Source organism: Phocoena phocoena, chromosome 19 (assembly GCF_963924675.1).
Source record: "Phocoena phocoena chromosome 19, mPhoPho1.1, whole genome shotgun sequence".
Classification (NCBI taxonomy): Eukaryota; Metazoa; Chordata; class Mammalia; order Artiodactyla; family Phocoenidae; genus Phocoena; species Phocoena phocoena.
In genome coordinates, this window is record NC_089237.1 from 48117463 (window position 1) to 48225843 (window position 108381).

The window sequence follows — 108381 nt, forward strand, 5'->3', positions numbered from 1 at the left end:
ATGTTGGGCAGCTTTTCATGTGCTTCTTGGCCATCTGTATGTCTTCTTTGGAGAAATGTCTATTTAGGTCTTCTGCCCATTTTTGGATTCGGTTATTTGTTTTTTTAATATTGAGCTGCATGAGGTGTTTATATATTTTGGAGATTAATCCTTTGTCCAATGATTCGTTTGCAAATATTTTCTCCCATCTGAGGGTTGTCTTTTCGTCTTGTTTGTAGTTTCCTTTGCTTTACAAAAGCTTTTAAGTTTCATTAGGTCCCATTTGTTTATTTTGTTTTTATTTCCATTACTCCAGGAGGTGGGTCAAAAAAGATCTTGCTGTGATTTATGTCAAGGAGTGTTCTTCCTATGTTTTCCTTTAAGAGTTTTATAGTGTCCAGTCTTACATTTAGGTCTCTAATCCATTTTGAGTTTATTTTTTGTGTATGGTGTTAGGGAGTGTTCTAATTTCATTCTTACATGTAGTTGTCCAGTTTTCCCAGCACCACTTATTGAAGAGACTGTCTTTTCTCCATTGTATATCCTTGCCTCCTTTGTCATAGATTAGTTAACCATAGGTGTGTGGGTTTATCTCTGGGCTTTCTATCCTGTTCCATTGATCTATATTTCTGTTTTTGTGCCAGTACCATATTGTCTTGATTACTGTAGCTTTGTAGTATAGTCTGAAGTCAGGGAGTCTGATTCCTCCAGCTGTTTTTTTCCCTCAAGACCGCTCTGGCTATTTGGGGAATTTTGTGTCTCCATCCAAATTTTAAGATTTTTTTGTTCTAGTTCTGCAAAAAATGCCATTGGGATTTTTTGCACTGAATCTGGGATTGCACTGAATCTGTAGATTGCTTTGGGTAGTATAGTCATTTTCACAATATTGATTCTTCCAATCCAAGAACATGGTATATCTCTCCATCTGTTGGTATCATCTTTTTTTTATTTTTTATTTTTATTTATTTATTTTTTTAGCGGTACACAGACCTCGCTGCTGTGGCCTCTCTCATTGTGGAGCACAGGCTCTGGACACGCAGGCTCAGTGGCCATGGCTCACGGGCCCAGCCACTCCGCGGCATGTGGGATCTTCCCGGACCGGGGCATGAAACCGTGTCCCCTGCATCGGCAGGCGGACTCTCAACCACTGCGCCACCAGGGAAGCCCTGCAGTGGCTTCTCTTGTTGCAGAGCACGGGCTCTAGGCACGCAGGCTTCAGTAGTTATGGCTCGCGGGCTCTAGAGCACAGGCTCAGTAGTTGTCATGCATGGGCTTAGTTGCTCCGCATGTGGGATCTTCCCGGAGCAGGGATTGAACCCGTGTCCCCTGCATTGGCAGGCGGATTTTTTGTTTGTTTTTTGTTTTATTTACATCTTTATTGGAGTATAATTGCTTTACAATGGTGTGTTAGTTTCTGCTTTATAACAAAGTGAATCAGTTATACATATACATATGTTCCCATATCTCTTCCCTCTTGCATCTCCCTCCCTCCCACCCTCCCTATCCCACCCCTCTAGGTGGTCACAGAGCACCAAGCTGATCTCCCTGTGCTATGCGGCTGCTTCCCACTAGCTATCTATAGCTAGTGTATATATGTCCATGCCACTCTCTTGCTTTGTCACAGCTTACCCTTCCCCCTCCCCATATCCTCAAGTCCATTCTCCAGTAGGTCTGTGTCTTTATTCCTGTCTTACCCCTGGCTTCTTCATGACATCTTTTTTTCCCTTAAATTCCATATATATGTGTTAGCATATGGTATTTGTCTTTTTCTTTCTGACTTAATTCACTCTGTATGACAGACTCTAGGTCCATCCACCTCATTACAAATAGCTCAGTTTCATTTCTTTTTATGGCTGAGTAATATTCCATTGTATATATGTGCCACATCTTCTTTATCCATTCATCCGATAATGGACACTTAGGTTGTTTCTATCTTTGGGCTATTGTAAATAGAACTGCAATGAACATTTTGGTACATGACTCTTTGAATTATGGTTTTCTCAGGGTATATGCCCAGTAGTGGGATTACTGGGTCATATGGTAGTTCTATTTGTAGTTTTTTAAGGAACCTCCATACTGTTCTCCATAGTGGCTGTACCAATTCACATTCCCACCAGCAGTGCAAGAGTGTTCCCCTTTTCTCCACACCCTCTCCAGCATTTATTGTTTCTGGATTTTTTGATGATGGCCATTCTGACCGGTGTGAGATGATATCTCATTGTAGTTTTGATTTGCATTTCTCTAATGATTAATGATGTTGAGCATTCTTTCATGTGTTTGTTGGCAATCTGTATATCTTATTTGGAGAAATGTCTGTTTAGGTCTTCTGCCCATTTTTGGATTGGGTTGTTTGTTTTTTTTGTTATTGAGCTGCATGAGCTGCTTATAAATTTTGGAGATTAATCCTTTGTCAGTTGCTTCATTTGCAAATATTTTCTCCCATTCTGAGGGTTGTCTTTTGGTCTTGTTTATGGTTTCCTTTGCTGTGCAAAAGCTTTGAAGTTTCATTAGGCCCCATTTGTTTATTTTTGTTTTTATTTCCATTTCTCTAGGAGGTGGGTCAAAAAGGATCTTGCTGTGATTTATGTCACAGAGTGTTCTGCCTATGTTTTCCTCTAAGAGTTTGATAGTTTCTGGCCTTACATTTAGGTCTTTAATCCATTTTGAGCTTATTTTTGTGTATGGTGTTAGGGAGTGATCTAATCTCATACTTTTACATATAGCTGTCCAGTTTCCCCAGCGCCACTTATTGAAGAGGCTGTCTTTTGTCCATTGTATATTCTTGCCTCCTTTATCAAAGATAAGGTGACCATATGTGTATGGGTTTATCTCTGGGCTTTCTATCCTGTTCCATTGATCTATATTTCTGTTTTTGTGCCAGTACCATACTGGCTTGATTACTGTAGCTTTGTAGTATAGTCTGAAGTCAGGGAGCCTGGCAGGCGGATTCTTAACCACTGCACCACCAGGGAAGCCCTATAGTTTTCTGCATACAGGTCTTTTGTCTCCCTAGGTAGGTTTATTCCTAGGTATTTTATTCTTTTTGTTGCAGGGGTAAATGGGAACGTTTCCTTAATTTCTCTTTCAGATTTTTCATCATTAGTGTATAGGAGTGCAAGAGATTTCTGTGTATTAATTTTGTATCCTGCAACTTTGCCAAATTCATTGATTAGCTCTAATAGTTTTCTGGTGGCATCTTTAGGATTCTCTATGTATAGTATCATGTCATCTGGAAACAGTGACAGTTTTACTTCTTCTTTACCAATTTGTATTCCTTTTATTTCTTTTTCTTCTCTGATTGCAGTGGCTAGGACTTCCAAAACTATGTTGAATAATAGTGCTGAGAGTGGACATCCTTGTCTCGTTCCTGATCTTAGAGGAAATGCTTTCAGTTTTTCACCATTGAGAATGATGTTTGCTGTGGGTTTGTCATATATGGCCTTTATTATGTTGAGGTAGGTTCCTTCTATGCCCACTTTCTGGAGAATTTTTATCATAAATGGGTGTTGAATTTTGTCAAAAGCTTTTTCTGCATCTATTGAGATGATCATATGGTTTTTATTCTTCAATTTGTTAATATGGTGTATCACATTGATTGATTTGTGTATATTGAAGAATCCTTGCATCGGTGGGATAAATCCCACTTGATCATGGTGTATGATCCTTTTAATGTGTTGTTGGATTCTGTTTGCTAGTATTTTGTTGAGGATTTTTGCATCTGTATTCATCAGTGAAATTGGTCTGTAATTTCCTTTCTTTTGTAGTATCTTTGTCTGGTTTTGGTGTCAGGGTGATGGTGGCCTCGTAGAATGAGGTTGGGAGTGTTCCTTCCTCTGCAGTTTTTTGGAAGAGTTTGAGAAGGATGGGTGTTAGCTCGTCTCTCAATGTTTGATGGAATTCACCTGTGAAGCCATCTGGTGCTGGACTTTTGTTTTTGGAAGATTTTTAATTACAGTTTCAATTTCATTACTTGTGATTGGTCTGTTCATATTTCCTATTTCTTCCTGGTTCAGTCTTATAAGGTTCTACCTTTCTAAGAATTTGTCCATTTCTTCCAGGTTGTCCATTTTATCGGCATAGAGTTGCTTGTAGTAGTCTCTTAGGATGCTTTGTATTTCTGCGGTGTCTGTTGTAACTTTTTTTTCATTTCTAAATTTATTGATTTGAGTACTTTCCCTCTTGATGAGTCTGGCTAATGGTTTATCAATTTTGTTTATCTTCTCAAAGAACCAGCTCTTAGTTTTATTGATCTTTGCTATTGTTTTTTTTTGTTTGTTTCTATTTCATTTATTTCTGCTCTGGTCTTTATGACTTCTTTCCTTCTACTAACTTTGGGTTTTGTTTGTTCTTTTTCCTCTAGTTCCTTTAGGTGTAAGGTTAGATTGTTTACTTGAGATGTTTGTTGTTTCTTGAGGTAGGATTGTATTGCTATAAACTTCCCTCTTAGAACTGCTTTTGCTGCATCCCATAGGTTTTGGATCGTCGTGTTTTCATTGTCATTTGTCTCTAGGTATTTTCTGATTTCGTCTTTGATATCTTCAGTGATCTCTTGGTTATTTAATAACATATTGTTTAGCCTCCAGGTGTTTGTGTTTTTTTATGTTTTTTTTTCCCTGTAATTGATTTCTAATCTCATAGTGTTGTGGTCAGAAAAGATGCTTGATATGATTTCAGTTTTCTTAAATTTACTCAGGCTTGATATGTGACCCAAAATGTGATCTATCCTGGAGAATGTTTCGTGTGCACTTGAGAAGAAAGTGTAATCTGCTGTTTTTGGATGGAATGTCCTATAAATATCAATTAAATCTGTCTGGTCTGTTGTGTCATTTGAAGCTTGTGTTTTCTTATTAATTTTCTGTTTGGATGATCTGTCCATTGGTGTAAGTGAGGTGTTAAAGTCCCCCACTATTACTGTGTTACTGTCAATTTCCTCTTTTATAGCTGTTAGCAGTTGCCTTATGTATTGAGGTGCTCCGATGTTGGGGGCATATATATTTATAATTGTTATATCTTCTTCTTGGATTGATCCCTTGATCAGTATGTAGTGTCCTTCCTTGTCGCTTGTAACATTCTTTATTTTAAAGTCTATTTTATCTGATATGAGTATTGCTACTCCAGCTTTCTTTTGATTTCCATTTGCTTGGAATATCTTTTTCCATCCCCTCACTTTCAGTCTGTATGTGTCCCTAGGTCTGAAGTGGGTCTCTTGTAGACAGCAGATATATGGGTCTTGTTTTTGTATCCATTCAGTGAGCCTGTGTCTTTTGGTTGGAGCATTTAATCCATTCACGTTTAAGGCAATTATCGATATGTATGTTCCTATTACCATTTTCTTAAGTGTTTTGGGTTTGTTTTTGTAGGTCCTTTTCTTGTGTTTCCCACTTAGAGAAGTTCCTTTAGCATTTGTTGTAAAGCTGGTTTGGTGGTGCTGAATTCTTTTAGCTTTTGCTTGTCTGTAAAGCTTTTGATTTCTCCATCGTATCTGAATGAGATCCTTGCCAGGTAGAGTAATCTTGGTTGTAGGTTACATATTCATCACTTTGAATATGTCATGCCACTCCTTTCTGGCTTGTAGAGTTTCTGCTGAGAAATCAGCTCTCAACCTTATGGGAGCTCCCTTGTATGTTATTTGTCGTTTTTCCCTTGCTGCTTTCAATAATTTTTCGTTGTCTTTAATTTTTGCCAGTTTGATTACTATGTGTCCGGGCCTGTTTCTCCTTGGGTTTATCCTGTATGGGACTTTCTGCACTTCCTGGACTTGGGTGGCTATTACCTTTCCCATGTTAGGGAAGTTTTTGACTGTAATCTCTTCAAATATTTTCTCTGGTCCTTTCTCTCTCTCTTCTCCTTCTGGGACCCCTATAATGTGAATGTTGTTGCATTTAATGTTGTCCCAGAGGTCTCTTAGGCTGTCTTCATTTCTTTTCATTCTTTTTTCTTTATCCTGTTCCGCAGCAGTGAATTCCACCATTCTGTCTTCCAGATCATTTGTCCGTTCTTCTGCCTCAGTTATTCTGCTATTGATTCCTTCTAGTGTAGTTTTCATTTCAGTTATTGTATTGTTCATCTCTGTTTGTTTGTTCTTTAATTCTTCTAGGTCTTTGTTAAACATTTCTTGCATCTTCTTGATCTTTGCCTCCATTCTTTTTCCAAGGTCCTGGATCATCTACACTATCATTACTCTGAATTCTTTTTCTGAAGGTTGCCTATCTCCATTTAGTTGTTTTTCTGGGGTTTTTTTCTTGTTCCTTCATCTGGTACATAGCCCTCTGCCTTTTCATCTTGTCTATCTTTCTGTGAATGTGGTTTTTGTTCCACAGGCTGCAGGATTGTAGTTCTTGTTTCTGCTGTCTGCCCTCTGGTGGATGAGGCTATCTAAGAGGCTTGTGCAAGTTTCCTGATGGGAGGGACTTGTGGTGGGTACAGCTGGCTGTTGCTCTGGTGGGCAGAGCTCAGTAAAACTTTAATCCTAAACGGCTTGTCTGCTGATGGTTGGGGCTGGGTTCCCTCCCTGTTGGCTGTTTGCCCTGAGGCAACCCAACACTGGAGCCTACCTGCTCTTTGGTGGGGCTAATGGAGGACTCTGGGATGGCTCACGCCAAGGAGTACTTCCCAGAACTTCTGCTGCCAGTGTCCTTGTCCTCACAGTAAGACACAGCCGCCACCCCCCCACCCCACCCCCCCGCCCCTGCCTCTGCAGGAGACCCTCTAACACTAGCAGGTAGGTCTGGTTCAGTCTCCTGTGGGGTCACTGCTCCTTCCCCTGGGTCCCGATGCGCACACTACTTTGTGTGTGCCCTCCAAGCGTGGAGTCTCTGTTTCCCCCAGTCCTGTCGAAGTCCTGCAATCAAATCCTGCTGGCCTTCAAAGTCTGATTCTCTAGGAATGCCTCCTCCCGTTGCTGGACATCACGTTGGGAAGCCTGATGGGCTCAGAACCTTCACTCCAGTGGGTGGACTTCTGTGGTATAAGTGTTCTCCAGTTTGTGAGTCACCCACCCAGCAGTTATGGGATTTGATTTTATTGTGATTGCGCCCCTCCTACCAGTCTCGTTGTGGCTTCTCCTTTGTCTTTGGATGTGGGGCATCTTTTTTGGTGAGTTCCAGCGTCTTCCTGTCGATGACTGTTCAGCAGTTGATTGTGATTCCGATGCTCTCGCAAGAGGGAGTGTGAGCACGTCCTTCTACTCCGCCATCTTGAACCAATCTCTCAATTTACTTATTTATTTATTTTTGGCTGCATTGCATCTTTGTTGCCGCACATGGGCTTTCTCTAGTTGTATTGATGGGCTTCTCATTGCGGTGGCTTTTCTTGTTGCGTAGCATGGGGTCTAGGCGCACAGGCTTCAGTAGTTGTAGCATGTGGGCTCAGTGGCATGTGGGCTCAGTAGCTGTGGCTCACGGGCTGTAGAGCACAGGCTCAGTAGTTGTGGCCCACGGGCTTAGTATGTCCGCGGCATGTGGGATCTTCCCCGACCAGGGCTCAAACCTGTGTCCCCTACATTGGCAAGCAGATTCTTAACCACTGAGTCACCAGGGAAGCCCATGGGGTAGCTTCTTTGAGGAAATAACATTACAACTAGGATGCAAAGGTTGAGTAACAGTCAAGTGTGGAGAAGGGGTTACTTGCAAGAAAGTGCATGTGTGAGGGCCAGTGAGAACAAAGGAGTTTGGCCTGTGTCTGAAAAGTTAGAAGAGGCCCTGAGGTAGAGCACAGTGGGAGGTCTCGCTGCAGAACTAAACTTGGGTCCACTTGTCCATGCACGGTAAAACCAATCTACGTACACTGGGTTGTGGTGAAGGAAAGTGCAGTGCTTATTGCAGGCGCAAAGCAAGGAGACCAGGCAGCTAGTGCTCAAAAGGCCCAAACTCCCTGATGGCTTTCAGGGAAAGATTTTTTAAGACAGGGTGAGGGAGAGGGTTGCAGGGTGCGTGATCAGCCTGTGGACAGTCTTCTGATTGGTTGCTGTTGAGGTGACCAGGAGCCAACATCATCAACCTTCTGGTTCTAACAGGTCTGGGGTCTACTGCTTGTGGGCAGCACACAGTTAACTTCTTCCACCTGGTGAGGGTGTCATTATCTGCAAAACAGCTCAAAGGACGTGGCTCAGAATGTTATCTATAGCCCTTGAGGAGGAACTAAAGGTCTTTGACTTAGTTTAGCTATTATTTTGTCTTGCTTGACTGTTTTCCTTTCTTTCTGTGTTTTCTCCCTTCTCTGATTAAATTTATTCTTTGGAACTGGGGGAAAGCCTAGGAAGCTAAAGTTTTTCTACAGACAGGAGGCATGTGGAGGACATTCTGTCCTGGGAAGGCCACATAGGGTCTTGCTCAATTACAGTTTGCCCTTGATACTAATAGCAATTGGGGGGAGCCTTTGAAAGTTTTAGCTAGAAGCAATGTGATCAGATTGGGACTTTTAGAAAAGAATCAGATTTAGATCTGAGAACTTGAATTCAGGTCCCCTTTTACAGATAGTAGGTGGTGACCTGTGACCAATAGTAGAGGCCCAGGTCTCCTGAATCCCATTTTGGGCTCTGGACCAGATGTTTTCACATGAAGCCAGGAAGCGGCTGAGGTGATAGCTTTGCCTCCTTCTCCCAGTGACCACCTCTGAACCCTTTCTCTGACCACCAATGAAGATGCTCACGTTCATGGTTTACACACCCCACCCCCTCTCCCAACCTCCCTGGTCCTTTCAGGGACTTCTCTAAGTGGGAAGGGAGGGTTCAGTCCTGATGCAGGGTGAGTCCTGCTGGGGGGCATGGCGAAAAGTGAGCTGATTTACTTAACCATTCCTCTATTGTTGGGCAGTAAAATTGTTTGAAATGTTATTATAAAAAAGACTGCAGTGCATGTCTTCACATCTCTATCATTTTGAGGGAATTTAGTAAGCTACTAAAAGATAAAAACTTGTTTCCAAATGCTTTCCAGAGTTTTATCAGATTATACTCATTAAATGAAAAGGACCAGTTTTATCAGTGCCTTCCTAGTCCTTTAATGTTTGCTCATTTAAAGAGTTTCCTTTCATTTGAATTTCTTTGCAAGACAGTAAGGAAAGTAATATATTGCTCACTATTTGTTTCTTGTGTCTGCCTCTTTTGGTCTTGCCTTCTTTACATTTTCCTCTAAAACACCAGGTATCCATGAAAATATGAAGGAGAAAAGATCAGGACACATTTAAAGTTAACACCTTTTATTTTATAACCAAATTAAAATGTCAGAAAATACATATACTGGTCAGGACCCAGAAAATGCTTGATATCTCCCCCCTTTAATTCTGTGTGCTGGCCTAAGGGGAAACAGCTGAAAGAAAGGTATCTTTTGTAGAGAGCATTCTTGGGTCCACTGGAGAATATGCTCTGAGGAGAGTTGTACCACTTGGAGAGGTGGGGGGCAGGTTGGAACCAAGTGGAGCCCTTTTCCAGACGTGCAAGATGCCATTCCAAATGGGGTGATTTAAGGACTTCCCAGGGCACTGCAGACCCTATCTGGGGTACTCAGAGACACCTGGAGGAAGTCACATTCCCCCCCTTTATCCCCAGGGGTCAGCTAGCCACTGAGAAAGGAACTGATGGGCTTGGGGGGCACAAAAAGGCATCCGTGACTGATCAGTCCTGATGACCACTGCATCAGGAGTAAAGGGCACTTTGCGCTTTTTTTATATATATATAAATTTATTTTTGGCTGCACTGGGTCTTCGTTGCTGCCTGTGGGTTTTTCTCTAGTTGCAGTGAGTGGGGGCCACTCTTCGCCGCATTGCGGTGGCCTCTCCTGTTGCGGAGCACGGGTTCTAGGTGTGCGGGCCTCAGTTGCTGTGGCTCACTGGCTCTAGAGCGCAGGCTAAGTAGTTGTGGTGCACGGGCCCAGTTGCTCCGGGGCATGTGGGATCTTCCCGGACCAGGGCCCGAACCCGTGTCCCCTGCACTGGCAGGCGGATTCTCAATTACTGCGCCACCAGGGAAGCCCGCACTTTGCTCTTTCAATGGCTGGTCCCTATGATGTCACGTTAATAGCACCCAATTTGAAACTTTCCCATTGGCCAGCATCATGGTATTCCAAAGGCATGGAATAGGCAGATAGATGGCTTTAGGCCAGGGCTTGAACATAAGCATAGACAATTCTTGTGATACTGAAATGTCAGCATGGAAAGATCTTGAGAGGCTAGCATGACATCTTCCTGATGAGGTACACCGAGGGAAAGGGGCTTTCCCAAGTTTGCAAAGTGCTCAAGTTCCTGCTTCTCTTCTTCCCACTTCAAAGCCAGTTTCTGTAAGATTAATGAGCCTCCCACTCATTCACCAAGTTTCTGCAAAAACGTGGGCAGGGGTGATGCTGTGCAAAAGCATGGGAACTGGCTGTGTGTGACACCATCCAGAAGCTTTGATGGGGGCCACTGGCCAGTCTGGCTTCCTGAACATGGGGCCTCTGACATGTACGGGAGAGGCCACCTGGAAAGCTTTGCTGGACTTGAAGAAACAGTTAGGTTAAGTCCTCCATGGCAGTAAGTTTAAAGGGGCAACCCTTAAAATTAAAGAACGTTAACTTGATGAAAGCCTCACAGAAGCTGCTCCAGTGACACCGTCTGCATTCCAGTTCCTCAGTTGCTCTTTCTCACGTCTTTTCTACATGCGGTTCCCTGACCTGGATGCTTCCCCCATCACCTAGTTACACTGCTACTAACCTCTCTGACTTCAACTTGTGTGTCACTTCCTTGTGGAAACCTGGCCCCTCCTCACTGAGGACTCTCAAAGCACCCCATCCCGTTTGTGATTGATGTGTGACCTCTAGACTCTGAGCACCTGGGCAGGGACCGTTTCTGTGCTGCTCGCACTGTGTCACCAGCATTTAGTGCGACACCTGACACAACAGGCACTCAATAAATATTTACTGACTGTGAAGGAGTAGCTGTAGGGAGACATTTCCATTCCAGTATGAAACAAATAGCACAGCTGTCCCAAAGTGTTACGGCTGCTGCCAAGTGATTCCAAAAGCAGGTTAGAAGAAGCCAGACCCAGCTCCTCAGTGGCCGTGACCCCTGCCCTTTTCACTCCCAGACATATAAGTAACATGCTGTGTTATCATATCCAAGGGTTAGCCTTAGAGAGGAAGTGAAACCACAGCAAATCACCTGGAGTTTTCACTTTTCTCTTCAGACAGCAGGTTGGGCTTGCTGACAGGTCACCTAGCAGCCCAGGGGAGGAGCTGCTTGATCTAGAAGGGGTCCAGTTCTGGGGACCACGCCCCTGTGCCCCAGAGGCCAGCCTCGCCAGAGACCTTTCCACCCCTCCAACCCTCTTGTCCAAAGGCCCCAGTGGAAGGATGTTTTCTCTGTGCGGAGGAGAACCAGAGTCCTCCCAGAGAGGGTGCTCCCTCGAGTCAGGGCAGGTGCTCACACAGCACCCAGGCTTGCTGGGTGACGGGCAGCACTGCAGGCCTGGGCTGCCAGCTGGTTTCAACAACCATGATTGAGTTCTAGACCCCTTCCCTTGCGTTTTCGCTGGGGCTCCTCAGCCAGTGCAGAGGGAGAAGCGAGCCAGCCAGCTCCCTAGCCCAGCATATTCTCTTGCATCTGACAGAGGAGACTTGGTCTGACTGCAGGCGGCAGGAAAAATTCATTTCCTGAGGGAAGGCGTGAGTAACCCAGTGGATTCTCAGCAAGACAGGTGAGCCTCTTGGAATTGGTAACACAGGTTGCCTCTGGGACGGGTGGGAGGGAAGCTTTTCACTTCTGTTCGTTTGTACCTCTTAAATTTTGAGTCATTTAAGTATGACCTAGTCAAAATATTTTAATTTAAATGAATTGAGCATAATGCCACTTTCCCAAGGGAGGGAAGGGGGGAATCTGCTTGGTCTCAAGGTAGCTTGCGCTAAGTCTGACCTGGAAATTGATGCCACTCACCAAAACTGACCTTTTGAGAACCAGGTTTTGTATATCTCCTCAAGCACTGCTTCTCAACCTTTCACGTGCGCATGAATCACCTGGGAGTCTTGCTGAAATGAAGGTTCTGATTTAGGGGGATGAGGGAGGGGCCTGAGACTGCATTTCTAACAAGCTCCCAGACGATGCGGATGCTGCTGGTCCAGACCACACTTCAGTAGCAGTGCTTTACAGCCACTGAGGGAGGGGGTTGAAGGCCAACCTAGTAACAACTGTTTCCACCTGACGACTGAGCGCCATTCATCATCTCATTAGCCCTTCAGATGGAGCCCTAGAGGAGACAGGGAGGGAAGCCGGGCAGGGACACTGCAAGCCCCACAGAACAGTGAGAGCCAAACCACACAGGCAGATGTGCCTCCCATCTGGGTGAGACGCTATCCCCTGAGCTTCCCGAGGCTCTCCTCCTTCATGCCCAGCTGCCTCCTCACAGGTCCAGTCCTTTCCCAGTTGCCTCCTTGGCCACCTTTAAATTTCACCCCTGCGGGCAAGGCCACATGTCCCCTTGGGTGTTGGCCAAGGTCCTTCTCTGAGGAGCCATCATTCGCTCTAGGGATTTGTGCAGGTCTCAGCTAGAGGCTGGAGGAAGGCCAGAGTCCTGGGCCCAGCTGTCATGTCTGTCGGCTCTGAAGGGAATTACATACATGCCCCCCTCCCTGGGGGCCAGGTCAGTGTCTCATTCAAGCATCTTTTGGACAGGGCCCAGCCCGTAGCAGGCATCAGTGTTTGTTGTGTGAATGAATAACTGAATGCCCTACTAAGTTCTCAGGAAAAATGAAGACACTCTAGGCCCCTGGCCTGCCCTCCACCCTTCCCCTCCCCAGGGCCTCTTCGGCATGAGCCACTGTGGCCACTGGGAGGCTCCCCTCCGCACACACACAAAGGCTTGTAGCAGGATCCCAAAGCGCAGGATAGAGGGCTGTGCCTGGAAGCCCCGTCCCATGTGGATGACGATGACTCTTCCCAGTTCAGAGCTGTGGGCAGTTCTGCCCTCAAATCTTCACCAAATCTGCTGTCAGCCAACAGCTCTGGCTATGCCTCCACGGTCTGCAGGTTCTGCAGCTGCTCCACATTCACCTTTCCATTCCCCTGGTGGCCAGACCTTTGTGTGGGCGGGTGGGGGCACACAGGGCACAGAGGATGCTTGGGAGCCCTGCAGGCAGGGACGGCCTCCCTAAAGGCAGGCTCCGCCTGCAGAAGCCTCTGGCTGGCAGCGCGGCAGGCAGTGAGAGTTCACAGCAGCAGTCTGAGGGCTCCCTGGCCACAGCCCAGGCACGGGGAGGCGCTCAGGCCGCGGCCTCGGGAGCTGGCCCAGCAATGAGCAGCCGCTGCGGCCCCACAGCAACAGGCAAGGCTGGCCAAGACCAGCAGGGCAACCGCTCTTTGCTCTTGTAGGCGAAGGAGCTCAGGTGAGCACCCAGGAAGTGACAGGGAGCGTGTGGGGGGCTGCTGGCACAGGCCTACCCCAACAGATCTCCCAGCCTCTCCATTGTTCTTTCCTCACTCCTCTCCATCCTTTGCCTTCCCTCTCCATCCTGGCTTACCGCTCTCCCTCCCCCTGCCCAGGCCCAGCTCCCCACTGGAGGCTGCCAATCGCTGAGTCAGCAGAGAATGGAAGCTCGAAGCAGAGGGCAGCCAGCCCCAGGTCAGTGAACGCCTCTGAGTCAGGGAACCCTACTGAGCTGGAGGTTCCCCTGTGTCCAGCCCCCCCCAGAACAAAAAGGAAAACAGGCCCAGAAAGGGCCAGGCACCTGCTCAGGGGCACATAGCGAGGCAGGGAAGCAGAGCAGGCCTGAGGGCTGCCTCCTGACTCAGCCCAGGGCTCCCTCCCACGCCAGGCTGTGGTCAGGTCTACAGAAAGCGCCAGGCTGCCCAGGGCTTCTGGGCAGTGCTCAGGGAAGGGTCGCCTGCAGGTCACCTGTCAGCACAGCCACCACTGTCCTCAGGCTAGGGCAGCTCCAGAATTTCCACATCAAAGAGGAGCTTAGGGGGAGGCATCTGATGAGGCGTGGAGGGATGATGGGCCGGTAAGGCAAAACAACCTGATGGAGAACTGGATTCTAGGAACCCACTGCCCAGGTTCAAATCCCAGCTCTGCCATTTATTAGCTGTGTGACTTGAGCAAGTTACTTGACCTCTCTGAGCCTCAGTTTCCTCATTAGAACAGGAGATATTAATGTCCACCTCATTAGGTTGCTGAAAAGAGTTCACATGTACAAAGAACTCAGAGCAGTGCCCAGCAGAGTAAGCCTGAGTAAATGATAGTACTGTTACTGTCTTAACGTGGGCACAGCATAGCAAGCAGACAGGTTTGTGGTCGCTCAGGGGTACCGGAGGGTAACAGGCATCGTGGAGGGGCTAAAGCACCACCAGCACCCCTCCCCCCGAGTCCAGCTTGGATGGGCTCTGCTGGGTCCCTGGCATCCTGCCTTGGGGTCAGGTCACCCAGAGCAGGGAGCACAGTAGCCAGCTGGGCTGTCTCTGCGGGCCTCATTCCTGGCCCTCGGCTGGGCAGCCCCTCACCTGGCAGGCTGGAGGAGCTGCCGGCACACACAGCCATTCTCCTGGGCGCCGACTCCATCCTGCACCTCTGGCTGCTCCGCCAACCCCGCCGCGTCCGGGGCCACGCTCTGCTGCGAGGACTCTGCCATTCGGGCGAGGACCTCTAGGTCCCTGGGCAGGACATGACCCATTAACCCTGGCCTGTGGGTCCCACCTCCTCCCTGGGACTGGTGAGCCGCTCGCCCTGCAGGGGGCGCCCCTCTTCCCCCAGCAGCTCAGCAGGGGTGGCAGGTGCAGTCAGGGCTCAGGGCTCAGCCAGAGAACCAGGGCTGGGGTTCAGTCCAGGCAGATGATGCAGGCTGGCCCTCCGCCCCGTCCCAGGTTGGGGTGGGAGTGAGGGAGCAACGCCCGGTGCATTTCCTGTCCCAGCTCCTCTGAACACACACACACACACACACACACACACACACCACACACACACCACACACACACACACACACACACACACACACACACACACACACACACACACACACACACACACACACACACACACACACACACCCTAGGCCCCCAGAGTGAGGGGGGGGGAATCCGTTTTTTTTCCTTCCCTTACCACTCCACTTGCCTCAACCCCAGCTCACCAGGACCACCAAGTCCAAGAATCCTAAAATTGTAGGTGCTGGAAGGCACTGTATGTAAACCAACACTTTCTCTCATCTCACAGAGAGAGAAAGTGAGGCCCAAGGCGGCCTGGGACTGGTCCAAAGTCACCTGGGGAGACAGTGGCAGGGCCAGGCCTGGAAACGAGGTCTCCTGCCCATGGCCTGGGTGGTCTTGTCTTCTGCCAGCTGCTCTGAAGTAGAATCCAGTTTTGTAGAGCCGGTACTCAGAACATTCTGCCTTACCCAGCCCTTCCAAGGGAGCTCCCCGTATTCAGCCCTGCCTCTACCCGCCAAACGCCGACATAAAACCAGGGTAAGAGTTCTGAGCCCGGGAGCGGGAGAGGCTGACCTAGTGGGCTCCCCGAGGGCCGCTGGTTGGAAGCGTAACTGACCTCACTTCCTCATATTTCTTGTCTCGGTAAAAGTGGCTCTTTTTGATGAAGTAGATGAGTACCAAGTCGCAGAAGAAAGACCCCTGCAAAAGAGTTGGGGTCCCTGACTCAGGATCCTAGACTTCCAGAGAGCACCCGGCCACTTGACACCAACTACATCCCATTTGATCCTGCAGCAACCCCTGAGGGGGGGCTGCGCTCAGAAAGAGGCATCTTTGTCCAAGGCCACAAAGCTGCTCCATGGTAGAGCCAGAGTTAGCCAGTGGCCCATCTGACCCCTCAGGTTGAGCACCCCGCACTACCCTGATCCCGTCGGATCACACCTTCAGCCACTGTCCGCTGAGCACTGCCCTGGGGTGCGGGAAAGAGTAAGCCAATGAGACTCTCTGGGGACTCCCCCTCTGGTGCAGGAGGCGGGCATATAAATTAAGACAGTGACAATGTCCCATGATGGGGACAGGAGCAGGGGCAGCAGAGAGAAGTTGGGACCCTACTCAGCCTGGGGAGGAACATCTGGGCTGAGTCTTGGGGCTGAGTAGGATTTTATAAAAGGAAAAAGGAAAAAACGCCCAGGAAGGGCACTGCAGAGGAACAGGCTCGTCATGCCTGGGAGCAGGGCCAGGAACAGAATTCTGGCATTGCGGGAAGATCCCTCTAGTAGGCAGTGGGAGAGGGACTGGAGGGTATCTGAACAACAAGGACACCACAGCAGCGGTCAAGGAAAGATGAGGAGGGCTGAGCCAACCCAGCGGACCGACCCACTGACACCTGAACACAAGCTCTTCAGACCAGAGTGGATGGCGCAAATACCAGTCTCCTCCACCAGAGGGCGACTCCACCCACTGCACAGAGAGGAGGGGGCGGGGGGTGGGGGTGGGAGAGGGTTGATGAAGGACCACAGGTGAAGCAGGTCCTCTGACCCTGGGCATTGCACAACCTTCCCTGCCATACCACCCCCCCCAGATGCCAAAAAGGTTATCAATTCCTTGTTCCACAGAGAACACTCCTCCCACCCCCCACCCAGCCTCTACCACTTTTCCCCCTTACCTTCATTTCACAAGTGTGTCCCCAGATGCCTGTGTTCTGATTTACCCCCATCATAAGAAAGTGATGTCTGAAGGTGGCCCCTGTCTCGGGAAGTTACCTATGTAAACGTGCAGGGCTCCCCAACAATGTTGCTGCAGTTAAGAGGAGGCCCTTGGGGCCCACTTTCATCCACTGACCACCTCTCAGGAGCATGGCCTCTTTGAGTCCTGCTACAGGACATGGTGTTCCTGGTCTCAATAAGAAGTCAGTTCCTGGTCTCAATAAGAAGTCAGTCCTAGGTCCCCCTGGAAGCCCCCATGGGGCTGCTGTGACCTCCTGGGCAGAGGAACCAGGGACAAGGCTGCCAGAAACCTTGGCAAGTGGCTTGCTGGTATGGGTGTGAGCCACTCTGATGACTGCCTTGTCTTTAAAAAACTTCCAGAAAAACAAAGGTGCATGAAAGATCCAGAGGAAGCCTTTCCCTGCCCTCCAGCTGTTACTTCCTCTCCGGTGGCCCCTCTGCCCAACTGAAGGGTGATCTGGCCCTACGTGTCAACAGGGCTGCGGCTGAGAAGCCCTGTGTATAGCCGGATCCTGCCTCTCTTTAGCAGAAGTGGAGACAAGGCTGCGCAGGATCCCAGAGAACCCCCCTCAGCTGCAGAGCCACAGGCAGAAGCCTCTCTGGCTCTGGAAAGAGAAACCCAGGTAGTCACGGCCACCTGGGGGCTGCTGGAGGGGTGTGAAGTCCCAGAGAGCCCTCCGCCCTTCACCCCCATCCGCACTGACCTCCCCAGTTCTGGTTCTTTCTGGAGCACTGGGACAACTCCCGTGGGGCAGTGTCCCTGCTGCCCGCCCCCGCGGGTGCTCAGAGGGTAAAGGGGGTGGGGGAGAGGTACTCACCACACCCATGAGCGCCACTCCTGAGCCCACGTTGATGACTGTGGGGATGATGTTGAACTTCCCTGCCTGGAGCACAGAGAGACAAGGTGGGGTGAGGAAGGCAGCAGGACAGCGGAATACCCAGGGACTCCCCCAGAGCCAACATGGGGTCCCCCCAGCATGCCCCACCCTCGCAGGACCTACCCAGCTTCAGAAGGGGAGCCTCACCCACACACCTTGCCGTTCACCATCACATCAAAGCGGATCCCGTAGGCTTTAAACAGCGTGCGGAGCTCCACCCCAGCTGCGTCTCGGTAATACTTGGCAAACCTGGGGGAGACACGGCTTGGGGAGCCCTCGGCCTACCTGTGTCTTCCCTGTTTGGCAACACAGGCTCCACTACCTTGGAGGTTTATAATCCCCCCACGCCAGGACCCTGGCATTCAGCAGGCCCAGGAAAGGTTGGAGACCCCCTTGCTGACATGACATAAAAGGTTCGTTCAGATCTTTGAAGTTCTTGCCAGACGCTCCCCAAGAGGCAAGGGCTTTCCCACGACTGCTGGGCCAACCCGGACCACCAAGGCACTGATGGGCCTGACCCAGGCCTCAGCTTCAGGGCAAGTCCAGAGCCATGGCCGATGCTTCTCTCCCAGAGGCCCCCTGGCAGCCTCCCTGTACCTCCCACTCTGACACCCACCCCCAGGAAGGGGTGTCATAGCGCTGGCACCCAGGCAAGGACACGAAACGTGGAGAGGGTCATAAGGTGGCAGACTTAGCCCCAGTTACCTGAAGTTGTACCCAGAAGAAAGAGAGTTTTCTGAAAATCTGTTGTCCAGACGGTTAAAATAATAGCGAGGGTAACATTCAGAGGGAGCTCTATCAAGATCACAGTCCCATTCAATCTGAATTCCTATCACACCACCCTTGATGCAAAAGAGACAAGAATCAGTGCACAGAACCTTTCTGGAGATAGAAGTCACAGACCAGCTCTTCGTGGAGAGCTCAGGCAGGGGGTTGGCCCCACTGGAGCATCCTTCTGGGAGGGAAGAAGGCCCAGGGTTCACACCTCTGGGGTGACTGAGAAAAGTGCGTCGCTAACAGCCCATATCCTCCTGCTTCATGCTCCAGGGAGAAGGGAATGAATGACCCGAGCGAGCACCTACTGGCACCTCACACCACAGCCAGGGTGCCAGTGGGGCTCCTGGCTCGGTTTCAGCTGATGCCCCTGGACTCAGAGCCAGACGCAGGGGCAAGTGTGCAGTACAGCTAATTCTAAGACAGTCCATGGGCAGGTGCCTGTAGGGCCGCCCCATCGCGAGGGTCCTCCTCCACACCCCCTCCTCACTGCAGAGCTCAAGCCCAGAGCCGGCCAGCCCCACCACCCACCTGCACAGCTATCTCCTGGAAGCTGCTCCCCGTCCAGCTGACCACAGACCCAAGTCGGAAGATGGGGCAGTAGGGGTCCTTGGGGCCAAATTTACAGGACTTCAGGAAAGCTCTGTCTGTGGTGTCCAGCACATTTGTCCTGGGTGGAGGCCATGAAGAGCCAGTGAAAGGAAGGTGAGACTCGCTGTTCCCAGGCCAGAAACCGGGCGTGACCCACACTGAGCCCTTGACTAAAGCCCCTCAGATCCTGACTGCTTTCCCACCCCCCAACATCCTCCAGTACGAAAGGACACAGCCCTGCCGCCACTGCACGGGAAAGGGTGCCCCCTCATCATCCGGTGGGTCATTCCACACAGTGTCCCATACACACGGGCCCACGTACTTGGAGAAGTTGAATTTGGGGAAACGAATGAAGTTCTTTATGTAAACAGTGAAGTCTTCAGCTTCGCCCAGGAGTGGCTTTCTGAAAACCAAGGCAGGACAGTCTGCTCAGGAGGCCCTACCCCGCCCCCTCCATGCCTGTGCGGAGGCTGAAGCCTGTGTGCTCCCTGGGTGCCCTGGAGCCTTTGCAAAGGACAATTTGATCATGTCGGGGTGGTCCTGGGGCCTTTGTGGGGTGCCCTGGCTTCTCCCCCAGGACACGTCTCCACCATTGGGCTGGGACCCGCTGCCCAGGACTGGGTAACTCCTCAGGGTCCCGAGGTTACAGCCACTCACGCTGGCCTGGACTTTGTCTCCACCGGGCACCAGGCGAAGATCTCACAGGTGCCCTTTTGCTCACTCCCCGCCCACAGGCAGCGGCCAGTCCTCACTCCTGCAGGGGTGGGAGAAGGACAATGCCAGGAACCTCCTGGTTCCAACTCCCCTTCTGCCCCCAGCCGTGTCTACTCCAGGCCTCACCATTTCCAGCCACAACAGGCTCCCCAGGAGGGCAGTCGCTGTCCTCATAGCACAAGGCATCCGGAATGCTTTCACTCTGCCAGGAGAGAAAGGGTGCCTGGCGGGGGGCAGGTGCTTGCAGGGACCCCTTCCCAGAACCAGGTCCCATCCCAGGGTGAGGCCAGGGGTTCCTCCCTTGCCTGTGGCTGCTCACCCCTTGAGAACCTGCTTCTCCCCTGAATAATGCAGGTATGCACGCTGGTGCACACATCCCGCAGGGCCCTTGGAGGGGGTCGACACCCCTGCCTCAGGAGAGGGGTGGACCCCAAGTACTGCTGGCAGCTCTCCCACCCCCTCCCCAGCTCTCTGCACCAAGACGCACCTCAGCACAGGTTTCCTGCCGCTGGTTGGGGGTCACGACCAGGTTGGTGATTACAAAGAAGACATTCTCTCCCTGAGAAACCAGAGGGAGGTTGAGGAACCCCCTCCTGCCATCTGGGGTCCCCCCTTCCCGGGGCTGCCTGGCAGGTGGTGGGATCTCTGCATGGGTGTTGCAGACACTGAGGCCACGAATCAGTGGATCCCACCCACGAGCCTACTGACCTCGGAATCCCAGAGCAGGTATGCTTAGAGGGGTCTCTTCCATGCCCACAACCCCAAACCATTCTGACCTCAGCCCCCAGGGTCCAAGCTGAGATACAGGAGGGGAGAGAGGAGAAGGGGCAGTGATGAGATGGCCCGGCCCCGGCACAGGGAACTGCTCCCAGGGACAGTGGCCAATATAAGGGCAGGGCTCTCGGTGCCAGGCCACCTGACTCACACTGACCTGGAAGTTCTCTGGGTCCCATTTGGTTTCAACAGACTCAGGGTTTCATGGGAACAGAGCAGCCCCGTAAGGCACAGTTGGGGAGGGCTGGGGTTTGGCATGGGGTAAAGGGCCTGGGCAGAGTCTATCTGCAAACCCTGCAGCCATCCCAGGCCAAGGGAGACAGTGAATGGAGGTCCCTGGCTCCCCAAGCACTTTCCCATGTCACCCACCCGGATCCAGACCCTGCCAGCCTGGGCCCTTGTGCTGGGTGGGGCTCAGACCTGGGGTGGGATGACATAGTCGGCAACATCCCAGAGCCGCTCCCCAAGCTCTGAGGTGTTGGTGAAGGTCACACCCTTGACTTTGGTGATGATGCTGCTCTGCAGGGATGTGTCCGTGTCTTGGTAACACTTCTTCACCAGGAACACCCAACTGCAGGGAGGGGCAAGCAGGTGGGCGTCAGCCTCATTGCTGCCCTCAGGAAGTTTCCTCAGGCCCCCAGGGTGTGGAGGGGTCAGGCTTGGGGCTCCACCTTTCCCACCAGCTCCCGGGCAGGAGTCACAACTCCCTCTGCCGCCTGAAAGCCAGTCCTGCAAGCAGCAGAGGTGACAAGCAACCCCAGAAGCGAGAGGCTGCTGCTCTCAGGAGCCAAGGCCCTGCAGCTGGGCAAGCTTGGGATGAAATCGGCTCGACCCACACTTGCCATGTGACCCCGGGTGAGCCAATGAACTCTGGGGGTCAACACAGGGCTAAGTGCACCTCCTTCCAGAGGGGTGAGGATGGTTAAAGGACATGGTGCACAACCTGGAACTTACCATGAGGAGACCTCAGACAGATCCAAATTGCGGGGGATTCTACAAAATTAGAGTGCAAAATCCTGTACTCTTTGACACCCAAAACACAAGCAACAAAAGAAGAAATAGTAAGTTGGACTTGATCCAAATTAAGAACTTTTTTGTGCATCAAAGGACACTATCGGGGCTTCCCTGGTGGCGCAGTTGTTGAGAATCTGCCTGCTAATGCAGGAGACACGGGTTCGAGCCCTGGTCTGGGAGGATCCCACATGCCGTGGAGCAACTAAGCCCGTGAGCCACAACTACTGAGCCTGCGTGTCTGGAGCCTGTGCTCCTTAACGAGAGGCTGCGACGGTGAGAGGTCCGCGCACCGCGATGAAGAGTGGCCCCCGCTTGCCGCAACTAGAGAATGCCCTCACACAGAAATGAAGGCCCAACATAGCAAAAATAAATTAATAAACTCCTACCCCCAACAACAACAACAAAAAGAGTACATGTGAATTCCAGAGTTTACTTATGAGGAGGTTCTATTGGCAAACTTCCGAAAGTCACCAAGAATAAAATTAAAAAAAAAAAAAAAAAAAAAACAACAAAGTGAAAAGACAACCCAGAGAATGGGAGAAGATATTTGTGACTCACATAACTGATAAGGGTCTAGTACCCAGAATATACAAAGAAGTCTTACAACTCAACAATAAAAAAGACAAGTAATCCAATTTAAATATGGGCTAAGGATTTGAATAGATATTTCTCCAAGAAAGACATACAAATGGCCAATAAGCCCGTGAAAAGATGCGCAACATCTTTAGTCAGGAAATGCAAATCAAAAAACACAGTGAGATAGTACTTCACACCCAGTAAGACAGCTGTAATCCAAAAAATGGGAAATAAGTGTTGGTGAGGATGCAGAAAAATTGGTACTTGCTGGTGGGAATGTGAAAAGGTGTAGGTGCTGTGGAAAGCAGTTGGGTAGTTGCTCCAAAGGTTACTATATGACCCAGCAATTCCACTCCTCAGTATATAACCAAGATAATTGAAATCATATATCCACACGAAAACTTACACATGAATGTTCTTAGCAGCATTATTCCTAATAGCCAAAAAGTAGAAACAATCCAAATGTCCAGCAGATGAATGCATAAGCAAAATGTGGTGTATCCATACAATGAGGTATTATTCAGCAATTAAAGGAATAATTTACTGACACAGGCTACAGTATGTATAAATCTTGAAAACATGCTAAGTGAAAGAAGCCAGACAAAAAAAGGCCACATGTTGTAATGATCTGATTTATATGAAATGTCCAGAATGGGCTATAGAGACAAAAAGTAGATTAGTGGTTACCAAGGGAGGGATGGTGGTAGGGGAGAATTGCAAATGACTGTTAATAGACACAGGCTTCTTTTGGGGGTGATGGAAACGTCCTGGAATTAGATAGTGGTGATGGTTGTACAACATTGTGAATGTACTAAAACCCACTGAATTGTGTAATTTAACGTGGTTGAAATGATGAACTACATGCTATGAGAGTTTTACCTCAATTTAAAAATGGTTTTTAAAAGATCCTGCACTCTCCAAAAAACGTCAGTGTCATAAGATACAAAGACAGACTCAGGAGTGATTCCAGATTAAAGGAGACATGACAACTGAACACAAGGCATGATTTCGGATTTTCTTTTCCTATAAAGGTAATTTTGGGGACAATTTACAAAAGGTCTATTGCTTAGATGATAATATTTTTATGTTAATTCCAGAATTTTCATGCTTTTACTTCATTAAATAAGAGATTCCTTGTTTTTAAGAAATACCCATGGAAGAATTTAGGAATCAAGAGACATCATGCCTGCAACCTACTCAACAGAAAAAAGTTGCACATGTATACACACACATAGAAAGAGAAAGGGATAAGGAAAACACAAATGTAGTAAAATGTTAACATTTGAGGAATCTAGGTGAAGGGCATTAAAAAAACTGTACTACTCTTAAAACTTTTCTGTGAGTATAAATTACATCAAAATATAAAAAAAAAAATTTTTTTTAATGAGACGGCACACGTAAATGTAGCACAGCAAGTGCCAGGCACAGAGGAGGAGCTCAATGAATATAACACATCAACTTATTACTGAGGTTACTGTTAATTAGAGATTGTCCAGGTCAACCCCCTTGGTAAAGTTGGGAAAACTGCAGCCAGAAGAGGGCAGGAAGCCGCCTTCCTGAGGTCCTGCAGCAGTGCTGTGGGATGCCCTGCCTCTCCCAGGCAGCAACCAGGATGCTTCCAGCCTCATCTCTGGGGGCAGAGCTGGCATGTCCTGGGGCCCTAGGCTGTCCCATCTCCAAGGACCTCTGAGAGGGTTGTGACCCTTGAGCCAACCAGCCATTTTAGTAGCGACACACTGGGCCTGGCCTGGACAGAAACATTCAGCAAATACTCAAGGAACAACCACCATTCATTCACTTGTTCATTTCACACCTGTCCCCTAAGCAGTTAGGGGATACCAGGCAGGCCCCGCCCTCATGGCATCCCCAGGCTGACAAGGGCAGTCAGCACGAACGTTAAGCAAATGATCCCCTGAATAAGCACGTAATTACATTGTGGGAATTCTGGGGAGGAGCATGCGAGAACCCAGGTGTGAAGGATGAGTGGGCGCTAACGACGTGGGGGAGGAAAGGGAAGCCTGGCTGAGGAGCAGTAAGACAGAAGGCCCTCAGGTGGGGGGCAGCCAGGTGTCTTAGGGATGAAGCTCGGGGATGAAGCCCGGCCTCCGGGTGGGAGTGAGGTGAGGTCAGGGCTGCCCTCCCTGGAGGAGCCTCTACTGCTCCCCAAGTCAGGAAGTAGGAGGGACTCAACAGCATTAAACTGAAGGAATAAAAGAGGCACATCCGCATCCCAGTTGTCTGGTGTCATTTCCTCTCCGCCTGTCCACTCCCTGCTTGGGGGTGAGGCCTCTGAACAGTGCCTGGCTGACCCCAAGGAGCTGCCCCTCAGTTGATGGTGCCAGCTCCTGCAGGGCGGGGGAGGGGGGCAGACAGGAGAGCTGGGTGCCAGGGAGCGTAGAGGGTTTTGGGGCAGGACCCCCAGAGAGGCCAGCCGCAGGTGGGGCGAGCCAGCCAGAAGGGAGTTCTGGGACATGCCAGGCTCCTGAGTTGCCCCTGCCGGGAGACTGGCACTGAGCTCAGTGACTATAAATAAACCACCGGGGGCCAGCCTGGGCCAGCCCGGGCTAGGGCCCAGGGAGGCTGCCATGACAGCTGCAGCCCAAGCCCCTGCAGCCTCGCCCCCTTCCCAAAGCCCTAGCACTGGCGGCCCCAGCCCTGGAGAAAGGAACTGCCCACGGAAAGCCTCACAAATGGGGGGGCCCCAGGAACCCCGGCGCATCTCATCACCTCAAGAGCCGCTGGGGAGTTGAGGGCTCCCTTCTTACCCCCCACCCTTAAGCCCAACGGTACAAGAAGGGCCGCCTTCCCGAGCAGGGTCCCAGAGCCCAATCACAGGGCACCCCCGGCGCCCCGAGGCCAATTCCCAGCCCCCGGAGGCCACAGCTGCGGCCCCGGCCGGCCCTTCCCCCTCCCCGAGCCCCGGAGAACTCACACCACCAGGTAGGTCAGGATGGAGACCTGCAGCAGCCGGTAGAGCAGGCCCACCTTCTTATTCTTGGCGATGACGTACTTCTCGGTCTTGTAGTCGAAGAGCGACTGGTAGAGCCCCTTGCAGCCCGCCTGCCCCATGGCGCCGGTTCACCTGGCCCGCGATCGCGTCGCCACACGTGTACCGCATGGAGCCGCCCCCGCCGCCGCCCGGCCTCCAGTGTGGGCACCGCTGCGCCCGGGTGCGCGGCTCACCGGGCGGGGTCCGGCGCTTGGCGAGGCCGCGGCAGCGCCGCCCGAGGCCAGGCGGGGGCCTCAGACTGCGACCTTGCCTCCTCCCCTGACTGTGACAGTGACACCGCCGGGCCGCCGCCCGGCCACTGGTCTGCGAGGGCCCTCCCGGCGATCGCCGCCCGGGAGGGGTGCGGTGAGAAGAGGGTCTCCTTTGGAAGCAACGCCCCTTCTCCGCCCCCAAAGAAATCCAGGGGTTCCTCCTATTGAATGGCCGGGGAAACTGAGGCCAGGGGAGGTGGCCTACAACACAGGAAGTGGAGGAGAAGACGGGATAAAGAGCATTGACAGAAAGATACAAACAGCTTTCTTGATTTTTCTTGCTCCCTGGGGCAACCCTCGCCCTCCCCTCACAGGATGGGGGCTGGGATGAAGCGCGCGTTCCTACTGCAGCAGCTGCGGCCGGCCCGTTTAAGCCCCACACTCCGGGGAAGTCAGTTGCCAGGCACGCCCCAGTGGCCAGAGCACGGAGAACTCTGTAGGGCAGGGAGGTTGGGTGGGGTGGGGATGGGGAGACAGGCAGCCGAGGCCTGGGACCTTAAAGATGCCTGGAGAGAGGGCGGGGGCCAGCTGTGGAAATGCTCCCAAAGCAAGAGATGGACCTCACCGAAGCTGCTGAATCTGCAACCCCTCACGGACGGTGGAATTAAATTAGAGGCAGTGGGAACACAGATGAGGACACCTCTGAGAAGATCAGGTTCAGAACGTGGGACAGCCATCGAGAGGCGGGGTCCTGGGTGAGCTCGGTGTGCGTGTGCACGTGTGTGCTGGGCTGTGCACGCTCGTTTTCTGCATTTCACTCGCTGCCATCCTGCAGTCTGACCGGACGTGGTCCTGCTCCTCTCCCTAGCCTGGCTCTCACACAGGAATAAGTTCCCTTCCCTGAACCACAGGCTCTGGGAGTTGGGAGTTGGAAGGGACCCTAAAGTTCACCAGGTGTGACCTCCTCTCAAAGTAAAAGCCCCAGGGCAGCACGTCTCCAGTTTTAGTGAGCATGGGTATCATTTGGAAGAAAAATGCAAATTCCTGGGCCCTGCCCCAAATATTTTCATTCCCTTAAGGCTAGGATGGGACCTGCAAATCTGTATTTTGCTCTCAAGCTGCCATTTCGGAAGCACAGATTTTTGCAACTGTTCATCAATTTCAATTCAAATGCCATTTCCTTAAAAAAAAAAAAAAAAAAGTCCTGTTCTTACTACCACCCACCAAAAGCACCTCCACCCCAAACACTTTCTATCCCATTACCCCTTCTAATTCCCATAGAGCCCCTGTCACTCTTGAATATGATCTTATTTACTTATTGTCTGTGTCCCCCACTAAGGCGGTAAGCTCCAGGAGGGCGGGGACCTTGCCTTTGGACATCTCTGCATCCCATGCCCACCGCTATGACTGCTACATAATATGTCAGTACATATTTGTTGAGTGAAACTCAGGCCTGACGTTTTAAACAGGGAGATTTCCGCTGCTGCCCTGTTCCAGTCATGGCTGGGGATTTTGGAAGCTGACATCATCCTGGGGAAAAGGCTTAGGAATTGTCACCAGGCCTCCCTTCCTCACTCTCCTGCCAGCCTCTTCCTCAGCCCTCCCCTCACACAGCTCTCCAGCACTCAGAGGAGATGCAGCCTCAGTGGAGTGACACCACGCCTTATGAGGAGGCCCACCAACCTGCTCTTGTTTGCCCTCCAGTGTGGGCAGCCCCTCCTGAACCCCCCAGGCCCAGCCAAGACCAGGCTGCAGTTTCCGACAGAACTATCCAGGTGCTTTACAGCCAACGAGGGACATCCAAAGGGGAAAGCGCTGCTCTCAGGGCCAGGGCCAGACCCCTCCTTGTGGGCTCCCTCACAGCTTCTCAGGCTAGATCCAGACCCATCAGTGGGTCAGGACATCAGTTTACTGGGTTCCAACCAGCATATTCACAAAAAGAAAATATCAGAGTGTGTTTAAGGAAGTAAGTGTAGACAGTTTGGTGAAATGTTTGTTTGAAGCATGTGTGTGCGTACAATGACGTGTAATATATTCTTGTGGGTCATGGTCAAAACAATGTGAAAAATACTTCCCTGGAGCTGCAAACCTAAGTATCTGCAACCTACCTCCGCATCACCGGGGCCGGCTCACCTCCCCACGTTCAGATCTAACTCCCGTTATACCCAAAGTGGGAGCAGGGGTCTTTGCTTTTTTACTGGCCGCACGTGCAGAAGTTCCCATTACCAGGGATCGAACCTGCACCCACTGCAGTGGAAGTGCCAAGTCTTAACCACTGGGCCGCCAGGGAAGTACCAGAGTCTGCTTTTTACGTTTGCATTATTAGAAGTTCAAGTCAGGGGTGTTTCCAAATCCCAGATGAATTCTCCACTCGAATGAAAACTGCCTGCTGTCTCTGAGTGGTTCTTCCAGTCTCTACCTAACCCATCTCAACAGGCACCCTGTTCAGATGATCTGCCACCACTACCGCGCAAATGCTTATCAGCTTAGCAAGTAGTAAGTCAGGGGTCGGGGCGAATGGCTAGTTCTCAAAGTAGTCAAAGCCCCCTTCCCTCTCCTCCCCCAAAGGCATCCACATCACGCTTCATTATAATGACTGTCGTCCACCTTAAAGAAAGGGGCTGGCAGTGAAGGGACTGACCAATCTCATCTGGTTCGTAAGACTGTCTCGTTGGATGATTTAAGGTAGCTGCAGTGAAGTGATGGGAAATTATTAAATGAACTCAGAAAATATTCTCCAAAAAATTAAAAGGAAGCAAAAGAGAAATAAAATACAAATCTCATCAAATAACGTCCTTGGAGGAGAGGTTCAATTTCCCACCCCAGAGGAGAGGAGGGCTCAAACGAGGCCTGAGATAGGAAATCTGAATCTGTCCTAGGGCACAAAAGGAAGTCATCACAAGGCAAGGAGAGCCCTCCTTCAGAGCCCGAAATATCCTGGACGACCTAGAAGGGACAAGAGTGGGAGAGGCGTGGCACGGAAAGGGTTTCATGAAGCAATTCATCCTTTAATTTTTCTTTTGCTCGGAGGAGTCCTGCTTTGATAAACACATTCCATTAACAGACATTACTGGTCCATTTAAGAAATAGTATTTCTCAGGGTATATGCCCAGTAGTGGGATTGCTGGGTCATATGGTAGTTCTATTTGTAGTTTTTTAAGGAAACTCCATACTGTTCTCCATAGTGGCTGTATCAATTTACATTCCCACCAACAGTGCAAGAGGCTTCCCTTTTCATCACACCCTCTCCAGCATTTACTGTTTCTAGATTTTTTGATAATGGCCATTCTGACTGGCATGACTACCTCATTGTAGTTTTGATCTGCATTTCTCTAATAATTAGCAATGGTGAGCAGAGTGAAGTCAGTCAGAAAGCGAAAAACAAACACCATATGCTAACGCATACATATGGAATCTTAAAAAAAAAAATGGTTCTGACAAACCTAGCTGCAGCGCAGGAATAAAGAGGTAGACATAGAAAATGGACTTGAGGACTTGGGGTGGGAGGGCGCAGCTGGGCTAACGTGGGAGTAGCATTGACATATACACACTAACAAATGTCAAATATTGGCTGGTGGGAAGCAGCCGCAGAGCACAGGGAGATCAGCTTGGCGCTCTGTGATGACCTAGAGGGGTGGGACAGGGAGGGCGGGAGGGAGGCTCAAGAGGGAGGGGATGTGGGGACACACGTGTGCACATGGCTGATTCCCTTTGTTGTGCTACATCAACTAACACAGTATGGTGAAGCAATTAGACTCCAATAAAGATTTAAAATTTTTTAAAAAAAGAAATAGCAGATACTAATGTTGCTTCGAAGAGTCAACAGGAAGAAGGAAGCCTGTCTCCGCAGGAAGCATTTCTGAGTCCTGTCTTAAGTGATGGGTTCTTACTCATTACTCAGTTCTCAGAATGTGACCTGGGGAAAAACTCCACTGAGGTGTCACTTTAAAAGACTAAACGTCAAATGCTGGCTCACTGGGCACTGAAAAGGATAAAGATTCAAACTCAAACCAACCAAACCCACACAGCGGCGCCAGCACGGACACGGTGCACGGTCCAGCAAGACGGCCCTGCTTGTGCTCCCTGCGGGGTTCTCCCCACCTTCGTGAAACAGCCCTCGTCCATCCCACCTCTGTCTCCTCGAGTTCACAGGACCGTAGTGATGAACCGCGAGCACGCGGGACATCCTCGTGTGAAACCCGAGAGTGGGTGCGGCGTCCACAGCTCCTGCACTCAGTCCTCCCATAGATTCTTCCTCTTTGTTGCAGTCTCTATACCCACCTGCCTTTCTGGCCTCATGAGCCCTTTACACACACCAGCTTCAGGGGAACCGACTGACAGCTTTATCACATCCCACGCTTTCCAACCCCTGTGCCTCTGCTCAGGCGGGTCTCTCCTCAGTACTTCATGGCTTCAAGGCTCAGCCTTTACAGCGCTTTGTCTCCTTCACAAAGGCCTCCTGGATCCCCCTCCTCCTCTAAATTCCCAAAGGACAGGATCCGATCTGTATGTTTCAGGGAGTTACAGCTGAGTGCACACCTTATCTGTCCTATAGGGCGATGAAGGCAGAAAAGGCTTTACCACCCTGCTCCACTGGGTCTATAATGAGATAAGTGGTCATCCAGAAGAGAAGGGGGGATGGGGGGAGGGAGGGAAGGAGGAAGGGGGGAAGGGTGATTCCTGATCATCCAGCCTCTACCCATTAGCCTGCATATTTGAAGTGGCAAGAGTAGAGTGGCTAAGCCTTTGAGTGTGTATTTCTAGAAGATTTCAACAGAGATAACTCTACTAGAGCATTATGTTACATTTGTCTCCTGAAGCAACTTGTCAGTCATCAAGACTCCAAGTCTGTGCTGAGGGCTACCCACTGACAAAGTGTAATCAGATGAACAAACCTGAGCTCATTAACTAGTAGCTCACAGGGTGTGGGTCTTGACATCAAAGCTCACCCAGAGTGCTTGCCCCAAAAGCCAATTCCCAAGCCCAAGCCGGACTAGAGCATCAGGACCCTTAGTGGGTAGAGCCCAGGAACCTGACGTGCTGAGCTCCACCTGTGCCTCTTCCCCAGCAACGCCTGTGAACCCCCACTACCCCCTAGCTGCTGCTGCCCTACACCCTGCCCGCCGGTAATGAAGCCTCTGTGGAAAAACATTAGACCTGAAGATTCCTCCTTAAACTAGCTGATGGCCTCGGGCAAGTTGTTTCCTCCTCCACGGAACAGCTAATGGTGCCTGGAGTGACTGATAGATGGCTGCAAAAGGACAAAGCCTGGGGTAGAACAGATGCTTTTTCTTAAGTGACCCAGCCTAAACAGAGTAGGTCTGTGAAGCTGGATGGAAAAATAGGTTATGTATTTATTTTTACTACACTTTAACTGAAATTTACCATTTCCTTCAATTATGAATGTAGGCAACAATCCACAGGAGTATTCGCAGTGCCTGTATCTTAACAACAGTAGAAATTACACATATTTCCCCATTTTCCTTTCTTAATAAAGAAGTATGTATCTCCATAAAATCTTTTTTAATATTCTGATCACTGTTTCAATATAACTGGTTCTTTATAAACTTATTTATTTAAAAACAAGCTGATGGAAAAATACGATAAAGCAAGCATAGTAAAATGTTAATGGAAGGAGCCAGGTGTTCAGTGTGAAATTCAATTTTTCTGTATGTTTGAAGATGTTCACAATAAAATGCTGGGAAATTATCTGAGAAGCCGTCCCTAGGCTTCAGTAGATCGCCAAACGGGTCTATGGCAAACAAACAAGTTAGGAACCCCTGACCTAGAGGTTCTAGTGTCCTTAACTTGCTACTCTACCCGTGAGTTCTTCACCTAGGAGGCAAAGGACCCCAAGCCCCAGTGTAGAATCCAGGAGTTAGGCTGGTAGCCTTTCCCAGACTAGGAAATCTAAAAGGTCTGCAGAACCACAGTGGGCCAGTGGTGTTTTCTCCCACCCCAGCAGTCCAACGTCAATCTCAGACCTCACAGCTCTAAAGAGAGGAAAAAAATTCCTGACCACATTCATCTTTGCTCAAAATTACACCTGCTCCAATACACAAGTGGCAAAATACTACAAACAACTTAAATGTTAATCAATAATGGTGTAGTTAAATAAATTATGGTACCTCCCAAAACAGATACACAGGACAATAAACCATCCATTAAAAAGAATAAAATAGATTTCCAGTTCATATAAAATGATCTCCAAGATAGATTAGTAAATGAAAAAAAGCAAAATACAGAGGAGTGTATACATTATATACTACGATTTGCAATTTTAAAGGATGTTTTTATATGCATAAACTCTCTCTTGAAGAATGCACAGAAAAAAGAAACTGGTAATCCTGGTTTTCTCAGAGGAAAAAAAAAAAAGGACAACTGGGGGCCTGGGGCATGAGGGAGACTGATTTTTGCACTGTTTGAATTCTGTTATCATGAGTATGAACCATTACCACGTGAAGAGAATAAATAAATTCACTGTTCCTGAAAAAAATAAAAAGAAAGAAAAACTTACCCCAGGGTAGGACACTAGTCAAACCCAGGAAACAAGGCCAGGAGCTCGAGAGCATCTGCCAGCGCTCTGGGCAGGGCTAGCCCAGCCCCCTTCCCAGACCCTGCAGAGAAGACGCCTCCAGAGAGCACACCTGCAGTCCCCCGACCACTCAGGACTGCAGCTGTTACAGGTCCTAGGAGTTGACCAACCAGACCCAGAATCCAATCCTGGGGCAGAGGGAGGGGGAGCAGAGCTGCCAGCTGCCTCTCCTGGAGGCTGGCACCCTGGTCCTGTCTTCCCTGTGATACTTAGGAAGAGTTCCTCGTTTAGACAGACCACCAGCAATACTACTTGCTTCCTAATGCCCAGCAGCAAATCTGCAAGACTCAGTTTCCCCACTTCTGGAGAGCACATTGCTCTCTAATTCTAAGTCAAATCACTCTTACTTGCAGGATACAAAATTAATGCACAGAAATCTCTTGCATTCCTATACACTAATGATGAAAAATCTGAAAGAGAAATTAAGGAAACACTCTCATTTACCACTGCAACAAAAAGAATAAATACCTAGGAATAAACCTACCAAGGGAGACAAAAGACCTGAATGCAGAAAACTATAAGACACTGGTGAAAGAAATTAAAGATGATACCAACAGATGGAGAGATATACCATGTTCTTGGATTGGAAGAATCAATATTGTGAAAATGACTATACTACCCAAAGCAATCTACAGATTCAATGCAATCCCTATCAAATTACCAATGGCATTTTTTATGGAACTAGAACAAAAACTCTTAAAATTTGGATGGAGACGCAAAATTCCCCGAATAGCCAAAGCAGTCTTGAGGGAAAGAAATAGAGCTGGAGGAATCAGACTCCCTGACTTCAGACGATACTATAAAGCTACAGTAATCAAGACAATATGGTACTGGCACAAAAACAGAAACATAGATCAATGGAACAAGATAGAAAGCCCAGAGATAAACCCACACACCTATGGTTAACTAATCTATGACAAAGGAGGCAAGGATATACAATGGAGAAAAGACAGTCTCTTCAATAAGTGGTGCTGGGAAAACTGGACAACTACATGTAAAAGAATGAAATTAGAACACTCCCTAACACCATACAAAAAAATCAACTCAAAATGGATTAGACACCTAAATGTAAGACTGGACACTATAAAACTCTTAGAGGAAAACATAGGAAGAACACTCTTAGACATAAATCACAGCAAGACCTTTTTTGACCCACCTCCTAGAGTAATGGAAATAAAAACAAAAATAAACAAATGGGACCTAATGAAACTTAAAAGCTTTTGTAAAGCAAAGGAAACTACAAACAAGACGAAAAGACAACCCTCAGATGGGAGAAAATATTTGCAAACGAATCAATGGACAAAGGATTAATCTCCAAAATACATAAACAGCTCATGCAGCTCAATATTAAAAAAACAAACAACCCAATCCAAAAATGGGCAGAAGACCTAAATAGCCATTTCTCCAAAGAAGACATACAGATGGCCAAGAAGCACATGAAAAGCTGCTCAACATCACTAATTATTAGAGAAATGCAAATCAAAACTACAATGAGGTATCGCCTCACACCAGTTAGAATGGGCATCATCAGAAAATCTACAAACAACAAATGCTGGACAGGGTGTGGAGAAAAGGGAACCCTCTTGCACTGTTGGTGGGAATGTAAATTGATACAGCCACTATGGAGAACAGTATGGAGGGTCCTTAAAAAACTAAAAATAGAATTACCATATGATCCAGCAACCCCACTACTGGGCATATACCCAGAGAAAACCATAATTCAAAAGGACACATGCGGGGCTTCCCTGGTGGCGCAGTGGTTGAGGGTCCGTCTGCCGATGCAGGGGACGCGGGTTCGTGCCCCGGGTCCGGGGGGATCCCACATGCCGTGAAGCGGCCGGGCCCGTGAGCCATGGCCGCTGGGCCTGCGCGTCCGGAGCCTGTGCTCCGCAATGGGGGAGGCCGCAACAGTGAGAGGCCCGCGTACCGCAAAAAAAAAAAGGACACATGCACCCCAATGTTCACTGCAGCACTATTTACAATAGCCAGGTCATGGAAGCAACCTAGATGCCCATCAACAGATGAATGGATAAAGAAGATGTGGTACATATACACAAGGGAATATTACTCAGCCATAAAAAGGAACAAAATTGGGTCATTTGTTGAGACGTGGATGGATCTAGAGACTGTCATACCGAGTGAAGTAAGTCAGAAAGAGAAAAACAAATATCATATATTAACGCATACATGTAGAACCTATAACAATGGTACAGATGAACCGGTTTGCAGGGCAGAAATTGAGACACAGATGTAGAGAACAAATGTATGGACACCAACGGGGGAAAGTGGCGGGGGCTGGGGGTGGTGGTGTGATGAAATGGGCGATTGGGATTGACATGTATACACTGATGTGTATAAAATGGATGACTAACAAGAACCTGCTGTATAAAAAAATAAATAAAATTAAATTTAAAAATTAAAAATTTTGGGACTTCCCTGGTGGTGCAGTGGTTGAGAATCCGCCTGCCAATGCAGGGGACACGGGTTCGAGCCCTGGTCCGGGAAGATCCCACATGCCGCAGAGCACTTAAGCCTGTGTGCCACAACTACTGAGCCTGCTCTCTAGAGCCCGCGAGCAACAACTACTGAAGCCCGTGTGCCTAGAGCCCGTGCTCCGCAACAAAAGAAGCCACAGCAGTGAGAAGACCGCGTATCACAACGAAGAGTAGCCCCTGCTCACTGCAACTAGAGAAAGCCCGTGCACAGCAACGAAGACCCAACGCAGTCAAAAATAAATAAATTAAAATAAAAAAAAAAAAAAAAAAAAAAAAAAAAAAAAAAAATTAAAAATTTTGAAGAAAATGTTTATAGATTCATGTAAGTGAATATATCTATAATAGATTCAAATGAAAAAAGAAAACTGCAATGCATGGAAATATTATTTTAGGAAAAATTTATGTAGCTATGACAGTAAGCCTTCCGATTCAGGAACTTGGTGTGGCCTGCCATATGTGCAGATCTTACTTTGTGTCCTTCAGTAAGACTTCACATTTCTTTTATTTAGGTTCTTTAACATTTTGTTAAATTTAAATGTATTAAGTGTGTATTATAAGCGGTATATTTTCCCCTGTCCATTTCTAACTGGCTACTACTCATATTAAAAATAAAAACAATAAGAAAAACAAAAACAAAACCCAACTTATCAGTTTGTGTCTTATGTAACTTTATAACTTCTTAGAAATTCTTATACCACTTTACAAATTCTCTTTTTAATTCTAGTAATCTTTTACTAGATTCTCATGGGTTTTTGAGACCTCTACAATTACAGACAAATTATGCTTTTCTAGTATTACAAAATTATTTCATACCCTTATCTATTTCATCAGACCAGATCTCTACAAATAATGAATCACATTATTAAGAGTAAGTACCTCCTGTGCCTGATTTTAAGGAAACAGGCTCAGAAATTTGCCATTTAGTATATTTGCTAAAAATTTTTGGTAAGTGTCTTTATCATTATGCAATAACTTCCTTCCCTTCCTAACCTACTTAGAAGTTTTATTAGGAAAAGTTGCTAAGTGTTATCAAATGCCTTTGTAGCATTTTTCATATAACCTAATTGTTTTCCTCCTTTAATTTGCTGTTGTAAAAAATTCAAGTTTTGTTTTAATTCAGACTTCATCTTTAATACCAGACAACGAGACTGCCCTAAGACCAGAAAGTGCCAGATGCCATCCAGGAGCGATTGGAAGGACACTACATAATGCCTCTCTTTGTCCTGATTGTTTTGGACACTGAATTCTGCTTTTTCAAATATGAAAATTGCCACCCCTCCTTCATTTTTGTTTGCATTTTCCCAATATCTTTGTCTATTTTTCAAATTGCTTGTTATCTTGTTTTACAAGTGTTTCTTCAAATAATACACATTTGGGCTTCCTTGGTGGCGCAGTGGTTGAGAGTCCGCCTGCCGATGCAGGGGACACAGGTTCGTGCCCCGGTCCAGGAAGATCCCAAGTGCCGTGGAGCGGCTGGGCCCGTGGGCCATGGCCGCTGAGCCTGCGCTCCGCAACAGGAGAGGTCACAACAGTGAGAGGCCCGCATACCGCAAAAAAAAAAAAAAAAAAAAAAACAAATAATACACATTTGAATCTGACTTTTCAGCCCATCTGACAGTCTCTGTCTCCTGAGTGCATTCACGCTTAGGGAAGTAATTAATGTACTTGGTTTTATTCCTTCCATCTTAAATACAATCTCACTTTCCTTCTTCTTACTTTTGCTGAATTAGCCATTTTCGTCCCTGTCATTTATTCCTGTTCCTTTTTCCTCCCTGTCATTCCTCTGCTTGTCTTTCTTTCCTGTCAGTTTTGAAGTCCTACTGTGCTTTAAAGATCAGCTCATGCCTATATATTCCTGAGTCATCTTCAAATATATATATTCTATCAAAAGAAAATAATAATGTTATACAATATGTGGGGGCTTCCCTGGTGGCGCAGTGGTTAAGAATCCGCCTGCAAATGCAGGGGATATGGGTTCGAGCCCTGGTCCGGGAAGATCCCTCATGCCGGGGAGCAACTAAGCCCATGTGCCACAACTACTGAGCCTGCGCTCTAGAGCCCGCGAGCCACAACTACTGAAGCCCACACTCCTAGAGCCCGTGCTCGACAACAAGAGAAGCCACCGCAATGAGAGGCCCACACACCACAACGAAGAGTAGCCCCCACTCGCCGCAACTAGAGAAAGTCCGTGCATAGCAACGAAGACCCAACGCAGCCAAAAATAAATTAATTTAAACAAATGTTATACAACATGTATTTTTTTTTATACAACATGTATTTTTATACTATATGTATTTTTAACACACATGCACCAAGCATCTATAGCTGCTCACACCTCCCTCAACCCCAAACAGGATAGAAGCTTTAGTTCTAGGTTACCGTTAAGTTTTTCTTTAAAAGATGACTCTTCTATTTCAAAAGTCCCTACTTAGCATTTATATTACAAAGTCCTAGTCACATCATTATTATCTATTTCACTTTAATAATATATATATTGCAAGATTCGCTGCTCCCATTATTCCTCTCCTTTTTGTCTTTCCCTATCTTGGGATTTCTGTTCTGAACCAACTGTCATTTGATAAGAGTATTTCCCCAAGTGCTGTCCTCAGGTAAGTACATGGAAAGAATACTTCTTAAATGCCTGCACTTGTGACAATGTTTATTTTGCCCTGACGAATGAATGATGTCTTTTCCTGGTTAGTGATTTTGGGGCCTTAGTCTTCTTCCCTCAGGATTCTACAAATGTTGCTCCAGGAATTTAACTGTTAGTGTTGCTGATAAAAAAAAAAAGTCTGAAGCTAATTGATTCTCTTTCCATTGCAAATAAATAATCTGTTCTTTGGGTCTCAAAACTTTAAGATTCGTCCTTATCCTTGGACTTCAGGAATTTCATCAACGTGTGTCTACACATATATTCTTACGTTAATCCTGCCTGGGACTCAGAAAGACGATTACTTCTCTACTTATTTCTTTTCTGCCTCCAGACTCCTTTGTTTCATGTTATGACTTCTGGATCTGTCTTGTGAATTTATCTCTAGATAATTCTATTCTACATTGTCGGGTATATCTTGGGCTTCCAGATGTGACTCGAGAAGTATCATAATCATAATCTTTACCTATTCAATTTTTTAATCAAAAAGGAAATTTGTTGTATATGAAAGCTGTTAAGAGTAAATCCTAAGCGTTCTCTCACAAGAAGAAAATTTTTTTCTATTTCTTTAATTTTAAATCTATAGGAGAAGATGCATGCTCACTAAATTTGCTGTGGTAATCACCTCATGACGTACGTAAATCAAGTCATTATGTTGTACACCTTAAACTTACACAGTGCTGTATGCCAGTTGTATCTCAGTAAAACCGGAAGAAAAGAATTAAATTTGTTCTGATTGCAAAAAAAAAAAAAAAAATCTCATTTCATGGGAAAATACATGGTCTTGCCGATATTAAAAAAAAAAAATAAAAAGGAAAGTAAAGCTACAATTATATACCCATTAAGCAAACAAAGTAAAAACAGAGATCCCAGGCTCGTTCACGCTGCTGATAACCACGTAATGTGGTTCAATCTTTCTGGAAAGCTATTTGGCATTGAAGGGCAATTACCAAATGTGTTTAAGTCCACTTCTGGAGAAAGCTTTACAAAGTGTAATGACCTACACAAACTTAAGTTATTGATTTCCCCAAACACACATTAACCCAAGGTGTTGCCTCTCCCTCTCCCCCCAAACCTGCATTCAGCAGCAGCATTTTGTCTCTGACACTGGCTCCTTGAAAATGGTCATAAATTATCACAAATGGTAGAAGTTATGATCCTGTTTATGTAAAACACACACAAAACAAAACCCAAAAACCCATGTACTTGTATATGTACATATGTGAATATTTACAAAAGCACCAAATATGGTCTGGAAGGACACATGCTAAGCCAGCTGACCTCAGCTTCTAAGGAGGGGCACGGGATGCGGCAAGGTTGTGACTAAAGCATATTTTCACTTTTCACTCTGATCTCACTCTGAGAGTGTTATCTATGTATTACTTACATACTTTTCAAAACGTCCTTCCACTAATCAAAATAAAGTCAACTGGAGTTGGGAATTGTCTATTTAGGTGCATCCAGCTACCTCCTGAACTCTTGACATTTGAACAACTGCCCTTCCTGAAGTGATTAAGATTCCCTTGATTCCATTTACTAGAGCTGTTCTTAAAGTAATGGTAAAATTCTGGCACTATTGCAAGGTTATAATTACGGCTAGGAGACCCCAAAATACCTAAAGCCTGGTCTTAACCAAATATCCCTCCTTGTGTGGATATTAGAGAAAATGTGCACGGACTAAATGTACTAGTACAGACAATTTTAGACTGCTGGGCTTGGCTGAACGGAATGCTCCTTTCTCAATGTCTAATTAGGCCTAAACAGTTTGACCAATTTAGATATTCACATCTGCTTATTTCATCCCTCCAACAATCAAATTCAAAGTTCAGATGTTATCCTGAGAGAGGTTATTTGAATCTGCGCTCACTAGCCTGTAGCCGGGGAGATGAAAACAAGAGAAACCACAGGGGCACTTTCCCCCATGCTAGTGTCCAGCTGGCCCCATCTTAGTCCTTTTCTGGCCGGGACACTGGCCCTGTGACATGACCCACTGTCCTTGGACCTCTGCAAGCTTTGGCATGTCCTGTTCCCAGGCAGAGGAGGCTGAACAGGAAATGGGGAAGGTCTGGCACTAGATGGGCATCTTTTAGAAGAAAGACAAGGCTCTGGCCCAAGCCAGCAGCACATGAATTTATACAGTGTAACCATGGCTCCATTTAAGTCTCTTCCTCCTCACAGACTGGTCCCTTACGAAGTCTCCTGACTACAAGGACACTGGTCTAACCCAGTCGGGTCAGCCCAGCTCAGTCAGTCAATAGCTTACAGATGGTCAATGTAAGTCTTGGCTGTTACAACCGAAGTGGGATCTTATTTGCTATAAAAAAAAAAGTATAAAAGCAGGGACTACAAGTCACCTATAATAATGAAAACTTGGACACAACTCCTGAGCCCAACAACAGGGAAACACCTAAGCAAACTTACTTCTTTCTTTTCCTTCAAAGGCACACCTCAGAGATATTGCAAGTTCGGTTCCAGACCACCACAATGAAGCAAATATCATGATAAAGTGAGTCATACAAATTTTTGGTTTCCCAGTCCATATAAAAGTTATGTTTACACTATACTGTAGTCTATTAAGTGTGTCATAGCATTATGTCTAACACAACAATGTACATACCTTAATTTTAAAATTAAAAAAATTACAAGAGTAACATCAAAGATCACAGATCACCATAAAAAATGTAATAAAAGTTTGAAATATTTCAGAAATTACCAAAAACGTGACAGAGACATGAAGTGAGCAAATGCTGTTGGAAAAATGGTGCTGACAGACTTGTTCAACACAGGGCTGCCACAAACCATCAGTCTGTAAAAAATGCAGTACCTGCAAAACCCAATAAAGGAAAGTGCAATACAACATGTGTCTGTAAATAAGATACATTAATAAATGTAGCTGCACTGAAAAACAGAGAATTGTATAATAAAGGGACCAATTTGTTTCAAGGAATTCCTGAAACAAATAAAGGAGACGGATTCTGATCAACAGAAAAGCTGATCGTCCCAGACAGGAAAGATAAAGGGCTCCATGAGAAGCAGACGGGACCCCAACCAAGCCCCAGTGACCACCCAGAGGCAGAGTGGCAGGGAGTGGGACCGAGGGCAGGCTGTGAGGCAGGCAGAGAGCATGCAAAGCTCCCATGAAAGTCAGGCCCAGAGGTAACTGCTCGGAGCCCCACAAGTTCCAGCCAAAGACGTAAGGATGAGAAAAAGCATATCAGAAAGACTCCAAATTACCATTCTGTGCAGACAGGATTTTGAAATCAACAGAAAAGCTATTAAAAGAGAGTCCAGTAAGATGGCAGATAAGATAAATATTCAAAACAACCAATTAAACACAAACTCTATATAATCAGTCAGGGGGAAAAAGGGTATTTTTCAGAGTAGCAATAAAAAATATAAAAATGTAAACACAAAATATAATACAGCTGGAAATTAAAATCTTTGTAAATTAGGACCTCTCTGAAGAAAATTACAAATCTCGTTGCAGGGTGTTTTTAAAAATCTCAGCAAGTGGAGAAATGCCATACTTCTTTCTTTTTTTTCTTTTTCTTTTTTTCATAGGTAAGAAGTGGATTCATTTAGAGAGAAACACACTCCACAGAGTGTGGGCCATCTCAGAAGACGAGAGGCCAGAAATGCCATATTTCTAAGTAAGAAGATAATACTATAAAGATAATAATTCTCCCCAACTTAATCTGTACATTTAAATTAAAACCCCAAAAGGTTTCTTTTGGGATTCTGAAAAACTGATACTATGAACTACCTGAAAAAACACAATCAATAATTTAAAAAAAAAAAAGAATGAAAATGCCCTATCAGATAATCAAAATTTACTGCAAGGTTAAAAAGAAGGCTGATATCAAAAACAGAATACCATTTCCACACTGATCAGATTAGCAAAAGTTAAAATTTGATGATGCCCAGTGGTGGCAAGGGCACAGAGTGGCACTTACATATATTCTAAGTGGGACTGAAAACTGGTAAACTTTTTTGCAGGTCAAGTCACATCATACGTTGAAACATTTTATGTTTTAAAAAATTTTTAATTTAATTTAATTTAATTTTGTTTCTAGAAGCTGCACCACGTGGCATGTGGGATCTTAGTTCCCTGACCAGGGATCGAACCTAAGCTCCCTGCACTGGAAGCGCAGTCTTAACGACTGGACCACCAGGGATGTCCCATATATCGAAACTTTAAATGCACATAACCTTTGAGTCAGTAATTGTGAGAACTTACCCATCACTATACTTGAAAAGCGTGCCAGGATACCTGTTTAAAGATGTTCGTCGCACCTTTTCTTTGTAATAAAAAAAAGAAATGGAAATAACCTAAATACCTGTGGGGACTTCACAAGTAAACTCCGACATATCCGCATGTAACACAGTATACTATGGAGCTGTTAAAAAGAACGGGGTAGATCTGCAGGTGCTGCTAGTGGAAGACTTTTCTAAGGTCTATCAGATGAAACAGCAAGCGGTGGAACACTGCAAAAAATTCAATCTCACTGAAAACGTTTACACTGGTAATATGCGTAGGAATATTTTGAAGGAATATGTGAAAAACCATTAACAGTGGTTGCTTTTGGAAAGAGACATTAGAGGTGGGAGAGGAGAGGGAGACTGCCTTTTCATTTTTTAGATCCCTTTCTGCTGTTTTGAACTTTTTATTTGCATAATGCTAAAAATTGTGGTTCCTTCCACTGTGGTACTGGCATAGGAACAAACAGATCAATGAAACAAAACTAGATTTCCACTTGTGTGTGTGTGTGTGTGTGTGTGTGTCTGTGTGTATATACACACTAGTATATATATTCTAATATATATTTGAATAATGATAAACTGTTATTCATCTGGAAATAATAATATAGTTAGACTTTAGGTCATCAAGAAAACAGAAACTGGGACTTCCCTGGTGGCGCAGTGGTTAAGAATCCGCCTGCCAATGCAGGGAACACGAGTTCGAACCCTGGTCTGGGAAGATCCCACACGCCGCGGAGCAACTAAGTCCGTACACCACAACTACTGAGCCTGCGCTCTAGAGCCCACGAGCCAGAACTACTGAGCCTGCATGCCACAACTGCTGAGGCCCGTGCGCCTAGAGCCCGGGCTCTGGCAATAAGAGAGGCCACTGCAATGAGAGGCCCATGCACCACAACTAGGATTAGCCCCTGCTCGCCACAACTAGACAAAGCCTGCGCACAGCAACAAAGACCCAACGCAGCCAAAAAAAATAAAGAAAAAAAATAAAATAAAAAAGAAAATCAGTTATGCACCGGGAAAAAAAAAACTCAGGTTAAATTCCCTAATTCACACCTTATACCTACATAAATTTTAGAAAAAAATCAAAATTTAGAAGAAATAACAATGAAAGCACCTGAATTAGATAAAGAAGACCAAGGGATCAGAGAGATTACTTTCTACATTATATACTTCTGCACCATTTAATTACTTGCAATGACTTTTATTACCCATGAAAACAAAGACTGTTCCACTGCAGGTTTGGGAGTAGGGAGATATGGCCAAGTTTTAACAGCATGGAGCATACAAATGAAATAAAATCGGATACTAAGAGCAAAGCCAGCCTGTAACTAGGCCCTACTCTTGGTTCCACCTCCTCCTGTGGATGAGCGAGTGCTCTCTCACAGAGGCACGATGGTCCCCTGAGCAATTCACTCAGGAGGAAGCCAGGCGAGGACCAGCACAGGATGTTAAGTAGACACTACAAAACAAAGTCCTGGTCTTCTCCTCTCCCACCTTGTTCCTGTTTTGGTGACCTCCGTTTTTCCACTTTTTACATTTGTTCTGGGGTGCTTTTTTGTGGCCTCATTTGAAATAATAGGCCACATCTTAGGATCTGAAAATGCCAAACTAGGAGCTGCTTTCTACCACTTTCCCCAAGATATACTTTGTGGAACACTATTTTGGAAGATGTTAACAGAAACAGCAGGAAAAAAGCACTCTTAGGCAAATAAGGCTGGGAAATGCTGCATAACTGCATAACCTCCTCTTGGGGGGCGGGGGGGGGGGGGCGGGAATCACAAAGTATATTATATTTGCATGTTAAAGGCACTTCTGTAAAGAAAACAGTTTTATTTAATACCAAATGTCTCCCAAGTTTCATTTTTGCACAATGCACAGACACTTTGGGGACAATGTATGGTTAAAAAACAACATTCCACAAAACAATGTGCTAGATTCTGCTCTCGATCATCCTAAAGGAAAAGTAACCCACATGACACCCAGTCTCTAGAAATCTCCAGGACTGGCTGGTACTCTCTCCCAATGGATGAGGAAGCTGGTCTAATTTTCTTCTTCCAGTAGATTCTCTGATTTCAGCTGGGCCTTCCTTATTCTCTCCAAGTTCCGTTGTTGGTATTTTCTTTTAAAAAAGCCACACTAAAACAAAGGGAGGGAAGCCCGATTACAGGCCTAACCTAACCATCTGCTTTAGAAAACCATCTACCTGGTTGTTGCCAAAAGAGCCCCCATGTTCCTCTGCTTCCTCTGAATCTCTCCTGATAACCCAATCCTTCAAGACCCGTCTTAAATACTGCCTTTCCTGTGCTCAGTCCCCAGTGAGAAGAGATTTTCCACCTTCCTCTGAACCCCCAGAGCACTTTAACCTTTTCAACTTAACTAATTCTGCAAAGTACTTCAGTTTCAGCTGTATTGGGTCATATATCTATGTAAAAGTACTCAGCCTACTGGGCTGAGGGTAGAAAGAGATCAAGTACAGCCTCCTACACATCAAGAAACTCACAACCTAGTGAGAAGGGAACTAACTGGAATAGAGTGTGACGACTGCCCCTTGGAAGGGTTTCTAGAGGGGAGCTCAAAGGAAAAGCATAAAGCTCAGCTCAGAGGACTCAGGAATCTCTGGGCTGAGTTTTAAGGGAAGAGTGAGAGCAAGTCAAAAAGAAGGAAAGGGCTTACGGGTGTAGAGAGCCTAACTGCAAACACAGAGACACGAACCTATTTAGTTCAGTGTGTTGAGAAAAAAGCAAGACTTAAAGGTGGAGAAAGTAGAGGTCAGAGTGGAAGGTCTTGAATAGCAGTGAAAGAGTCTGAACATCAAAACAGGGGAAGGAAAGAAAAGGACTTAAATAGGGGAACGACAATCAGGTTCGTTTTAGGAAAATTATCTCGGTACTCCAATTCTTCAGTTAGACCTTTATCTTTTTCAGACAGAAACTGTCTTACTCATTTGCCTCAACAGGCCCGTGGCTGAAGGAAGAGGGAAAGGTGGTCACGAGGCCAGGGAAGCTGCTCTAGGTCAGAGGCTGGCTGTCCTAAGGAGGACTGTGCCCAACACCAGAACCTTTACGAACATGAGTGGAACCGACCTTGACTAGGATGACTATAATCACGATCAAAACCAGAAGGCCACCAACACTGCTTTTAATAATGAGAGAGAGAGAATACGCCTCCTCATCTTTCAGGAAGATGACAGTGATCTGGAACAAAACAAACAGATCATCCAATAAGTCAGGTAAGGCAAAAGGAGAAAAAAATTTCACGTTATTTTAAGGAGCAAAATGTGAGAACTTGGCAACATACAGTGTATTGATCAAAACTGATGACAGGGAACTTCGCTGGTGGCGCAGTGGTTAAGAATCCACCTGCCAATGCAGGGGACACAGGTTCAAGCCCTGGTCCAGGAAGATCCCACATGCCGCGGAGCAACTAAGCCCGTGCACCACAACTACTGAGCCCACATGCCACAACTACTGAAGCCTGCACGCCTAGAGCCCGTGCTCTGCAACAAGAGAAGCCACTGCAATGAGAAGCCCACGCAATGCAACAAAGAGTAGCCCCCACACGCAGCAACGAAGACCCAACACAGCCAAAAGTAAAATAAATAAATAAATACCAATGGAATTTTTTTTGAAAAGTGTACACACCAATGGTTTTTAGTATATATATAAAAAAAAAACTGATGACAGTAAAGCAAAAAGCTAAACATTTCTGATGCAGCACCTAAAATTATCTGATGAGATTTGTGGTTTCTGCTTCCACATGTAAGGAGCTTGAGAGTCACCACTCCATGCTAACAAGTAAAAAGTTGAACAAACTGAAAAATCAACAATTTTTGGATCCCTGAGAGAGCGGAGGCCACAAGGCACATTGCTGCCCCCAAGAGCGGAGGGAGAGACAGAGACTGACACAGAGAGCAGAGGCTCACCAGCACCAGGGAAGGAAAACCTGAACTGCAACTGATGGGCTGCTAGAAGCACAGTGCTCACAACCCTGGGGCTTACCAACTCCAGGAAACCCAGTCGCGGGGCTGAGGTTTTCTCCAGGAGCTTGACCAGGTTCCCACAGTAAACACTGGAGAAAAAACCCTTCATGCTTCCAGCAGGGGGAGGGGAAGAGGAACCATTTTGAAATAAGCCAGAGAACCCTCATCTTAACAAGGCCTGTCCTCAGGGGAAACTAGTTAACTAGCCTAACCTGCTGGGTAATATCAGAGCCTAACTATCCTGGGGGAAGGGAAGTACCCAACTCAAGCCCACTCTAGCCATCCTGTCCCACCTAATGGGGTTGAAAAAGACTGAGAAACAGGGGCGAAGTTCGCAGTCCAGAGGCACAGGCTCGTTAAAAGACTGAGGCCTAATCACAGAAGGACAGCACACTGCCCCTCCCCAACACCTCACCACATTCATGAAGGTCCGTCTACAGCATTTCCTTTTACCTGGTACAGCGTGTCCAGCTACCAAGAGAAAATTACCAGGCATACCAAAAAGCAAAAAAACACAACTTGAAGAGACAGAGCAAGCATCAGAACCAGACACGGCGAGAATGCTGGAATTATCAGAGCAGGAATTTGAAACAACCATGACGAATACGCTAAGGGCTCTAACGGTTAGCGCAGTCAGCACACATGAACAAAGAAAACGAGCAGGCGGGCAATGTTAGTGGACAGATGGAAATCCTAAGAAAGCAGCAAAAAGAAACGTTAGAGATGAAAACCCGCTGTAACAGGAGATGAATGCCTATGATGCGCTCATTAGTAGACTGGACATGGCTGAGGAAAGAATCTCTGAGCTACAGATAGCAACAGAATCCTCGAAAAGCAAAGAAAACAAAAACTAAAGACAAAACCAAAGAAAAAAAAACCAGAGCACAGTAAAATTATCTGATGACCAAAATATTTTATACAAACTATTTTGGTCTCTTATCTAGAAGAGTTATGTCTGCCAGGAAACTGTGACCTTCTGTTTGTGTGTGTGTGAGAGACAAGAGAACGAGAGAGGAAAAGAGAGAGGGAGAGAGCGAGAGCGAGAGCGAGAGGTTCTATTAAGGAGCCTCTGACAGTTTAATAGAGGGTCCCAACAAATTAAGATCTCTAGGGTTTAAAGAACACTGAAAGACGGAAAATCAAGATTCTACATCCAGGTGTGCCCCAAGCTCACCATCTTCAAAATGATTTCTAAGTCCCTTCCAACTCTGTTCTGACAACTCTTTTTGATCTTGCCTAATGACTGATAGGACATTTTCTGACATGAAATACACGACAAAGATAAGGGTCTGCTCTTCACCAGACTAATGTCAGTGACACAGTAATAAATGCAGAATGGCGTCCACGTGTACTATTGAAAAGCCCTTCCATTAGAAGCCACCCCAGCATTGCTGTCCAGAGGCTCTCTCCGTCCCAGGGCTCAAGTGGAAAACCCAGGGGACGTGCTTCCCAAGTGAGACCCAGACATGGCCCTCCCAAGTTGTGCCCAGCACACAGACCACGGCCAGAAGGCCATCAAGACACCTCTGCCTGCCCAAAACACTGAATTCCCTTCATCCAAGTGTTCAAGCACCAAGGTCAGGGATGCTTCGGACAGAATTTCTGTATGGGGTGGAAGGCTGGACAAATTTACCTTTGAGGCCTCTTCGAATTAAGTCATAAACACTTCCAAGGGTTGACCCTCCAGGCACTGTTTAACTCATATAAGCTGAACTTAAGTTCTGGGCCTTGGGAATAGCGAGGGAGCAACGCAACAGAGAAGAAGAACAGGAAGAGAGCTGTTTTTTTCCTTCATGGAAGAGTAAAGGCAGCGGGGAGTATGGGGAGAAGACTTGAGAACCTGAGGTTTCAGAAAGTAATGATAGGAAGTCCCAAGATGACAGTAATGTAACATGTCAGGTTTGAGTAGAAGTATTCCTATTTCTCAAAGCCTCTTCCTTTTTTCCTCTTCCAAAACCACAGGTTCCTAAAGTGCCCTAAAGGTGTCCTAGTAGAGGTGAAGGGAGAAGCAGGACACAGAATACCCCTGCTTGTAGAAAACACTCTTGGTGGCCCACCCAACAGCCATTCTCTCCTTTCCTAGTTTGTTCAGAAGTCATGACTGGTCTAAGCTGATCATGACAAAGTCATCCCACTTTGCCAGTGACTGACACGAGATCTAGTTCTCACTAATAAGTTACAAGGAGATTATCTGCTAGGAGTTTTTAGGAAAATTGTCCTTGAAAAGAGAAGGCTGAAATTCCCTGGCAGTGCAATGGCTAGGATGCTGCGCTTCCACTGCAGTGGACATGGGTTCAGTCCCTGGTTGGGAAACTCAGATCCCACAGGTCACACGTAGTACAGCCAAAAAAAAAAAAAAAGGCAAGAAAAGGGAAGACAAATGAGGAAAAACTCCTTTTGCTACTGACCTCTTGGCTTCCTATTTTGTATACTGCCATGTGAAACTATATCGCTGGGAGAAGTGGAAGTGGCAACTTTGTGGCAGCCACAAGGGAAGGCGTCCCCAGCACACGGAGGGTAGAGCACAAAATTCAAAGGGGCCAGCCCATTGACACTGGTCTGCCTCCCTCACTGGATAAACAACAGAGGCCTTTATGGTACATTAGTGCTAGTGTCTTGCAGCTGAAATGTAAATACTTTGCTTGGGGTCTTGAATTTTAAAAAAGGAAAATCACTGTGGGGACTCTATGCTATAGAAATAAAAGCATCAGTAAGTAAAAGGGGGAAATTTATACATAAATTATTTAAGAATGTGCATGTAAGAAACTGTTAACAGTAATTCCCTTTGGGAAGAGGGAATCAGGGGTGTGGAAAGGGGGAAGTAAAGGAACCATTATTTTTTGCTTGGGATCTTTGTGTAAGGCTTGGATTTTCTTGCTTTTCTATTTAAAAAGAAAAAAAGTCTGAGCAATGGGATAATGGGGCACTTCTCTTTCTTCCATATCATTTTCTGTATCAGAAATACTTAAAAATAAAAGGAAATGTTTTTCCTGACATGTTTGGAGAACTGCACCTTTCCCCTCCTCCAGGGAGGAAATCAGAGGACCTAATGTTTAGCGATCCAGTCTCACCCTCTTGACATTCCCTCCGATACTGAATCATGCCTAACTACAGAGCTCACAGATGGACAATCTCTGACACCGGCAGCACATCTAGGTGAGTGTCAACAAGAATGACAACTCAGGGTGGCACACACAGTATTCGGCCCACAGATCACAAAGGTCAGTCTGACTTGCAGTCATTCTTCTGCAAAACGAATCCAAGAGTTCTAGTACTTAGTCTAAGACTTATAAAAAAAATATGCATTCCTGAGTATTGTAACTGTGCGACATTGTAACTAAACACTGATACCACACACTAAGAAGAGAGTTGTTATATACCCCCTCCCCCAAAATTTCTCACCTAAGAAATTAAAAAAAAAATACATTTTCAAATCAAAGTATATATAGCTGCTGATTCCAGCCTAGTTATTTCAACTGAGACTTCCTCTGCTTAGGCCTCTTATTCAGTTGCCTCATTTCAGAGACAGAAAAACTGAGGCAGAAGCTGAGTAACTCAAGGCCACGGAGGCAGTTGCTGGCAGAGTCAAGATCAGAGGTGATAAGACTAAAACAGGAAGAGGGCAACAGCCAAGTGTCTGTACAGGGGCGCTGAGGCCAGGCACAGTTTTCCCAGGACATCACCCAGAGAACGAGAAGACAGCCAGGGATTACCTTAGTTCTATGGTTCTCTGCACTGAGCCCCTCATATAGAGATTTGTTGAACGATATTTCACCAAGGATGTACAGCTCAGTCACATCTCTTCGTAACTATAAGATGCGGAAGAAAAAAAAACGAAACACATTTTAGACATGGACTTACTGTTCTTTTTTTTTTTTTAGTTAACTTCTAAAAAAAATTTTATTGGAGTATAGTTGATTCAAAACAGACTTACTGTTCTTGGACAGCACTCATCATCTGTCCCTTTAAACGTGTTCCTTCTCCAGTATTTCCTCAGCAATCACAAAGTTACCCAAGCAAGAAACCTGCAGTTATACCTCAACTTCTTTTCCCTTATCCTTTACTTCATGCCACACCCTTACTGACCTACCCACATGCCCCAAGTCAGTTGTTGATGATTCTTTTTTTAGCCTCTCTTGCACCTGTCCCTTTTTCTCCATCCTCATTGCTACTTCTTCAGCTGAGATCTCATCATTCTCACCTGGATCATCACAAGACGTTAAACTAGACTTCAGTCCCTACTATTTTTTTTTTTTTTTCGCGGTATGTCGGCCTCTCACTGTTGTGGCCTCTCGCGTTGCGGAGCACAGGCTCCGGACGCGCAGTGTCAGCGGCCATGGCTCACGGGCCCAGCCGCTCCGCAGCATGTGAGATCTTCCCGGACCGGGGCACGAACCCTTGTCGCCTGCATCGGCAGGCGAACTCTCAACCACTGCGCCACCAGGGAAGCTCTAGTCCCTACTTTTGAATGAGTCATCAGGTAAGGCCTAAGAGGTAACATGTGAGTTAAATATAAGAAGAAACCACATACATACAAGATCTATGAGAAAAGCAGTGTCATGCAAAAGGAACAGCAAGTACAAAGATCCTGTGGCCGGAACAATATTGGCAAACTGGAGTATAAAAAGCTGGGAAGGGCTTCCCTGGTGGCGCAGTGGTTGAGAGTCCGCCTGCTGATGCAGGGGACACGGGTTCGTGCCCCAGTCCGGGAAGATCCCACATGCCACTCTGGCTCCTGAGCCTGCGCGTCCGGAGCCTGTGCTCCGCAACGGGAGAGGCCACAACAGTGAGAGGCCCGCGTACTGCAAAAAAAAAAAAAAAAAAAAAGCAGGGAAGAGCCGAGTACTAGGAGATTAAGTTGAAGAAGCAAGCAGAGACCAGATCATAAGGTGCCTTGCACACCACTGAAAGAGACAAATTTTAATCTAAGTGTATTCAAACTTTTATTAAAAGCAGATAAGTGGCACAGTGTTTTCTTTTAAAACATAGCTGTTATATGAAGAACGTTTGTAGAGGGTATGGCAAAAGCAGAGGCAAGAAGAGCAGAGAGAAGGTTACTGCAATAAACCCAGTAAGAGTTTATTGGGTTTATTGGGTAAACCCCTGAACTACAACAGTACCAGTGGAGATGGAGAGAAGTGAATGGATTTAGAATATACTGGGCGGGGTGGGGGGGGGTAGAATCACAGAGCTTGCTGCTGGTACAGATACGGGGATGTAAGAAAAGGAGTCGCAAGTAATTCCTAGAATTCCTAGTAACTAACCCGAATAAGTTACCCTAGTTAGTAACCCTGAGTAAGTGGGTAAGCAACAGGTTGGGTTAGGAGGTGGATCAAGAGACCTGTTTTGGACACGTTGTATTTGGAGACGCTATTATCCTTCTTAGGGTAACAGCAGGATAATCAGATCTCAAGTACCTGTTCTGATTGACTCAAGGAGACCTCTGCAGCCACGGTTACATTTTCTTTATCCGAGGTGACGTTACAGCTCACTGAATGCCATTCTTCCACATGCTGGAAGAAGGTGTGTGTTAGTTGGCACAATTCCTCTTCGGGTGGAAAAGCCGAGAATTTTAACACTTGGCACACAGAGCACCTCTAGGTCCCGGAATAGAGGGTGTGAGCAGTTTCTGCGCTCACTTGGCTCGAGCAAAGCCGCAACCCTGGCAAACGTGACCCAGGGTAGAGGTTAAGGGGCGCCTTGGGACCGCCCCGCCTGTGCTTTCAGGGGAAACCTCGGAAAAGTAGAATCCGTGCGTCTCACGTCGCCCGCTTCAGGCCCTCTCCCTCCCTGCCGCCCCGCCCCGGCCTCTCGGACGACCGCGCTCACCTGAACCCGGTCGCTCCCACAAACGCGCTCCGGACTCTGGGTGCACACAGTGTGAGCCTGAAACAAGACCCATTCCCGCGACGCCTTCAGAAACCCAAACCGCCATAGCTATCCGCCCTCTCCCACTTCCCGCGAGACCCATCGTGATTTGCGGGCGCGAGGCCGGGCGCTAGGACCCGGCGGGCAGGCGAGCCGGCGGGCCGGCTCTGCGTCTCTAAGAAGTCTCGCGGTGTTTGCATTTGAACCGCCTGGCGGGTGTCGGCGATGGCGGCGTCACTCCGGCGACCCGGGAGTCGGCTCTTCAGAACGTATGGGGTAGCTGGCGGCGGGGGGCCGCGGCGGCGTCCGGGCCAGGCAGTGGTGCAGTGGTTCCCGCCGCAAGACCAGAAGCATTTATTCAGCAGCAGTAGCAGCGACGCCAGCGGCGGCGGCCCCTCGCCGTCTGTCGTCTCCGACGATCCTGACGACCCCGACTTCCCCGGCAGCCCGGTGGGTCAGCGGCGGAGGCGCGCTGGCGGCCGACTCTCCAAGGACCGGCCGAGTCTGATCGCGACCCCGAGACGCCTGAGGCTGCGACCGCGGTGCCCGCATAAGTGCAGCACCCCCTGCGGGCCGCTCGGACCGCCGCCCTTCCCCAACGGCCACCCGGGCCTCCTGAGCCCGGACCTCAGTGTGTGCGGCCAGCCCAGGGACGGCGGCGAGCTGAGCACCAGTGCCTCCCTGTTGAGTTCTCCGGCCTCTCCCGGCCCCAGGTCCCCTGCGCCAGGAGACAGCATCTGTACCGACCCCTCCGCCTTTCTGGATGCAGCCTCTGAAGCTCCGAGCGGCCTCCACCTCCCAGAAGCCTCCCTGGACCAGGAGCCTCTCCCCTGTTCCCAGGAGGCAGAGACAGCAGGAGGCAGGCTCAGCAGGTTGGCCCACCAAGCCCGTGCCGGCCTCAGGTCAGCTCTCTGTAGCTTTTTGGACTCAGGAAATCCTGAGGATTCTCAGCTTGGGCCAGATGGGAAGAATATGCGGGAGTCCTGCTGTGACAGGGAACTGGTGAGGAGGAGGCTGGAGAGCCCAGGTTCACACAGCACGGGTAAGCAGAGGGCCACGGACCAGGACTCCGGTCGAGAGGCCGGGTCTCAGGAGGCTGTCCAGATAGAATACGGGGAGGCCCGTGGGTGCAAGCGCGGTATGGCACCTGGGAAAAGCAACAGGCCCGAGAGAACCGGGCCAAGCCGGAAAAGGAAGCATCAAGAGACAGCAGAAACCTCCCTCCACCATCACCACCACTTTAAAAAAGGCCAAAAGATGGAAAAAGATTCATTCGTCACCCAGGACCTGACTCGTTTACAGAATGCCTGCTCTTGGAGCAAAGCCAGGGCCTCCTTCAGCTTGCACAGGAAGAAGATGGTGACCTCTGTGTCAGAAGCGTGCAGCATCTACACCATTGCCAGTTCTCTCTCTGAGTCCCTCGTACCAGAATATGCAAACCTTCCTGCCACAAACAGAACAAACAGTGCCCTGTACCCTTGGCACTTCTCCTCCATGTATTTGCTCACCCCCTTAAAGACACTACATGCCACAGACCAAAAGGCATCCGATGCACAAAAGGTTTATGGGGAATGCAGTCAGGAGGGTCCTGTCCCCTTCAGCGACTGCCTTTCCTCAGAAAAACTGGAATGCTGTGAGAAGATTGGGGAAGGGGTGTTTGGCGAAGTGTTTCAAACAGTTGCTAACCACACACCTGTAGCCCTAAAAATCATTGCTATTGAAGGACAGAAGTTAGTCAATGGAGCTCATCAGAAAACTTTTGAGGAAATCCTGCCAGAGATCATCATCTCCAAAGAGTTGAGCCTCTTGTCTGATGAGGTATGCAACCGTACAGAAGGCTTCATTGGGCTGAACTCGGTACACTGTGTTCAAGGATCTTACCCTCCCTTGCTCCTCCAGGCCTGGGATCGCTATAACTCAACCAAAGGGTCTGCAAATGACCGGCCTGACTTTTTTGAGGAAGACCAGCTCTTCATCGTGCTGGAATTTGAGTTTGGAGGGATCGACTTAGAGCAAATGAGAACGAAGCTGTCCTCCATCGCCACTGCAAAGAGCATTCTGCACCAGATCACTGCGTCCCTTGCAGTGGCAGAGGCATCGCTGAACTTTGAGCACCGAGACTTGCACTGGGGGAACGTGCTCTTAAAGAAAACCAGCCTCAAAGAGCTCCACTACACCCTCAATGGGAAGACGAGCTCCATCCCCACCCAAGGGCTACAGGTCAACATCATCGACTACACCCTGTCACGCCTGGAGCGGGACGGGATCGTGGTTTTCTGTGACATTTCCATGGACCAAGACCTGTTTACAGGAGAAGGTGACTACCAGTTTGAGATCTACAGGCTGATGAGGAAGGAAAACAACAACTGCTGGGACGAATATCACCCTTATAACAACGTGCTCTGGCTACACTACCTCACAGATAAGATCCTGAAACAAATGACCTTCAAGAGCAAAAGTAACACCCCTGCCTTGAAGAAAATGAGGAGAAAGATCAAGCATTTCCATCAGACTATGTTGAACTTCAGCTCTGCCACAGACCTGCTCTGCCAGCACAGTCTGTTTAAGTAAGCTGGGGTTGCTGACTGCTCCCAAAGGAGAGGGCACAGGTCTGGAAGCCCCTGATGCCGTTTTTAACCTCTATTCCCACAGCAGGGTGGGATTCCTGTTCTTACAGGTTTCCAATCAGCTTTTCAAACAAGAATTTTGTTTCCAAGTGGAAGCTGAAATGTTTGTTGAAATGTTTAAACTTAACAAATATTCTTTAAAAATAAACTATACATGAGAACAAGTGTTTACAACTGAAAAGCCCTCTTTCGGTCAGCAGACTCCATTTTGTAAATTCCTTTCCACATTTTCCTTTTTGAGCCTTGACACTTTATGTAGCCTGAGCAGGAAAAAAAAGGAAAGCCCATGGCCTCAGCTGTCAAACCGATCAGAGCCTGTTGCTGTAGGTGTCATAAGGCTGGCTTTGACAGACGAGGAGCCAGCTGAGAGCAAAGAGGCCGTAGCAGAGCAGAGTCCTAGGCAGACAGACTGGAAGGCAAGCAGGAAGGAAGATGGTAGGCAGTTTATAGGGAGAAGTGTGAGAAGTGCCACGTTTATCAAGCTCATTTGCCAATCACAAAGAGAAGCAGAATTTATTGATGATTTTCCAATGGAAAATAAATTTCTCCATGGCTACTCAAAATGTTTGAATTTTGCTTATTTTTTCATCAAGGGAAGAAAAACTGGAATGTCGTTTTAAGGGCTGAGTGGTTAATATTCCTTGTGAACATGACTTTGGTAATTTACTCCTAAAATGTGTTCCCAGGTTAACTAATCTTTTTCTACTTCTTTTCTAGAGTTCTAGTTTTTATACCTTTGAGAATCCACAGTCACTCTGGAAAGAGATGTGATGGTGATATAGAACCACCTCTATGTACCTGAGTCTTGGTCAGGTTCTTCACTCTTATGACCTGGAAACCTTGTAATTTAACTGGAACACAAATTTGCAGCTGGAACTCGGCTCCAAAGAGGTTCTCCCCATGTATCTGCAAAATAAATCAGAGCGGGAAGTCACGGCTGGTGTTGCTTTGCCACCTGTGGCTTTGCAATGACAAGCACAGCACTTACATTGAAGAGGAACTCTTTGTGGTGGGAAAGCCCCTGGCTTGTGTTCATGTACGTCACTGATGGTCTGCATTTGAGAGGACATGGGTTAGGTCTCAAGGCCCCTTTCACATTTTAAAAAACCTCAATGCTACCAGTTGGATACACTAAGACAGAGGGCACCTGATCCTTAATAGGGATCAAAGCTGAATATCAAAATGTGGTGGTCAGGCAGTTGGGATCAGGTTAGAATATTCGAATTCTGTATATTTGGGCTGGTTCTGTATCTAATTATAATGCCTAAGAGTGGCCTTACTTTTTTCCTTCCTTTCTTCCCAATCCCATAGCCCCTCTCTTCCCTCCTTAGCATCACATCAGTTCCCTTTTGTATCAAGACCAGTTGGCACTGCTCCTCCTTTGATTATGACCATGGGGTTTCTAGGACCCAACTGTTAGTGCCCTAGATGTCATTGGGCGCCTGGGTTCTAAGCAGCCTCCTCTCAGGGAAGGGCAATGCCCACATCTACCCTGACCACAAGTTCCACCCACAAGAGAAAATGCCTGAAGCTGTCCCGCAGGTGTGGGCCCCTTGGAAGTACTTACTTGGGAAGAACTGCAATGAAGGCATGTTTGAAATGAAGGCTGTGGGTCTTACTGACCAAAGACCTTCTTTCATTGGAACTAGGAAATAAGAATGTCAGTTTACAGCACACCTGCTTTGTACACATGGCTTCTTACCTTGGCTTCCTGGGATCACTGGGGGTCAGATAGAAAAGACTCTGGGAGATAAGCAATTAGAGTGCAGAAGACGCTCTAGAAGACCATACTTAGAGAAACTGATTTTAAAAGGGTTTCTCAACCTTGATAATATTGACATTTGGGGCCAGATAAGTCTTTGTGAGAGGCTGTTCTGTATATTGTAGGATGTTTAGCAATGTTCCAGGCCTCTTCCCACTAGATGCCAGTAGCACCCGCCCGAAGTGGTGCCAGTCAAGTGTCTTCGGGCGTTGCCCCTGGGGGCAGACTCACCCGTTTGAGAATTTTCCCAACACCGTACCCGACTCTACCCCAAACATAGAGGTTTTGCAGAAGACAGAGCTTCTCTGAAGTTAAATGAACCAGAATTAGAGCTCCAGTCCAAAGCTCATTCTTCCAGACCATACCATAGTTTCACTTTGTCAGTAAAAGAACATTTTAAATATCTTCGATAACAAGAAGGGAAAGCCAAGTCACAGCAGGGACACACGTGCCTTCTCAGGGCTCACTGAGGTTCCCCTTCCTGGGCAGTGAGAGAGCCAGAGCTATTATGCACGCACATGGGAGGGAGGCTTCTTGCAGGGCTACAGGCTGGGCCTGCTGTAACACAGGCATTACTTACTTGGTGACTGTCACAGCGATGTCGGCTGTCCTGTTTGGAAAGGCACTCTCCTCCAGCTGCCAAACTAATGAAAAGTTTGCCTGTTTAAACAAACAAAAAAGGTCACTTGATTCCCCTTTATACCACTCACAACTCAAACTGCTTCCTACTAACTAAACAGACCTGGGAAACATAATTCATACTCCTCATGTTTTTGTAGCACAGCATGCTTCAAGGTCCGTTATTCCACGTTAAGCCTCACAATGTCAAGATGGAGTGAGTGGGGCAGACAGGATTATTCCCCTTTACAGTTGAGGAAGCTGCTTCAGAGATTTCCCACAGCACAGAGATCATCAGTGGCAGATCAGGGACTCATAACTTTGGGTCTGATGCTCCTTCCATACTGCACCCAGCTTCACTCTGCTGTACTGGGGTGTGTCAACCATTTATCTGTGGCTGTATCCCTCACCCCCACCACTCCCCACTTTCAGAGCACGCTTGGCCGCTCTGAGCACTCTAAGAGAAGTGTGGAGACTGCAACTGAGATTCTAATGAGACTGGGAAGTAGAAGACACCAATCCCAGGGTAGTGAGAAGAGTCAGCCAATCAAAACAGACTCACAGATGACCTCTTGAGTGTGGGGTGACCGATCTTGCAGTTCATGACCAGGACAGAAGCAGTTGGCTTAGGGTCATCGCACTGAATGTTTGGAGAAGGAGGCTGTTAACATAAAAGACGTTGTTTTGTTTTGTTTTTGACATTGATTTTAAACGGCAAAAAAAGGAGCAGATTCCTCACACCAATTCAACATGCCAGACACCTTGCCAGGAGCAAGGGACACAAATAAATCAGACTCTGTCCTTGTCTCCCTCACAAGCTGGGCAGTAAGGGCTGAATGCTAGATGGTTGAGGAATTTAAATACAAGGCCTAAGGAGCGGTTCTGTGAGAGCAGTACAGAGAAAAGCAGTAGAGAAAGATGAGGTCCAACTAGGAGGATTCGAAGTCTTCATGGGGAAGGAGACATCTGAACTGGGCCTTGGACCAATGCAGATTTCATGTACTGAGCCAGGCTGCAAGGCCAGCATGAGCCCAAGCACTGCCATGCAGCCTTTTTCAGCCATGCTTCCTCATCCAGACCACTGAATACAGAAAATGACTTGAGTAACTACTATTTTCTTAATTCTCCCAAGGATGCGGCATCTAGTTCCATTCTAGATGCTTAGATCATGGCATTCTTCTCATGTAATGGATGCTGTCTTAGCCCAGATAGCCTCAGACCACTAGGGACACAGTCGTAGTATGACAAAGCCAGGTTTGTTGACTCATTACAATGAGGAAAACTGCACTGTGGTGTATCTCACCAAACAAAGGAAAAGACAGTTATTAAAGGATTCTGGGGAAAGGTGGAGTTCAGGGGAAATGTAAACAAAGCAGTGTTTTGATAGGCCCAAAACAAAGCAGGGCTGTGCGTAAAAGGCCACTCAGCATCAGGTCTGGACTGCAAAGTGGACTCAGGGACCCATGTCCTTGGAAACTATTAAGGTGAATGTGGAAAGTTATGTGCAGAAACATTTTATCTTAAGCTCCAAGCCTCAGATGGAAAATGAGAGTGCTTCTCTTTGTCAAAGTGGCTTAGACTCTCCAGGCAAGAGTAAGATGGTTTCATAATTACAGATAAAACTTCAAACAGCAAAGTTTCTGACTGCCTATGATTTTAGGGAACAAAATTTCTCAGTGTTACAATACTTTACAGCTGCAGGGTGTTCTTGGAAGAAATACTGTTTCCTAGTATCTTGCAGCTGGCTTTGAGTCTGTGATCCCAGGCTGATGAAAGGCCAAGCAGACTCTTACTTTCCAGTCCAAGCTATTTTATTAGAGATTATTTCTCTCTCAGAACTCTAGTTAAGAAAGGCTGCAAGGGGACTTCCCTGGTGGTGCAGTGGTTAAGAATCCGCCTGCCAATCAATGCAGGGGACACGGGTTTGAGCCCTGGTCCGGGAAGATCCCACATGCCACGGAGCAACTAATCCCGTGTGCCGTAACTACTGAGCCTGTGCTCTAGAGCACGTGAGCCACAACTACTGAGCCCGCGTGCCACAACAACTGAAGCCTGCGCACCTAGAGCCCACGTTCCACAACAAGAGAGCCACCGCAATGAGAAGACCACATACTGCATGAAGAGTAGCCCCCGCTCACCGCAACTAGAGGAAGCCCGCGTGCAGCGACAAAGACCCAATGCAGCCAAAAATGAATAAATAAAATAAATAAATTTATTTAGGGGCTTCCCTGGTGGCGCAGTGGTTGAGGGTCCGCCTGCCGATGCAGGGGACGCGGGTTCATGCCCCAGTCCGGGAAGATCCCACATGCCACGGAGCGGCTGGGCCCGTGAGCCATGGCAGCTGAGCCTGCGCGTCCGGAGCCTGTGCTCCACAACGGAAGAGGCCACAACAGTGAGAGGCCCGTGTACCGCAAAAAAAAAAAAAAAAAAAAAAAAAAAAAAATTTATTAAAAAAAAAAAGGCTGCAAGCAAAAGGAGTGATTAGGCAGCAAAATAGCACCATTGAAGATTTTTAAAGCAGAGAATGATGTGATTGGATCCATGGCATATGGTTGGATTAGAGGGGGGCGGGAATCCATCTAATTAATAATCATTTAGTGGATGGACCAGGGTGAGGCCAGAGGCAGAGTTAGGAGGTTGCCATAACAAAGCAAGTATGCCAGAAGGGAAAGCCACGAGCAGTGTGGTTCCCAAACGCTGTCATAGTTACCTTTTGTATCTTCTTAAACTGCAAGTTTCTGGGGTAATTCAAAGCCATGCTTGTCATGTAGGAATCTTCCCCAGAGTTGGTTAGGCTAATGTTCACGCTCAGCTCCTTTGTGAGACCCACCACCAATTCCTGCCTGCACAGGGTAGGCAAATAGATAAATGTTACCAGTTTATTTAATCTGTACAAACCTCAGTGCAATACAACAGCACCTTTTAAACTAACTCCTTAGATAAATTGCTTAAAGGATACATTTAGCCTAGATTTTCTTCCCCTCAACATAAGCAAACATCTGGACTGCCATACCTCAGCTGCTGTGAGACATGACCATTCATGTAATGTTTACTATGTGTCAAGGACTGTGTTAAATGCTTCACACGCTCAGCTAATCCTCGTAATAACCCTATGAAATAGTACAGTTGCTATCTGTTCTATAGAGAAGGGATCAGAAGCCAAGGGAGGCTAACTGACTTGCCTGAGGTCCAGCAGCCTCAAAAGGGAGTTGGGAGAATTGGATCTAAACCCTCTTTCAACCACCAACGCGCTGTGACCCCAGGCAACGTACTTCGTGACACAAATTCATCCATCTCACGTACATTTACAGAAGACTTTCTCTGTGCCAGACACGCTGCTCGACGTGGGAGAAATAGCACATGGGGGACAGATGCTGCCCCTGCCCCTGTCTTGGCCTCAGCCTTCCTACCCACAAAATCATCCCGGCCCTTCCAATTTAAAGACTGTGGGTTAAAACAGGAATCTCTTCAGCCTGGAGAAGACTTGGGGACGTGTAAGTGCTTCTTTCCATCCGCTGAGGCACCATGGGGCCCCTCAGTAATTGAGACCTACAGGGAAACATATTAACAACAAAGAAAACTTTCTAACCCTCTGAAAGGTTCAAAGATGGAATGTGCAGCTCTCGAGAGTAATGTGACCTGTGTCTTGTTGTGTTGTTTTTGTCTTTATCACAGCTGAGAAAAGGATAGATTGGAGGGCTAGAGGGGGCAGAGGCAGAGCCTGTGTGGGGATCCATCTGGGAGATGATACAGGCCTGAAATCAGACAGTAGTAGTGGGGATGGGGATGGGGTAGAAACCAGAGGTGATAAGGCCGTGCTTGCAAGCAGCACAAAAACGAGAGAGGAGTCGAGGATGCCTCCTGAATTTCCAGCTTGGATGACCGAGTGGGGCTAGTCATGAGGGAGAGAACACAGGGGGAAGACCAGAGGGCGGAAGTTGATCAGATGGGTTCAGTCCAGGGCATGATGAGAGGTGCCCAGAGGATAGGAAGGCAGAGATGTTGACATGTCAGTAAGGTATCCTTTTCTAGAGCCCAGGAGAGAGATCTGAGAGTCACTGGAATATTTACCAGGGGTTCTCAACCTGAGGGCCGGGGCAGTTTCAGAGGGTCCCAAATGCAAACACCAATGTATGCAAGTGTGATCTTCTAGGGAGAAAGCTCTGTAGTCTCCCTTAGATTCTTTAGGAGATCCATGTCCACAAAAAAGGTCAAAGCCATTGAGACATTTGGTTGCTAAGGATTAGGTTCAATACTTTTGAAAAAAGAAGAGACTGCTGGCTGTGAACACTAGGGGGTGATGTAGGGCCAGCTGTTTCACTGTCTACTTCACAAGGACGTGGCTGGGAGGGCTTTCTCGGCTGTAATTAATTCCCTGTTAGAAACAACTGCGTCTCCTTGTTAGGCTGGCTTCCAAAGCACTCAAAAGCCTTGAATTGGATCCTTAGTGACTGAGAGGGGCAGCGCTAAGCCATCCACATCTGAAACACAAGTCCTGCAAATGTCTATGAGAAGGCTTACCAGGACTCAGAGAACAGTGCTCTTCCCCAGAGATGCCAACTCCGGCCAGCTGGCCATCAGTGCCATGTTACACACATAGCAGTAGGAGTCAGGGAAGGCATTTTAAGACCACCACATGTCCAAAACCAAACTCATGATCTCTTCCTCCCCACCCTGCCTTCCAAACCAATTCTTCCAAAAACTTCCCTAATTCAGTTCTTGACATCACCATCATTCTAGAATGCAGTGTGGTCCGACAGAACTTTGGCAGTAGTGAAAATGACCTATTCTGTGCTGTTTAATACCACTAGCCATATGCGGATCCTGAGCACATGAAATGGGTCCAGTGCAACTAAGGAACTAAAATTTAATTTTAATTAATTTCAATTTAAATAACCAAGTGTGACCAGAGCCTATTGTATTGGACAGCACAGTTCTAGATGCTCAGGCTGAAGCGTTGAGAGACTTCCTAGACCCCTCTCTTCCTCTCACTCCCCACATCCAATCTGTCATCCAATCCTGTGGGCTCTAACTTCAAAATATAACCACCTTCATTGCTACCATCCTGGCCTAAGTCACATCACTTCTCACCCAAGTTACTGCAATAGCTCCTTACTACTGCTCCGCCTCCACCTTTGCTCCTACAGTCTACTCTCAACACAGCAGCAAGAATGGTCCTGTTAAAGTGCATGGTCATGTCATTCCTCTGACTTCTCAGCTCGCGGTAAAAGTCCTCATGGAGATGCAGCCACGTATGACCTTTCCTCCCCTCACGTGACCTCTCCCTCCCTCATCTACTGCAACCATGCTGGCGTCCTGGCTCTTCCTCCCATCTCCAGGGCATTTGCAGGTGCTCTACCTTCAGACACCCGCAGAGTTCATTCCTCCACTTCCTCTTGCACGCACCCAAATGTCACCTTCTCCGTGAACATTCTCCTGACCCCTCTATTTAAAACTGCCACCCCTCCTCCCCCCGGCATTCTGTCCCACCTTCCCTGCCTTCTTTCTCTTCATAGTATTGATACATCTCATCAACACAAAGTTGACTTATTTATTATCTTCTCCCCCTAAAAGCACCAGAAGGGCCGGGATTTTTGTGTGCTGTTTACTGATGTATCTCTAGCACCTAGAGTGCTGGGCACAGAGGAGATGCTCCATAAATATGCAATGAATTAAGTAATCTGGTTAAGAGGTGAGCCAGGGAAGAGGTTACCTCTAACTGAGGTGGTCCTAGGAGTGAGAGACACTGAGTTCACGAAAATAGCGTGGTCCGGGATGTCCAGAGACCTGGGTGTAAGCCCACCCAATGATCATGTGACCCCACACAGGCCCTCAACTACTGAGTCTGCTGCCTCATCTATAAAACAGGAATACAAATTTCTGTCTTGCCTCCCTCACTGGGTGGGTGGGGAAGCAAGAGATAATACGTGCCGAAGCCCTTTGTGGGCCATGAGGGGAAGGGGGAGGAAGTGAGCGGTCCGTCCTGGTGAGGGGTTTGCCCAGGTAAGCCTTCAGGAGGAAGTTAACTGCAGAAAACGTGACGACTGGATTCAACTCACTGAGAGAGGGTGGTGGCCAACTGCAGCTCAGCGACACAGAACAGCTTATCCTTGCAGGCCTTCTCATGGGGCAGCTGTAACCAGACAGAGAGGCAGGGTCAGCCCAGGGACCCCGCCATCCCCGCCTTGCTTCATGACCTCCTTAGCACATTCCTGTCCCTCCTGCTGACTCTGAGAAGTGCAGGTGAAGGCTGACAGGCTAGGGTTGTGTCCACAAGGCCGTGAGAGCTGTGACTGTGACATTCCTTGGCTTGTCAGGGATGGGGATGTGCTTGGTCCTACAACACAGGTACCATGCGTCAGGCCACTGGCCAAGGTCAAAAATGGGGTGACCTTTGTGAAACGGTGGGAATGCCTGTCACTTTCATATTATGCTAATTAAGCAGCAACACTCACAACTCACTATTTTGAACATTTGGGGGAGGAAAACCCAGGTGAAGAAAAGCTTCCTTAGTCCTCTTAAGTAGGGGACAAAAGGGGGTAAATTTGGTAAATAACCAAATATTGTCAAGGTCCAGTCCTGTGAGGTCCTCTACCCCCATGGCTAGTCTTCTCTGTAGGTTAAATATTCCACCTTGCAATCTTGCCTACCCCAAACAAATTCAGAAAGTCGCACTGGGTCCAAAAGGCCCAGTCAAGGTTGAAAAGCTCCAGCTCAGGCTGAAAAATCAAGTTTTGTAAAGGAGCTGGTCTATTTTTTATTCTGAAGGAACCACAGCCAGCTCTCTAACTGGGGAATCTCTGCATTTATCTTCCCAGCAGCCAGTGACCATCACAGCAGCTTTATTAAACAGCAGCAAGGACTGTTTCCATGACCTGGAGCTAGAATGGGAGCCCAGAGCTAGGAAGAAAACCTTCTGCTTCCCAGAGAAGGGAGATGCAGTTCACAGGAGTCAGAGCTTGGAGCTCTATCTGACTGGGTCAACAATTGGGGGCAGGTTTCTTTAGTTTTGTTTTTAATACAGCCAAGCAGCCTGCTCTCTTTCAGCACGATTATAACACCCTAAGCTCCCAGCTAGAACTCATTCTCTGGAAACATCTATGTGCCTAACCTAACACCAAATCATTTCTCCTCATCCATTTTATCAGTGGGATGGTTTTTTTAAAACCTCTTTGCCAAACCATCAAACTAATAATTGATTAAGGTAAGAATCCTGAATGGATGTTAAACAGGATATATGCATAGTCTCAAAGCATCTCCCCATAAGATACTTATTAATTACAAAGGGAAATAGCACCAGAAATGGGACAAATGAACATGATGTGCCTCGGATACGATGCACTTAGAGGGGTGAGACTTCATTTCTGGGATATTCCTGCCCAAAATGCATAACCTGAATCTAACCATGAGGAAACATCAGACAAAGACAGGCTGAGGAACATTCTACAGTATAACTGGCCTGTACCCTTCAAGAATGTAAGGTCATTAAAGACAAAGAAAGATTGAGAAATTATTCGAGATTAAAGGAGACTAAACAAAAGTAATGCATTATCCTGGTCCAGAAAAAATTTTTTTTCTTTTGCTGAAAAGGACATTAATAGGACAACTGGTGGTATCTGAATAAAGCTTGTAGATTATAGTATTTCTTCATTGTAAATTTCGATTTTGATCATTGTACTGTGGTTATGTAAGACAGTGTCCTTGTCTTTTAGGAAATACACATTGAAGTATTGGGAGTAAAGACGCATCATATCTGTAACTAACTCTCAAATGGTTCAGAAATATAAATTTCTGAGACTACATATGTATATATGTAAGATATATATGAGATTTTGTATATATAGAGAGAGAGACAGAGAATAAAGCAAATGTGATAAGAGGTTAAAATGTTAACATTTGGGGAATCTGGATAAAGGATGGGAATTCTTTGGACAATTCTAACTTTTTAGTAAGCAAAATATTTCAAACTAAAGTTTTCTTAAAACAGAATATATATAATTAGTGATAATCCGCTTATTGACAAAACTTTATTATTAGCTCTCCCAGTCTTTTCTGAACTATCTGTCAATGCCAAATTTTTAAAATTTAGAAAATTAATATACTATTAGAATAAATTTGCCTGAAAAATTAAAATGAAAATCTTTGCTCATCGGGAACCTGATCCTCCCTCTTCCTGGGCAGACGAGCGATAGGAACAGTCACCCTGATTATGTTGTTCTCTTATTTCTATTTACCATTCGTGACTGATGCATTGGGTGTTAACCAAAACTGGAGCTGAAGGCTTACATAACTGAATTAATATAGAGCATTCTTGTACAAATATTGGACAGTTGTGAGCGTCCTATGATTACCTAGAAATATACTTCTGCTACCTGAAGCTTTTCTGTGCCAGCATGAACTACTTTTGGCTTATTTTTATTTTTGGAGGTTCAATGCATTCCAGCTAACTGTAATTATTACCTTTCAATGCTCATGTTATCACTTCTTTGATCCTGCTGATTTTTCTGTACCCCATAAGACTGTCTAAATGAATACTGACAGCATACCCCAGGGGGCCAGGGCCTGAGTGGGAACAAAATCTCCTTAGATATCATAGAATCAAGAAATTTTACTGTTTTTTTTCCCTCTCTGATTTCCTGTAGTTATGAGAAAAGTTTTCTGTGACACTATCCATCTGCTAGGGTATAGGTCTGGTGGGCCATTCAGCCTGAAGGCCTGGGCAGGACCTGGGCAGGCAGGTATGCCAAAGGGCATCCTCTCTGCAGCGCGGGGCAGGTGGGCTCCAGTCCAGTCCCCACACAGGACCCTCACCACACCGTTGTCAGAGACTCTTGCCAAGGTGGGCAATGTATTCATATGCTTCATTAAATACGTAGCAGGCACTTTTTGTGAACATAAAAGAACGAGCCTTGGGGGTGGTTTGGAGACGTGTATTACCCACCAGTGAGGTCCTGGGCAAATTAACACCATCTCAGGAACTCTATATCCTCCTTTGTACAGTGAGGGGCCTAAATGCTGTCTGAAGACCCTCCCAACTTTAACATTCTTTGAAGATAGGGGAGCAGGTACTTTTAGGGGGATGGCTCCCAGGAGAGTCTGGAAGTCTCTGAGTCACCTGGAAGATGGCAGAGGGCTCAGCATAGAAGTCCAGGATAGGCTGGGGATGGTCCCTCCGGCCCTCGGGGGTCTGGAGTTGGTAGCTGACCTTGACACTGATGTTGGAGAAGCAGTCCTCCTGACAGAGCTGCAGAGTCACCAAGGAATGCAGGGTTGGAGTTGGATGTGGGGGAGAAGATGACAAGGAGAATACTTTTAACTTTGATGCAGTCACAATAAGAAATAAACAATGAAAGTGGTAAGCCAGGATTCTGAAGCCTCTTCCAAATAGGCCCGGCTGTGAAGAGCACTAGGAAAATCTCCCTTGATCTGCCATGGCCTTGGGCACCGTAACTCCTTATGGTTCCTGCCCCAATCACAATGGGATTCTGGCCGTTAGGAGTTAAAAACTGGCCTGGGTTTTATTCAGAGTACAAAGGGGAGCCACGAAAGGGAAGAGTCACGGTCACATCTGTGTTTACAAAGATCTTTCTCCAAGCAACATGGAGGATATACTAGAGAAATAAAAACTGAAGACCAGGAGATAGGCTGGGATGCTGTTTGCCATTCTCTTTGTTTATTGAGCCTTTTTGCCAGGTGGGAGCTTTGAACACCTGAGAGTAGGTGAGCACGATTCCCAGGTGGAAAAGGTAGTTATGCTTTATTTAAGGAAGCCACAGATTTGCTAGAAACTCGTTCTTAATCCATTTAACAGTCAACACACATGGGAACAGATGTGTATTCAGAAGCATAATTTACGAGTTTATTGGACTAAATGATCCTTTTAGGTCCACAACTCTGGGTCCTGTCAGGCTCTGGGTCCTGACAAATACATCTTTCATGTCTCTAGGCACATTTGTCGGGAGTAAACTTTTGTAAATCACAACTTTTGTCTTTCTATTTCTACTTTCTCTCGTTCAGGTTTTCTGATGTTGACTCACGCAAGGGACCTCTGCCCCACTTTTATTATCAGGTGAGGGAGGGAGCCCTGTTATTTCCAATTTATTACCAAGAAAAATGTCAGCAATTAGAGAATTTCCCTCTTTGTCCAGTTTCTAGGAAGCTCAGAGATCTACTTAGCGTTCAGTTTCGGTAGGTTTCTTTTCTTTCTGGCCACTCTGCACAGCATGCGGGATCTTAGTTCCCAGCCAGGGATCGAACCCACGCCCCCTGCAGTGCAAGTGAGGAGTCTTAACCACTGGACCGCCAGGGAAGTCCCTCGGTAGGTTTCTTTAACTTGGATTTCTGGTACCATGACTCCCACCTCCCATGCCATCATGTGGTTTTTTTTTTGGCCGCATCGTGCTGCTTGTGGGATCTTAGTTCCCTGACCAGGGATTGAATCCGGGCCCTCAGCAGTGAAAGCACAGAGTACTAACCACTGGTCCGCCAGGGAATTCCCCCATCATCCGGTTCTTAATCTATTATGATTATTTCAGTTGCCTCATTTGTGTGTATGGGTACGTTTGCTTCATTGCATGCACCTCAGTTCTTTTCTCAACAATACAGACCCCTCTAGACTTTTTTGGAAACTCCTCCACTTACCTCTCCCTCTGTGGGAACCAGCAGGAAGGGCTCACAGAGACGGGGGCCCGTGCCCCACTCCCTAAGGGAGCTCTGACACAGCCTCTCATCTGAACACTGCAGCCTTTTCCTCTGCTTCACCACATCCACGTCCAAAGTGAAGTTCAGAGAGGTCTCTTTGAGGCCTGGGAATGAAGACCAGGTCTTCCTGATGAGACTGGGATGGGCAAGCCCCAGACAGAGGGCCCTCCCATGAGTCCCTCCTGAGTGGTGCCCCCACGTAGGCACTTCCCCAAGTTTCTTCTTCATTTCAAAGGTACTTTTCTCATGTCTTCTGGCACCCAGCTAGGGTCCCTCAGTGCACCAGCCCCAAACCTGGAGCAGCACATCCCAGGGGCTGAGTCAGTCTTCCCTAGGGGAAGAAGCGCTTAGGGAGGAGGCTGGGATTGAGGGGGGAAATGAGGAGGAGCAAAAAGTCAAGGAATGGAGAGAGAAACCACAGAGTAAAACCTGAGGACAGCAGAGCTGGAAGCACCTTGTAGCCTACCTGGGCCAGCTCCCTCACTGTGGAGAAAAGAAACCAGGGCCCAGAGAGTGAAAGACGCCCTCCCAGTGTCACACAGCCACCCAGCAGCTGCCATGCGGGCTCTGTGGCCTGAACCTTTCAGCCTATACAGCTGGAACGGATAGGCCTGCCCTTTCCTAATTAACAGATTTGATCATGGGCTCTTGCAGGAAAGCCAGCCCACCTGGGAGAGTACATTCTGACCTGCAGGAAGACATCCCCAGGATTGTTACTGAGAGACTGAGCCCTGGGGACGGTTGCTGGGGGGTTGTTCTGGCGGGGATCTCTTGGGTTGGCGGTGAGCACCTGGGCTGTGAAAGCCATGCCTTCTGGAAGTTCTCCCAACCAGTGCCAACTAAGGGGATGGGAAGGGAGGCCAGGCCCCCGGCAGGTTATCCAATCCCCCTGGGCCAGGGAGACACGGTGAGCAGGGAAGGGGAGAAGATGTAAATCAGGGAGAAGGAGGACAGGCACTTCTCAGGAGCCCTACGCACACACACAGGCGTGGGCACAGTAGGTGGAGATGGAAAAGTGCCGGCCTTTTTTGAGTCTTCTTTCAGAAACTCAACCCTTCAACCCAAGCAAGGGATCCAGTGCCCCTTTTCCCAACAGGATCAGAGAGACCCCTTCAGAGTGTGGACTTGACAGCAGATCACCCTTTTCTGGGGCGGTTCCCATTAAATTGAACCTAAGGTCAAAGGAGCTAAAGTCTAACAGAGGGATTTCATAACACCCCGCCCCCACCCAGCCCTCTTTTCCTGCCCCCCACTGAAGCCAACAGGGACTGACCACAGCACTGGACGGGTCAGCTAGGCTGCCTGTTACCTGACTCAGCAGCTGGGGACACATAGCTGATTTCAAAACACAAAGTCACATTCACGTTGCTGTAGAAGCCAATGGGCAGTGCCTTGGGGGTGAAGGTCATGGACAGCTTCAGACGAACCACAGGTCTTGAGCTAAACAAGACAGCAAAGAGGACCATGAGAAGGGACCACAGGACTTCTGGATCGGTGCCTGGGCTCTTCCTTCATTCAGTGAATATACATTGAACACCTCGCTTATGCCAAGTGCTATTCTGAGTCTTCAGGATACTACAGGGAAAGAGATAAGCCCTGCTCTAGTGGGAAAACAGAAAACAAGCAGATAAACAAGAAGAAACAGGAAAATCCTATGTACAGGAAATGCTATGATAAAAATAAAATAGGATTGGGACTTCCCTGTCAGTCCAGTGGTTAAGACTCTGTGCTTCCATTGCAGGGGGCCCGGGTTCGATCCCTGCTCAGGGAACTGAGATCCTACATGCTGCGCAGTGTGGCCAAAAAATAACTAACTAAAGAAATAAACAAAATAGGATAAGGTAATAGAGACTGGGGGCTACTTAGCTGGTGGTCAGGGATGGCCTCACAAATGAGGAGACATTTAAGTTGAGCTCTGTTACCGAGAAAGAGCCCGCTCTGTGAAGATCTAGGGGAACTGCGTTACAGGCAGAAAGCACAGCTGATACAAAGGGCCTGTGGTAGGAATGAGTTTGCTTTGTTTGAGGAACACAAAAGTCAGCATAACTAGGGCACAATTAGTGAGACAGAGAGTAGTAACTAGTGGTGGGGATGGAGGGGTCTGCAGGGCCAGGCCATGGTAAGGAATTTCGATTTTACTCTAAGTGGGAACCACTGAGGGGTTTTGAGCAGCAGAATGAAAGGGTCTCTCTGGCTGCTGTGTGGAAAATGGAGCACAGGCAGTGAAAGCAGGGAAGGATGCCATGGCAGTGGTCCAGGCAAGAGGTGACAATGTTATGAACTACTAGGAAGTACTTTGGAGGTAGAGCCAACCAAAACTTGTTGGTGGGATGGCAGAGAAAGGAAAAGGAGGAATCAAGGATGACTCTTGGGTTTTTATCCTGAACAAATGGCACCCTTGGCTGAGATGGGAAGCCCAGGGAGGGGCAGGTGGGGAGAAGGAAGGGCGGGTGGGAATGAGTGCTTTTTTTTTTTTTTTTTTGGCTGCCCCATGGGGTTTGTGGGATCTTAGTTCCCTGACCAGGGACTGAACCCATGCCCTCTGCAGCAAAAGCACCGAGTCCTAACCACTGGACCGTCAGAGAAGTCCCCTTTTTTGTTTTGTTTTTTTTTTTTTGGTGAGTCCATTTTTAGACATGGTGACTTTGCGATGCCTGTGTTGAATAAACAGCCGAGTCTGGAGCTTCACAGAGAGCACAGGGCAGACTGGTGCCCCGCCAGATTATTTATAGCCATGGGACTAGATCACTCACTTAGGGGTGGGGCACAGAAGCTCTGAAATTAATAATAGTAGTCATAGCAGCCATCACTGAGCACCGTGCTAAATACTGTGCATAGATCCTCTCAGTCCTCATAACTCTGTGAGGGAGGTGCACTGTTATTCCCATTTATAGATAAGAAAATTGGGACTTAGAAATTCTGTCCAAGGGCACACCGTTAAGTGCAAGCTGAGGTTCAAACCCGGCTGGGCAGAGCCGGCGCCCTCAACCACTGCACTTACTCCCTCCCCTCAGCGCCTGGTGTCTTCACGAGGTCACTTAGGGCAGGGCACCTGGGTGAAGCTGCCACAGCAGACCCCTACCGGAGCACAGCCGCCCGGCCCAGAGCGCCCACGGCGATGTCAGCAAGGCCGTCGCCACTGAAATCTAAGCCACCTGCCACCGACGTGCCGAAGTACTGCAGTCCTGGGGCCACCACTGAGGCTCTGATCCTCTGTGGATCGAGAAGCACAAGGTGTCAGGGACGGAGAGGGGTTTCCTTTTGGCTTAATTCAATCAGCAGACTACCCTTTGTCCCCACCCCAGGGAGCCATCAGCCGAGGAACTGGAAAGAAAACGTCAAGGTTCTCCCAGGGAGGCTTGAAGGGGGGTGGGGCTTGACAGGGAGAAAGGACAGCAGGGGGTGGGGAAGAGTAGGGTCGTCCCAGGAAACAGTCAGGGGTCAGTGCAGTGGGCACAGGGAGTACTGGGCACAAGCAGTCCTCATGTGGGGCTGAGGCGAGGGTGGCTCTGAACTACGTTTCAGAAACACCACTGAAGGAAGATGGGGAAGAGGAAGGAGCCAGGGCAGGGGTGGTGGGGATGGAGAGGAGGGGCTGGATTTGGGAGACAGTAGCATCTTTAGGAGGCAGAGGCTGATGCGTTGAGCTGAGGTCCGGGATTAGCCCGGGTTTCTGCTGTGAGCAGTGGAGGGGTAGGGCTCAGAGGAGCAGCAGGTCTAGGGGGAAGAGGATGCTTTCAGCTGGGCATCCTGAGAGTGAGATGCTGGAGGCCATCCAGGTGAGGGGCTCAGGAGCAGCTGGACACACAGGACTGAAGCTTGGAGAGAAACTGCAGCTGGATGTGAGTGAAAGTGCCCATAAAAGATGTAGCGTGGAAGTTGGCAATGGATTCCTGGGGGGTGAGAGCTAGGCTTGGGGTGGGGGGAGGGGTTGGGTGGGAGACGGGAGCCAGAGAAGGGACAGAGAGAGGAAAGAGGATCTGAGGCAGGTCCGTGGTCAGGAATGCCAAAGAAGGAGGGAGTCACAGGTCAGGAAAGTACATGGATGTTGCCACAACCTCTAGCCCCACTGGAAGGGTCTGAGGTGAGAACCTCCAAGTGACTTCTGTCCTTCAACCCTCTGGGACCTGCCTGGCACTTAGGACTGGAGCTGGCTTGGGTCTCAGGCCATCATATCTGGGGAAGGTCAGAGTCCCAGAGTAGAGGCAAGAGAGAGCCCTGCGGATCACCTGTGGCTGGTTGGTAGAGAGGTCAGCCAGCTGGTTGACAGAGTGTCCATTGTAGATGTACACGCTGCCGAAGCCTACACCATCATCTGCCCCAAAGTCTTCCAGGGGGGCCCCGATGGCCACATCTGTGAGCTCATCCTGACTGATATCCCCCACGGTCGCCATGGCAAAGCCAAATCGCGCATAAGTTAACCTGGGGTGGCCACTCAGCGTGCGTACCAAGGAGAAGGAACCATCCTGTAAGGCAGAGAGGCAGCTCAGCCCTCAAGACAGGGATGCGGGGTGCCCACCCCACTGCCACCCCAGGGAGTATGCTCGAGGACTTGTTGATTCTGATTCTCCAGCAGGGAGGGAGCCTGTGGCTCAGAAGAGGCAAGAGACCTTCCCAAGTCTGCACAGTGAGTGAGTGGTGAAGCTGGAGTCCTCCTGCCTTGCAGTCCAGGACCAAGAGCTGCAACCCTCTGCTCCCATGATTGGGGTACTGGGCTGGCGATCAGGAGGCCTGGCTTCTCGCCTTGGCTCCACCACACACTTGCTCTATAAACTGGAGCAAGTTTCAACATCACTGAGCCTCAGTTTTCTCATCTGTAAAATGGGAGTAACAGCTACCTCCCATAGTTACTGTGAGAAACAAGTGAGATCACAGACAGGATGCGCTTTGTCAACCGTGCAGCTATTTGCGATGTCATCATCATCAACATGAGATGATGGGGTGCGGGAAGTAAGAAAGTGGGGGAGGGGACGGAGGGAAGCAGTCGCCCCACCAGGCTGCCATCCACCCTGAGCTCCCCATCACCGCCCTCTGGTACAAGGCAGGGCCGGGGCGCTCCCAGCCTCTGTCACCTCGGCCCCAGGCTGAGCAGCCACAGCCTCAGCCACCTTGCGAAGATGGTGACTCTCCCACCTGCTTGTTCACACGGTACATGTAGACTCTGCCCTCCTCGCCTTGAATGTGGTAAAATGGGGCGGCCACCAGCAACAAGTCTGTGGTCCCATCCATGTCGACGTCCACAGGGCACAGCTCAGAGCCAAAATAGGACCCCATCTACAGGCCAGAGGGAACGCAGCTCACAGGGAGTGCTGGGGAGGCAGCCGCCACCGCCAGAGCCCTCAGAAACGCTGGACTTCTGCTCTTGCTCTTCCTGGGCCACCAACTTCGGGTCAGACCAGATCAATTTGTTCACCAGAATAACACAGGAGACTGGGTGAACAGCCTGATCCCCCACGATGGGGGATACCAGCTGGCGCTCAGACACGCAGAGCCGGGGCAGAGGCTGAGTTCTGAGACCTGAGTTCTGCCCAGGCTGGGTCCCCAACCCACTGTGTGCCCTGGAGCCCACCCCTTTCCCTCTGGGACCTCCAGATCCCTATCTGTAATAACGGGGGCGGGGGTCCTTCTCCAGCAGTACCTGCTCGCCCTCCAGCACTGGTACAAAGTTGGTCTCTCTGCTCTCCTTCCGGAGCTCAAACACAGCCCCTTGCCGCTTGTGCTGTGGAGCCCCTGCCACATAGGAGAGGCCACAGGCCTTGTGCAGCACCGCCACCGAGTAACCTGTTGGTGGAGGGGGGGATGTGGAACTGTCATCAGGATCTCCCATCGGGCCACTCCTTTGCCCCGCCCCCCTTCCCAGCCAGGACTTCGAAGTAGCTTGGGCAGGGAGGCAAAAATGGAGAGACTATCTTCCACATCCTTTTAAAATCATCAGCAGTGGCTCCACTTACCCATGCGGCTGCTCACACACGTGTGTCCCACTATACAGATGGGACAGACACACACGATCATACATACAGCTTCACTCAAAATGCACTCCACACACGTTCATCACAAACGCAGTGCATGAAGACTGAGGAGGGGTGAAGGGTCACCCACTGCCATTACTAACAGAGAGGCCCTACCTCCCTAGGCAGCTGCCGGGACCTGGCGCTTTGGTACCAAGCAGGCCTAATTCGCAGCCTCAGGCTCCCTAAGTGGGGCCCTTCCCTCAGTCCGTGTGACCGACCTGGGCCCTCCCCAGCTAGGAAGTGCACTGCAGCCTGTGTCCCTGTACAGGCCCCGCCCACACCCAGGTAGCCTCCAGGCCCCGCCCTCACCCAGGTAGCCTCCAGGCCCCGCCCTCACCCAGGTAGCTGTACTGCACAGCCTTGGCATCCACCGCCGTCTGGTTCAGGAAGCGGCCCTTGCGGCTGCTCATGTTGTAGAACAGCGTGCCCCCCGACCAGTCGAAGGCCCCTACAGCACCGAGCAGCACCTGCCCCTGCAGGGGACAAGGGTTGGCGGCCATCTGAGCGGGAGGGACCCAGGGCCAGCCAGGGTGGCGTCGGGTCTACCTGCCAGCACAGCAGACCTTGCAGGGGGGATGAGGGGCATTCAGTGCACCCGGCCAGAGGCGCAGGAGGAAGGCGAGAGGCAAACACTGGGTTCCTGCCTTGTACCCATGACCCTGTCAGGGCAGCTGTCCCTCCAGTACCAGCAACCCCTGGGGCAGAAATCCAACCCGGGGCCCAGATATTGAGCATTTTAAAAAGTATGACTGAGGGACTTCCCTGGTGGTACAGTGGTTAAGAATCCGCTTGCCAATGCAGGGGACACAGGTTCAAGCCCTGATCCGGGAAGATCCCACATCCCGCAGAGCAACTAAGCCAGTGCGCCACAACTACTGAGCCTGTGCTCTAGAGTCCACGAGCCACAACTACTGAGCCCTCGTGCCACAATTACTGAAGCCTGCGTGCCTAGAGCCTGTGCTCCGCAAGTGAATCTCCCACTCGCTGCAACTAGAGAAAGCCCACGTGCAGCAACGAAGACCCAACACAGCCAAAAATAAATAAATTAAATTAAAAAAAAAAAAAGTACGACTGAGCAAAATGGGGCTCATGTCCTCCAAGTCTGCACAGCCTGAGTCTGGCACCCAAGGCCCACCTGTGTCGACTGATGTGCTAACCGCGCTTCCACCACATGCAAGGACGGTGTCCTCACTGCCCGTATCCCTCCCCGTCTGTGGGGAACAGGGCCTCTGGTGGGGAGAAGTACCCGGCTTGGTAGGTAAGCCCACCCAGGCCTGGGGATTACCAGTCTGTGTTAAGGAAGCACTTAATCCTTGAGCACAGGACGAAATGACCTCCTGTTATAAACAGGGCCATTCTCTCCTCGACCTCAAAGGTCCGGGTTAGGGCGAGCACACAGAAGTGTTTTCCTTTGTCCTAAAATGGCTCTTTCATGGGACTTCCCTGATGGTCCAGTGGTTAAGACTTTGCCTTCCAATGCAGGGCGCGCAGGTTTGATCCCGGGTTGGGGAGCTAAGATCCCACATGCCTCGGGGCCAAAGAAACAAAATATAAAACAGAAGCAATATTGTAACAAATTCAATAAAGACTTTAAAAATGGTTCACATCAAAAAATCTCTATGAAAAAAAAAAAAAAAAATCTCTATGAAAAAAAAAAATCTTAAATTGGCTCCTTCAGAGGCCTCACCACAGGGCACTGAGAGCCAGGGGACCCTGAGTCCCTGGGAGTCGCCGGGGCCCCTCCTCTGTGGAGAGCCTGCCTGGTGCTGAGTCGGCCACGTACCTCGTCCAGGATCTGGGCGCTGAACCCGACCTGTGCCAGCTGGTAGTGGAGGGCATCTCCGACCGTGCCTGGAAGCCAAGAAGCCCAGTGAGACTGCTGTGGGCCAAGGTGAAGGGAGAAACCAAGTCAGGGAAGGGTCCGGCTTGGCCTCCTCCCAGAGGGAAGGAGGTTCTGGTAGGATGGGAGGAGCATCAGGTTGGAGTAGAGATCTGGGTCCTGCTTTAGTAGCTACTGGCAGCATAGCTGGGAAGAGGGCCGTCCCCTCCCTCTTCCTGGGCCTCAGTTTCCTCACCTGGGAGCTCCTGGGAGCAGGAATCATGCCCCAGTCACCCTTCTTCCTCCAGTACCAGAAAGAGCTTCTCATCAGAGTTTCATGGAATTTGGGGGAAGTGAGGAAGGCTGGGGATATTGTTGCCTTTTTAGAGATGGAACAGCTGAGGCTCAGAGAGGTGACAGGAGTCGCCAGAGTGCCACATGGAGGGAGGACTGGAGTAGGGCTGGAGCGTGGGCCTCGGGCCTCCTGCTGAATGCCGAGGGGGCTGCCGCAGGGTGGCCAGGGACCTGGAGCCTCACCTTCCACGCTAATGATGCTCTGTTGCAGTTTGCTCAGCAGCCCATCCAGCGCTGAGTAGTTGGTCACCTGGAAGGCATGGTCCTCATCGGGGTCCGAGGCGATCAGCTTCAGCTCGTTGTACGCCCTAGTTTTATTAAATGCATCTCCCACCTGCACAGAGGCCCTGGGTCAGTGGGCCAGCACCGCGAGGGCTCTCCAGGCCTCCTTCTTTCCCTGCTCCCTGTTCTTCCACACACTCTACGTGTGTTTTCCTGAACACACCGGCTCCTCACCCCTGCCCACGCTATTCCCTCTGCCTGCAGAGCCCTTCCCGCCTCCCCTGTGCCCTACGTCAGCTACTCCTCTTTGTCCTCCGAGACTCAGCTCAGCACCCGCTCCTCCTGGAACCTTCCCTGACATCCCTCCTGTGGGCTCCCAGGGTGTCCACTGCTCTCCTCATCACTGCTGGGCGAGTGAGCTGTGACCACCACTGGGAAATGAGCCGTCTTCGGGGAAGACCCTGAGTGGGGTGGGGAGTGCGGGGTGCATGGGACACGGGGGCTGAAAGAAGAGAAGTTGGTGTTTGTGAGTGCAGCAGGGTTTGGGTAAGCTGCTTACTGAAGCCCTTCTACGAGCCCTGGCTTCTCCCCACCCCAGGCTGCACAGGGTCACGAGGTACCCCCAGCACCTAGTTCTTACCCCAATGGCAAAGCGCTCAACACCTTGCATCTCTGTGGAGTCGATGACAGTTGTGAGGTTGAGGGGGTCCCCGAATATGTCCCCATCAGTGAGCACCACCATGACCTTGGATGCCTTTTCTCTAGAGCCATGGCTTGGTGTGAAGATGTTGTCTCTAAATCGGGGAGAGTAAAGGGAAAGAGCTTTGCCAAAGGGATGACTGAGCCCTGGGGAGATTTTATTCACTGACCTGTTTTAGAATTGAAGAGGATTAAGGAGCCCTCCTGGGAGAACAAAGGCCCAAAGAGGGGTGGTGATGTCCCTGGGTACACAGCTGCGCGGGTGGAGGTGAGGCTGCAACACAGGCGTTCTTACCCCTCACCTGCCCCCAATAGAAAGGTGCTGGACAACTAGAGAAAGCCAGTGCACAGCAACGAAGACCCAATGCAGCCAAAAATAAGTAAATAAATAAATTTATTTTTAAAAAAAGAAAAAGAAAGGTGCTGGACAGCACTGGAGTCTATTCCTCGTGTGTATGTGTGGGAATAATAATGATATTAAAAACAGCGGCTAAGATTTACATAGAACTTAGACGCCAGGCACTCTGTATGCACCGTACATATTTTAAGGCAAGTACTATTACTATTATTATTAATCATTATTACTGGCCACGCCTTGCGGCTTGCAGGATCTTAGTTCCCCAACCAGGGACTGAACCCTGGCCTCAGCAGTGAAAGCGCCAAGTCCTAACCACTGGACTACCAGGGAATTCCCTATTATTCTCATTTTAAAAGTGAGAAAATTGAGGCTTCCCTGGCGGCGCAGTGGTTGAGAGTCTGCCTGCTGATGTAAGGGGACACGGGTTCGTGCCCCGGTCCGGGAGGATCCCACGTACCGCGGAGCGGCTGGGCCTGTGAGCCACAGCCGCTGAGCCTGCGCGTCCGGAGCCTGTGCTCCGCAACGGGAGAGGCCACGGCAGTGAGAGGCCCGCGTACCGCAAAAAAAAAAAAAAAAAAAAAAAAAAGTGAGAAAATTGAAGCATAGAGCAGTTAGGCAACTCGCCCAAGGTCTCAAGAGTACAAACTGTTGCTGGGACTGAACCCAGGGAGCCTGCTGCCCACTAAGCCCCTCTGATAAGCACCGTGCCCTACTGCTGCTCGCAGGAGTCTTTGGAGGACTGTCTTGGGGTGTCATCTATCAGTCAAGGCTGGGTTGGAATACCTCACAGTGTCCCCTTTCAGCCAAGGAAGAGCCTGAACCCTGACCCTCTCCTCTACACAGTCTGTCCAGCCACCTTCTCCAGGTAGGATGCCTCAGAGCCTCTGGGCAGGGCCGTGGACTGGCACTCAGTAGGTGTACAGGTAATTCTGTTGCCCTCACACTCACAGGACATGCTGCATGGCAGAGGCAGTCTTGGTGACACTCCCCACTTGAGTGATGTTCTGGACTCTGGCGAGGGAGGCTGTAACGTCTTGGCTGTCCTGAAGGTCAAGCTCTGTCTGGATGACTCCCCCATACTGCACCAGGGCAAAGTTGCACTGCAGGGGAGGGGCCGAGAGGGAAGGAGTTTGGCAGAGTTGCCCAAGGCCACCCCTGCCCCTTAGATGGCTCCGCCTGGAAGCAGTGGAAGAATCCACTCATTCCTCCTAGTTTCTGGGCAGGAGGAAATACTCAGGCAGAGGGAAATCTCTAAGCCAGTGGGGGTGGAGGAAGGTATGATAGTAATGGCTCCCAGTGAATCACAGACTTCTCCTTGAATCCGTGTCCCTGTGTAGTCCCCCTCTTCCACACTGACTCCGGGATAGGCCAGGTGACTTGCTTTGGCCAATGCGACATCAGCAAATGTGATATAATCAGAGGTTTGGAAAGTGCTTGCCATGAAAGAGTTGGGCTGGGCTGCTGGAGACACATGGTCCAGACAAGCGAGGGCATCTTAGGGTCCAGTCAAACAACCACGTGTCTGCAGCTGCAGGAATAACTCTAGGCAAGACCAGCAAAAGAACCACCCAGCTGAGCCCAGACCGAACAGCTGACCCGATAGAAGGAGAGCAGATCGCTGGTGGATGTTTTGAGGTGGTTTGTTCCCAGAGGTAGATAACACACAAGCTGTGTGAGTCCAGCCCTTAGGGAAGCCCACCTCAAAGCACTTCTCATAGATGTTCTTCATCATGTTGGAGATGAAGTCTTTAGCTCTCTGGAAGTCTGGGGGATCGATGCTTCCTGAGCCATCCAGGATGATGGCGATCTCGGTGCCTGGGCCAAGACAGGGAACAGGTCAGGAGTGGGCTTGGCATCTGGGGCAGGAGTGAGGGCAACTCGTCCTGCCCTGAAGGGCACCCACCCAGTTCAAGCCCTGAGGGCTCAGTTCAGGGAGGGCATCGGTGCCACTCCCAAGAGGGAAGCCTTTGTCTCAGAGGCAGAGAGAGAGCCAGAACCTGCTCAGGCTCTGACTTGCTGCGTGAGTCACTCCCAGCACCCCCACTCTCTGGGCCTCAGTTTTCCCAGCTGTAAGATGGAGAGAGACAGGGCTGGGACTGGCCAGGCCTGTAGAATCCAGCCACTGCTCTCCATCTCTTGGACCTAGGCACACCTCAGCCCTGGAGGTCTCCAGCCTAGGGAGTCAGCTGTGACAGCTCTGGGAGCAACCAGATTTGCCTCTTCTCACCAGCTGCCTCCTCGTCCTCGTCCTCTGTCTCCTCCTCCTCCACCTTCAATTCCCGGCGCGGCCTGGCTGCGTTCTCCATGCTGCCTTTTTTGTTCCTGGAGCAGTCTCCAGCATCCACAGGGACATCAGGGTCCAGTAATTTTTCTTTAAAAAGTACACACGGAAGAGCTCAGAGTCAGATGGCCTCCTCGTTCACCTCCAGGTAAGCCTGCTCTTAGATCTGCCCTGGTTCCTTCACATGGGGCCTAAGCCTGCCTTGCCCTCTTCGGGCCTCTGTGTCCCTCTGCATCTACCACGGGCTGGCGCCTCTTCTTGCAGACCCCAGGATATCCCTTCAGAGCTGTCCAACGAGGGTCCAGTCCTTACCAAGGTCGGAGAAGTAGACCCGGGCACGGGGACGGAGGTCAGGGGCCAGCAGGATGCAGTTGCCTGTGAGCTCTGAGCTGAGGCTCTGGGGCCACCGGGTCGTCACTTGAATGCAGATCTAGAGGAGGGGGAGAAAAGGAGGGGAAAGCCCCGGTCACCCCCAGCCCAGGCCCCCTCGTCGCAGCCACACCCACACCCCGTCAGAACCCAGTGGCTCAACCAGGCAGGGGACGCAGGGACAGCGTGCTCACCCCTCACCAGGGGTAGGAGTCGCTGCCAGGGTCAGTGTGCTGGGTCACATGGAGTACCCAGCTCAGAGCCGCTGGCAGCCCTGGGGCTGCCGGGGATACAGCTGGGCTCAGCCCTGAGAATAACACGCCAGTCAGGACTGGTATCCACCACGGTCAACCACAGGGGTAGCACCAGCTCCCCAAGGCCCTCCATCCTCCCTCGCCACGCATACTCACCAAGACACCATGGTGGTTCCGGACAACTGTCACTCCACGGTACCTCCCCTTTGGGATGGGGACATTCTCTGAAACAGTGAGGCCCAGGTAAGGAGGGCGGAATGCTGGGAGGCAACCCAGGAGCCAAGGCCAGAGGGCACAGGGCCATCTTGGTCAAAGCCCCATGAGGAAGAGCTGGCCACTCAGAGCATCCTCTAGAAGCTGGATGCGGGGGGCCTTCAAGGACAGGCCTCTCTCCCAGGCTCATTCGGTGTCTCATTCCACATATGCCCCGTGATGTCTGCTCTGTGCCCAGCCTGCGACAGATGGTGATAGGGATCCAGAAACACCTAGACCTGGTGCTGGTTGTCCAGGGGCCCCTGGGCTGCTGGGCAGGCAGGCAGAGAAGCACCAGCTGGCAGGTGTGCGCAGTACCAGGGAGGAATGGCAAGAGGCTGGGGGACTGGCCCTAGAATCCAATGAACTCTCCCCTCTCAGAGTCCTGTCTCCGGGGAATCTTACTGCCCCACATCCCCAGGGGAAGAAGTGTAGCTCCTTCCCCTCCCGCCCCACTGTGGGCCTCAGGAGACTTGCATTTTTGAGTCCCAGGATCACTCAGTCACCCTGCCGGACTGTGTGCCCTTCTGATGCAGAGATGGAGGCTGTTCAACACAGCCCCTCCCACAGAGACCAGGACTCCACCTGACATGGCCCAACGGTCGTCAGCAAAGTGGGCCTTCAGTTGGGCTGGGCAGAATGGGGGGAGTTTGGTCAACGAGCGAATTAGGTCCATTCCTTTGTTCATTCAAACAGCATTATTGAGCGCCTAATATATGGCAGACCCCACGCTAGGCGCTAGGATGGCCACAGTTAGATTGCGGGGGCGCGGGTTCCACTGAGGCGTGGTGAGTTGCGGTAGGTTGGGATTTGGAATCGGGTGGAGTTGGGTTTGCGTCTGTGGTGCTGCTCAGATGCGGGACCTTAGTCACAGTGGAAACCAAAGGACTTCTCTGAACTGTAGCTTTCTCTTCTGTAAAATGGTGTGGTTTTAAGGATTAAAAGTCCGCGAACCACTTAGCAGAGTGTCAGGTGACTCAGTAAGCACTCCATCCATTTTAGGTTTCATTTTTGTTGTTAGGATTGGGTCCAGAAAGGTGGGCTGGGGGTTAGGGTTGGGTGGGGATGGGACTGGGCACCAGGATGGAAGGCTTGCTGTGGCTGGTGGTGGAGGCTAGGGTGGAGAGACTGCAATGGTTGGGCTGGATGAGTGGGATTCCTAGAAAGGAGGTCCTGGGAGCATTCCCGGGAGCAGGGGCTGACTTACCTACTGGCTGGCAATGGAGCTCATCCTGAATGAGGGAACACTGATACAGGGGCCCTGCCGTCCTGCTGGTCCTGGGGCTGGTTACCAGGAGCCTGAGCGAAAGAGTTGGCAGCAAAGTTGAGCTGGTCAGCGATTCCCTTTTCCTCCCTACCTGCCCAGACACAGTCCTTCCATTCCAGGCCCACAGACCCACAGGTTCCCTGTGGGGAAAACTATGGAGAAGACCAGACCTGGAAAGGCAGGCAGGCTCCCAGCCCAGGATGGTGGATCTGCATTACGAGGGAGGCATGGGCTCAACCTTTGCACAGCTCCAGGCAGGAAATGGCTAAGTGCATCCCCTCTCTGCCTGCTGGCCTACCCTGACAGAAATGGGGTGATATTGGTGGTAAATAAGCACTCGCTGCTCTTTGATGGCGGTGGGGGGAACCAGGAAGCCACCAGCGGCACAGTTGCTTCTGCTGGGGACAGAAGCCTTCCTTCTGTTGCCTTCCTAGTGGCTGCAAGGGCGCCTGCCCCACCTGGCCCCAGTGACAGCACTTCCTGAGAAGAGCACACTTGTGCCCCTCTCCTAGGGGCAGGTCAGAACTGGAGGTTCTGGGCCCCTCAGCCTGGTTAAGGCAGCCTCAGGAGATGTGATTCCCAATGGCAAACTCTGCCCCCTGCCCAGGGAGACAGTAGAGAGCCAGCGTCAGCCTAAACATTCCGTGTGCATGCTGCCCAGGGAGGATCAGGGCTGCCCCGAGACAGGGAGAGAGCGCCCCATCCTAGGAGCTGTGAGTGGGGGCTGTTGGGGAAGGGGCCCGAGGCTGGGCTTGATAACACTGAACCAAGTCCAAGGTTTTATGCTGAGGGCAGTAGGAAGCCACGGAGGACTTTATAACGGGGAAGCTTTATAAAGGGGATTAGACAAGTCATGATGAGTTACAGTGGTTTGGGGGCCAGGAACGAGGTCATGTTTCCACTTCCTCACCTCCCGTTACTTGATGTTTAAAAAAAATATGAAACGTATCATTCACTTATCTCCATGGGTGACAGGATAATAATAAAATCTACACCTGTGTGTGTGCCCTACCCAGCTTACCCCAGCCCAAGCTGACTTCCACCCCGACGGGTCCTGTCAAGGTCAGTGGTGGTCCACACATCGTCAGACCCAAGGGACACCTTTCTGCCCTCATCTTCCTCAACCTCTCAACAGCCCGGGGCAGAAGTAACCGTCTCTCCCTTGAACCACTTTCTTTTTGGTTCCCCTGACCTCTCTCACTACTCCTTCTCAAACTCCTTTGCTTGCTCATTCACTGTCTGACTTCTAAATGTCACTGGTGTCCTGGGGCTGGGTCCCTGTTTTCCTCGCCCACACACTCTCCCTGGTGATTGATCCCCCCTCCAATCCCTGGCTTCAATACACCTATCAATGCTGACATTCCCACCTTTATATCTGCAATGCTAGCATCCCTCCACCAGAAGCCAGACCAGCGCAGCTCTAGAAAGCAGAATAATGACCTGCCCCGCCCAGAGAAGTCCATGTCCTAACCCCCAGAGCCCAGGAATACGCTACTTTTTATGGCAAAAGGGACTTCGTAGATTAAGTTAAAGATCTTGTGTTGGGGAATTTATACTGGATTATCTAGGTAGGCCCAATGTAATCACAAGGGTCCTTATCAGACCCTTTAAAAATGGAGGAAGGGGCCACAAGCCAAGGAATGCAGGCAGCGCCTAGAACCCAAAGGAAGTGAGGAAACAGATCCTCCCCTTGAGGCTCTAGAAGGAACACAGCCCTGCTAATGCCTTGATTTCAGCTCAGTAAAACCCTCTTTGGACATCTGACCTCCCAAACTATAAGATAGTCATTTGTGCTGTTTTAAGCCACTAAGTTTGTGATGAATTGTTATAGCAGCCCTAGGAAACTAATAAATAAACAACTGCCCATTGTCTAATAGGCATCTCAAACTTAGAACGTTCGAAACAGAACTATGGTCTTGCTCTCCATTGCCTGAACTGAACCGTTCCATCTTCCCTGACACAATACATGGCACCACCAACCACTATGTTCTGAAGTCCAAAGCCTGGGGGCACCCTTGCTTCGTCTTTTCACTCATCCCCTTCATCAAATCCATCAGTAAACCCTGTTGGTTCTTCCTCCAAACTATATCTCTATATATAGAGATATATATATATATATCTAGGTATATATATATATATATATATATATATATATATATATCTCTATATATAGAGAACATCTCTTCTGTTTCCCCTGCCACCATCATCTTGCCTGGTGTGTAGTAATAGCCCCCTGTTATTTTTTTCTGTTGTTTGTTTTTTAAATTTGCTCTTGGGACTTCCCTGGTGGTCCAGTGGGTAAGACTCCGAGCTCCCAATGCAGCGGGTCCGGGTTCGATCCCTGGTCGGGGAACTAGATCTCACATGCATGCCGCAACAAAGATCCTACGTGCCTCAGCTAAGACCGGCACAGGAAAATAAGTAAATAATAAATAAATGTTTAAATAAAATAAAATAAATTTACCCTTGTAGATTACACCACGTCACTGCCCTGTTTCAGCTGCCTCCTGTGCACTTAGGTGAAGAGTCCACACCCCTTGCTGCAGCCCACGGGGCCCTGCACGATCTAGCACCTCCCCACCGCTGAGACTCCCCTCCTGCTCCTTTGCTCTCCAAGCTCTAGCCCCGCACTGGCCGGCTTCCGTTCCTAGGCTGCCCCCAGCTCTTTCCTGGCTTGGGCCCTCTGCCTTGCTGCGCCCCCTCTCTCCCCAACCTGGCTCATTCTTATTCCTTGGCCTCGCTTAACTGTCACCTCCTCACAAATGCTTTCTCCAACCAGCCTCACCTCACAACCCAGTTACTCTGCTCTGCATCGTCCCATTTATTTCCTTCCCAGAACTTGTCCCCGTTTGATAGCATCCTGTTTACTGTTTATTATCAGTCTCTCCCCCTAGACTCTAAGTTCCCCAAGGAAACTTACAGTCTACGGGGAGAGGAGCTTGGTAACAGTGAACCAAGTCCAAGACCTCCCAAGTTCCCCAAGTTCCCCTTGCCTCTCGTTTGCCATGTTATTTCCAGCACCTGGAACAGTGGCTGGCACAGAGCAGGGCTTTGGTAAACATCTGTTAAATGACGACTGAACAACAGCCGAGGCAGCACATGAGGGGGCTAATCTGGGGCAAGGCTGAGGGGCAGAGGACCACGTGCAGCTGAACCCCTAAATTAGGTCGCCTGCTCAACAACTTTGCCTCTTTCCGCAGACCCCTCCCAGCCTGAGTCTCAGCCCTGGGCCCAGCACCTTATTCTCTGCTCCCCCGTAAAGGTGGGCTCAGAACTGGGATCCAACCCAGCCACGTCTTGGTGGGGTAGGTGCGGGCCTGGAATAGCCTCAGCTCTCCCTCCTCCTCTAGGCCTTGGCCCAAGCTGTTGCTTCCGCTTGCAATGCCTTTCGGCTCCTTTTCCTGCAGAACGACCTTCCCAAGTGCCAGCTCCTCAGGAAATCTTTTCCCAAAAGAAGGAGCACCTTGACCCCTCCAAGCCCTCCAGGAAGCCCTCACCACTGGACACCTACCCTTATCCTTGGCTTTTGTTCCCACCTAGACTGTGAGTTCTTGAGAGACCACCATGTACAGCTGCACAGGCTGTTCACTGCAGAACCCAAGGTTGCCACCCATATCACAGTCACGCAATGCCGGGGGCCCGGGGCCCCGTCTGAGCTGCCTCTGCCGCCCGCCCCTTTAACCACCTCCACCATGGTGGGTGGTCTCTTGATCTCCAGGTTTACCGACTGAGTGGCTGGCAAACTAAACTATAACTGAGCTCACCATCAGCTGACAGCCCCAGGGACCCTATCACACCTGGGCTGAGTGCAGCCCATCTCCTGGCTTCACCCAGCTGTAACTCATCTCTGTCCTCAGAGTCTATTCCCATACCGCCCAGGGGGAAGGCCTTCGTTATATTCCACTCCACCCCGCTGCAGCGGCCAAGTCCATGATGCTGCCAGCCCTGGCTGTTACAACTTACGTAGAAACCACATGAGGGAGAGAGAGGCACGTGTGGTCCTTGCACGAGGAGCCCAGCCTGTTCCTCTGCGGCCGGGGCGGCCAGAAGCGCGTTTCCTGCCCTGTGCAGCAGCCCGTGGTCTCAGGCTCCAAGGTTTGAGGCAGGAACCCAGAGGTGCCTCCCACCACATCCTTCCCCGGTGCACGTTCAAACCCGTGAGACCCTCTCTGCTTCAGCAGGTGTCCAGGGAGGTTTTCTTGGACCCAAGTGGGCTCTTCCCCCCATCCCTGGGGGGCTCGGAGCCTTCTGCTCTGGATACTTCAAAGTCCCCTCTTCCACTGTGGCCTTTCAGCTTGGCATTTGTTTTTAATATATAAATTTATTAATTTTTGGCTGTGTTGGGTCTTCGTTGCTGCACGTGGGCTTTCTCTAGTTGCGGCGAGTGGGGGCCACTCCTCGTTGAGGTGCCCGGGCTTCTCATTGCAGTGGCTTGTCTTGTTGCGGAGCACGGGCTCTAGGCACGTGGGCTCCATAGTTGTGGCACGTGGGCTCCATAGTTGTGGCTCACGGGCTCCAGAGCGCAGGCTCAGTAGTTGTGGCGCACGGGCTTAGTTGCTCCACCGCATGCGGGATCTTCCCAGACCAGGGCTCGAAAAGGTGTCCCCCGTGTTGGCAGGCAGATTCCCAACCACTGCACCACCAGGGAAGCCCTTGGCTTGGCTTCTGAGGGAGGGGGGTTAAAGTCTGTTGGGTCTGAAGCTGGAGTGGTGAGGGCCCTGCTGGGGTACTGGAGGGAGGGGGCTCGGCAGGAGATGGTCACAGCATGGCCGAAACCCGGCCTCGACCTTGATGAGTGCGGGGAGTGCAGGACGCTCACACATTGCAAACTTTGTGAAAACTGAATGCTGACCCAGCGTAGAAGCCACGATCCAGCAATTCCACTGCTGGGCACCCTGTGCCTAATAAAAAGAAGTGCATTCACCCAGTGAAAGAAAGTGCAGAGCTGGGCCGGGGGTGGGAGCGGGGGTTAACTCTCGCCTGGGATGTGCGTGGAAGGGAGCACATGGCTGCAGGGGGCTTACGCGAGGCTGGTCCTGTTCTGCCTCGATCTGGACGCTGCTTACGTGGGTGGCTCACTTTGTGAACATTCACTGAGCGGCACCCTGATGACGTGCAGTTTTCTGTGCAATAGTGCAGCAACAGAACTTTATCAAGACAAAACACGAGCAATGCTTCCCTCTAATTCTTCCTGGAACCAGAACATTCCTAACAACCTTCTCACCGCCCTTCAAGCCTTTCAGGCTCCCCAAACCTTTGTGCCGGCTGACCAAGCATGGCCCACCTCCCCCATCCAATGTCTCATCACGCTCAGTTTCAGCCACCAACACCTTCCCAGCCCCCGCACCTGGCTCAGGCTGGCTTCCAGACTTCTGACCAAGCAGCTCTCAGCCCCGATTCCCCCTCCCATGCCTTCTCACACTAATTCCTATTCAGCCCCTAAGTCCCAGTGTCAAGGTACATCCTTTGGCTGAAGGACACACGTGCCTCTATGTCCCCAACGCACCCTGGACGTCCCCACAGAGCAGTCTTCACTCTTCCTGTCATCGACCAACTTGTCTGTTTCCCACAAGAGCCTGGGAGCTCCATGAGGGCATGGACTGTCTCCTTTAGTACCTTATCCCCCTAGCTTTGCCTGGCGCTGAGTAGATGCTCCATAAATACTGATGAATGAATGAATGAGTGAATGGGCCCTGCCCTCACCACTTAAATCTAATGGTCACCAGCCTCTTCACTGGACAGTGAGGAAATCAAGCATAGGGTCCGAGCCCGCTTGGCTGGTGTGGCCATGGCCCAAGTCCAGGGCTATGAGGCTGCCTCGGGAGCCACCACTGCCCACCCATCTGCTACCAAACAGAGCTCCACTCAGCCAGGAGCCCTGAGTGCCTCACCTGACTCTGCCCCAAAGCTATCTGGACCCTGGGCTCATGGCTCAGGGTTGCTGGGTCTGAAGGAAACCCCTCACCGTGGACCAGAAGCAAAGCAAAGCAGCGGCAGGTGAGGGGTGGGGTAGGGAACCAGCCAGGGGCAGCTGGGCAGTGGAGCAAGCACAGAAAGAGCCCTGCCACGAACAGGACAGGGAGAGGAAGGGCTGCTCTAGAGTAAGGGAGACTAAAGAGATACAGCCACGATACACAACACAGGAACTCTGACTGAACCCTGGCTTTAAAATGAGCAGCTCTAAACGTCATCTTGGTGACAACAGAGGACGTTGGAGTGTGTGTCGTGACCCTTCACTGCAGAACTTCTCCTAAAACCAAAGACATGTCCCTAATCAGCACACCACCACTACCTCCATCTGACAGAATCTACATTTGATTTATTTGCTTAGTGTCTATTTCCCCCAAGCATAAGGACTTGTGTCTGCTTTGCTCACCACTGTTCCCTCAGGGCCTGGTACACAGTAGTTGTTATTGTATAAATGCTTGCGGAGTGAAGGGCCATGGTACAAATAATTCTACAACTTGTCTTTTGCATTTTACAATGTGTTTCGAGGCTTGATCCGGTTTATAACCACTGCACTCAATTCGTTCATTTTACCTGCTTTCAGTGTCACATTGTATGATTCACACCTTATGTCTTCCATTTTTCTGACGATGCTTATTTCAAAACAATGTCCCAGTCAATGTCTCTAGGTGTGCCCCCAAAGTTCCCTAGGGTTGGTATCTGGAGGTGGATTCACTGAATCAAGGGCCACCTGCATCCTCAGCTCTATCTGATACGGCAAAATGATTCTCCCAGGTGGTTATACCAACTCACATTCCTACAAGTTCCTGTTTCACCACATCCTTACCAGCAGAATGCTATCAGACTTAAAATGTTTTACTTATCTAATGGGTGGGTACAGATGAGAAGTTTAAAATACAAAGTAATGCGTATTGATCTTAAATTTGGCCAGAAATTGTGCCAAACACTTTACATGCATGAACTCAAATACTCTTTGCAACAACCCTGTGAGGTAGGAAAATAATCACCCCCACTGCAGAGATGAGAAACTGAGGCTGGGGGTTGCGTGCCTTGCTATAAATACAGAGCGAAGCTGTCACCGAACCACGGCGACCAGATGCACAGCCTCCTCGTAACCACCACACCCACCTGCCTCATATTTTCCATTTAAAGGAAATATTTTCCGTCACTGTCCAAAATTTCTATGTTGAGCACGTTACTTTTGTAACAGACAAAAGAGCCTTGATAAACTTTATTTTAAAAGTTTTTTAGCCTCCCCTCCCCCACCCCCAGAGAGGCCAGGGTGAGGAGAGGGGCCGGGGCTGGGAGAACGGGCCCTGAGCTAACGGCCTCTCCCCTGCTGGGGTGTGGGTTGCCCAGGGCTTGTCTGGGGGCCTTCTCAGGCTCCCCAAGGACTCATCAGTCCTCACACACCCCGCCCCGCGCGCCGGGCCCCACTCACCAGGTCTGGTTGGTGCTGGAGTCCTGATGCAGAAGTGAGCTGAGCACGTAGGGGACGTCTCCCTTGGGAGTCACCCAGGTCTGGACCATGTCCACATTGAAGGTGGCCAGGGGAGCCAGGCCTGAAGAGAAAAAAAGAACATTTAACAAAAGAGGCACCGTTATTCCATCACATCCTACATTGTCACTATCTCCATTTTACAGATGAGGAAAGCAAGACTCCCAAGGATTTTTTTTTTTTTGATGAACCACATGGCATGTGGGATCTTAGTTCCCTGACCAGGGATCAAACCCATGCCCCATGCAGTGGAAGTGTGGAATCTTAACCACTGGACCACCAGGGAAGTCCCCCCGCTACCAAGAACCTTTTTTCCATGGGAATAAGACTGGAATGCAGGCGTGTCTGACCCAGAGCTCCTGGTCCTCCCACTAAACCAAGCTGTGTTGGCACCAAGACCCCCTCCTCCAGGAGGCCTTCCTTGGTTCTGTCCCAGAGCACTTGCTACCTTCTCACACCTCCCACTGTGCACTTTCTATACCTGCCACGGAGCACATGCTCATCACCGTGTCATGTACCAAAGTTAAAATAGACTACGGGCCCCAGGGTGAGGGTCTGCATACATTCTGTCTACGTACCTGCCCATCAAGTAACCCAAGAGAAAACACATGTCCTCAAAAATACCTCAGAAAAAGAATGTTTATAGCAGCTTTATTTGTAACAGTCCCAAACTGGAAACAACCCAAATGTCCATCAACTGGGGAATTGATAAACTGACATATTCAGACAATGGAATACTACGCAGGAGTAAAAAGGAACGAACAATTGACACACACAGCAAGATGGGTGAATCATGAATATCGTTATGCTCAGTGAAAGAAGTCTTATATAAAAGAGTATCTACTGTATGATTCCATTTATATGCTGTTCTAGAACCAGCAAAACTAATCTATAGCAAAAGAAAATATTGCCTGGGCTAATGCAGGATGGAGATTAACCGGGAAGGAGCAGAAAGGAGCTTCCTGGGGTGATGGAAATATCCTATATCTCTATAGGGGTTTGGATTACAAAGGTGTGCATTGTCAAAAATACATCAGATGGTCCACTTAAAATTTGTGTGTTTCACTGTAGGTAAATTTTACCTCAAAAAAAAAAAAAAAAAAGAACTATAAGGAAACACTGAACTCTAGCTGATATGTATGACGAAATGCTTAGGGATGAAGTGTGCTGATGTCTGCAATTTACATTGAAATGCTTCAAAATATAAGACGGCTTGATGGATGGATAGATGAATATATATGGATGGATGTTTATATATAGATGGATATAAATAAACATATTTTTATATATGTCAATTACAATTGTCAACATTTTGTTATATTTGCACTATCACACATATTTTACATATACGTAATATACAAAAATATATATATTGCAAAATCTATACATTGTAAGATCTAAGTGTTGTATGTGGTTGTCCGCTGCACAAGTTTTTCAAATTTTCTGTACGTTTGAAATTCTTCACTAAAAATTTTGGGGGGAAAATTGATACAGACAGATTGTCCCCCAAAGAGGCTGCGCCAATTCATATTCCAACAACAGAATGGAAGGCCTATTTCCTCACAGCATCTCTTGAGCAGACTGTGCGGACCTCCTCATCCTTGTTTTAAAAGAGTATCTCATCATTTTGTTCCCAAACTATTTTTTAGGTCTTCCCTGGTGGCACAGTGGTTAAGAATCCACCTGCCAATGCAGGGGACACGGGTTTGAGTGCTGGTCCAGGAAGATCCCACATGCCGCGAAGCAACTAAGCCCGGGCACCACAGCTACTGAGCCTGCGCTCTGGAGCCCACGAGCCACAACTACTGAAGCCCACGTGCCACAACTACTGATCCTGTGTGCCACAACTACTGAAGCCCGCGTGCCCCAATTACTGAACCCGCGTGCCACAACTACTGAAGCCCACGTGCGCCTAGAGCCCATGCTCCGCGACAAGAGGAGCCACTGCAATGAGAAGCCTGCGCACCTCAAGGAAGAACAGCCCCCGCTCGCCGCAACTAGAGAAAGCCTGCGTGCAGCAACGAAGACTCAACACACAGCCAAAAAAACAATTAAATAAAATTTTTTAAAAGCCCAGCTCTTTAAAAAAAAAGAAAATTTGAAAAAAAAATCTATTTTTTAAATTATGAGTAAAGTCAAGCCTCTTATTATAAGTTTGTTTCCTGCTTATTCATATACATTATCCATTTTTATGAGGTCTTTATTGTTTTCTTACTAATTTATAAGAGCTTTTTGTCCAAAAGAAATTGTCAATGTGTTAGAGACTGTTTCTCACTTAGCTCTCTGTTTGACTGGCTTATATTTTTCCCCACATCTGCATTTATTATGTAGTCAAATTATTCTTCCTGTATGACTCGAGTTTTGTGTCACGCTTCCCCACTCAGAGATTATATAATTCACTCATGTTTTCTTCGATATTTTCTTTGTTTCATTTCTTATGCTTGAGTCTTTGATTCATCTAGACTATTTTTGCATATATCCAGCTTTACTTTTTCTCCCCCCAAGATGAAATTGTCTCAACATTACTTCTCAAATAGCTCATATTATCCCTGCAGATTTGAAATACCACCTTTATCATTCTCAGAATTCTCATGTGCGTTTTGGCGTCTCCAGGGACTCAGTTCTGCCCCATTGACCTTACTGTCTCCTGCTTGGACCCATTCATTAGTCTCCTGACCTTTCTCTTCCAAGACTTCTCCCTCTGGGTACATCCTTTTCGTACCAGTTGCCAGAAAGAATTTTTAAAAGCATGCTACTCCACTGCTTAAAATTCTAACTTCTTGGAAATTAAGCAATGTACTTCTAAATAACCTAGGGCCAAAGATAAAATCATAATGGAAACTTTAAAATATTTTGAACTGAATGAGAATTAACATAGGACAAATCAAAACTTGTGTGATACAGTTAAAGCAGTGTTTAGGGGAAACGCAGAGCCTTAAATGCATATGCTAAAAAAAAATTAAAAAAAAAAGAAAGGCTGAAAACCAGTTATCTAATATTCCTTCTCAAAAAGCTAAACGAATAGCAAATCAAGCCCAGAGAAAGTACAGGAAGAAATAAAGACATGAGCATATATCAGTGAAATAGAAAACTAACCTACAGTAGGGAAAATCAACAAAGCTAAAGTTTGGTTTTTAGAAAGAGTAATATAACTGATAAAAACCCCTAGCAACACTGACCAAGAAAAATAAAAAAGGCAAACACATAAATTACCAATATGAATGAAAAGAGGACATCAGAACAGAGCCTAAGACATTTATGAAATAATAAGAGGATAGTATATACAACTTTATGCCAGTGAGCTTGACAATTTAGGTGAAAAGGACAGATTCTTTGAAAAGTAAATTTACCAAAACTGACAAAAGAAGTGAAATCTGAATAATCCCAAATTTTAAAAACTGAATCCATTAACTCCAGGTCCAGATGGCTTCACTAGTGAGCTCTCCCAAACACGTAAAGAAGCAACACCAATCTTACATGAACTGTTCCAGGGAAGAGAAGATGAGAGAACACTTTCCAATCATTTTGTGGGACCAGCATGACATTGATATTAGCACCTGACAAGAGCGACACATGAAAGGAAAATTAGCCATCTCTCTCTTTAACGTAGATGCAATACTGCTAAACAAAACATTAGCAAATCAAACCCAGGGGTATATAAAAAGCATAATACCTTACAACCAAGTGGAGTTTATTTCAGGAATGCAAGAGAGGTGTGAAATTCGAAAAGAATCAATTTATTTATCACGTTTTTTAACAGAAAAAAGAGGAGAAAAAAAATCATATGATCATTATGATAGATGCTGAAAAAGGTATTTGATAAAATACAATACTGATTTGTAATTTTAAAAATTCATAGCAAACTAGGAATAGAAGGGAATGTCTTTAATCAAGAATATCCACAAAAATCCTTCAGCAAACATCATTCTTTGTTTTTAATTTTTATTTTTTAAAAAATTTTTGGCCATACCACGCGGCACGCGGGATCTTAGTTCCGCAACCAGGAATAGAACCCGTGCCCCCTGCGGTGGAAGTGCAGAGTCTTAACCACTGGACTGCCAGAGTTATTTTATTTTATTTTTAAAATTTTTTAATTTTATGCCACGCAGCTTGTGGGATCTCATTACCCCGAACAGGGATTGAACCCATGCCCTCGGCAGTGAAAGCATGGAGTCCTAACCAACCACTGGACCACCAGGGAATTCCCAACATCATTCTTATTGGTGAGTTATTGAAAGCTTTCCCCCTAAAATCAGAAATGAAACAGGGATGCTCACTCATACCACCTCTATTCAACATTTTACTGGAGGTTTTACAGAAGTAAGAAAAAAGAAAAAATACAGAGCACAAAGATTAAAAAGGAAAAAAATAAAACTGTCATTATTTGCAGATGACATGATTAAGTAGATTGAAAAATCCAACAGATCCACAGACATTGAGAATTAATAAGTGCCCTGAGCAAGGTCATGGGATACAGAGGCAAAATACAAAGAACCATTGTATTTCTATGAACCATCAATGATCAAATGAAGAATGAAAAAGTTTAAAAGACGCCGTTAACAAAAGCCATAAAAAAATCAGATGTCTAAGAGTAACTCTAACTAGACATATGCAAAACCTCTACACTAAGAACTATTAAAAGATTGGGGGAGATTAAAGATCTAAAATGAAGGAACAGATGATGTTCATGAATTAGAAGATTCCGTGTTGTTGTCAGTTATCACTATATTGATCTATAGCTTCAATACAACCACAATCAACATCCTAGCAAATTACTGGGGGAAGGGTGATGTTCACAAGCCAATTTTAAACATTTATATGAAAATGCAAAGGGCAAGAATATTCAGGCACTCTTGAAGAAGAATAACAAAATTTGGGGACTTATCATTCATCAAGATTATTATAAATTTATAGTTATTAAAACAGAATTATATTGGCACAAGGATAGAAAATAGATCAATGGGACAGAGAGTCCAGAAACATATGGGCACCTGATTTATGACAAAGGTGACGGTGAGGAACAGTGGTGAAAGGATGCTCTTTTAAATAAATGGTGCTGGGTCACTTGGATATCAATATTGAAAAAAAAATTAATCTTGACTCTTCTCTCACATCACACACAAAAAGTCAGTTCCTGATGAACTGAAGATTTAAATGTGGACTTAGATAGACCATATATCTAAATATGAAAAAGGAAACAATGAAGCTTTTAAGAGAAAACAAAGGACCTTGGGGTAGACAGATATTTTTTAAACAGGACACAAAAAACACTAGCTATAAAGGCAAGAATTGATAAGCTGAACTTCATTAAACTTAAGAACTTCTGTTTATCAAAAGACATCATTAAGAATGAAGAGGGGCTTCCCTGGTGGCGCAGTGGTAGTGAGTCTGCCTGCCGATGCGGAGGACGCGGGTTCGTGCCCCGGTCTGGGAGGATCCCACGTGCCGCGGAGCGTCTGGGCACGTGAGCCAGGGCCGCTGGGCCTGCGCGTCCGGAGCCTGTGCTCTGCGGCGGGGGGAGGCCACGGCAGTGAGAAGCCCGCGTGCCGCAGAAAAAAAAAAAAAAAAAAAAAAAAAGAATGAAGAGGCAAGCCACGGAGAGAGAGATGTTTGCAATACAAACATCTGACAAAAGATTCCTATCAGAATCTGTAGAGTTCCTACAGATCAACAGAAAAAGTCATGTAAGCCAACAGAAAAAGGATATTTCACAGACGAGATTATCCAAATAGCCAGCAATCATATGAGAAGGCACCATTAGACTTCACAGAAAGGCAAACTGAGATCACCATGTGATACCACTACACAACCACCAGAAAGGCTAAAATGAAAAAGAAAATACCAAGTGCTGACAATGATGTGGAGCTACCAGAACCCTCAAATACTGCTGGTGGGAATGTAAATCGGTACAATCACTTTAGAAAACCGTTTGGTAGTTATCAACTAAAGCTGAGCACATGCATAACTCATAACCCAGCAATCCTACCCTAAGGCAAAAACCCAATAGAAATGTGTTCATACATTCACAAAAAGATATGTACAAGAATTTTCATAGCCTCACTATTCATAACAACCCCAAACTGGAACAACCCAGATATCCATCAACAGTAGAAAAATATGCTGTGGTATATTCACCAGTGGAATACTCTACAGCAATGAAAATAATCAACAACAAGGTGGGTTGGATCTCATAAATACAGGAGCAAAACAGAACATACTGTATAATTCCATTTATACAAAGTTCAAAACAGGCAAACTAATCCATGGTATCAGACGTCAGGAGAGTGGTTACTCTTGGGGGTAAGGTAATAACTGGAGGGGGCCATGGGAGGTACTTCTGGGATGTTGGTAATGTCCTCTGTTTCTCGAAATTGGTATCAGCATGTGGATTTGATTTAATCTGAAAATTCACTGATCTGAATTTGTCCATTTTTGCATGTGTTGTCTTCAAAAAAGTTTACATTAAAAAATAATAATTGTGGGGAGTGGGGAGGGATAAATTAGGAGTTTGGGATTAACAGATACACACCACTATATATAAAATAGGTAAACAACAAGGATTTACTGTATACCACAGGGAGCTATGTTCAATATCTTGTAATAAACTATAATTAAAAGAATATGAAAAGAATATATATGTATATGTATGTATGTATAACGGGATCACTTTGCTGTACGCCTGAAACTAGCTCAGTATTGTAAATTAACTACAGTTCAATAAAAAAATAATAATTGCAAGTGTCTGAAGCACACTGAATACACAAAAATTCCAGGGGTTCATAATGGTACTTAAAAGACAGAGAGAAAACAAAAACAAATCAAAACACTGCATTTTTCACCATTGGAAGTAATGACGGCATTATGCCCTTACTCTGAAAATTGACTATTGAAGGAAAAGCATTAAGCAATTTTCTTGCCTTTCCAGTATGCGCTGCATTTCAGGGTCACCAAATGGTCCTAGTTGACGAGAAAAAGTTCTTTACAGAAGAATCGTTACTAATGAATGCGGAAGGAATAATAGAACCATAAAAACACAATTTTGCAAGTCGTAACGAAATACAGTTAATTCAGGCCACGATCATCAATGGATAAAACTACTTAGATGAAATTTTGATAGAGCACTTCACAATTAGGCTGACCCCCCCGACCCCAGCCCACTAGTTCATCTCAGTGCCGCTATGAGTGGGCCCCCCAGGCATGTGTGCCTCCTAGTGTGACCCCCTAGGAAGAATACTGGGGCCCAAGACGCTGCATTTCTAACAGCTCCCATGTGATGCCCAGGCTACCAGTCATCAGACCACACTGAGAAGCAACTCTCTAAAATACGCCAGCAAAGGAAACAGAAAAAAGGGAGTGAGATAAATGCAGGACGTATGGCAAAATCCTCCTGATTGTTTAGAGGATGCTCGCCAAAAAAGTTAAACCTGAATTTAATGAAGGCATTAGCCCTAACTTCCAAGTTTCGGGTAATGTAGGGGATTGAAGGACAAATCACATCGAGAGGAAGCAAACGCACAAACCCTGCAAGATGTTCTGCAAGACAAGCAGCTGCGCTCTGCAGTAAAGAGAAGATTTGAAACAGACACACAAACCTCAAAAATGAGCAAGGGGGTCACTCTCTACTAAGAAAGGCATAGCAACCACACGTGGTGTGTGGGTCTTGTTTGGCTCTTGATCTTAACTGTTAGAAACAGACATTTTGAGAGAGTCAGGAAGATTTGAGTTAAGAACTGGGTATTAGATGATACCAAAGAATTACTATTAATTTTGTTGGGTGATGAGAACATTATGGCTGTGTAAGAAAACATCCCCAAGTACTTCAGAAATGCGTATTGAAGTACTGAAGGGTGAAATGACTGATGCTGGGGATTTTCTTTCAAACAATGCTTCCGAAACATTAATGTGCAAATGAATCATCCAAGTATATTCTTAAAAATGCAGGGCTTCCCTGGTGGCGCAGTGGTTGAGGGTCCGCCTGCCGATGCAGGGGACGCGGGTTCGTGCCCCGGTCCGGGAAGATCTCACATGCCACAGAGCGGCTGGGCCCGTGAGCCATGGCCGCTGAGCCTGCGCGTCCGGAGCCTGTGCTCCGCAACGGGAGAGGCCACAACAGCGAGAGGCCCGCGTACCGCAAAAAAACAAAAAAAACAACAAAAAAATGCAGATTCTGATTCGGTAGGTCAGGGAGTGGTGCTAAGATCCTAGTCTGACCGCCGCTAAGTGATGCCAAGCTGCTGTTGGTCCCCAGACCAAACTGTGAGCAGCAAGGCTTCAAAATACTTTGGCAAAGGAAACAAAAAGGGACAGTGAAACACATAAATGCAGCAAGCGCGGCAAGATCTTGATAGCTGTGTCATCTGGGTGATGGGTATATTGGGTTTATTAATGTTATTTGCTTTAGTTTTGTACATGCTTAAAACTTTGTTAAAAACCAACCTTCCAGGGACTTCCCTGGTGATCCAGGGTGTAAGACTCTGCGCTCCCAATGCAGGGGGCCTGGGCTCGATCCCTGGTCGGGAACTACAACCCACATACATGCCACAACTAAGAGCCCACATGCTGCAACTAAAAGATCCTGCGTGCCGCAACTAAGACCCTGTGCAGCTGAAATAAATAAAACATTAAAAAAAAAAAACCCAACCTTCCAAAGGCTGAAGGAGCAGGCACCCTGTGAGAGGGTAGTGTCCACTCTCTCCTCTCAATTCCCAGTCCCCTTCCCCAAGCCTGGCACAAAATAGACATCTGTACTTTATTCCTTTCCCTTTATACCTCTGCCTTGCCCGGAATGATTGGTGGTGACTCATAAAAATACACCATGTGCTAAAATAAAACTTGTTTTAAAATAATGGGGCAGGTCAAAAAAACTAAAAAGGTAGAACTACCCACTTCTTACAAGGGGTGACTGGAAGGCATTCTTTCCCCTTTTTACCATCTGTGTGACTTAAGAGACATGAATTGAAACCCCTGTGGTAAGTCCAGCCTCCTCCCCCGGCATCCATGGTACCTCCCTGCCCAGCCCAGTGTCCCCTCTGCCAGCTCTGCTCTCTGGCTCAACACCCCACTTCCTGAACACCATCTGCATACCACCCGCCGCAGGGCCTTTGCACAAGCGGTTCCCTCTGCCCAATGTGCCTTCCTCATCACTCTCCCACCTCTACCCCATCCTTTGGGACCCTGCCCCAGGAGCCAATCCAGATTCTCAGCCAGAGTACCCCAGTGGTCCCTGAGCTCCCTCGGCATCCTGTGAGGTCTCTGTCTGGCTCTGACTAAATCGTGTCTGTGATAAAGTCTGTCTCCCCAAAACTGTAATCTGATTTGAGTCACCCATGACACACCCCCAACCACTGAGTCCCGTTCAGCAGAGTGCCAGGCCCAGATGAAGTGTCCTGGAAACATCAAAGAGGGACAGAGATTCCTCATCCCCTACCCCACCCCCCACATCCCCATGTTGCTTTGTTCAACGGTGGGATCTTGGTGCAAGATTCTTGAGGGGTGGGAAAGGGGAGGAGATAAGCAGAGAGACCATTACAGCCACCTTCCTTGACCACCTGCTGTCTTCCAGGTACCACACTCAGGTGCTGAGGCTCAGAGAGGTCAGGTGATTGCTCATGGCCCATCAGCAAATTGTAATTTGTGTCTGGGGCCCAGGTCTGCCTATTTCTAAAGCCTTTAATAAAAGCTGGAGGCACTGCGGTGGTGGTAGGGGGGTATGTTGTAAACAGAGACCTGGCTCCCTGTCGTGCCAGCAGCTCAGAGCTGGGGCAGAGCTCTGGGTTATCGAGCTGATAATTAGGTCAGTGAGAACATATTTATGTGTGTGTGTGTGTTCAGGAGTGTCACCGGGTCCGCTGAGCTTTCCCACAAAGCCAGCCAGTGCCTGGGGTCCACCAGGCGTGGGCCGCCTTGCTGGGGCAGACTTCCCCCAGGCCCCTGCCGTGGTCCCTCTGCTCGGGCTGTGCCTCCATCAGGGGACCCCCTCTCTTCCCACTTCCCACTTCGACTCAGAGAAGAGAGCATGAGCCCAGGAGGGAGACAGTCCTGAGTTCAAATCCTCGCTCTGCCACGGAGTCCCCGAAGGACCTTGGGCTTGTCACTTCACCCCAGTCTCCCCATCTGTGACGTGGGACCGTGCAGACTAGTGGGGCAAGGCCGGGCGCAGCATCTGACATCTTGCAGGCTCAGTATGTGGGTGCTAATGTCAGTGCCATAACCACCAGGGAGGCCTGCCACGTTCTCTGACAGCCTTGCCCGCCAGCTCAAGGCCCCTTCTTGGGCTGCCAGTGGTGAGAGCCTGGCTGAACCGGAGCCTGTCACCACAGCGCCCACAGGGCCGCCTCTCCAAGCTGTCCCGGCCACACAGGCCCGCTGAGTCAGAGTCCCCTCCACCCTGTCAGCCACCACTGCCTGCACCCACCCCTTATCTCCCCCATCACACCAGGCAGTTTAAATACACATTCTCACAGTACTGTTCTCCGTTTAGCAAACTGAACCCGGAGGGGTGGATGCAGGGCAGGGAATGGTTTGCCCGCACGTATACAAGGAGCTGGGCCATAGAGCTAGGACTAGATTCAGCCTTCCTGACGCCCAGTCCAGAGCACCCAGAAAGGTCTGCAGGCCGCCTGTCCCGTGGGGCAGCTCACCCTCCACCCACCCACCTGGGTCTTCCATGTTGAGCCTCATCGTCTCAGCCCCAAACCTCATACCTCGGTCCCCCACCCTGGCCCCCTTCACAGGCTACCTAATAACCATGGCCGACAGGTCTAGAGCAGACAATATTGTGCTCTGTGCTAAAGTGCTTCTTCCTCCTAAACATTTCTCGTAAGTGTCTCTCCCTCCCCATGCCCTCCTGCCCCAACCCCCCTGGATGGGACCTCAGCAGCGGCTCCTCACGGGCCTGTCTGCCTTCCCTTTCTCCAGGACTCTGCCTTCTACACCACAGGCACGTCCCATTGTCACCTCCAGGCTAGGGGCCTGCTGGCCTTCCCACTGCCCTCAGGGTGTGGCCCGAGCTCCCTCAGCCTGGCACTCTGGGGCCCCCACACTCTCCACCAGCACCCTGACCACCCGCATGGCCCCCAGCTACTCCCCAAGCCAGCCTCCCAGAGAAGGTCGGAGGCGTCTGGCTCCTGCGTGGACCGCTCTCCACACCCGGCTGGCCCACGAACACTGTGCTTGTCTTACCTCTGCCTGGGATGCCCTTTCCCCATCCCCTGTGTGTCAGCTGAAGGCACTCTCAGTGGGCCCTCTGGCTGGGGACAGAGGGTCAGGGTTATTGTGTGTGTGTGGCCTGCTCCCCACTAGGGCCCAGCGTGTCCTGGTTGTGGGGCGCAGACAGCATCAGAGCAGACAGCCTTCTGTTCCCACTCAAACCTCACCCTGTGTCTCCTTAAACACACTCCTCACACCCGGGTCTCTGTCCATACTGTTTCTCCTGCACAGAAAGTCTCCCTCTCACCCCGCACCACCTGTCTGCACTTGCTAAGCACCTCCTCCATCCTCAGGGCCACCGTGGACACTACAGTCCCCCATCCTCAATGGCCAAGGTTTCCCATCACACACTTGCACTCAGGTCTGGGGTTGTGCCCCGGGCAGAGGCAGGTCTGACACCTCCCCACTCCCCCAGCAGGACGCAGCAGGGCCCCAGGCCCCAGCCTGAAGTTGGTGCAACAGCAGAGCCGGCCCTGGACTGCTGGCTCGTGTACCACTGTAAGGTTTTACAGGCCACTAGCACAGTTCCCTTCCTCACACGAGCGATGTAAATGCAACCTCTGAGACCCTGGGGGGAGAAGTGAGTGGCTGTGGTCACAGAATGAGTCAGGGTGAAGACTGACCTCAGAACAGCAGGCTGCATGGTAGCAGGACGAGATGGGCAGCTCCAGGGTTTCAGTGTGTTTGTGTCTACATCTGACTGTCTCAGACAACTGATGTTATCTCATCTGCTCACACTGATGAGAAGTGGGCATCACCACAGTGGGTGCTTGGGAAGGGTGGAAGGTCAGGCCAGGAACGGTTTGGATTCTCTCCAGCCTAGGGAGGTGCAGCCAGGCACAGGATGCAGGGCCCTGGGCGTGGGGTCACCATCTGAGGGGTTCCTCCACCCTCCCTGGCATCTCCTTGTCACTTTCTCAGACTCTCTCCAGCCCTTAAGACTCAGCGCCAATCTCACTTCCTCCAGGAAGCTCTTCATGATTGGTCCATCCCTAAATCTCAGGACCTCACAGCTTGGAGAAGAACTGTCACAGTTTCATTTCTCCCACTCAGACTGGCGCTGCTGGGGCCCTGATCTTACCCCCAGCCCATAGCATAGCCAAGCGGGGTAAGTGATTTCATTGCAAGTCTGCTCCATCTTGCTCTCTGCTGTCCGTCAGCCTGGGGAGTGCCTTAGCATCAGAAGGGGTTTGATAAATGTCATCTGGATTGACATTGCTGAAAAAGGTGCTGGGGTGATAGATGGTCTTTCCAGAGGCCACAGGAGACAGAGACAAGCAGGAGACCAGAGTGACACCAGGGTTAGTGTCCCAGGCCATGGGGTATTCTAGAGCTGGGAGGCAGGCAGAGGCTTGGGCTTGAGCCCCGCTTCTACTAGTACTTGCTTGTAACTATGGCCAGTCATTACCCCTCTCTGGGCCTCAGTCACCTCCTCTCTACTGGGATGGGGTGGACCAGGGTATGGACACACTTGGTGATGGGGGATCAAAGCCATAAACCATAAAAAGCATTGAGACCTTCTCCACACACCATATGTAACTGAAAGTAAAGGGAAGTCTAAACTGTAAAATAAGGAAAAGGAAGTTCAACAAAGTTTTGATCTTTCCACGATGACTATTTTGATGTTTTTAAAATATCAAATATTAAAAGGTATCCAAAAATGTATGCTTTGCTCGTGCCCCATGCACGTTTGGCCTGCCTCTTGGGTGATCTGGCCCCATGGTGGGTGCTAATTCTGAGCCCCCTCCCAGCCTGGCCTCAGCTCTCAGCCACTGTCTGGCGTTCACTAGCTAGCCCCCACCCATCCTTGGGGAGAACTCAGGCTCCCAGCAGCCCTGAAGCTACACCTGCCTGATGTCCAGTCTCATTCTTCTGACCAGCTCCTGGCCAGCGCAGGAGGCCCCCGGGAAGCCTGCCAGATCACTACACAGGACCACCCTCGCCTCAGGCTGGATCTGAGCAGTGCCCAGGGGCTCGCTGACCACGCTTATTCTCATCCCTGGGGCCTAGTGGCTAGGTGCAGGCTCCTGGCTTGGCTTGCCCCAAGGGGTTTTCCAGAGGAGTTTTAAAGGCCATATGGGACCCCAGGCAGTGGAGAGGGAGTGTCCCCTCCCCCATACAGGTTCTCTCAGGGGCCCTAACGTCAGGAACAGGAAGCAGGCTCCCCCCACGCGTTCGCCGCACGGTCTCTCATCAGTGCTCACCTGCGCACGGGGTCCTCACCCTCCTCAGCTAAACCGGGGGGCTCCGCTGGGCGGGTGGGCCGCACCAGCCTCCACACTCTGGGGACAAGCTTGGCACAGACCTGAGGGGCTGCCTGGAGTGGGTTCCAGGGGAGAAGGCCTGCATGGGGAGGGGAGCTGGCGGGAGGAACAGGAGGCAGAGCCCTGGAGTCCAAAGCCACACGCTGTCGGCAGCCAACAGAGCCTCAGAGGTCCTTCCTACCTGGGGGTCTGACCCACGGAGCAAGACGGGCTTCCAGGGGGAGTCCCCAGACTTTCTCTGCCCTCAGGCTCTGAGCCCCACCAGAGACACGCAGATGGACAGGCTGTGCAGCCCCTCGGGGCAGGGGGTGAGGCTGACTTACTGGTCACGCAGAGCAGAGTGTGGAAGAGCCACATCCTAGCTGGAGCAGAGGCAGCGGCGTGGGCCTCGACTTGCTCAGCTTCCCTCCGCAGCTCCAGGGCTCAGGCAGCCAGGAGGCGGGGACAGAGGCGCACACACAGGCAAGGACCACAGGCAGGCAGGCACTTTCAAGTAGACACAGACGCTTCACTTGTACACGGCTGGCTGCGTGGCTTCCTCAGCAGTTGTGGGCTGGGTCCTGGGAGCTCAGAGACACCAGCCAGCCCTGCCCCATCACCCACACTTTGGTGGAACAGTGAGCCGAGGTCTGGCCCGGGAACAGGGCTGGACGATCTCAGCAGCACACGTGTGAGGTGCAGGAGCAGTATTAATCCAGCCGTTGTTTATCACCCACGTGGGTGGGTCCCAGCCCCATGCCCTGCCCCGGAACCTGCCACTACACACCTCACCCCAGCGCCTGGCCCGGGGTCCTTCCTACAGAAAGCACCCTCACAGCTCGGGGCTCCGACACTCGGCTGTGCACGCCAGGCCCTGAGACTGCGGAGGGTCAGGTGAGTGGAAAGACCCACGAGCTGCCTGAATCGCTGCCTCAGTGCAGCTTTGGCTGCATTCTCTTTAACACCTGACTACAGCCCATGATATGGAACTAACCTAACAGAGCTCTGGGCTACCAGAACAACGGAAGAAGTGACACTCCATGCATCTTTCAGCACACCTTTGATCCAACCCAGCAGCCCAGAGGACACACTGCCAACAGCCTGCAGTCATGCTTAAATGCCAACTTCACGATCTGTCCAATTTTCCCTGTGTGACCACGTCTGTCGCAGAAGGAAGTCTCTCCCGCACCTCTACTTCCCAGGCTGTTGGCCATGCAGAGCAGCGCTGTCCAACAGAACTCGGCGATGAGGGTCTACAGCCGCACGGTCCAACATGGGAGCCCCTAGCCACATGTGGCTACTGAGCCCTTGAAATGTCACCAGTCACTGAGGAACTGAATTTTCAATTTTATTTAATTTTAATTAATTTACAACCAAAAAGGCAGGGGACTCTATGTCTCTCTCACATGAATGCCTGCATCTCCAGGGAGAGCACTTTGAAGTGTTAATATAAGTGTTAAAACATAGCAGACAATGGTGATGACTTAATGACTAGATGAAAATCAATTTTATCTTGTTTCTCACAGGGAAAGCCTGCTTGGCCAAAGTTCTGTAAAGACTGATGTCACTTATAACATTCTTGCATTGTTTGCTTTGGTCTGACAAAATACCTCCAACTAGCACGATAGTTCCCTGATGTTATGCGGTTGTTTGAATAGAGATTACGATTCACTGTTTTTCACAGTACATACCATCCAACAGAGAAGTTAAACAGATGAAAAAGCAAAGCTCCAGGTCTGATGAGTTGTCTGCCAGATCACGACGAAGATCACCCCAAGTTGGCTTAACCTCGTCACAGGCCAGGGTGCTGGCTGTCTTCCCACACTCAGGGCTCAGTGACTCTTTCCCTCCCTGTTCCCAGTGCCAGGGGCACTTGGCAGAGCAAGGAGGGGCTCCCCTCCCACCACTGGCCCAGAGCGGGAGAGAACACACCCAGGCCGCAGAGCAGAGCAGCAGTAAGGACAGGCTGGAACCCACGACTGCAGCCTGCTGGAGGTTTCTGAGAGAAAACAGGACTTTGGTTTGGAGTGTGAACTTTAGGACATCTCTGGAGGCCAGGCAAAGTTGATGAGTGGATGCTGGAACAGGTGCAGGGCCATTTTCTGCATCTTTGGAGACTTGCAGAATGCTGACTCATCCTGCATCCATCCGAGATGTATTTTCCAAGCTTACTGGTGCCGGCACAGCTGACCGCTAATCACGAGCACGCAGGGGCCCTTCAAGCCCTTCTGACAGTAACTGCTGTCCCCACAAACCCAGACTTAAGGTCCTAAGTCAGAGCCAGGCTATATAATGCTCCCGGTTCACAGAGCCTAATGCAAGGCTGGGCATTCAGTAGCTACATCCAAAAGCAATGTGAAAATGGCTTCTTAACTCATTTTACTTTAAACAAATGGTAAGGGACCAACTTGAGGGAATTCTACAACATGACCGGACTGAACACTTCAAAAACGTCAATATCATAAAAGGCAAAGAAAGGCAAAGGAATTGCTCCACATTATAAGAGACTAAAGACAGGATATTAACTGTAGTGTGTGATCCTAGATTGTATCCTAGACCAGAAAAGAACATTATTGGGACAGTTGGCAAAATTGAAGCATGAACCGTGGATTAGGTACTATTGTACTGATTAAAATTATACATTTCCTGAATTTGATAACAATACTCTGGTCATATGAGAGAATGTCCTTGTTCTTAGAAAATGTACACTAAAGTATTACATTTAGGGAGTAAAGGGACGCGATGTAGGCAGGTAACTCTCAAACAGTTCGTGGCTGGTGGGGGACAAGGGGGTGAGGGGGGAGGGAAGGGAGGAAGAAAAGAATGAATAATGAAATGTGGCAAAATGTTCCTTGTTCTACCCTCGAAACTATTCTGTAATTGTTAAATTAATTCACAATAAACAGTTTTAAAAGTTAGGGGATGGAGGACACATGTTCAGCCTGAGGTGAAAGGACCAACTGCTTTGTCTGGAGAGTGAGTGGAGAGCACAACTCACCAGGGGATGGGGGCTGTCCCCACAGGCCTGCCTCATCGCCCCCAGACACAGGAAATATTTCTAATTACCCACTTGCCCTCTGAGTCCTAGGAGGCTGGGAGGAGGGCGTTTGGAAGAGTGAGGATGTTACTGAGACTAGACACGGGACTGCAGCAGAGGACAGAGCTGGCAAAGGGGCTCCGGGAAGACTGAAAAGCAGTGGTAATCACTCGCATTGACTGAGCGTCAGGAGGGGATGCAGACTCAGTGCCAAGGGCTTCCGCGCAAGCCCTCGTCTGACCCTCACAGCCACCGTACTCGGTTACCCCGATTTTGCAGATGGGGATGCTGGCTCAGAGACAGAGGTTAAGTAATCTGCCCAAGGCCGTAGGGCTAGTAAGTGGCCGAGGTGGACTCAGTCAAATGGGTGTTTCCTCCAGAACCAGGACTCTGAACTACAAGCCCTACTGCCTTCAGACCCATGGATCAAAATCCCTCCCAGTCTGTGAGCTTTTAAAAAGCAGTGACCTCGGGCTTCCCTGGTGGCGCAGTGGTTGAGAGTCTGCCTGCCGATGCAGGGGACATGGGTTCGTGCCCCGGTCCGGGAAGATCCCACATGCCGCGGCAGCGGCTGGGCCCGTGAGCCATGGCCGCTGAGCCTGCGCGTCCGGAGCCTGTGCTCCACAACGGGAGAGGCCACAGCAGTGAGAGGCCCGCGTATCGCAAAAAAAAAAAAAAAAAAAAAAAAAAAAGCAGTGACCTCATTCCACAAACACACACTGGGACCCTTGCATTACTGGGTGCCATGGACTGAACTGTGCCCCCCTCCCCAAATTCATATGTTGACGCCATAACCCCCAATGTGACTACATTTGGAGATAGAGCCTTTAGCAGATAATTAAGATCAAAAAGGTAGGGCCCAGGACTTCCCTGGTGGCACACTGAATAAGAATCTGTCTGCCAGTGCAGGGGACACGGGTTCGAGACCTGGTCGGGGAAGAACCCACATGCCATGGAGCAACTAAGCCCATGCACCACAACTATGGAGCCTGCACTCTAGAGCCCACAAGCCACGACTACTGAGCCTGCGAGCCACAACTACTGAAGCCGTGCGCCTAAAGCCCGTGCTCCGCAACAAGAGAAGCCACCGCAACGAGAAGCCCGCGCACCGCAACGAAGAGTAGCCCCCGCTCTCCGCAACTAGAGAAAGCTCGCGCACAGCAATGAAGACCTAATGCAGACAAAAATAAATAAAATTAAAAAAAAAAAAAGGTAGGGCCCTAATCCAATAGGCTTGGTGGCTTGAGAAGAGGAAGAGACATCTCTCTCTCCAAGCGCACGCACCAAGGAAAGGCCATGTGAGCACACAGTGAGATGCTGTCTGCAAGCCAGGAAGAGAGGCCTCGTGCGAACCCAACTACTAGCACCCTGATCCTGGACTTCTACTTTTAGACCGTGAGAAAATAAGTTTCTGTTATTTAAGCCACCCAGTCCATGGTATTTTGTTATAGCAGCTTGAGCTGATTAAGACACTGGGCTACCTCCTAAAAAATCTCCCAAGTAAAACACAGAATGGTGTGTGTGTGCACTGGGGAAGGGGGGCCAAGCGGGGAAGGGAGCAAGGGAGAGGATCTCCTTCTCCTTTCATAACGGAGGGCTGGAGCGGGGGTGTCGCACCGGCTCATGGAACCAAGGGTGCAAGGGCTTAGGCCTCTTGCTTGCCCCCAACTCCTTCCCGTCCAACTTACACTCCTGATGCTCCTTGGGAAACCTCAGCAAAGATCCTAGAACTGACATTAGCACTAGAAGGAAACCTGGAGGTCATCCCACCTGAGCCCTTCATCTGACAGGCAGGGACGCTGAGGTCCCAAGAAGCGAAGGGACTCGTTTGGGTTTTTTCAAGTCTGCAGATGAGATAGAACGAGTCCCCAAGGCTGCGGGCCCAGCCCCAGCCGTCACCCCATTTGACCCCCCCCCCACAAAAGACATTCTACCTGAGCAAAACAGTGCCGTCTCCTGCTCACGGGCCCTCTGACGAACTCTTGCCACTAAGAGGTGACGCATTAAACACATGACAGCCCCAGGGAGGGACGGGAAGGCCTCATCACCTCTCCTGTCGATGGTGTGGTCCCTTGCTCTAACCAACGCTGGTCCCGAGGCAGGGGTGACACAGTCTGAGGTAACAAAATCTCAACTACTGAAGACTCTGTCATCCAGAGGGGGCCTCTGGAATTGCTCCAACAAAACCAGGTAAGAACCCCGGGTGCCGGGTGCTGACTTTGGTGGGTTAAAGACCACCCATACCCTAGAGTTGTATTTATAGCAGAGCAAAAGCCCACTGCAATGCCTCACCACTATTTGCAATAAGCTTCTGAGCCAGCATTTCCCTGACCGCTCCCAGGAACATCCAAGTTCTGTGAAACGTTCATAGAATTTCATTGTTTTAAAAAAGGCTACAGGATTATTTTTCTTCTAAGATTTATTTTATAAACATGTAAGAAAAGTTCTACATTATTATTGGCCAGACTACACAACAACAGTCTGCCTTGAAGCCAGTATGCTGTTCCCAAGTTCATCAAAGACATTCTGTCCTTTTAGTTCTTCAAAGAAAAAAGTGGTTTGACTTCTAATTTACTTCTTATTGTGTAAGATTTAAAAGCAAATACTTGTACATCGACTTATTTGTGCAGCAATTAATTAACCTGTGAGCCGTCATTTGCTGTTAACTTTAATCCAAACTGCCTGTTAGCATTTCACCGTAACTTTAAAACTGCTCCGCGCGACAGTGGGAAGCCTACTTTAGGCAAAAGAGTTGTTGCCAGGAACGAGTTGTTTCTTTGCGTCTTCTTCGGGCTGCTGTCACTTCCTCACCAATTGGATCAGATGCTAAGAATCGGCCCAGCAGTCTCTCTTTGGGGCCTCTGATCCACCCGCCGGCTTCCTTTCTTGGTCTCCTGGGTGCAGATGAATGCTTTCTAAAAAATATTCTGGATTATCTACGTGACTCTCTAGCAAATTCTTTACAAAGCCAGGTAAGCTTCAGCTCAGATATAGCCAGATCATCAAAATTTGAACTTCATGGAGGTCTACTTAATGAGATTCTTTCTTATGCAAGCGCGATTTATGCACTTGTGAACAACCTTCCTCTTTTTTGAATGCGGTAGTCTCCACTAGAAGCAGACTAGCCTGCAGACAAAGGTGCCAGAGCTGGGTTGGGTTCCCACAATTCATTCATTTGCCAAACACTTTTTAGGCACCATTTACTCTGGACTGGCCTGGTAGGAAGAACAGAGATAACAACATGAAGAAGCCTGCTCACAGGGGCTGCTAGCAGGGAAAACAAAACATGAAAATAAAGTGTTGTGTGTACAAGGCAGAACCATGAGGACTAGCCTGTAAGAGGATGCCGGGGCTTCAGAGAATGGAGCTGCTCCAGCAGCTGGGGAATTCACACATCCAGCTATGTGTACAGGGGATCTGCCAGGTGCCAGGCACGGCACTTGGACTGGGGAAGCCCACGACCAAGCCAGATGTGGCCCTGCTCTCACGGAGCTCACAGTCTAACAAGAAGACAAAGTAGGAAGACGGAACTGCGATCCAGTGTACCGGTGTGCTGGCTTGAGGGGGTACAGAGATTTGGCATTACATACATATTTCACTTAGGCAAACATTATGGTATTTGTCTGAAAAAGTTAGGAAAAAAAAAAAGTCAAGGAAAACAGTTTTAAGTCATTTGGGCCATTCCATCTGCCACTCCGCTCCCTGAGCAGACAGGCGGGAGGGCCAGAGGTGAGCTTGTGCCCCTGCTGCTCCCGTGGCCTGTCTCAGTTCCCAAGAGCCTCTTCAAAAGCGAACTGCTCGCCTGAGTGTGAGTCTAACACCTACAAATAAGTGTTGCTTGCATAACACGGCCCTATTTGCAGGCTAACCACTTCTCCTGGT

At 48.8% G+C, this 108381-nt stretch overlaps 3 protein-coding genes across 3 annotated transcripts; 1 reads left to right on the forward strand and 2 right to left on the reverse strand.

Moving 5' to 3' along the window:
• Positions 1 to 13996: 13996 nt before the first annotated feature.
• Positions 13997 to 25347, reverse strand: P2RX5 (purinergic receptor P2X 5). The gene is made up of 12 exons (XM_065896433.1): positions 24837 to 25347; positions 20735 to 20885; positions 20028 to 20099; positions 19667 to 19742; positions 19484 to 19580; positions 19149 to 19229; positions 18767 to 18905; positions 18167 to 18303; positions 17617 to 17710; positions 17402 to 17467; positions 15476 to 15558; positions 13997 to 14589 (listed from the first exon to the last, which is right to left on the reverse strand). The coding sequence occupies exons 1-12, from the start codon at positions 24971 to 24973 to the stop codon at positions 14436 to 14438; spliced, it is 1287 nt and encodes a 428-aa protein (XP_065752505.1). The 5' UTR covers positions 24974 to 25347; the 3' UTR covers positions 13997 to 14435.
• A 17798-nt stretch (positions 25348 to 43145) lies between these two features.
• On the reverse strand, positions 43146 to 98691 carry ITGAE (integrin subunit alpha E). The gene is made up of 31 exons (XM_065898045.1): positions 98667 to 98691; positions 87955 to 88075; positions 80487 to 80578; positions 79184 to 79251; positions 78717 to 78834; positions 78351 to 78494; positions 77823 to 77938; positions 77072 to 77223; positions 75707 to 75860; positions 75028 to 75178; positions 74455 to 74522; positions 73009 to 73144; positions 72299 to 72441; positions 71794 to 71934; positions 70890 to 71126; positions 69743 to 69873; positions 67970 to 68100; positions 66601 to 66764; positions 65075 to 65203; positions 62019 to 62092; positions 58670 to 58802; positions 56522 to 56620; positions 55922 to 56001; positions 55147 to 55224; positions 54568 to 54631; positions 54378 to 54485; positions 50914 to 50970; positions 50502 to 50597; positions 48798 to 48893; positions 44189 to 44299; positions 43146 to 43241 (listed from the first exon to the last, which is right to left on the reverse strand). The coding sequence occupies exons 1-31, from the start codon at positions 98689 to 98691 to the stop codon at positions 43146 to 43148; spliced, it is 3513 nt and encodes a 1170-aa protein (XP_065754117.1).
• On the forward strand, positions 51151 to 54137 carry HASPIN (histone H3 associated protein kinase). The gene has a single exon (XM_065896430.1). The coding sequence runs from the start codon at positions 51178 to 51180 to the stop codon at positions 53521 to 53523; it is 2346 nt and encodes a 781-aa protein (XP_065752502.1). The 5' UTR covers positions 51151 to 51177; the 3' UTR covers positions 53524 to 54137.
• Positions 98692 to 108381: the final 9690 nt, after the last annotated feature.

Bases quoted from the DNA above. Each gene is read 5' to 3' on its own strand.
- P2RX5 (XM_065896433.1), bottom strand. From the start codon at position 24,973: ATGGGGCAGGCGGGCTGCAAGGGGCTCTACCAGTCGCTCTTCGACTAC. The intron at 19,230-19,483 runs GTGAGTGGCTGT...CTTGGTTTTCAG, and splicing joins GAGACAAAGTCCAGGCCAGC to AAAGCCACTCCTGGGCGAAG. The intron at 14,590-15,475 runs GTCAGTTACGCT...TGTCCTGCCCAG, and splicing joins AAGAAATATGAGGAAGTGAG to GGACCTAGAGGTCCTCGCCC.
- HASPIN (XM_065896430.1), top strand. From the start codon at position 51,178: ATGGCGGCGTCACTCCGGCGACCCGGGAGTCGGCTCTTCAGAACGTAT.
- ITGAE (XM_065898045.1), bottom strand. From the start codon at position 98,691: ATGAGGCTCAACATGGAAGACCCAG. The intron at 65,204-66,600 runs GTAAGTGGAGGA...GTGACTCTGCAG, and splicing joins TGGTTCCCACAGAGGGAGAG to CTCTGTCAGGAGGACTGCTT. The intron at 58,803-62,018 runs GTGAGTTGAATC...TACCCTGTGCAG, and splicing joins TTGGCCACCACCCTCTCTCA to GCAGGAATTGGTGGTGGGTC.